Source organism: Tachyglossus aculeatus, chromosome 26, assembly GCF_015852505.1.
Source record: "Tachyglossus aculeatus isolate mTacAcu1 chromosome 26, mTacAcu1.pri, whole genome shotgun sequence".
Taxonomy (NCBI): domain Eukaryota; kingdom Metazoa; phylum Chordata; class Mammalia; order Monotremata; family Tachyglossidae; genus Tachyglossus; species Tachyglossus aculeatus.
In genome coordinates this window covers 3,892,443-4,033,111 of record NC_052091.1, presented here as the reverse complement: position 1 = coordinate 4,033,111, position 140,669 = coordinate 3,892,443, and the positions used below count along the sequence as shown (strand labels likewise).

Genomic DNA, 140,669 nt, shown 5'->3' with positions numbered 1-140,669 from the left:
ATTATTATTATTAATATTATTATTATTATTATTCTCTGGGCCTCAGTTCCCTCATCTGTAAAGTGGGGATTAAGGCTGTGAGCCCCCCCTGGGACAACCTGATCACCTTGTAACCTCCCCAGCGCTTAGAACAGTGCTTTGCACAGAGTAAGCGCTTAACAAATACCATCATTATTGTTATTATTATTCTCTGGGCCTCAGTTCCCTCATCTGTAAAATGGGGATTAAGGCTGTGAGCCCCACGTGGGAGCACCTGATTACCGTGTATCTGCCCCAGAGCTTGGAACAGTGTTTGGCAAATGTTATAATAATAGTTATTATTATTATTATTATGACCATGCCCCCTCACTCAGCCCCATCCCTCAACCTCCTTCCCTCCCCGCATTAATAATAATAATAATGACGGTATTTGTTAGGCGCTCACTATGTGCCCAGCACTGTTCTAAGCGTTAGAGAAGCAGCGTGGCTCAATGGAAAGAGCCCGCGCTTGGGAGTCAGAGGTCATGGGTTCAAATCCCAGCTCCGCCCCTTGTCAGCTGGGTGACTTGGGGCAAGTCACTTCGCTTCCCTGGGCCTCGGTGACCTCATCTGTCAAATGGGGATGAAGACTGTGAGCCCCACGTGGGACAACCTGATCTCCTTGTAACCTCCCCAGCGCTTAGAACGGTGCTGTGCACACAGTAAGCGCCTAACGCATGCCATCGTTATGATTATGAGGTGACCGGGTTGTCCCCCGTGGGGCTCACGGTCTTCAGCCCCATTTTACAGACGAGGGAACTGAGGCCCAGAGAAGGCCCCTCCCCCTCAGCTCCTCCCCCTCACTAAGACCCCGCCCCTCACTCCGCCCCGCCCAATCAGACCCCTCCCCCTCACTAAGACCCGGCCCTCCCCCTCACTAAGGCCCCGCCCCTTCAGCTCCTCCCCTCACTGAGACCACGCCCCCACTCCACCCCGCCCGGTCAGGCCCCTCCCCTCAATGAGACCCCGCCCCCTCTCTCGCCCCGCCCCTCAATAAAACCCCGCCCCCTCGCTCCGCCCCGCCCAATCAGGTCTCTCCCCTCACTAAGGCCCCGCCCTTCTCTCAGCCCCGCCCCCTCAGTAAAGCCACGCCCCCTTACTCCACCCCGCCCGATCAGGCCCCTCTCCTCACTAAGACCACGCCCCTCCCCTCACTAAGACCACGCCCCCTCACTCTGCCCCGCCCAATAAGGCTCCGTCCCTCACTCAGCCCCCGCCCCCTCACTCAGACCCGCCCCTCACTCAGACCACGCCCCCCAACTCATCCCCGCCCCTCCCTCCCGCAAACCCCTCCCCCTCACCCCGCCCCTCCCAATCAGACCCCTCCCCTCACCACGGCCACGCCCCCGCTCCTCCCCTTCCCTCCTTCAGACCACGCCCCCTCACCCCGCCCCGCCCAATCAGATCCCCTCCCTCCCTCCGACCACGCCCCCCAGCCGGGCCCCGCCCCTCCGCCGGCCCCGCCCACGGACTGTCCCCCTTCCCCGATTGGCCGTTCCCCCCGGCGGCCCCGCCCCCCGGGCGCGCCCCGGCCGCCCATTGGCCCCGCCGGCCCCCCGGCCCCGCCCCCACCTTGCTCTCGTGCCGCGTGCAGTCATCCAGGTCCGCGTTGGAGCAGTACATGGGCCGGTGGCCCATGGTGAGCAGCCACGGACGCTGCGCCCGGTTCTCGTTGGCTTTCTGGGCCGACGGAGGGAACACGGCAGGGCTCACGCCGGGGGGCAGGGGCTGCCGGGAACCCCCGGGAATCCCCGGGAACCCCCGCACCCCCCGCGCTTACAACAGCGCTCAGCACAGCGCTTAGTACCCCCCTGAACGCGCCCCAGCCCGTCTGATCTGGGAAGCTAAGCAGGGCCGGGCCTGGTTAGGACTTGGATGGGAGACCCAACGCCTCCGAATCCCGCCTGCTCCAGGCTTGCCGGCGCTTAGCACAGTGCTTTGCACATAGTAAGCGCTTAACAAATACCGTCATCATCATTAGAACAGTGCTTTGCACATACAGTAAGCGCTTAATACATGCCATCATCATGATGATGTATTAGAACAGTGCTATGCACACATAGTAAGCGCTTAATACATGCCATCATGATGATGATGGGGGCCACGCCTCCGCCCAGTGCGCCCTTTCCCCGGGCGCTTAGAACAGTGCTTTGCACATATAGTAAGCGCTTAATACATGCCATCATCATGATGATGATGGGGGCCTCGACCAGCCCGGCCTCCGCCCAGTGCGCTCTTTCCCCGGGCGCTTAGAACAGTGCTTTGCACATAGTAAGCGCTTAACAAATACCATCATCATCATTAGAACAGTGCTTTGCACACATGGTAAGCGCTTAATACATGCCATCATGATGATGATGGGGGCCACGCCTCCGCCCAGTGTGCTCTTTCCCCGGGCGCTTAGAACAGTGCTTTGCACATATAGTAAGCGCTTAATACATGCCATCATCATGATGATGATGGGGGCCTCGACCAGCCCGGCCTCCGCCCAGTGCGCTCTTTCCCCGGGCGCTTAGAACAGTGCTTTGCACATAGTAAGCACTTAACAAATACCATCATCATCATTAGAACAGTGCTTTGCACATATAGTAAGCGCTTAATACAGGCCATCATCATGATGACGATGGGGGCGACGACCGGCCCGGCCCGGCCTCTGCCCAGTGCGCCCTTTCCCTGGGCGCTTAGAACAGTGCTTTGCACATAGTAAGCGCTTAACAAATACCATCATCATCATTAGAACAGTGCTTTGCACATATAGTAAGCGCTTAATACAGGCCATCATCATGATGACGATGGGGGCGACGACCGGCCCGGCCCGGCCTCTGCCCAGTGCGCCCTTTCCCTGGGCGCTTAGAACAGTGCTTTGCACATAGTAAGCGCTTAACAAATACCATCACCATCATTAGAACAGTGCTTTGCACATAGTAAGCGCTTAATACATGCCATCATGGTGATGATGGGGGCCACGACTAGCCCGGACCGGCCTCCGCCAAGTGCACCCTTTCCCCGGGCGCTTAGAACAGTGCTTTGCACATATAGTCAGCGCTTAATACATGCCATCATGATGATGATGATGGGGGCCACGACCGGCCCAGCCCGACCTCCACCCAGTGCGCCCTTTCCTAGGTGCTTAGAGAAGTGCTTTGCACACATAGTAAGCACTTAAATGCCATCATCATGATGACGATGGGGGCCATGACCGGCCCGGCCCGGCCTCCACCCAGTGCACCCTTTCCCCGGGCGCTTAGAACAGTGCTCAGCGCTTAGAACAGTGCTTAACAAATACCATCATCATCATCATTAGAACAGTGCTTTGCACCTATAGTAAGCGCTTAATACATGCCATCATGATGATGATGGGGGCCACGACCGGCCCAGCCCAGCCTCCACCCAGTGCACCCTTTCCCCGGGCGCTTAGAACAGTGCTTTGCACATAGTAAGCGCTTAACAAATACCATCATCATCATCATTAGAGCAGTGCTTTGCACATATAGTAAGCTTTTAATACATGCCATCATGATGATGATGGGGGCCACGACCGGACCAGCCCGGCCTCCGCCCAGTGCGCCCTTTCCCCGGGTGTTTAGAACAGTGCTTTGCACATAGTAAGCGCTTAACAAATACCATCATCATCATCATAAGAACAGTGCTTTGCACATATAGTAAGTGCTTAATACATGCCATCATGATGATGATGGGGGCCACGACCGGCCCAGCCCGGCCTCCGCCCAGTGCGCCCTTTCCCTGGGCGCTTAGAACAGTGCTTTGCACATAGTAAGCGCTTAACAAATACCATCATCATCATCATCATTAGAACAGTGCTTTGCACACATAGTAAGCGCTTAATACATGCCATCATGATGATGATGATGATGATCATCATCATCATGTCATATTTATTGAGCGCTTACTATGTGCAGAGCACTGTACTAAGCGCTTGGGAAGTACAAATTGGCAACATCCAGAGACAGTCCCCACCCAACAGTGGGCTCACAGTCTAAAAGGGGGAGACAGAGAACAAAACCAAACACACCAACAAAATAAAACAAATAGAATAGATATGTACAAGCAAAATAAATAGAGTAAAAAACATGTACAAAAATATATACATATATATATATATATATATATATATATATATAGTCCTGCTCCCAAATTAGCCATCCTGAAGCGGAGTGAAGATGATGATGGGGGCCACGACCGGCCCAGCCCGGCCCAGTGCGCCCTTTCCCCAGGCGCTTAGAACAGTGCTTTGCACATATAGTAAGCGCTTAATACATGCCATGATGATGATGATGATGATGGGGGCCACAACCAGCCCGGCCTCCTCCCAGTGCGCCATTATCCCGGGGTGGTCCCGGGGAGGCCACCCCTTCGCCCCCCACCTCTCTCCGTCCCGGCCCCCTCTCTCACCTGCAGGTCCCTCTCCAGCCAGCGAAACTGCTTTTGGACCAGGTGGCGGCCGTAGTGGAGGAAGAAGTAAACCTCCGTGGAGAAGGAGATGATGTGGGCAGGCCCCAGGTCCCAGCTTCAAGGACAAAGGGCAGAGGTCAATCATTCCATCCTACTTCTAATAATAATAATAATGATGATGATGATGGCATTTGTTAAGCGCTTACTATGTGCAAAGCACTGTTCTAAGCGCTGGGGGGGATGCAAGGTGATCAGGTTGTCCCACATGGGGCTTACAGTCATCATCCTCATTTTACAGATGAGGTCACTGAGGCTCCGAGAAGTGAAGTGACTTGCCCAAGGTCACCCAGCAGACATCTTCTAGACTGTGAGCCCACTGTTGGGTAGGGACCGTCTCTATATGTTGCCAACTTGTACTTCCCAAGCGCTTAGTACAGTGCTCTGCACACAGTAAGCGCTCAATAAGTACGATTGATTGATTGATGTGGCAGAGCCGGGACTCGAACCCATGACCTCTGACTCCAAAGCCCGTGCTCTTTCCACTGAGCCACGCTGCTTCTCTGCTTCTTCTACTTCTAGACTGTGAGCCCACTGTTGGGTAAGGACCGTCTCTCTATGTTGCCAACTTGGACTTCCCAAGCGCTTAGTCCAGTGCTCTGCACACAGTAAGCCCTCAATAAATATGATTGAATGAATGAATGAATTTATTGAGCAATGCAGGGCACTTCACGCTGCTGCCTGGATCATCTTCAATCCATACTTTACGCTGCTGCCCGGATTGTCTTTGTCCAGAAACGCTCTGGGCATGTTACTCCCGTCCTCAAAAATCTCCAGTAGCTACCAATCAATCTGCGCATCAGGCAGAAACTCCTCACCCTGGGCTTCCAGGCTGTCCATCCATCACCTCGCCCCCTCCTACCTCACCTCCCTTCTCTCCTTCTACTGCCCAGCCCGCACCCTCCGCTCCTCTGCCACCGCTAATCTCCTCACCGTACCTCGCTCTCGCCTGTCCCGCCATCGACCCCCAGCCCACGTCCTCCCCCGGGCCCGGAATGCCCCCAATCCCTCTGCCCATCCGCCAAGCTCGCTCTCTTCCTCCCTTCAAGGCCCTACTGAGAGCTCACCTCCTCCAGGAGGCCTTCCCACACTCAGCCCCTTCCTTCCTCTCCATCCCCCCCATCTTGCCTCCTTCCCTTCCCCACAGCACCTGTATATATGTCTATATGTTTGTACATATTTATTACTCTATTTATTTATTTATTTATTTTACCTGTACATATCTATTCTATTTGTTTTATTGTATTAATGTGTTTGGTTTTGTTCTCTGTCTCCCCCTTTTAGACTGCGAGTCCACTGTTGGCTAGGGACTGTCTCTATGTGTTGCCAACTTGTGCTTCCCAAGCACTTAGTACAGTGCTTTGCACACAGTAAACGCTCAATAAATACGATTGATGATGATGATGATGATGATCTTTGTGCAGAAATGCTCTGGGCATGTTACTCCCCTCCTCAAAAATCTCCAGCGGCTGCCTGTCAACCTACATGTCAAGCAAAATTTCCTCACTCTTGGCTTCCAGGCTGTCCATCACCTCGCCCCCTCCTCCCTCACCTCCCTTCTGTCCTTCTCCAACCCAGCCCGCACCCTCCGCTCTTCTGCCACTAATCTCCTCACTGTGCCTCGTTCTCGCCCGTCCCACTGTCGACCCCCGGCCGTTGTCCTCCCCCTGTCCCGAAATTCCCTCCCTCCACCCATCCGCCAAGCTCGCTCTCTTCCTCCCTTCAAAGCCCTACTGAGAGCTCACCTCCTCCAAGAGGCCTTCCCACACTGAGCCCCCTTTTTCCTCTCCTCCTCCCCATCCCCTCCGCCCTACCTCCTTCCCCTCCCCTCAGCACCTGTATATATGTTTGTACAGATTTATGTCTATTTATTTTACCTGTACACATTTACTATTCTATTTATTTGGTTAACGATGCACATTTAGCTTTAATTCTATTTGTTCTGACATCTTGACACCTGTCCACTTGTTTTGTTTTGTCATCTGTCTCCCCCTTCTAGGCTGGGAGCCCACTGTTGGGTAGGGACTGTCTCTCTATCTTGCCAACTTGTACTTCCCATGCGCTTAGTACAGTGCTCTGCACACAGTAAGCGCTCAATAAATCCGACTGAATGAATGAGGGGATGGGGAGGGGGGTCTTCCAGTCCTCACCTGTACCAGAGCCCTTCCGTGTCCCCGGGCATGTTGAACCGGGCCCTGTAGTTGGAGAAGTTGCTGGGAGGGGAGGGAAAGAGAGCGGTGAAAAAAAGACTTGACCCTGACCTCCCCACATCTGGGGCCTCCTTGCCTCCCCTTCTTAATAATAATGATGGCATTTGCTAAGCGCTTACTATGTGCCAAGCACCGTTCTAAGCGCTGGGAAGGTTACAAGGTGATCAGGTTGTCCCACGGGGGGCTCACAGTCTTCATCCCCATTTTACAGATGAGGTCACTGAGGCACATTTCAGTTAAGTGACTCGCCCAAAGTCACCCAGCTGACAATTGGCAGAGCCGGAATTCGAACCCATGACCTCTGACTCCCAAGCCCGGGCTCTTTCCACTGAGCCACACTGCTTCTTCAGCCTCTGACCTCCACTGGTTAAACCCTTTTTTTAAAAAATGGTATTTCTTAGGCACTTACTATGTGCCAGGCACTGTACTATAATAATAATAATAATAATAATAATAATGGCATTTATTAAGTGCTTACTATGTGCCAGGCACTGTACTACAATTATAATACTAATAATGGCATTTATTAAGCGCTTACTATGTGCAAAGCACCGCTCTAAGCGCTGGGACGGTTACAAGGTGATCAGGTTGTCCCACGTAGGGCTCACAGTCTTCATCCCCATTTTACAGATGAGGTCACTGAGGCACATTTCAATTAAGTGACTCGCCCAAAGTCACCCAGCTGACAATTGGCAGAGCCAGAATTCGAACCCATGACCTCTGACTCCCAAGCCCGGGCTCTTTCCACTGAGCCACGCCGCTTCTTCAGCCTCTGACCTCCACTGGTTAAACCCTTTTATAAAAAATGGTATTTCTTAAGCACTTACTATGTGCCAGGCACTGTACTATAATAATAATAATAATAATAATAATAATAATAATAATGGCATTTATTAAGTGCTTATTATGTGCCAGGCACTGTACTATAATAATAATAATAATAATGGCATTTATTAAGTGCTTACTATGTGCCAGGCACTGTACTATAATAATAATGCTAATAATGGCATTTATTAAGCGCTTACTATGTGCAAAGCACCGTTCTAAGAGCTGGGGAGGTTACAAGGTGATCAGGTTGTCCCACATAGGGCTCACAGTCTTCATCCCCATTTTACAGATGAGGTCACTGAGGCACATTTCAATTAAGTGACTCGCCCAAAGTCACACAGCTGACAATTGGCAGAGCCAGAATTCGAACCCATGACCTCTGACTCCCAAGCCCGGGCTCTTTCCACTGAGCCATGCTGCTTCTCCAGCCTCTGACCTCCACTGGTTAAACACTTTTTTAAAAAATGGTATTTCCTAAGCACTTACTATGTGCCAGGCACTGTACCATAATAAAAATAATAATAATAATAATAATAATAATAATAATAATAATAATAATAATAATGGCATTTATTAAGTGCTTATTATGTGCCAGGCACTGTACTATGATAATAATAATAATAATAATGGCATTTATTAAGTGCTTACTATGTGCCAGGCACTGTACTATAATAATAATACTAATAATGGCATTTATTAAGCGCTTACTATGTGCAAAGCACTGTTCTAAGCGCTGGGGAGGTTACAAGGTGATCAGGTTGTCCCATGGGGGGCTCACAGTCTTAATCCCCATTTTACAGATGAGGGAACTGAGGCCCAGAGAAGTGAAGTGACTTGCCCAAAGTCACACAGCTGACAATTAGCGGAGCTACCTACTAAGCGCTAGGTAATCAGTGGACACAGTCTGTGTCCCACATGGGGTTCATGGTATTAACCCCCATTTAACAGACGAGGTAACTGAGATGCAGAGGAGTTAAGTGACTTGCCCAAGGTCACACAGCAGACAAGTGACAGAATCAGGTGAGGAGCAGCGTGGCCTAGTGGGTAGAGCGCAGTCCTGGGACTCAGAAGGACCCGGGTTCGAATCCCAGCTCCACCACCTGTCTGCTGTGTGAACTTGGGCAAGCAACTTCACTTCTCCATGCCTCAGTTACCTCATCTGTAAAATGTAGATTAATCAATCAATCAATCAATCATATTTATTGAGCGCTTACTGTGTGCAGAGCACTGTACTAAGCGCTTGGGAAGTCCAAGTTGGCAACATATAGAGACGGTCCCTACCCAACAGCGGGCTCACAGGCTAGAAGGGGGAGAAAGAGAACAAAACCAAACATACTAACAAAATAAAATAAATAGAATAGATACGTACAAGTAAGATAATAAATAAATAGAGTAATAAATATGTACGAACATATATACAAGATTAAGACGGGGAGTCCCATGTGGGACACGGACTGTCCAACCTGATTAGCCTGTATCTACCCTAGTGCTTAGTGCCGGAAAATAGTAAGCGCTTACCAAATCCCATTAATCCTATTTATTTTATTTTGTTAATATGTTTTGTTTTGTCGTCTGTCTCCCCCTTCTAGACTGTGAGCCCGCTGTTGGGTAGGGACTGTCTCTATATGTTACCAACTTGTACTTCCCAAGCGCTTAGTACAGTGCTCGGCACACAGTAAGCGCTCAATAAATACGATTGATGATGATGATGATTAATCCTATTTATTTTATTTTGTTAATATGTTTGGTTTTGTTCTCTGTCTCCCCCTTCTAGGCTGTGAGCCCCATGTTGGGTAGGGACCGTCTCTACATGGTGCCAACTTGGACTTCCCAAGCGCTTAGTCCAGTGCTCTGCACACAGTAAGCGCTCAATAAATACGATTGATGATGATGATGATTAATCCTATTTATTTTATTTTGTTAATATGTTTGGTTTTGTTCTCTTGTCTCCCCCTTCTAGACTGTGAGCCCCATGTTGGGTAGGGACCGTCTCTACATGGTGCCAACTTGGACTTCCCAAGCGCTTAGTCCAGTGCTCTGCACACAGTAAGCGCTCAATCAATACGATTGATATTAAAAAACAAAAGAAGACGCCGGTCCTTCTGACTCCCAAGCCCAGTCTCTAACCACTTGGCCACCTGCTTCACAATCCTGGGACCGAGGGCCCGGCCGTTGACTCAGGCATAATTGGAGCTGATTTGGATCTTGGTTTGCATAACTTCTGTATAGCGTTCATTTCCTCCCCACATCCCACCCCCAGGGAGGTGGGCAAGAGGGAAGGGGTGGAGACTGCAGCACGAGGGATGGAGGCTAGACAACAGGAAGGACTGGCTGGCCGGGAAGAGAGACAGCACGAGGGATGGAGGCTAGACAACAAGAAGGACTGGCTGGCCGGGAAGAGAGACAGCATCATCAATCGTACTTATTGAGCGCTTACAATGTGCAGAGCACTGTACTAAGCGCTTGGGAAGTACAAATTGGCAACATATAGAGACAGTCCCTACCCAACATTGGGCTCACAGTCTAAAAGGGGGAGACAGAGAACAAAACCAAACATACTAACAAAATAAAATAAATAGAATAGATATGTACAAGTAAAATAAATAGAGTAATAAATACGTACAAACATATATACATATATAACATATATACATATATAACATATATACATGTGTATATATATATACACATGTATATATGTTATATATGTATATATGTTATGTATATGTATATGTTATGTATATGTATATATATATATATATATATATATATATGTATATAGCAGGAGGACAGCAGGAGGGATGGAGGCTCCAGACTGAGCCCCCTTTCTCCTCTCCTTCTCCCCATCCCCCCCACCACCTCCTTCCCCTCCCCACATCACCTGTATATATGTATATATGTTTGTACGTATTTATTACTCTATTTAAGAGTAAACTACTTTTAATTTAATTACTCTTAATTTATTACTCTATTTATTACTCTATTACTATTTACTATTTACTACTATTTATTACTCTATAACTCTATTATTTATTACTCTATTACTCTATCTATTTATTACTCTATTTAGTAATTTATTACTCTGTTTATTACTCTATTTAAGAGTACTCTATTTAAGAGAAGCAGCGTGGCTCAGTGGAAAGAGCCTGGGCTTTGGAGTCAATGGCCGCAGGTTCAAATCCCAGCTCCGCCATTTGTCAGCTGTGTGACCTTGGGCAAGTCACTTAACTTCTCTGGGCCTCAGTTACCTCATCTGGAAAATGGGGGTTGACTGTGAGCCCCCCGTGGGACAACCTGATCACCTTGTATCCCCCAGCGCTTAGAACAGTGCTTTGCACATAGTAAGTGCTTAATAAATGCCATTATTATTATTATTTATTTTACATGTACATATTTATTCTATTTATTTTATTTTGTTAATATGTTTTGTTTTGCTGTCTGTCTCCCCCTTCTAGACTGGGAGCCCGCTGTTGGGTAGGGACCGTCCCTAGATGTTGCCAACTTGGACTTCCCAAGCGCTTATCTGCACACAGTAAGCACTCAATAAATACGATTGAATGATGAATCGTATTTATTGAGCGCTTACTGTGTGCAGAGCACTGGACTAAGTGCTTGGGAAGTCCAAGTTGGGAACATATAGAGGCGGTCCCTACCCAACAGTGGGCTCACAGTGTAGAAGGGGGAGACAGAGAACAAAACAAAACATACTAACAAAATAAAATAAATAGAATAAATATGTACAAGCAAAATAAATAAATAAATAGAGTAATAAATCTGTACAAACATATATACGGGTGCTGTGGGGAGGGGAAGGAGGTAAGGTGGGGGGAATGGAGAGGGGGAGGAGGGGCAGAAGAAGGAGGGGGCTCAGTCTGGGAAGGCCTCCTATATATTTATACGGATCTATTACTCTATTTTGCTTGTAGATATTTACTATTCTATTTATTTGGTTAATGATGCGCATTTAGTTTTAATTCTATTTGTTCTAACGACTTGACACCCGTCCACATGTTTTGTTTTGTTGTCTGTCTCCCCCTTCTAGACTGTGAGCCCGTTGTTGGGTAGGGACCGTCTCTAGATGTTGCCAACTTGGACTTCCCAAGCGCTTAGTCCAGTGCTCTGCACACTGTAAGCGCTCAATAAATACGATTGAATGAATGAATGAATGATTAGAACCCACAACCTCTGACTCCCAAGCCCGGGTTCATTCATTCAATCGTGTTAGTCCAGTGCTCTGCACACAGTAAGCGCTCAATAAATACGACTGAATGAATGAATGAATGAATGATTAGAACCCACAACCTCTGACTCCCAAGCCCGGGTTCATTCATTCAATCTTGTTAGTCCAGTGCTCTGCACACAGTAAGCGCTCAATAAATACAACTGAATGGATGGATGAACAGGAAGGACTGGCTGGGAGGGAAGAAAGATTGCAGAAGCATCGAGGCTGGGAGCTGGGGCGGGACCTACGGCGGAGCGGGGGACAGAGGGAGGCTAACACATCTCCGCTGAAGAGACCCCTCTGTTAATAATAATAATAATAATAATGGCATTTATTAAGCGCTTACTATGTGCAAAGAACTGTTCTAAGCGCTGGAGAGGTTACAAGGTGATCAGGTTGTCCCACACGGGGCTCCCAGTCTTAATCCCCATTTTCCAGATGAGGTAACAGGGGCCCAGAGAAGTGACTTGCCCAAAGTCACCCAGCTGACAATTGGCAGAGCCGGGATTTGAACCCATGACCTCTGACTCCAAAGCCCGGGCTCTTTCCACCGAGCCACGCTGCTTCTCTGTTTAGCAAGGCCTGGCCTGTTGTCTAGCCTGTGAGCCCACAGTTGGGTGGGGACCGTCTCTCTACGTTGCCAACTTGGACTTCCCAAGCGCTTAGCCCAGTGCTCTGCACGCAGTAAGCGCTCCATAAATACGATTGATTGATTGACTGATCGACTGACCGCCCCCGGCCCCCATCCTCAGGCCACAAGCGGCGGTCCCCCTCCCCCGTTGGGCCGCTTCCGCCGGCCCGGCGGGTCTCACTAGTTCTCCTCGTGGTTCCCGGGGCACGTCATGTACGGCAGCGTGGCGGCCACGGGTTCGATGAGCCGCATGAATCTGTCTCCCACCTGCGCGTTGTCTTGGTCCATGTTGTAGGCAAAGTCTCCTGGGGGAGAAGAGAGAGAAGAAGGGAAGGGAAGGGTCCGGGCCCAGCCGCCGCCCCCTCCCCTCGCCACCGGGCCTCAGTCGCGCTCCCCTCAATCAATCAGTCGTATTTATTGAGCACTTACCGTGTGCAGAGCACTGTACTAAGCGCTTGGGAAGTACAAGTTGGCAACATCGAGAGACGGTCCCGACCCAACACGTGCACGGCGGTGCCCGCAGGCCCCCAGCCCTCTCTCACCTACATGCAGCACGGCGTCGTACAGCCCGCGCTGGGCATCCCTGTGTAGCCTGGGCAGCGCCTGGGCGTTGTCGGCCCCCATGTCCCCGAACACGGCCAGCCGGGGACTCCAGTCCGGCCCGGGCCTCAGCGCCACAAACCGGAAGCGTCGACTCCAGCCCTGGTTGCTCCCGCAGCGGTACACTAATCAATCAATCAATCAATCGTACTTATTGAGCGCTTACGGTGTGCGGAGCACTGGGCTAAGCGCTTGGGAAGTCCAAGCTGGCAACATAGAGAGGCGGTCCCTACCCAACAGCGGGCTCACAGTCTAGAAGGGGGAGACAGAGAACAAAACCGAACATACTAACAAAATAAAATAGGTACAAGTAAAATAAATAAATAGAGTAATAAATCTGTACAAACATATATCCATAGATACAGGTGCTGTGGGGAAGGGAAGGAGGTGAGATGCGGGGGATGGAGAGGGGGACGAGGGGGAGAGGAAGGAAGGGGCTCAGTCTACCCGTGCCCGGGCATCCTAACAATAATAATGATGGCGTTTATTAAGCGCTTACTAGGTGCCAAGCACCTTTCTAAGCGTGGGTCAGGTTGGCCCACGGGGGGGCTCACAGTCTTCATCCCCATTTTACAGGTGAGGGAACTGAGGCACAGAGACGTTAAGTCTCTTCCCCCTTCTAGGCTGTGAGCCCACTGTTGGGTAGGGACCGTCTCTCTAGGTTGCCAACTTGGACTTCCCAAGCACTTAGTCCAGTGCTCTGCACACAGTAAGCGCTCAATAAATATGATTGAATGAATGAATCAATTAAGTGACTTGCCCAAAGTCACACAGCTGACAAGTGGAAGAGCCAGGATTTGAACCCATGACCTCTGACTCCAAAGCCCGGGCTCTCTCCACTGAGCCACGCTACTTCTCTAACTATGTGCCAAGCACTGTTCTAAGCGCTGGGGGAGATACAAGGCGATCAGGTTGTCCTACAGGGGGCTCACAGTCTTAATCCCCATTTTACAGATGAGGGAACTGAGGCCCAGGGAATAATAAATGATGGCATTTATTAAGCGCTTACTATGTGCAAAGCACTGTTCTGAGCGCTGGGGAGGTTACAAGGTGATCAGGCTGTCCCACGGGGGGCTCACGGTCTTAATCCCCATTTTCCAGATGAGGGAACTGAGGCCCAGAGAAGTGAAGGGACATGTCCAAAGTCACACAGCTGACAAGTGGCAGAGCCGGGATTGGAACCCATGACTTCTGACTCCAAAGCCCGGGCTCTTTCCACTGAGCCACGCTGCTTCTCGTGGGGAGGGCGGTCACTGGAGCTCCCCTAAGCACCCCCCCACATCTATCCAGGGCCCAGACCAATCAATCAATCGTATTTATTGAGCGCTAACTGTGTGCAGAGCACTGTACTAAGCGCTTGGGAAGTCCAAGTTGGCAACATATAGAGACGGTCCCTACCCAACAGTGGGCTCACAGTCTAGACAACAGGCCAGGCCGTCCTGCCTTGCTAAACAGAGGGGTCTCTTGAGAGGAGACGTGTTAGCCTCCCTCTGTCCCCCCCTCCGCCATAGGTCCCGCCCCAGCTCCCAGCCTCGATGCTTCCTGTTCATTCATCCATTCGGTTGTAATAATAATAATAATAATAATGATTGCATTTGTTAAGTGCTTACTATGTGCAAAGCACTGTTCTAAGCGCTGGGGGGATACAAAGTGATCAGGTTGTCCCACGTGGGGCTCACAGTCTTCATCCCCATTTTACAGATGAGGGAACTGAGGCCCAGAGAAGTGAAGTGACTTGCCCAAAGTCACACAGCTGACAGGTGGCAGAGCCGGGATTTGAACCCATGACCTCTGACTCCCAAGCCCGGGCTCTTTCCACCGAGCCACACTGCTTCACGCTGCAGCCACGCTGGTTGTATTTATTGAGCGCTTACTGTGTGCAGAGCACTGGACTAACACGACTGAATGGATGAATGAATGAACCCGGGCTTGGGAGACAGAGGTTGTGGGTTCTAATCCTCAGCCCCCCATCACGGGGGGGCTGGGGGAACCGGTCAGGGGGAGAAGAGGAAGCAGAGGGGGTGAGAAGGGTTGGCACCCGCCTGTGCTGACCCGAGCATGTAATTTTCTTAGCTGGACAATACAACCCCTGGCCCTAGGCGGGGGCCACGTTACTAGGGGAGGGGCAGCGTGCTTGTTAGCAGAGCTAATTACTATCCCGGGACACAAGCACGGGATAATAATAATAATGATGGTATTTGTTAGGCGCCTGCGGAGGTTACAAGGTGATCAGGTTGTCCCACAGTCTTCATCCCCACTTTCCAGATGAGGTCACTGAGGGCCAGAGAAGTGAAGTGACTTGCCCAAAGTCCCTCGGCTGACAGCTGGCGGAGCCGGGATTTGAACCCATGACCTCTGCCTCCAAAGCCCGGGCTCTTTCCGCCGCCGGGGGCACCACCCAAGGGCAGCGGGCCTATCTTCCTGCCCTCCCTCTGCCCATCCGCCAAGCTAGCTCTCTTCCTCCCTTCAAGGCCCTGCTGAGAGCTCACCTCCTCCAGGAGGCCTTCCCACACTCAGCCCCTTCCTTCCTCTCCCCCTCGTCCCCCTCTCCATCCCCCCATCTTACCTCCTTCCCTTCCCCACAGCACCTGTATATATGTACATATGGTTGTACATATTTATTACTCTATTTATTTATTTATTTATTTTACTTGTACATTTCTATCCTATTTTATTTTGTTGGTATGTTTGGTTCCGTTCTCTGTCTCCCCCTTTTAGACTGTGAGCCCACTGTTGGGTAGGGACTGTCTCTATGTGTTGCCAATTTGTACTTCCCAAGCGCTTAGTCCAGTGCTCTGCACATAGTAAGCGCTCAATAAATACGATTGATTGATTGATTGATTGATCCCCAGGTCGGTCCCACGTGTCCCTGGATTCCGTCCCCACAAGGCTCAGCCTGTCCCAGCCCCATGCCACTTGAAGAGCAGCCTTGCAGGTAAGGAGAAAACCAGTCCGCCCACCCGCAGCAAGGCCGGGACGCCCGGGTGGCAGTGCCACCCGGCCCGACGAGCCGCCGGAAAGCCACCTCCGGGCACCTCGCCTCGCCTCGTGCCCACCGCTGCCCACCCGGGCCGGGTCCCGTCCCCCGGGCTCACCGTAGCGGACGCCGGGCGTCAGGCCCCGCAGGAGGACGCGGTGCATGTACAGTGTCCGGCGCAGGATCCCGCCGTCCACAAAAGGGCTGGAGGTGCCCTGGGCCCGCAGGGGCAGGATCTCCCCGGGCGCTTGGCCGAACTGCACCTCCGAGGCCGCCGCCACCCACGTGGTCCACGTCACCGTCATGGAACCCGGCTCACCTGAGGGGGAATGGATGACATGGAGGGCCCAGGGTGTTGCGGGGATGGGAGCAGGGAGTTTAAGATGTTTGGGAGTGTGGAATGTGTGTATACACATATGTGTGTATATATATATACACTCATCATCATCATCATCACCACCATCAATCGTATTTATTGAGCGCTTACCATGTGCAGAGCACTGTACTAAGCGCTTGGGAAGTACAAATTGGCAACATATAGAGACAGTCCCTACCCAACAGTGGGCTCACAGTCTAAAAGTGGGAGACAGAGAGTATGAGTGTACATATATACACTCATATATATATATATATATACCCTACCCAACAACAGCTCAGGATGCCCTTCTCCCCCCGCCCAACCCCGCTCCCATTCCCTTCCCCGCCCCTACTCCCAGCTCCAGGTCTGGGAAAAGCGGGGATTCCCCCACCCCCGTGGGGATTTAGAAAAAAATGGTGAATGCCATATTGTTGGGGAATAAAAGTGTCTCCTCTCCTGTCGCATTTCAGCTCATGCTTGAATTTGAGGAACAGTGAGAATTGGGTGGGGGGGATACACACTTATATATATATAAGTGTGTATATATATATGTGTGTATATATATATAAATAAAAGTGTGTGTGTGTGTATATATATATATGTATATGGGGTGGGGGGAGGTCTTGCTAGGGGAATTGGATCAGGGATGGAGGAAGAATTGAAGGGAAGAGTCAGGATTTAGGAGCCAGGAGGACTTGGGTTCTAATCCTGACCCTGCCACTTCTCATATATATATATAGTCACTCATATATTGGGGGGGGTTACACACACACATACACACACACACATATAGTGTGGGAGGAGTCTTTCTAGGGGGATTGGGTCAGGGATGGAGGAAGAACTGAAGAGTCAGGACTTGGGTGCCAGAAGGACCTGGGTTCTAATCCTAACCCTGCCACAACTCCAATATATATATCTATATATATCTACATATGTAGATATATAGATATAGATATAGATATATTCACTCATATATATATGGGAGGAGGGATACATGCTCATATATATATGGGGTGGGGGGAGTCTTCCTAGGTGGATTGGATCAGGGATGGAGGAAGATCGGAAGAGTCAGGATTTAGGAGCCAGAAGGACCTGGGTTCTAATCCTAACCCTGCCACAACTCCAATATATATATCTATATCTATCTATATATATATCTACATATGTATATATGTAGATGTATAGATATAGATATATTCACTCATATATATATGGGAGGAGGGATACACGCTCATATATATATGGGGTGGGGGGAGTCTTCCTAGGGGGATTGGATCAGGGATGGAGGAAGAACGGAAGAGTCAGGACTTAGGAGCCAGAAGGACCTGGGTTCTAATCCTAACCCTGCCACTTTCATTCATTCATTCATTCATTCAATCGCATTTATTGAGCGCTTACTGTGTACGGGGCACTGTACTAAGCGCTTGGGAAGTATAAGTCGGCAACGTATAGAGACGGTCCCTACCCAACAACGGGCTCAGGATGCCCTTCTCCCCCCCTCCAACCCCGCTCCCATCCCTTCCCCGCCCCTGGTCCGGGAAAAGCGGGGATCCCCCACCCCCGCGGGGATTTAGACTGCGGGCCCCATTTGGGATGGGGACTGTGTCCAACCTGATTGGCTAGTATCTACACCAGCGTTTAGTACAGGGCCTGTCAAATAGTAGGCGCTTAACAAATACTATTAAAAAAGAAAAAAAAAGAACAGAAGTGGGGAGCCTGAGGACAGGGAGGAGTGGGGTGGGGGGGGCAAGAGGAAAGAGGGCAGTGGCTTCCAGGAACGGAGCCCAGAAAAGTGATGGGGAGCAGCTAGGGCCTCCGTCCTTCCTTCTTGGGAAGTAGGTGGGGGGTCCTGGGTTTGGGACAAACTGGAAGCCGGGGCGCCTGCGTCTTGAATTTGTTAGGGGAAGGGGAGTTTGGGGTGGCGGGGAGACTCACCTTGGAAGGACAGGTGGACCTGCTCAGGGTGGGCCGGCTCAGCCCCCGAACAACTCCAGGGGACGAGGAGGAGGAGGAGGAAGAGGAGATGGGAGAGGGGTTGGCAAACGGGGCCCAACACAGCCATGGTGGCAGCAGGGGGTGGTCCAGATCCTGAGGGGGACAATCAATCAATCAATCAATCGTATTTATTGAGCGCTTACTGTGTGCAGAGCACTGGACTAAGCGCTTGGGAAGTCCAAGTTGGCAACATATAGAGACAGTCCCTACCCAACATCATCATCATCATCAGTCGTATTTATTGAGCGCTTACTACGTGCACAGCACTGGACTAATCGCTTGGGAAGTCCAAGCTGGCAACATATAGAGACAGTCCCTACCCAACATCGTCATCATCAATCGTATTTATTGAGCGCTTACTGTGTGCAGAGCACTGGACTAAGCGCTTGGGAAGTACAAGTTGGCAACATACAGAGACAGTCCCTACCCAATGGTGGGCTCACAGTCTAAAAGAATACACAGACACAGAGAGACAGGGACAGGTCACTTCCCCCCCGCCCCGGATGACCCCTCTTTTCCAACCCTGTGGGCTCAGCTCCCCTGGATGGCTCTGATCATCATCATCATCATCATCATCAATCGTATTTATTGAGCGCTTACTATGTGCAGAGCACTGGACTAAGCGCTTGGAAAGTACAAATTGGCAACATATAGAGACAGTCCCTACCCAACAGTGGGCTCACAGTCTAAAAGGGGGAGACAGAGAACAAAACAATCGATCAATCAATCAATCAATCGTATTTACTGAGCGCTTACTGTGTGCAGGGCCCTGGACTAAGCGCTTGGGAAGTCCAAGTTGGCAACATATAGAGACGAATTGAAGGGAAGAGTCAGGATTTAGGAGGCAGGAGGACTTGGGTTCTAATCCTGACCCTGCCACTTCTCATATACATACATATATATATATATATATATATGCATATATATATTATATATATAATATATATACCCAACAACGGGCTCACATTCATTCATTCAATCGTATTTATTGAGCGCTTACTGTATGCAGAGCCCTGGACTAAGCGCTTGGGAAGTCCAAGTTGGCAACGCCTAGAGACGGTCCCTACCCAACAGCGGGCTCCCAGTCTAGAAGGGGGAGACAGACAACAAAACCAAACAGATTGACAAAATAAAATAAATAGAATAGATATGTACAAGTAAAATAGAGTAATAAATCTGTACAAACATATATACATATATACAGGTGCGGTGGGGAGGGGAAGGAGGTAAGGCGGGGGGGGGGATGGAGAGGGGGAAGAGGGGGAGAGGAAAGGAGGGGGAGGTGATCCTCCTGCCTGCCCCACGACCCTCGACCCCCCAAAACCAGGCCTCCACTTACCCTGTTGGGCTCCTTCTCTTCCACTCGCCCAACTGGTGTCCCCTGAGCCCGCCGGGCTCCTCTTTTATGCCCCGGACCCCGCCCCAAACCGGGGGCGGAGGCCCTCCCACCTCCCACCCGCCAAACTCGCTCTCTTCCTCCCTTCAAAGCCCTTCTGAGAGCTCACCTCCTCCAGGAGGCCTTCCCACACTCAGCCCCCCTTTTCCTCTCCTCCTCCCCATCCCCCCCTCTGCCCTTCCCCCTTCCCCTCCCCACAGCACTTGTGTACATCTGTGCAGATTGATGACTCTATTAATCATGTGTATATAGCTAGAATCAATCAATCGATCGATCAATCAATCGTATTTCTTGAGCGCTTACTGTGTGCACAGCACTGGACTAAGCGCTTGGAAAGTACAAGTTGGCAACATAATTCTATAATTCTATTTATTATAATAATAATATTGTATATTATACATTATATAGTATATTGTATTAATAATGTTATAATAGTATATTATATTATACATCAATATATAATATATGAATGAGGCGCTATTATATATTAATATCTTATATTACTGTATCATATCAATAATATTACACTAACATATTGTATTATATGTTAATATATAATATATAAATAATATATTATTATGTGTTAATGTATTATATTAATGATATTATAATAATGTATTACATTATATATTAATATATACTCTATGAATAAAATAGTATATGTTAATATATTGATAATATGTCGTATGTTAACATATTATATTAAATAATAATTAATAATATATAAATAATTAAATAATATATTATATATTATATATATTATTATGTGTTAATGTATTATATTAATGATATTATAATAATGTATTACATTATATATTAATATATAATCTATGAATAAAATAGTATATGTTAATATATTGATAATATGTCGTATGTTAACATATTATATTAATATGCTATATTAATGATGTTATGACTATATATCCTATTATATATTGATATATTATATAAATAACATATTATTATATATTAATATATTATAATACTATTGCTATAATTCTGATGGGTTTTTGGAGGGCTTTTAATGACATTTATTAAGCGCTCACTCTGGGCAAAGCACTGTTCTGAGCGCTGGGGAGGTTACGAGGTGATCAGGCCAACTTGTACTTCCCAAGCGCCTAGTGCAGTGCTCTGCACACAGGAAGCGCTCAATAAATACGATTGAATGAATGAATGAATGAAGTTGTCCCACGGGGGGCTCCCAGGCTTCATCCCCATTTTACAGATGAGGGAACTGAAGCACAGAGAAGAAAAGGGATTTGTCCGAAGTCACCCAGCTGACAAGTGGCAGAGAGGGGATTTGAACCCATGACTTCTGACTCCAAAGCCCGGGCTCTTTCCACTGAGCCACACTGCTCCCCACACTGTATTGTTGTCTGTCTCCCCCCTTCTAGACTGTGAGCCCACTGTTGGGTAGGGACTGTCTCTATGTGTTGCCGATTTGTACTTCCCAAGCGCTTAGTCCAGTGCTCTGCACATAGTAAGCGCTCAATAAATACGATTGATTGATTGATTGATTGATAGGGACCGTCTCTCTCTGTGGCCGACTTGGACTTTCCAAGCGCTTAGTACAGTGCTCTGCACACGGTAAACACCCAATAAAGCATCTCAGTAACGAGAAGCAGCTTGCCTCAGGGGAAAGAGCCCGGGTTTGGGAGTCAGAGGTCATGGGTTCTAATCCCGCCTCCGCCACTTGTCTGGGTGTGACTTTGGGCAAGTCACTTCACTTCCCTTGGCCTCAGTTCCCCCTTTTTCCTCTCCTCCTCCCCATCCCCCGCTCTGCCCTACCTCCTTCCCCTCCCCACAGCACCTGTATAGATGTTTGTACAGATTTATTACTCTGTTTATTTTACTTGTACATATTTACTATTCTATTTATTTTGTTAAGGATGTGCACATAGCTGTAATTCTATTTATTCTGACGGCTTTGACACCTGTCTACATGTTTTGTTTTGTTGTCCGTCTCCCCCTTCTAGACTGTGAGGCTGTTGTTGGGTAGGGACTGTTTCTATATGTTGCCAACTTGCCAAAGCGCTTAGTGCAGTGCTCTGCACACAGTAAGCGCTCAATAAATACGATTGATTGAATGAATGAATGAATAAAATGGGGATTAAGAGTGTGAGCCCCACATGGGACAACCTGATCACCTTGTGTCCTCCCCAGCGCTTAGAACAGTGCTTTGCACATAGTAAGCGCTTACCAAATACCAAAATTGTTATTGTTATTAATCCTGACTCCGCCACTTTGCTGTGTGACTTGGGGCAAGTCGCTTGACTTCTCGGTGCCTCAGTTCCCTCATCTGTAAAATGGGGATGAAGACTGTGAGCCCCACGAGGGACAACTTGATCGCCTTGTATCCCCCCCGGCGCTTAGAAGAGTGCTTTGCACTTAGTGCTTACCAAATAACAAAATTATTATTATTATTACTATTAATCCCGATTCCGCCAGTTGTCAGCTGTGTGACCTTGGGTAAGTCACTTCACTTCTCGGTGCCTCAGTTCCCTCATCTGTAAAATGGGGATGAAGACTGTGAGCCCCACGAGGGACAACTTGATCGCCTTGTATCCCCCCAGCGCTTAGAACAGTGCTTTGCACATACTGAGTGCTTATCAAATACCAAAATTATTATTATTATTACTATTAATCCCGACTCCGCCAGTTGTCAGCTGTGTGACCTTAGGCAAGTCACTTGACTTCTCGGTGCCTCAGTTCCCTCATCTGTAAAATGGGGATGAAGACTGTGAGCCCCACGAGGGACAACTTGATCGCCTTGTATCACCCCCAGCGCTTAGAACAGTGCTTTGCACATACTGAGTGCTTACCAAATACCAAAATTATTATTATAATTACTATTAATCCCGACTCCGCCAGTTGTCAGCCGTGTGACCTTGGGCAAGTCACTTCACTTCTCGGTGCCTCAGTTCCCTCATCTGTAAAATGGGGATGAAGACTGTGAGCCCCACGAGGGACAACTTGATCGCCTTGTATCCCCCCCAGAACTTGGAACGGTGCTTCGCATATAGTAAGCACTTAACAAATACGAAAAAACTTTAAAAAAAAAATAAAAATAAATACGATTTAATGAATGAATGGGGCGGGGCCTGCGGCGGAGGGGCGGGGCATGTGGTTTGGGGCGGGGCCTGTGGCTGAGGAGGAGGGGCCTGCGGTTTAGGGGAGGGGCCTGTGGTATAATAATAATAATAATAATAATAATAATAGCATTTATTAAGTGCTTACTATGTGCAAAGCACTGTTCTAAGCGCTGGGGAGGTTACAAGGGGATCAGGTTGTCCCACGGGGGGCTCACAGTCTTATCTGCTGTGTGACCTTGGGCAAGTCACTTAACTTCTCTGAGCCTCAGTTACCTCATCTGTAAAATGGGGATTAAGACTGTGAGCCTCATGTGGAACAACTTGATCACCTTGTATCCGCCCCCAGCGCTTAGAACAGTGCTCTGCACATAGTAAGCGCTTAACAAATGTCATTATTATTATTATTATTATTATTATTAATCCCCATTCTACAGATGAGGGAACTGAGGCCCAGAGAAGTGAAGTGACTTGCCCAAAGTCACCCAGCTGACAGTTGGCAGAGCCGGGATTTGAACCCATGACCTCTGACTCCCAAACCCGTGCTCTTTCCACTGAGCCACGCTTAATAAGGCATTTGTTAAGCGCTTACTATGTGCAGAGCACTGTTCTAAACGTTGGGGGGATCCAAGGTGATCAGGTTGGCCCACGGGGGGCTCACAGTCTACATCCCCATTTTACAGATGAGGGAACTGAGGCCCAGAGAGAGGGGCCTGTGGGCGAGGGCCGGGGTCTGCGTCTGAGGGGCGTGGCCTGTGTCAGAGGGCGGAGTCTGTGGTATGGGGGCGGGGTCTGAGCCTGGTGGGCGGGGCCTGCGTCTGAAGGGCGTGGCCTGAGAAAGGGACGTGGCCTGTGATTGGCCCTGCGTCAGAGGGGCGTGGCCTGCCTGCGGTGGAGCGGGAGCCTGAGAAGGGGCGTGTCCTGGGATTGGGCCTGCGTCAGAGGGGCGGGGCCTGAGCGAAAGGGAGTGGCCTGCTTGGGGTGGCGCATGCGCACTCTGGTAGGGCCTGGAGTTGAGGCTTATCAGACGGCCGGGCCGCGCCCCCGGACCTTCCTGGTCCGGCCGGTTGGGGCCCCAGGACGGCTCGGCCCCCAGCCACCAGGTGAGGAGGGGAGAGACCCCAGCGGCTCGGGATCCCCCTCCCCACCCCGAGTCTGTGTCTGGAGGGGGGGGAGGGAGCGGCCGCTCCGGAGTGGGGCCTACAGCGCCCCCTGCAGGCCGGAGGTCGCGCCCCGCTTCTGTGTCCGGGGGAGGGAGCGGAGCCGACAGCGCCCCCTGCAGGCCGGAGGCCGCGCGCCGCATCTGTGTCCGGAGGGGGGGGAGGGAGCGGCCGCTCCGGAGCGGGGCCTACAGCGCCCCCTGCAGGCCGGAGGCCGCGCCCCGGTCAACATTCATTCATTCATCCACTCGTATTCATTCATTCATTCAATCGTCTTTATTGAGCGCTTACTGTGTGCAGAGCACCGGACTAAGCGCTTGGGAAGTCCAAGTTGGCAACATCTAGAGACGGTCCCTACCCAGCAGCGGGCTCACAGTCTAGAAGGGGGAGACAGACAACAAAACAAAATATATTAACAAAATAAATAGAATAGTAAATATGTACAAATACAATTAAGACGATTGAATTCATTCAATCGTATTTATTGAGCAGTTACTGCGTGCAGAGCACTGTACCAAGCGCTTGGGAAGTCCAAGTTGGCAACATATAGAGACGGTCCCTACCCAACAGCGGGCTCACAGTCTAGAAGGGGGAGACAGACAACAAAACAAAATATATTAACAAAATAAATAGAATAGTAAATATGTACAAATACAATTAAGACGATTGAATTCATTCAATCGTATTTATTGAGCAGTTACTGTGTGCAGAGCACCGGACTAAGCGCTTGGGAAGTCCAAGTTGGCAAATCTAGAGCCGGTCCCTACCCAACAGCGGGCTCACAGTCTAGAAGGGGGAGACAGACAACAAAACAAAATATATTAACAAAATAAATAGAATAGTAAATATGTACAAATACAATTAAGACGATTGAATTCATTCAATCGTATTTATTGAGCAGTTACTGTGTGCAGAGCACCGGACTAAGCGCTTGGGAAGTCCAAGTTGGCAAATCTAGAGCCGGTCCCTACCCAACAGCGGGCTCACAGTCTAGAAGGGGGAGACAGACAACAAAACAAAATATATTAACAAAATAAATAGAATAGTAAATATGTACAAATACAATAAAGACGATTGAATTCATTCAATCGTATTTATTGAGCAGTTACTGTGTGCAGAGCACTGTACCAAGCGCTTGGGAAGTCCAAGTTGGCAACATAGAGAGACGGTCCCTACCCAACAGTGGGCTCACAGTCTAAAAAGGGGAGACAGACAACAAAACAAAACATATTCACAAAATAAAATAAATAGGATAAATTGACTGAGCGCTTCCTGTGTGCAGAGCACTGGACTAACAATAATAATAATAATAATAATGTTGGTATTCGTTAAGCGCTTACTATGTGCCAAGCACTGTTTTAAGCGCTGGGTGGGGGGACGGTACAGGGTAATCAGAGAAGCAGCGTGGCTCAGTGGAAAAGATTCCGGGCTTTGGAGTCAGAGGTCATGGGTTCAAATCCCGGCCCTGCCAACTGTCAGCTGGGTGACTTTGGGCAAGTCACTTCACTTCTCTGGGCCTCAGTGACCTCATCTGTCAAATGGGGATGAAGACTGTGAACCCCCGGTGGGACAACCTGATCACCCTGTAACCTCCCCTATGTGCTTTGCACATAGTAAGCGCTTAATAAATGCCATTAGTAGTAGTAGTAGTAGTATTTATTAAGCGCTTACTATGTGCCAAGCACTGTTCTAAGCACCGGGGGGGGGGGTACAAGGTGATCAGGTTGTCCCACGGGGGGCTCCCAGTCTTCATCCCCATTTGACAGATGAGGGAACTGAGGCTCAGAGAAATTAAGGGACTTACCCAAGGTCACACAGCTGACAAGTGGCAGGGCCAGGATTAGAACCCACGACCTCTGACTCCCAAGCCCGGGCTCTTTCCACTAAAGGCGCACTGCTTCACTTGGGAAGTACAATTCGGCCATACGTAGGGGCAATCCCTACCCGACAACGGGCTCACACTCTTCTAAGCGCTGGGGTAGCGTGGCTCAGCGGAAAGAGCCCGGGCTTGGGAGTCGGAGGTCGTGGGTTCTAATCCCGGCTTCGCCACTTGTCAGCTGGGTGACTTGGGGCAAGTCACTTCGCTTCTCTGGGCCTCAGTTCCCTCATCTGTCAAATGGGGATGAAGCCTGTGAGCCCCACGTGGGACAACCTGATCACCTTGGATCTCCCCCAGCGCTTAGAACAGTGCTTTGCGCATAGTAAGCGCTTAACAAATGCCATCATTATTATTACTATTATACAAGGTAATCAGGTTGCCCCACGTGGGGCCCCCAGTCCTCATCCCCATTTTCCCTTCATCCCCATTTTCCCTACTGAGAGCTCACCTCCTCCAGGAGGCCTTCCCACACTGAGCCCCCTCCTTCCTCTCCCCCTCCTCATCCCCCCCACCTTACCTCCTTCCCCTCCCCACAGCACCTGTATATATGTCTATATGTTTGTACGGATTTATTACTTTTTATTTTATTTGTACATATTTACTATTCTGGTTTTTTTTTTAATGTTTTGTTTTGTTCTCTGCTCCCCCTTTTAGACTGTGAGCCCGCTGTTGGGTAGGGACTGTCTCTATATGTTGCCAGTTTGTACTTCCCAAGCGCTTAGTCCAGTGCTCTGCACACAGTAAGCGCTCAATAAATACGATTGATGATGATGATGAATAAATACGATTGAATGAAGGAATGAATGAGTGAATTTTCCAGATGAGGGAACTGAGGCCCAGAGAAGTGAAGCGGCTTGCCCAAAGTCGCCCAGCTGACAAGTGGCGGAGGCGGGATTAGAACCCATGACCTCTGACTCCAAAGCCTGTGCTCTTTCCGCTGCTTCTCTGCTTATTGTACTGTGGGCGGGGGTTGTGCTTACCAACTCTGTTGTTGTCTCCCAAGTGCTTTGTCTAGTGCTCTGCGCACAATAAGTGCTCACTAAACTTCAAGTCTTCCAGAAAGTCTTCTAGACTGTAAGCCCGCTGTTGGGTAGGGACCGTCTCTAGATGTTGCCAACTTGGACTTCCCAAGCGCTTAGTACAGTGCCCTGCACATAGTAAGCGCTCAATAAATACGACTGAATGAATGAATTTCCCAAGCGCTTAGTGAGGACGCAAACTTTCCGGGTATTTGGGGGGAAAATGGGCCAACCTTCCGAGGGGGCCGAAGAGGCCCTTCATCAGCGCGGCTCAGCGGAAAGAGCCCGGGCTTTGGGGTCCGGGGTCAGGGGTTCAAATCCCGCCTCCGCCACTTGCCGGCTGGGTGGCTTGGGGCGAGTCACTTCACTTCCCTGGGCCTCGGTTACCTCATCTGGAAAATGGGGATGAAAACCGTGGGACCACCCGATCGCCTTGTAACCTCCCCGGTGCTTAGAACGGTGCTTGGCACGTAGTAAGCGCTTAATAAATGCCATTATTATCATAAAGTTGCCAATTTGTACTTCCCAAGCGCTTAGTACAGTGCTCTGCACATAGTAAGCGCTCAATAAATACGACTGAATGAATGAATTTCCCAAGCGCTTAGTGAGAACGCAAACTTTCCGGGTATTTGGGGGGAAAATGGGCCAACCTTCCGAGGGGGCCGAAGAGGCCCTTCATCAGCGCGGCTCAGCGGAAAGAGCCCGGGCTTTGGGGTCAGGGGTTCAAATCCCGCCTCCGCCACTTGCCGGCTGGGTGACTTGGGGCGAGTCACTTCACTTCCCTGGGCCTCGGTTACCTCATCTGGAAAATGGGGATGAAAACCGTGGGACCACCCGATCGCCTTGTAACCTCCCTGGTGCTTAGAACGGTGCTTGGCACGTAGTAAGCGCTTAATAAATGCCATTATTATCATAAAGTTGCCAATTTGTACTTCCCGAGCGCTTAGTACAGTGCTCTGCACATAGTAAGCGCTCAATAAATACGATTGATTGATTGATAAAGTGGGGATGAAGCCCGTGAGCCCCCCCGTGGGCCCACCCGATCGCCTTGTAACCTCTCCGGCACTTGGAACGGGTGCTGGGCACATAGTAAGCGCTTAATAAATGCCATCGTTATTATTATAATTATTCTCCAGCGTGGCTCAATGGAAAGAGCCCGGGCTTTGGAGTCTGAGGTCAGGGGTTCAAATCCCGGCTCCGCCACTTGTCAGCTGGGTGACTTTGGGCAAGTCACCTGACTTCCCTGGGCCTCAGTGACCTCATCTCTCAAATGGGGATGAAGACCGTGAGCCCCCCGTGGGACCACCCGATCACCTTGTAACCTCCCCGGTGCTTAGAACAGTGCTTGGCACATAGTAAGCGCTTAATAAATGCCCTCATTATTATTATTAGTCCACTGCTCCGCACACAGTAAGTGCTCAGTAAATACGACTGAATTTTATTCACTGGACTGAGCGCTTGGGAAGTACAGATCGGCATCAGATAGAGACAGTCCCTACCCAACAGCGGGCTCACAGCCTCTATATATTGCCAACTTGGACTTCCCAAGCGCTTAGTCCAGTGCTCTGCACACAGTAGGTGCTCAATAAATACGACTGAATTTTATTCCCTGGACTGAGCGCTTGGGAAGTACAGATCGGCACCAGATAGAGACAGTCCCTACCCAACAGCGGGCTCACAGCCTCTATATGTTGCCAACTTGGACTTCCCAAGTGCTTAGTCCAGTGCTCTGCACACAGTAAGCGCTCAATAAATACGATTGATTGAATGAATGAATGAAAACATCACCCCCTGACCCCCTCCGGGCTCTGAGAAACAGCGTACTAAAGAGGCAGCCCCCCAACCTCCCAGCCTCCGGCCTCTCCCCCGTCCGGCCCCGGCCTCGCCTGCCTCCTCTTCCCGGGGCCTTTTTCCAAAAAAACAGGTTCAGGCCCATCTCACCCCTCCCAAAATCCTCCAGTGGGGGCTGATTCAGTCCTTCACGCGGATTTATTGAGCGCTTACTGTGTGCAGAGCACTGGACTAAGCGCTTGGGAAGGACGATTCATCCCACACATGAAACAGGAACGATTCGCCGTGGGCTTACTGGTCTACTTGTTGGGTGACCATGGCAAGTCGCTTCTCTGGGCTTCAGTTCCCTCATTGGGAATTAATAATAATAATAATAATGGTATTTGTTAAGCGCTTACTATGTGCAAAGCACTGTTCTAAGCGCTGGGGAAGTTACATTATTGTATATATTGTACATAATAATTATTATGATTGCTTACTAGGCTTACTAGTCTACTTGTTGTGTGACCATGGCAAGTCACTTCTCTGGGCCTCAGTTCCCTCATCGGGAAAATGGGGATTAATAATAATAATAATAATGGTATGTGTTAAGTGCTTTCTATGTGCAAAGCACTGTTCTAAACACTGGGGAAGTTACATTTCATATATATATATATATAGTACATAATAATTATTATTGCTTCCTAGGCTTACTAGTGTACTTGTGTGACCATGGCAAGTCACTTCTCTGGGCCTCAGTTCCCTCATCGGGAAAATGGGGATTAATAATAATAATAATGGTATTTGTTAAGCACTTACTATGTGCAAAGCACTGTTTTAAGCGCTGGGGAAGTTACATTATTATATATATAGTACATAATAATTATTACTACTGCTTACTAGGCTTACTAGTCTACTTGTGTGACCTGGCAAGTCACTTCTCTGGGCCTCAGTTCCCTCATCGGGAAAATGGGGATTAATAATAATAATAATAATGGTATTTGTTAAGCACTTACTATGTGCAAAGCACTGTTTTAAGCACTGGGGAAGTTACATTATTATATATATAGTACATAATAATAATTATTATTGCTTACTGGGCTTACTAGTCTACTTGTTGTGTGACCATGGCAAGTCACTTCCCTGGGCCTCAGTTCCCTCATCGGGATAATGGGGATTAATAATAATAATAATGGTATTTGTTAAGTGCTTTCTATGTGCAAAGTGCTGTTCTAAACACTGGGGAAGTTACATCATATATATATATATATATATAGTACATAATAATTATTATTATTGCTTACTAGGCTTACTAGTCTACTTGTGTGACCTGGCAAGGCACTTCTCTGGGCCTCAGTTCCCTCATCGGGAAAATGGGGATTAATAATAACAATAATAATAATAATAATAATAACGGTATTTGTTAAGCGCTTACTATGTGCAAAGCACTGTTCTAAGCACTGGGGAATATATATATTGTACATAATAATTATTATTGCTTACTAGGCTTACTAGTCTACTTGTGTGACCTTGGCAAGTCACTTCTCAGGGCCTCAGTTCCCTCATCGGAAAAATGGGGATTAATAATAATAATAATAATGGTATTTATTAAGCGCTTACTATGTGCAAAGCACTGTTCTAAGCACTGGGGAAGTTACTATATATATATTGTACATAATATTATTATTATTGCTTACTAGGCTTACTAGTCTACTTGTGTGACCATGGCAAGTCACTTCTCTGGGCCTCAGTTCCCTCATCGGGAAAATGGGGATTAATAATAATAATAATAATGGCATTTGTTAAGCGCTTACTATGTGCAAAGCACTGTTCTAAGCGCTGGGGAAGTTACTATATGTATATATTATACATAATATTATTATTGCTTACTAGGCTTACTAGTGTACTTGTGTGACCATGGCAAGTCACTTCTCTGGGCCTCAGTTCCCTCATCGGGAAAATGGGGATTAATGATAATAATAATAATAATGGTATTTGTTAAGCGCTTACTATGTGCAAAGCACTGTTCTAAGCGCTGGGGAAGTTACTATATATATATAGATATATATATATTGTGCATATTATTATTATTATTGCTTACTAGGCTTACTAGTCTACTTGTGTGACCATGGCAAGTCACTTCTCTGGGCTTCAGTTCCCTCATTGGGAATTAATAATAATAATAACAATAATAATGGTATTTGTTTAGTGCTTTCTATGTGCAAAGCACTGTTCTAAACACTGGGGAAGTTACATTTTATATATATTGTACATGATATTTATTATTATTGCTTCCTAGGCTTACTAGTCTACTTGTTGTGTGACCATGGCAGGTCACTTCTCAGGGCCTCAGTTCCCTCATCGGGAAAATGGGGATTAATAATAATAATAATAATGGTATTTGTTAAGCGCTTACTATGTGCAAAGCACTGTTCTAAGCACCGGGGTAGATTCAAGGTGATCAGATTGTCCCACGTGGGGCTCCCAGTCTTCATCCCCATTTTACAGATGAGGGAACTGAGGCACCGAGAAGCGAAGTGACTTGCCCAAGGTCACTCAGCAGACACGCGGCGGAGCTGGGACTAGAACCTGTGACCTTTTGACTCCCAAGGCCGGGATCTATCCGCTTGGCCCCGCTGCTTCTCCCGGTGGGCAGGGTTTGGTGTGGGCCGACTCTTAGCGCGTTCTCCCAAGCTCCTATTACAGAAAGTGCTCAATTAAACACCATCGATCGGCCGATTAAATAAACCAGAGGTTCGTCACGATTCATCATTCCCTAATTTCAGATGCCCTCACGTTGGGCGGGAAGACTGTTGCAATGCTGGTGGACACTCCCAAGCATTTAGTACAGTGCTCTGAGCACTCAGGTGATTGATCGGTAATGACTGTGGTATTTGCTAAGCGTCTACTATGGGCCAAGCACTGTACTAAGCACTGGGGCAGATACAAGTCAAGCGGGTCGGGTGGCATTCCTGTCCTACGTGAGGCTCGTCGTTTGAGTAGGCGGGAGAACAGATATTGCATCTCCCTTTAACGGAGGAGGAAACTGAGTCCCAAGCCCGGGCTCTTTCCGCCAGGCCACACTGCCTTACAGGGATCAATCAATCGTATTTATTGAGCGCTTACTGTGTGCAGAGCGCTGGACTAAGCGCTTGGGAAGTCCAAGTTGGCCACCTATAGAGACGGTCGCTACCCAACGGCGGGCTCACGGTCTAGAAGGGGGAGACAGAGAACAAAACCAAACATATTAACAAAATGAAATAAATAGAATAGATATGTACAAGTAAAATAAATAAATGAATAGAGTAATAAATCTGTACAAACACACACACATATATATATATATATATATACAGATGATGTGGGGAAGGGAAGGAGGTAAGGCCGGAGGGATGGAGGGGGGAAGAGGGGATGACCAGTAGCGGGGAGTTTACCACTGGGCTCTAATCCCGGCTCTGCCGCTTATCGGCTGTGTGACTTTGGGCAAGTCGCTTTACTTCTCTGGCCCTCAGTTATTTCATCTGGAAAATGGGGATGACGGCTGGGAGCCCCACGTGGGGCAACCTGATCACCTTGGGTGTACCCCAGTGCTTAGTGCTTGGCACATAGTACAGAGAAGTTTAGTGACTTGCCCAAAGTCACCCAGGAAAAGAGCCTGGGCTTTGGAGTCAGAGGTCATGGGTTCAAATCCCAGCTCTGCAAATTGTCAGCTGTGTGACTTTGGGCAAGTCACTTAACTTCTCGGAGCCCCAGTTCCCTCATCTGTAAAATGGAGATGATTGTGAGCCCCACGCGGGACAACCTGATCACCTTGTAACCTCCACGGTGCTAGAACAGTGCTTTGCACATAGTAAGCGCTTAATAAATGCCATTATTATTATTATTATTATTATTACCACCCAGCTGACAATTGGTAGAGCTGGGATTTGAACCTGTGACCTCTGACTCCAAGCCCAGGCTCTTTTCCACTGAGCCACGCTGCTTCTCTACCCACGCGGGACAACCTGATCACCTTGTATCCCCGCCGGCGCTTAGAACAGTGCTTTGCACATAGTAAGCGCTTAACAAATGCCATTACTATTATTATTATCTGTACAATGGGGATTTCATTCATTCATTCATTCAGTCGTATTTACTGAGCGCTTACTGTGTGCAGAGCACTGGACTAAGCGCTTGGGAAGTCCGAGTTGGCAACACATAGAGACGGTCCCTACCCAACAGTGGGCTCACAGTCTAGAAAATGGCGATGGAGCGGGATGGAGACCATGTTGCCAACTTGTACTTCCCAAGCGCTTAGTCCAGTGCTCTGCACACAGTAAGCGCTCAATAAATACGATTGATTGATTGATTGATTGATTGAGACCGTGACAGGGGGACAGGGACTGTGTCCACCCTGATTCGCTCGCATCCACCCGTGGGGACACTCTCTGTCTCCCCCTCTTAGACTGTGAGCCCACTGTTGGGTAGGGACCGTCTCCATATGTTGCCAACTTGGACTTCCCAAGCGCTTAGTCCAGTGCTCTGCACACAGTCAGCGCTCAATAAATACGATTGATGATGATGATGATGATCCACCCGTAGGGACCGTCTCTATATGTTGCCAACTTGGACTTCCCAAGCGCTTAGTCCAGTGCTCTGCACACAGTAAGCGCTCAATAAATACGATTGATGATGATGATGATGATCCACCCGTAGGGACCGTCTCTCTATGTTGCCAACTTGGACTTCCCAAGCGCTTAGTCCAGTGCTCTGCACACAGTCAGCGCTCAATAAATACGATTGATGATGATGATGATCCACCCGTAGGGACCGTCTCTCTATGTTGCCAACTTGGACTTCCCAAGCGCTTAGTCCAGTGCTCTGCACACAGTAAGCGCTCAATAAATACGATTGATGATGATCCACCCGAGCGCTTAGCACCGTGCCTGGCATATAGTAAGCGTCGGTGCCCTGGAGAGGGGGAATGGCGGTGGCTGGGCCGCACTCGCGTCCCGTCGCCCTTGACCTCCGCCTCACCCCGATGGCTCACCCGGTTTCCTGGGGTGCCCGGTTGGCTGATGTAACCCCAACGATGACAGCAGCAACCCTAGGCGCCCCGGGGCGTCCAGCTGGTAGGGCAGGCCCACCGGGTGACCTCACCTCACGAGGCGGGGGCGGGAAGGAGCGTCCCTCCCTCGGACTGCACAGCACAGCACCTGTATAGCCCGCTGTTGGGTAGGGACCGTCTCTAGATGTTGCCAACTTGGACTTCCCAAGCGCTTAGTCCAGTGCTCTGCATCATCATCATCAGTCGTATGTATTGAGCGCTTACTGTGTGCTCAGCACTGGACTAAGCTCTTGGGAAGTCCAAGTTGGCAACATAGAGAGACGGTCCCCACCCAACAGCGGGCTCACAGTCTAGAAGGGGGAGACAGAGAACAAAACCAAACATACTAACAAAATAAAATGAATAGAATAGATATGTATAAGTAAAATAAATAGAGTAATAAATATGTACAAAAATATATATACATATATACAGGTGCTGTGGGGAAGGGAAGGAGGTAAGATGTACTCTGCACACAGTAAGTGCTCAATAAATACAATTGATTGATATATGTTTGTACATATTTATTACTCTATTTTACTTGTACATATCTATTCTATTTATTTTATTTTGTTAGTATGTTTGGTTTTGTTCTCTGTCTCCCCCTTTTAGACTGTGAGCCCGCTGTTGGGTAGGGACCGTCTCTATATGTTGCCAATTTGTACTTCCCAAGAGCTTAGTCCAGTGCTCTGCACGCAGTAAGCACTCAATAAATATGATTGATTGATTGATATATGTTTGTACATATTTATTACTCTATTTTACTTGTACATACCTATTCATTTTATTTTCTCAGTATGTTTGGTTTTGTTCTGTGTCTCCCCCTTTTAGACTGTGAGCCCGCTGTTGGGTAGGGACCGTCTCTATATGTTGCCAACTTGTACTTCCCAAGCGCTTAGTCCAGTGCTCTGCACACAGTAAGTGCTCAATAAATACGATTGATTGATAGATATATGTTTGTACGTATTTATTACTCTATTTATTTTCCTTGTACATATCTATTCTATTTATTTTATTTTGTTAGTATGTTTGGTTTTGTTCTCTGTCTCCCCCTTTTAGACTGTGAGCCTGCTGTTGGATAGGGACCGTCTCTATATGTTGCCAACTTGTACTTCCCAAGCACTTAGTCCAGTGCTCTGCACACAGTAAGCGTTCAATAAATACGATTGATTGATTGATCGAGAACAGCGTTGGTGGTATAGTGGTTAGCATAGCTGCCTTCCAAGCAGTTGACCCGGGTTCGATTCCCGGCCAACGCAAGGGGTTTCGTTTTCAGCGCTTAGAACGGTGCTTTGCACATAGAAATAATAATACTTATAATACTTATAATAATACTTATAATAATAATAATAATAATGGCATTCGTTAAGCGCTTACTATCAATCAATCAATCAATTGTATTTATTGAGCGCTTACTATGTGCAGAGCACTGTACTAAGCGCTTGGGAAGTACAAATTGGCAACACATAGAGACAGTCCCTACCCAACAGTGGGCTCACAGTCTAAAAGGGGGAGACAGAGAACAGAACCAAACATACCAACAAAATAAAATAAACAGGATAGAAATGTACAAGTAAAATAAATAAATAAATAAATGGAGTAATAAATATGTACAACCATATATACATATATACCGTTCTAAGCGCTGGGGAGGTTACAAGGTGACCAGGTTGTCCCCCGGGGGGGCTCCCAGTCTTCATCCCCATTTTCCAGATGAGGTCACTGAGGCCCAGAGAAGCGACTTGCCCAAAGTCACCCAGCTGACAACTGGCGGAGCCGGGATTTGAACCCACGACCTCTGACCCCAAAGCCCGGGCTCTTTCCTTTAGAGCCATGCTGCTTCATATTATTATTGATTGATTGATTGATTGACTGACCGTCCTCTGCTTTCCAGATCCGCCGCGGTCCGGCCTTCCCCGTCACCGGGGGCGAGGGGGACGGGGCCGAAGCGAGGATGGGGGGCTCCGAGTCGCGGCCGGCGGCCGTGAGCTGCCTCTTGGACCTGGAGCGCAACCCGCTGCCCGACGAGCTGCTGCTGCTGGTCCTCAGCTTCGTGCCCGGCCGGGCCCTGGTGCGGCGCTGCCGGCCCGTGTGCCGCCGCTGGCGCCGGTTGGTGGACGGCCCGTCCCTGTGGCGGCTGCGCTGCGAGCGGGAGGGGGCCCGGGGCCGGGCCCTGCTGGACGCCCTGCACGGCTGGGCTCCCGCCCACCTGCCCTGGAGCCGCCTGTGCGTCCTGAGACCCCTCGGCCGCAACTTGCTCCGAAATCCCTGTGGGGCAGGTGAGGCGGGCGAGGAGCGGCGGGCGACGGACGGACGGACGGACGGACGGCGAGTCGCCTCGTGCCTCTAGGCCTCGGTTCCCTCGTCGGGAAACTGGGGATTAAGAGTGTGAGCCCCCGCCAACCGGATTAGCTTGTATCTACCCCAGCGCTTAGTACAGTGCCTGGCACACAGTAAGCCTTCATTCATTCATTCAGTCGTTCTCGGGCGAGTCGCCTCATTTCTCTAGGCCTCGGTTCCCTCATCGGGAAACTGGGGATTAAGAGCGTGAGCCCCCGCCAACCAGATTAGCTTGTATCTATCCTAGCGCTTAGTACAGTGCCTGGCACACTATAAGAACTTCATTCATTCATTCAGTCGTTCTCGGGCGAGTCGCCTCATTTCTGCAGGCCTCGGTTCCCTCACTGGGAAACTGGGGATTAAGAGTGTGAGCCCCCGCTGGACACGGATCGTGTCCAACCGGATTAGTTTGTATCTACCCCAGCGCTTAGTACAGTGCCTGGCACACAGTAAGCCTTCATTCATTCATTCATTCAATCGTTCTCAGGCGAGTCACCTCATTTCTGCAGGCCTCGGTTCCCTCATCGGGAAACTGGGGATTAAGAGCGTGAGCCCCCATTGGACACGGATCATGTCCAACCGGATTAGTTTGCATCTACCCCAGCGCTTAGTGCAGTGCCTGGCACACAGTAAGCACTTCATTCATTCATTCAGTTGCAGTCGGGCGAGTCGCCTCATTTCTCTAGGCCTCGGTTCCCTCATCGGGAAACTGGGGATTAAGGGTGGGAGCCCCCGCCAACCGGATTAGTCTCTATCTACCCTCGCGCTTAGTACAGTGCCTGGCACACCGTAAGCACTTCAGTCGCAGTCGGGCGAGTCGCCTCATTTCTCTAGGCCTCGGTTCCCTCATCGGGAAACTGGGGATTAAGAGCGTGAGGCCCCGCCAACCAGCTTAGTTTGTATCTACCCCAGCATTTAGTACAGCGCCTGGCACACAGTAAGCCTTCATTCATTCATTCATTCAATAATTCAATCAATCAATCGTTCTCGGGCGAGTCGCCTCATTTCTCTAGGCCTCGGTTCCCTCATTGGGAAACTGGGGATTAAGAGTGTGAGCCCCCGTTGGACACAGACCTAATCCGGTTGGACATGGATCGTGTCCAACCATCATCATCAATCGTATTTATTGAGCGCTTACTGTGTGCAGAGCACTGTACTAAGCGCTTGGGAAGTACAAATTGGCAACATATAGACCGGTCCCTACCCAGCAGTGGGCTCACAGTCTCAAAGGGGGAGACAGAACAAAACCAAACATACTAACAAAATAAAATGAATAGAATAGATAGGGACAAGTAAAATAGAGTAATAAATATGTACAAACATATATCAATCAATCGTATTTATTGAGCGCTTACTGTGTGCAGAGCACTGGACTAAGCGCTTGGGAAGTCCAAGTTGGCAACATATAGAGACGGTCCCTACCCAGCAGCGGGCTCACAGTCTAGGAGGGGGAGACAGAGAACAAAACCAAACATACTAACAAAATAAAATGAATAGATATGTACAAGTAAAATAAATAGAGTAATAAATATGTACAAACATATATCAACCAATCGTATTTATTGAGCGCTTACTGTGTGCAGAGCACTGGACTAAGCTCTTGGGAAGTACAAGTTGGCAACATAGAGAGACGGTCCCTACCCAACAGCGGGCTCACAGTCCATAATGTAATTACATAATTATATAATAATAATGACGATGGTATCTATGTGCCAAGCACTGTTCTCCACCCCAGGGGTTAGTACAGTGCCCTGGCCAACAGTAAGCACTTAATATCCTTGGGAAAAAAAATAGGCGGGGGCCGCCCAGGACGGAGGGCCGAGGATTGGGGAGATGGGGGCAGCCCGGGGATGACTCGGGGGTGGTCTCCGGGTGGGAACCGGACCCCGGACCGAGGTCGGCGGGAGCGGTGAGGCCCGGGTCTGCCCCGCAGAGGGACTTCGGGGCTGGGAGGTGATGCACGGCGGCAACGGATGGACGGTGGAGAAGAATCGGAAACCAGTGGAGGGGGCCGACGCCCAGACCTGCTTCGTGTCCTCCTTCAGGTTAGCGCCTCGCTCCCACCCCCGAGCCCCTTCCCCACCACTGATTCAGGGGTGGGGGGGCCGGGGCCCGAATTTAGGGCTCCCTGCCCTCGACCGGGAGCTCGTCGTGGGCAGGGATGTCGCTATAGCCCAGACACGTGCTCTGCACGTGGTCAGCGCTCAATAGGATGGAATGAATGAGGTGCCTTCCCCCCAACAGCTGGTGTCAGAAGCAGCAGATGGTGGACCTGCTCCGGGAGGGGCTGTGGGCGGAGCTGCTGGATGACCCCCGCGCCGAAATCCACGTCTCCGATTGGTTCGTGAGCCCTCCCCCGCCTCCCTGCTCCCGGGACCTGGGAATCCTGGAAGCTCAGATAATAATAATAATGGCATTTGTTAAGCACTTACGATGTGCAGAGCACTGTTCTAAGCGCTGGGGGGGATACAAGGTGATCAGGTTGTCCCACGTGGAGCTCACGGTCTTCATCCCCATTTGACAGATGAGGGAACTGAGGCTCAAGAGAAGTGAAGTGACTTGCCCAAGGTCACACAGCAGACATGTGGCGGAGTTGGGATTCGAACCCATGACCTCTGACTCCCACCCTGGGGCGGGCGGGCGAGGGGCTGGTGCTGGCCGAGCCCCAATCGTGCCTACCCCCAGGTTGGGGGCCCGGGAGGACTGTGGCTGTGAATACGCCCTGACGGTGCAGCTGGGAATCCTGGGCGTTCAGATAATAATAATAATGGCATTTGTTAAGCACTTACGATGTGCAGAGCACTGTTCTAAGCGCTGGGGGGGATACAAGGTGATCAGGTTGTCCCACGCGGGGCTCACAGTCTTCATCCCCATTTGACAGATGAGGGAACTGAGGCTCAGAGAAGTTGAGTGACTCGCCCAAGGTCACACAGCAGACATGTGGCGGAGTCGGGATTCAAACCCCTGACCTCTGACCCCCACCCCGGGGCGGGCGGGCGAGGGGCTGGTGCCGGCCGAGCCCCAATCGTGCCCACCCCCAGGTGGGGGGCCCGGGAGGACTGTGGCTGTGAATACGCCCTGACGGTGCAGCTGCTGGCGGCCGACCGGCGGACGGAGCTGGCCCGGTTCAGCGTGCGGCCGGACCCCGTCCCCCAGTGGAACGACGGCACCTACCAGCAGGTAGGACCCCCCCCCCCCAAGACGGGCCCACCCGGGGGCGGCGCCGACCCCATCGCTGACGGCCGGATCCCCCCCCTTCCCGCCCCGCAGGTCTCCCACGTCTTCAGGGGCTTCGGCCGCGGCGTCCGCTTCGTCGTGTTCCGGCACCAGGGCAAGGACACCCTGTTCTGGAAGGGGCACTACGGGGCGCGGATTACCCACTCCGGCCTGGAGGTCCGGGTGGGGCCGCCCACCAGTGAGGACCCCTAAGGCGCCAGGATGGCGGCGCCGACCGGTCCGACCTCTGGGCCCAAGGGGGTGAGGTCAACGGGGTGCCCGAGGGTGGGTGGGGTGCGTAGACGGGGCGGGGGGAAAAGGGAGCCGTCCCCTCCTCCCCGCTTCCCATCCGGGGGTGGAATTCCTGGAGCCCCGGGACCCTCCCGCCACGCTCCTCTGCCCCCCCCGGGCGCCCCATCATCGTCAATCGTATTTATTGAGCGCTTACTATGTGCAGAGCACTGTACTGAGCGCTTGGGAAGTACAAATTGGCAACATATAGAGACGGTCCCGACCCAACAGCGGGCTCACAGTCTAAAAGACCCCGGGGGCGGAGGCGGCCAGGCCCCCCGTCCCCTCTACAGTGCTTTTTTTTATAGGGCCTAGCGGACAGAGCACGGGTTTAGGAGTCGGAAGGTCATGGGTTCTAATTACGCTCTGCCACCTGTGCCACATCTGGAAAACGAAGCGCGTGCCCCTGTGGGACGGGAGCCGAGCCCAACCCGACGCTAAGCGCTTGCCGAACGCCGTAATTATCATCATCATCATCGTCACCACCGCGACGGTCGCTGCCGTGGTCCCGCGCCAGGCTGGGCGGCGTCCCCCGGCTCACGCCTTCTTCTTCTGCACGTGGCCGCAGTCGTGCTTGCCGCGGACGACGGTGAGGCGGACGCCGGGCAGGTCCTGGGTGCGGCCGCCCTGCAGCAGGACCACGTGGTGCTCCTGGAGGTGGTGGCCCTCGCCGGGGACGAAGCAGACGGCCTCCCGGCCCGTGCTCAGCCGCACCCGGGCGCACTTGCGGTTGGCCGAGTTGGGCTTCTTGGGCTTGCGGGTCATGGTCTTCAGCACGACGCCCTTGAGCTGCGGGCGGCCCTCCGTGGGGCCCAGCTTCGGGGGCGGCCGCTTGGGCCGCCCCGCCCGGTGCATCTGGTTCAGGGTGGCCATGGGCCGGCGGGCGGCCCACAGCCCTGGAGCGGGAGGGAGAAGGGAGAGGTGAGGCGCGGGCCGGGATGCAGTCAATCATCATCAATCGTATTGACTGAGCGCTTACTGTGTGCACAGCACTGGACTAAGCGCTTGGGAAGTACAAGTGGGCAACACAGAGAGACAGCTAAGCGCTTACTATGCGCAAAGCACCCCCCAGCCCCACCTCCCTCTTGGTCGTCCACCGCCTGAAGTCTTCCCGCTGCTGGAAAGAGCCCGGGCTTTGGAGTCGGAGTTCACGGGTTCCAATCCCAGCTCCGCCAATTGCCAGCTGGGTGACTTTGGGCAAGTCACTTCTCTGGGCCTCAGTTCCCTCATCTGGAAAATGGGGATTAAGACTGTGAACCCCCCCGTGGGACAACCTGATCACCTTGTAAACTCCCCGGCGCTTAGAACGTTGCTTTGCACATAGTAAGCGCTTATTAAATGCCATCATTATTATTATTATTATCTGTGGGAGCCTCTTTGGGCCTCCCATCTCTCCGTCGGCCTCCTACGGCTGCCCCCTGCCACCCCCGACCAAAGGTCCCCTACGGCCCCGGGGCTAGAGATGGTCCCTCTTCAGGCCCGGCCGCCGGCCCTCCCACCTATAATAGTAATAATAATGATGGCATTCATTCATTCAGTCAGTCGTACTCCCACCTATAATAATAATAATAACGGCATTCATTCATTCAATCGTGTTTATTGAGCGCTTACTGCGTGCAGAGCACTGGACTAAGCACTTGGGAAGTGCAAGTTGGCGACAAAGAGAGACGGTCCCTACCCGACAGCGGGCTCACAGTCTAGGAGGGGGAGACGGACAACAAAACAAAACACAGTAACAAAATAAAATCAATTGAATAAATACGTATGAGTAAAATAGAGTAATAAATACGTACAATTCAATTCATTCAATCATATTTATTGAGCGCTTACTGTGTGCAGAGCACTGGACTAAGCGCTTTGGGAAGTGCAAGTTGGCGACATAGAGAGACGGTCCCTACCCAACAGCGGGCTCACGGTCTAGAAGGGGGAGACAGACAACAAAACAAAACATAGTAACAAAATAAAATCAATAGAATAAATACGTACGAGTAAAATAGAGTAATAAATACGTACAATTCATTCATTCATTCAATTCATTCAATCGTATTTATTGAGCGCTTACTGTGTGCAGTGCACTGTAATGATTGGATGAATGAACCAATTTATTGAGTGCTTACTGTGTGCAGAGCACCGGACTAAGCGCTTGGGAAGTCCAAGCCGGCAACATGGAGAGACGGTCCCTACCCAACAGCGGGCTCACAGTCTAGAAGGGGGAGACAGACAACAAAACATAGTAACAAAATAAAATCAACTGAATAAATATGTACAAGTAAAATAGAGTAATAAATATGTACAATTCATTCATTCATTTAATCGTATTTATTGAGCGCCTACTGCATGCAGAGCACTGGACTAAGCGCTTGGGAAGTACAAGTCGGGAACATAGACGGTCCCTACCCAACAGCGGGCTCACAGTCTAGAATGGGGAGACGGACAACATATTAACAAAATAAAATAAATAGAATAAATATGTACAAGTAAAATAGAGTAATAAATACGTGCCATTCATTCATCCAATCGTATTTATTGAGCGCTTACTGTGTGCAGAGCACTGGACTAAGTGCTTGGGAAGTACAAGTCGGCAACACAGAGTTAAGCACTTACTATGCGCAAAGCACCGTTCTAAGTGCTGGGGAAGGTCCAAGGTGATCAGGTTGTCCCACGGGGAGGGGCTCACAGTCTTCATCCCCATTTTACAGATGAGGCAACTAAGGCCCAGAGAATAATACTAATGATGGCATTTATTAAGCGCTTACTATGTGCAAAGCACCGTTCTAAGCGCTGGGGAGGTTACAAGGTGATCAGGTGGTCCCACATGGGGCTCACAGTCTTCAGAACCATTTTACAGATGAGGCAACTGAGGCCCAGATAATAATAATAATGATGATGGCATTTATTAAGCACTTACTATGTGCAAAGCACCGTTCTAAGCGCTGTGGGGGAGACAAGGTGATCAGGTTGTCCCACGTGGGGCTCACAGCCTTCATCCCCATTTTCCAGATGAGGCAACTGAGGCCCAGAGAAGGGAAGTGACTTGCCCAAGGTCACCCAGCTGACTATTGGCGGAGGCAGGATTTGAACCCATGACCTCTGACTCCAAAGCCCGGGCTCTTTTCCACCGAGCCATGCTGCTTGTCTAACACCTATCCACCCTCTTCTCCTACTCCGCTCCGGTTCTCGCTGTCCGCTCCTCCCACCCTCACCATCTCGGCCGGCCTCATTCTCCGCTCGCTAACCTCCAACCCCAATATCCCGCCCTTCTTCCCACCTGGAATTCTTCCCCTCCCACCCCACCCCACCTTCAAAGCCCTCAGAGTCACCAGTTCACAGCTCTCCCCTCCTTCAAGACCCTCCTGGAATCACCCCGTCTCCCGGGATGAATCTTTCTTCTCTTCATTCATTCATTCGTATTCATTGAGCGCTTACTGTGTGCAGAGCACTGGACTATGCAGTGCTCTGCACATAGTAAGCGCTCAATAAATACGATTGATGATGATGATGATGACTACGCGCTTAGGAAGTCCAAGTTGGCAACGTATAGAGACGGTCCCTACCCAACAGCGGGCTCACAGCCTAGAAGGGGCCCTACGATCAATCAATCAATTAATCGTATTTATTGAGCGCTTACTGTGTGCAGAGCACTGTACTAAGCGCTTGGGAAGTACAAATTGGCAACATCTAGAGACGGTCCCTACCCAACAGTGGGCTCACAGTCTAGAAGGGGGAGACAGAGAACTCCTCGACAGATCACCTCGACACTTTGGCGCTGGCTATTTCTCCTTACTGTTGGGGAGGGACCGTCTCTCTATGTTGCCACCTTGGACTTCCCAAGCGCTTAGTCCAGTGCTCTGCACACAGTAAGCGCTCAATAAATACGACTGAATGAATGAACGAACCAACATACCATTTTCCACTTGTACTGCTCGCAATAAATACTAGGAAATGATGGACGCGTTGATTAAATTTTAGACTGTGAGCCCACTGTTGGGTAGGGACCGTCTCTATACGTTGCCAACTTGTACTTCCCAAGCGCTTAGTCCAGTGCTCCGCACACAGTAAGCGCTCAATAAATACGACTGAATGAATGAACGAACGAACATACCGTTTTCCGCTTGTACTGCTCGCAATAAATACTAGGAAATGATGGACGCGTTGATTAAATTTTAGACTGTGAGCCCACTGTTGGTTGGGTAGGGACCGGCTCTAGATGTTGCCAACTTGGACTTCCCAAGCGCTTAGTCCAGTGCTCCGCACACAGTAAGCGCTCAATAAATACGACTGATTGATTGATTGATTAAATCTCTAGCCGGCTTTCCCCTCCAACGTCTGGCCCGTTTCCGTCCAGGGGATCCGCGCTGCCTTGAGCGCTCGGACTTCCCAAGCGCTTAGTCCAGTGCTCCGCACACAGTAAGCGCTCAATAAATACGACTGATTGATTGATTGATTAAATCTCTAGCCGGCTTTCCCCTCCGACGTCTGGCCCGTTTCCGTCCAGGGGATCCGCGCTGCCTTGAGCGCTCGGACTTCCCAAGCGCTTAGTCCAGTGCTCCGCACACAGTAAGCGCTCAATAAATACGACTGATTGATTGATTGATTAAATCTCTAGCCGGCTTTCCCCTCCGACGTCTGGCCCGTTTCAGTCCAGGGGATCCACGCTGCCTTGAGTGCTTGGACTTCCCAAGCGCATAGTCCAGTGCTCCGCACACAGTAAGCGCTCAATAAATATGATTGATTGATTGATTGATTAAATCTCTAGCCGGCTTTCCCCTCCGACGTCTGGCCCGTTTCCGTCCAGGGGATCCGCGCTGCCTTGAGTGCTCGGACTTCCCAAGCGCTTAGTCCAGTGCTCTGCACACAGTAAGCGCTCAATAAATACGATTGATTGATTGATTAAGGGGGGGATCGCTGTGTGCCCACGCCCCCCGACACCCCTACCCCCCAGCATCCCTCTACTTACCCCAGTTTAGGGTCGTGGTCACCACTCTGAACAGGCCCGGCCAGGACATCTCGGCGAATCCCAGTTACTTCAATCCTGCCAAGGCGCGGGGAAAGGAAAGGAGACAGCGGGTCGGGAGGGATGACTCGGAAAAAAGGACTCCCAACCTTTCCCGTTTTCCCTCCGGAGGTCAGTCAGCCCCTCCATCCCTCCTCTCCGACCCACCCGGAGAGGGGTCCTTCCTCTACAGAGATCTCTGGGGAAGGAGATAATAATAACTAACAATCGTGCTATTTGTTAAGCGCTTACTATTTCGTTCGATCGTATTTATTGAGCACTTAGTGGGTGCAGAGCACTGGACTAAGCGCTTGGGAAGTCCAAGTTGGCAACATAGAGAGACGGTCCCGACCCAACGGTGGGCTCACGGTCTAGAATGTGCACTGTACTAAGCGATGGGGTGGATACAAGCACATCGGGTTGGACGCTGTCCCTGTTCCACGAGGGGCTCACGGCCTCGATCCCCATTTTACAGATGACGGAACTGAGGCCCGGAGAATAATAATAATAATAATAATAATAATGGCATTTAGGCCCAGAGAATAATGATAATAATAATGGCATTTATTAAGTGCTTACTATGTGCAAAGCATGTTCTAATAATAATAATGATGGCATTTATTAAGCGCCTACTATGTGCAAAGCACTGTTCTAAGCGCTAGGGAGGTTACAAGGTGATCAGGTTGTCCCACGGGGGGCTCACAGTCTTCATCCCCATTCTACAGATGAAGTCACCGAGGCCCAGAGAAGTGAATTGGCTTGCCCAGTCACCCAGCTGACAATTGGCGGAGATGGGATTCGAACCCATGACCTCAGACTCCAAAGCCCGGGCTCTTCCCACTGAGCCACGCTGCGCTCTGCACACAGGAAGCGCTCAATAAATACGATTGAATGAATGAATGAATGAATGTTGCAGCGCTTAGAACAGCGCTTGGCACAGTAAGCGCTTGAGAAGCAGCGTGGCTCCGTAGGAAAGAGCCCGGGCTTTGGAGACAGAAGTCATGGGTTCAAATCCCAGCTCCGCCAATTGTCAGCTGGGTGACTTTGGGCAAGTCACTTCACTTCTCTTTGCCTCAGTTCCCTCATCTGTAAAATGGGGATGAAGACTGTGAGCCCCCCCACCGTGGGACAACCTGATCACCTTGTAACCTCCCCGGCGCTTAGAACAGTGCTGTGCACATAGTAAGCGCTTAATAAATGCCATAAAAAAACCACCAAATACCAACATGATTATTATTATTATTACTAAGCGCTGGAGTAGATACAGAGTCCCACAGCAAGCCTCACAAAGTAGGAGCCTGATGGTGCTTGGAGACTGTTGCCGAATTGGACCTTCCAAGCGCTTAGTACAGTGTTCTGCACATAGTAAGCGCTCAGTAAATACGACTGAATGAATGAATCCCTGTTTCCTTGTTTTGGTGTCAGTCTCCCACCCTGTAGACTGTAAACCCGGTGTGGGCAGGGATTGTCTGTCTCTAGTGCTGTACTGGACTTGCCAAGCGCTTAGTCCAGTGCTCTGCACACAGTAAGCGCTCAATAAATACGACTGAATGACTGAACCCCTGTTTCCTTGTTTTGGTGTCGGTCCCCCACCTGCCCCCAGACTGTAAACCCGGTGTGAGCAGGGATTGTCTGTCTTTAGTGCTGTACTGGCCTTGCCAAGCGCTTAGTCCAGTGCTCTGCACTCAGTAAGCGCTCAATAAATAGGACTGAATAGAAAAGCAGCATGGCTCAGTGGAAAGAGCCCGGGCTTGGGAGTCGGAGGTCATGGGTTCGAATTCCGCTCCACCCATTGTCAGCTGTGTGACTTTGGGCAAGCCACTTAATAATAATAATAATAATAATAATGGCATTTATTAAGCGCTTACTATGTGCAAAGCACTGTTCTAAGCACTGGGGAGTTTACGAGGTGATCAGGTTGTCCCACGGGGGGCTCACAGTCTTAATCCCCATTTTACAGATGAGGGAACTGAGGCCCAGAGAAGTGAAGTGACTTGCCCAAAGTCACACAGCTGACAATTGGCAGTGCCGGGATTTGAACCCATGAACTCTGACTCCAGAGCCCGGGCTCTTTCCACTGAGCCATGCTGCTTCTTCTTCTTCTTATTCTTCTTCACTTAACTTCTCTGTGCCTCAATTCCCTCATCTGTGAGATGGGGATTAAAGCTGTGAGCCCCCCGTGGGGCAACCTGATCACCTTGTAACCTCCCCAACGCTTAGAACAGTGCCTGGCACATAGTAAGCGCTTAATAAATGCCATTATTATTATTATTATGGGGATTAAAACTGTGAGGCCCCCCGTGGGACAACCTGATCACCTTGTAACCTCCCTAGTGCTCAGAACAGTGCTTTCCGCATAGTAAGTGCTTAATAAATGCCATTATTATTATTATGAGGATTAAAACTGTGAGCCCCCCGTGGGACAACCTGATCACCTTGTAACCTCCCCAGCGCTTAGAATCAATCAATCAATCAATCAATCGTATTTATTGAGCGCTTACTATGTGCAGAGCACTGTACTAAGCGCTTGGGAAGTACAAATTGGCAACACATAGAGACAGTCCCTACCCAACAGTGGGCTCCCAGTGTAAAAGGGGAGACAGAGAACAGAACCAAACATACCAACAAAATAAAATAAATAGGATAGAAATGTACACGTAAAATAAATAAATAAATAGAGTAATAAATATGTACAACCATGTAATAAATATGTACAACCATGTAATAAATATGTACAACCATATTTATACAACCATACAACCAAGAACAGTGCTTGGCACATAGTAAGCGCTTAATAAATGCCATTATTATTATTATTATGGGGATTAAAACTGTGAGCCCCCCGTGGGACAACGTGATCACCTCGTAACCTTCCCAGCGCTTAGAACAGTGCTTTGCACATAGTAAGCGCTTAATAAATGCCATCATTTTTTATTATTACGGGGGTTAAAACTGTGAACCCCCCGTCTTGGCACATAGTAAGCGCTTAATAAATGCCATAATTATTATTATTATTGTGGGGATTAAAACTGTGAGCCCCCCGTGGGCCAACCTGATCACCCTGTAACCTCCCCAGCGCTTAGAACAGTGCTTGGCACGCAGTAAGCGCTTAATAAATGCCATCATTATTATTATTATTGTTACTATGGGGATTAAAACTGTGAGCCCCCAGTGGGCCAACCTGATCACCTTGTAACCTCCCCAGCGCTTAGAACAGTGCTTGGCACATAGTAAGCGCTTAATAAATGCCATTATCATTATCATTATTATGGGGATTAAAACTGTGAGCCCCACATGGGACAATCTCATCACCTTGTATCCCCCAGCGCTTAGAACAGTGCTTTGCACATAGTAAGCGTTTAACAAATGCCATCATTATTATCGTTATGCACATAGTAAGCGTTTAACAAACGCCACCATTATTATCGTTATGAATGAAACTTTCCCTCACCTTCTTCGACGGCAGCCACTGCAGCCCCGCCGGAACCCAGGATTCCCCCCCTTCCGGGCCCTCCTGCCCGGTAATTGGCTGATTCTCCGGTCAATCTAGAGAGTAGGCGGGGCCTCTGGGCGGATCCCGCCCTCCTATTGGCTTGAAGAGCCGCTCATCCGCCCTGATTGGACGCCTCCGGGACCCGCTCCCCCTATTGTCCCGCCCCCTCGCGCGTGCTCCGCCCCTCCCCGCCTCCCGCGCGCGCCCTCGACGGTGATTGGCCGCCCCTCGCGCCGGAAGCCCCGCCTCCACGCCGGGGCGCGTTCCAATTGGCCGGGCCGCTGCCCGTCACGGCTAAGGGCTAAAGATGGCGGCGCCGAGGGCAATGCGGCGGCTGCCCACGCTGCTCCGGAGCCTCCAGCGCTGGGAGCCGGGCCGCCGGGGCTGCTCCAATGGCGGCGGCGGCGGCGGGCAGAGGCGGCCCCAGAGCCTCCTGTTCGAGCACGTGCGCCTCGGCTACAGCTCCAGGCCCCAGCTGGACATGGGCCCCTACTGCGCACGCGCGGAGGAGGCGGCGCGGGACGTGGACCGCCGGAAGGGCCCGTTGAGTTCGGACGACCTGCTGGAAGTTGTGAGTGCGCATGCGCGGAGGCCGGGGGGGGTGGGGGGGCAGAGTCTGCCTCATTCATTCGATCGTAATTCATTCACTCATTCCATCGTGTTTCATTCATTCATCCGATCGTGTTTCATTCATTCATTCCATCGTATTTCATTCATTCGTCCCATCGTGTTTCGTTCATTCATTCCATCGTATTTCATTCATTCATTCGTTCGATCGTGCTTCATTCATTCGTTCGATCGTGCTTCATTCGTTCGATCGTGTTTCATTCATTCAGTCGTTCCATCGCGTTTCATTCATTCGTTCGATCGTGATTCTTTCGTTCGATCGTGATTCATTCATTCGTTCGTTCGTGATTCATTCATTCATTCGTTCGATCGTGCTTCATTCATTCCTTCATTCAATCGCGTTTCATTCATTCATTCGTTCGATCGCGCTTCATTCATTCGTTCGTTCGATCGTGCTTCATTCATTCCTTCATTCGATCGCGTTTCATTCATTCATTCGTTCGATCGTGCTTCATTCATTCGTTCGTTCGTGATTCATTCATTCGATCATGATTCATTCATTCGTTCGATCGTGCTTCATTCATTCCTTCATTCGATCGTGCTTCATTCATTCATTCGTTCGATCGTGCTTCATTCATTCGTTCGATCGTGCTTCATTCGTTCGATCGTGTTTCATTCATTCATTCGTTCCATCGCGTTTCATTCATTCGATTGTGATTCATTCATTCGTTCGATCGTGATTCATTCATTCATTCGTTCGATCGTGCTTCATTCATTCCTTCATTCAATCGCGTTTCATTCATTCATTCGTTCGATCGCGTTTCATTCATTCATTCATTCGTTCGATCGTGCTTCATTCATTCATTCGTTCGTTCGTGATTCATTCATTCGATCATGATTCATTCATTCGTTCGATCGTGCTTCATTCATTCCTTCATTCGATCGCGTTTCATTCATTCATTCTTTCGATCGTGCTTCATTCATTCCTTCATTCGATCGCGTTTCATTCATTCATTCGTTCGATCGTGCTTCATTCATTCGTTCGAGCGTGCTTCATTCGTCCGATCGTGTTTCATTCATTCGTTCGTTCGAAAGTCCTTCATTCATTCATTCGTTCGATCTGTTTCATTCATTCATTCGTTCGTTCGGTCGTGCTTCATTCATTCGTTCGATCGTGCTTCATTCATTCGTTTGATCGTGCATCATTCATCATCATCATCATCATCATCAATTGTATTTATTGAGCGCTTACTGTGTGCAGAGCACTGTGCTAAGCGCTTGGGAAGTACACATTGGCAACATCTAGAGACAGTCCCTACCCACCAGTGGGCTCACAGTCTAAAAGGGGGAGGCAGAGAACAAAACCAAACATACGAACAAAATAAAATAAATAGAATAGATATGTACAAATAAAATAAATAAATAGAGTAATAAATATGTACAAACATATATACATATATCCAGGTGCTGTGGGGAAGGGAAGGAGGTAAGATGGGGGGATGAAGAGGGGGATGAGGGGGAGAGGAAGGAAGGGGCTCAGTCTCAATCAATCAGCCAGTCGGTGGTATTTATTGAGCGCTTACTAGGTGCAGAACCTTACACTAAACACTTGGGAAAGTGCGGTAAAACAGACTTAGCAGACACGTCGGTCTGAGGAGCTACAGAGCAGCGGTTGAGTCCCCTGACCTACTCAGGTTCAGAGAGGTTGAGCAACTCACCCCAAGCCACCCAGCATGGTGGAGCCAGGATGGGAAGAATAATAATAATCAATCAATCAATCAATCAATCGTATTTATTGAGCGCCTACTATGTGCAGAGCACTGTACTAAGCGCTTGGGAAGTACAAATTGGCAACACATAGAGACAGTCCCTACCCAACAGTGGGCTCCCAGTCTAGAAGGGGGAGACAGAGAACAGAACCAAAGATACTAACAAAATAAAATAAGTAGAATAAATATCAATCAGTCAATCAATCAATCGTATTTATTGAGCGCTTACTACGTGCAGAGCACTGTACTAAGCGCTTGGGAAGTACAAATTGGCAACACATAGAGACAGTCCCTACCCAACAGTGGGCTCCCAGTCTAGAAGGGGGAGACAGAGAACAGAACCAAAGATACTAACAAAATAAAATAAGTAGAATAAATATCAATCAATCAATCAATCAATCGTATTTATTGAGCGCCTACTATGTGCAGAGCACTGTACTAAGCGCTTGGGAAGTACAAATTGGCAACACATAGAGACAGTCCCTACCCAACAGTGGGCTCCCAGTCTAGAAGGGGGAGACAGAGAACAGAACCAAAGATACTAACAAAATAAAATAAGTAGAATAAATATCAATCAATCAATCAATCAATCGTATTTATTGAGCGCTTACTACGTGCAGAGCACTGTACTAAGCGCTTGGGAAGTACAAATTGGCAACACATAGAGACAGTCCCTACCCAACAGTGGGCTCCCAGTCTAGAAGGGGGAGACAGAGAACAAAACCAAAGACACTAACAAAATAAAATAAGTAGAATAAATATCAATCAATCAATCAATCAATCGTATTTATTGAGCGCCTACTATGTGCAGAGCACTGTACTAAGCGCTTGGGAAGTACCAATTGGCAACACATAGAGACAGTCCCTACCCAACAGTGGGCTCCCAGTCTAAAAGGGGGAGACAGAGAACAGAACCAAACATACCAACAAAATAAAATAAATAGGATAGAAATGTACAAGTAAAATAAATAAATAAATAGAGTAATAAATATGTACAACCATATATACAGGTGCTGTGGGGAAGGGAAGGAGGTAAGATGGGGGGATGGAGAGGGGGACGAGGGGGAGAGAGGGGGGGAATAATGATGGTGGCATTTGTTAGGCGCTTACTACATGCACAGAGGCCCCCAGGGTAGGGCGGGACGGCGGGGTTCGGAGGCGAAGAGCGGAGGATCTGAGGGTCCGACCTCCGCCCCAGGTGTCCATCTGGAAGCGGCTAGAGAAGGTCAAAGAGGAGATCGAGAGGATCAAAGACGAGAAGGTGACCGTGACCGACCAAGTGAAGTCCCAGCTGGTGAGTGGACCCTGAGGACGGGACGGAAACCGGGGGGTTGGGGGGCTTGGGATCATCATCCTCATCATCATCAATCGTATTTATTGAGCGCTTACTATGTGCAGAGCACTGGACTAAGCGCTTGGGAAGTACAAATTGGCAACATATACAGTCCCTACCCAACAGTGAGCTCACAGTCTAAAAGGGGGAGACAGAGAACTAAACCAAACGTATGTTATGGGGGGGGAGGGTCTGTCTTATAATATAATAATAATAATAATAATGGCATTTATTAAGCGCTTACTATGTGCAAAGCGCTGTTTGAAGCGCTGGGGAGGTTAACAAGGTGAGCAGGTTGTCTTTATTTTACCTGTCCCTATCTATTCTATTTATTTTATTGTGTGAGTATGTTTGGTTTTGTTCCCTGTCTCCCCCTTTTAGACTGTGAGCCCACTGTTGGGTAGGGACCGGCTCTATACATTGCCAACTTGGACTTCCCAAGCGCTTAGTCCAGTGCTCTGCACACAGTAAGCGCTCAATAAATGTGATTGATTGATTGATTGTCCCACGGGGGACTCCCAGTCTTCATCCCCAGTTTACACATGAGGGAACTGAGGCGCAGAGAAGTTAGGTGACTTGGTAATAATGATAATAATAATGGCATTTGTTAAGCGCTTACTTTGTGCAAAGCACTGTTCGAAGCGCTGGGGAGGTTTACAAGGTGAGCAGGTGGCCCCACGGGGAGCTCCCAGTCTTCATCCCCATTTTACAGGTGAGGGAACTGAGGCGCAGAGAAGTTAGGTGACTTAGTAATAATGATAATAATAATGGCATTTATTAAGCGTTTACTATGTGCAAAGCACTGTTTGAAGCGCTGGGGAGGTTAACAAGGTGATCAGGTGGTCCCATGGGGGGACTCCTGGTCTTTATCCCCATTTTACAGATGAGGTAACTGAGGCACGGAGAAGTTAGGTGACTTAGTAATAATGATAATAATAATGGCATTTATTAAGCGCTTACTATAATAATAATAATGGTGGCATTTGTTAAGCGCTTACTATGTGCAAAGCACTGTTCTGAGCACTGGGGGGTTAACAAGGTGATCAGGTTGTCCCTCGGGGGGCTCCCAGTCTTCATCCCCATTTTACAGATGAGGTAACTGAGGCGCAGAGAAGTTAGGAGACTTAGTAATAATGGTAATAATAATGGCATTTATTAAACGCTTACCATGTGCAAAGCACTGTTCTAAGCGCTGGGGAGCTTACAAGGTGATCAGGTGGTCCCACGGGGGGCTCCCAGTCTTCATCCCCATTTCACAGATGAGGCAACTGAGGCGCAGAGAAGTGAAGCGACTTGCCCAAAGTCACACAGCTGATAAGTGGTGGAGCCGGGATTTGAACCCACGACTTCTGACTCCAAAGCCCGGGCTCTTCCCACTGAGCCACGCTGCTTCTCTGATCACAGCGTTCTGTCTTTTCCCAAACCAGGAGAACCACGACAAGTCCGCCGTGCAGGAGGTAAGGGGGGCTGTGGCGGGAGGAGGCCGGGGGGAGCGGGGAGGTGGGGGACCTGGGTTCGAATCTCAGTTTGGCCACTGGCTTACCGCGTGGTCTCGGGCAAGTCGCTTGACTTCTCTGTGCCTCCGTTTCCTCCTCTGGAAAACGGGGGATTCAATACCCGTTCTCTCCCCACCCAACCACCACCACCACCTCGCAGGCCTCGTGCCGGAAAGGGGTGTATTTGATCTGCTTATCCTGTGGCTACACTGGCGTTTATAATAATAATAATAATAATAATAATAATAATAATAATAATAGCGGTGGTATTTGTTAAGCGCTTACTATGTGCCAAGCACTGTTCTAAGCGCTGGGGGAGATACAAGGTCAGCAGGGTGTCCCACGAGGGGCTCCCAGTCTTAATCCTAAGAGAAGCAGCGTGGCTCAGTGGAAAGAGCCCGGGCTTTGGAGTCAGAGGTCATGGGTTCGAATCCCGGCTCCGCCACTTGTCAGCTGGGTGACTCTGGGCGGAGAAGCAGCGTGGCTCTGTGGAAAGAGGCCGGGCTTTGGAGTCAGAGGTCATGGGTTCGAATCCCCGGCTCCGCCGATTGTTAGCTGTGTGACTTTGGGCAAGTCACTTCACTTCTCTGGGCCTCAGTTGCCTCATCTGTAAAATGGGGATTAAGACTGTGCCAACTTGTCGCCAACTTGTACTTCCCAAGCGCTTAGTACAGTGCTCTGCACACAGTAAGTGCTCAATAAATACGATTGAATGAATGAGTGAATGAAGTCACTTCACTTCTCTGGGCCTCAGTTCCCTCATCTGGAAAATGGGGATTAAGTCTGTGAGCCCCACATGGGACAACTTGATTACCTTGTATCTACCCCAGCGCTTAGAACAGTGCTTGGCACATAGTAAGCGCTTAATAAATGCCATCATTATTTATTATTATTTATTTATTTTTTAGTCCCCATTGTACAGAGGAGGTAACTGAGGCACAGGGAATTGAAGCGACTCCCCCAAAGTCACCCAGCTGACAAGGGACGGAGTCAGGATTAGAACCCACGACCTCTGACTCCCAAGCCCGGGCTCTTTCCACTGAGCCACGCTGCTCCTCCAAGGCTCTGAAGCGGGGGAGAGTCGTTGTCGTCGTCGTCGTTGTCCGTCGGACTTGAGGAAGGAGGGCGTTGGAAGCCAGAGGCAGGACGTGGGCTGGGGGTTGGCGGCCATAGAGGAGCAGCGTGGCTCGGTGGAAAGAGCCCGGGCTTTGGAGTCGGAGGTCGTGGGTTCGAATCCCGGCTCCGCCGCTTGTCAGCTGGGTGACTTTGGGCCAGTCGCTTCTCGGGGCCTCGGTGACCTCATCGGGAAAATGGGGGTGAAGACTGGGAGCCCCAAGTGGGCCAACCTGATGGCCTTGTATCCTCCCCAGCGCTCCAGTGGCTCCCAATCAATCTGCGCGTCAGGCAGAAACTCCTCACCCTGGGCTTCAAGGCTGTCCATCCATCCCCTGGCCCCCTCCTACCTCACCTCCCTTCTCTCCTTCTCCAGCCCAGCCCGCACCCTCCGCTTCTCCGCCACCGCTCATCTCCTCACCGTTAGGCCTCGCTCTCGCCTGTCCCGCCATCGACCCCCGGCCCACGCCCTCCCCCGGGCCCGGAATGCCCTCCCTCTGCCCATCCACCAAGCTAGCTCTCTTCCTCCCTTCAAGGCCCTGCTGAGAGCTCACCTCCTCCAGGAGGCCTTCCCACACTGAGCCCCTTCCTTCCTCTCCTCCTCGTCCCCCTCTCCACCCCCCCCATCTTACCTCCTTCCCTTCCCCACAGCACCTGTATATATGTATATATGTTTGTACAGATTTATTACTCTATTTATTTATTTTACTTGTACATAATAATAATAATAATAATAATAATAATAATAATGGCATTTGTTAAGCGCTTACTATGTGTAGAGCACTGTTCTAAGCGCTGGGGGTGGATACAAGATGATCAAGTTGTCCCACATGGGGCTCACAGTCTTAATCCCCATTTTGCAGATGAGATAACTGAGGCTCAGAGAAGTTAAAAGTGACTTGCCCAAGGTCACACAGCAGACATGTGGCGGAGCCGGGATATGAACCCATGACCTCTGACTCCAAAGCCCGGGCTTTTCTCCACTGAGCCACGCTGCTCCTCTAATCCTATCATCTCCTATCATATCTATCCTATTTATTTTATTTTGTTAGTATGTTTGGTTTTGTTTGGTTTTGTTCTCTGTCTCCCCCTTTTAGACTGTGAGCCCCCTGTTGGGTAGGGACCGTCTCTATATGTTGCCAATTTGTACTTCCCAAGCGCTTAGTACAGTGCTCTGCACATAGTAAGGGCTCAATAAATACAATTGATTGATTGCTTGGTGCTTAGTAAGTGCTTAACGAATGCCGTCATTATTGTTGTTATCCCGTCCCCGTTGCAGGACCCCAGCCACCGGGCCCTGCTGAGCCGCGGCCGGGAGCTCCGGAAACAGCTCAAGATCCTGATCCGGGAGAGGGAGCGGCTGGAGGAGCTGTTCTACCCCCGCGCCCTCAAGCTCCCCAACAGCACGCACCCCGATGTGGTGAGGACGGGGCCGAGGGGCTCCCCGGGGCCGGGAACGACCCTGCCACCCCGCTCCCCGCCCCTCAGCGCCCTTCTTTCCTGTAAAGCGCTTAGTCCACTGCTCTGCACACAGCATTCATTCATTCATTCAATCACTGAGCGCTTACTGTGTGCAGAGCACTGGACTAAGCGCCTGGGAAGTCCAAGTGGGGAACATCTAGAGACGGTCCCTACCCAACGGCGGGCTCACAGTCTACAAGGGGGAGACAGAGAACAAAACATATTAACAGAATAAAATAGAATAAATATGTACAAGTAATAGACTAATAGCACTTAATACGATTGAATGAATAATAATAATAATGGCATTTGTTAAGCGCTTACTGTGCGCAGAGCACTGTACTAAGCGCTTGCGAAGTCCAAGTTGGGAACATGTAGAGACGGGCCCTACCCGACGGTGGGCTCACAGTCTAGAAGGGGGGGAGACAGAGAACAAAACATATTAACAGAATAAAATAGATAGAATAAATATGTACAGGTAATAGAGTAATAGTAAGCGCTTAATAAATAAGATTGAATGAATAATAATAATAATAGTGGCATCTAAGTGCTTACTATGTGCAGAGCACTGGACTAAGCGCTTGCGAAGTCCAAGTTGGCAACATCTAGAGACGGTCCCTACCCAACAGCTGGCTCACGGTCTAGAAGGGGAAGACAGAGAACAAAACATATTAACAGAATAAAATAGATAGAATAAATATGTACAAGTAATAGAGTAATAGTAAGCGCTTAATAAATAAGATTGAATGAATAATAATAATAGTGGCATTTGTTAAGTGCTTACTATGTGCAAAGCACTGGACTAAGCGCTTGCGAAGTCCAAGTGGGCAACATCTAGAGACGGTCCCTACCCAACAGTGGGCTCACAGTCTACAAGGGGGAGACAGAGAACAAAACATATTAACAGAATAAAATAGATAGAATAAATATGTACAGGTAATAGAGTAATAGTAAGCGCTCAATAAATACAATTGAATGAATAATAATAATAAAAATAATGGCATTTGTTAAGCGCTTACTATGCGCAAAGGACTGGACTAAGCGCTTGGGAAGTCCAAGTTGGCAACATCTAGAGACGGGCCCTACCCAACGGCGGGCTCACAGTCTAGAAGGGGGAGACAGAGAACAAAACATATTAACAGAATAAAATAGATAGAATAAATATGTACAAGTAAAATAGAGTAATAGTAAGCGCTCAATAAATACGATTGAATGAATAATAATAATAATGGCATTTGTTAATCGCTTACTATGTGCAAAGCACTGGACTAAGCGCTTGGGAAGTCCAAGTTGGCAACCTCTAGAGACGGGCCCTACCCGACGGTGGGCTCACAGTCTAGAAGGGGGAGACAGAGAACCAAACATATTAACAGAATAAAATAGATAGAATAAATATGTACAAGTAAAATAAATAGAGTAATAGTAAGTGCTCAATAAAAATGATTGAATGAATAATAATAATAATAATGGCATTTGTTCAGCGCTTACTATGTGCAAAGCACTGTTCTAAGCGCTGGGGGGGAGACAAGGTGATCAGGTTGTGCCACGCGGGGCTCACAGTCTTCATCCCCATTTTACCAATGAGGTTACCGAGGCACAGAGAAGTGAAGTGACTTGCCCAAGGTCGCACAGCAGACATGTGGCAGAGCTGGGATTTGAACCCGTGAACTCTGACTCCAAAGCCCGGGCTCTTTCCACTGAGCCATGGTGGAATCTCGTCTGGCCTAGGGGGTAGAGCCCAGACCTGGGCGTCGGAAGGTGGTGGGTTCTCATCCGGGCTCCGCCACTTGTCTGCTGGGGGACCTTGGGCGAATCGCTTCACTCTTCCGGGCCTCAGTTTCCTCATCTGGAAAATGGGGATTGGCACCGTGAGCCCCACCTGGGACGGGGACCGTGTCCAACCCCATTTGCTTGGATCCACCCCAGTGCTTAGTACAGTGCCGGGCGCGCGGTAAGCGTTTAACCAATATCATCACAATTATTAAATAATATTGTTGGTGTCTGTTAAGTGCTCACTATGTGCCAAGCACTGGTCTAAGCACCGGGGTAATAATAACGATGGCGTTTATTAAGCGCTTACTGTGAGGTCATCGGGTTGTCCCACGTGGGGCTCAAGGTCTTCATCCCCGTTTTCCAGATGAGCGCACTGAGGGCCGGAGAAGTGAAGCGACTTGCCCAAAGTCACCCAGCTGACGAGGGGCGGAGGCGGGATTCATTCATTCATTCATTGTCGTATTTATTGAGCGCTTTCTGCGTGCAGAGCACTGTACTAAGATCTTGGGAAGTCCAAGTTGGCAACATATAGAGATGATCCCTACCCAGCAGTGGGCTCACAGTCTAGAAGGGGGAGTCAGAGAACAAAACAAAGTAACAAAATAAAATAAATAGAATAAACGTGCAAATAAAATAGAGTAATAAATACGTATATACGTATATACAGGTGTTGTGGGGAGGGGAAGGAGGTAAGGCAGGGGGGATGGGGAGAGGAAGGAGGGGGCTCAGTGTGGGAAGGCCTCCCGGAGGAGGTGAGCTCTCAGTAGGGCCTTGAAGGGAGGAAGAGCCCATCCGCCAAGCTCGCCCTCTTCCTCCCTTCAAGGCCCTACTGAGAGCTCACCTCCTCCAGGAGGCCTTCCCACACTGAGCCCCTTCCTTCCTCTCCCCCTCGTCCCCCTCTCCATTGCCTCCTTACCTCCTCCACTTCCCCACAGCACCTGTATATATGTTTGTACATATTTATTACTCTATTTATTTATTTTGCCTGTACCTATCTATTCTATTTATTTTATTTTGTTAGTATGTTTGGTTTTGTTCTCCGTCTCCCCCTTCTAGACTGTGAGCCCACCGTTGGGTAGGGACCGTCTCTAGATGTCGCCAACTTGGACTTCCCAAGGGCTTAGTCCAGTGCTCTGCACACAGTAAGCGCTCAATAAATATGATTGATTGATAGCTTGGCGGATGTGCGGAGGGATTCGAACCCACGACCTCCGGCCCCCGAGCCGGGGCTCTTTCCGCCGAGCCACGCTGCCCTGCTTATTATCCTCTTTTGTTCCCCCGCAGCCTGTCGGGGAGGAGCCCCAGGCCCGCGTGGTGGAGGTGGTCGGCCAGAAGCCAGGTGAGGACCGCGGCGGCGGCGGCGGGGGGCGCGGGGCAGGGGGCTTCCCCGCCATGCATCCCCCTTCCCCCCGGGGCCCGGGGCCCCCCGCAGCCAACGCGCCCGGCCCTCCCCTTGGTCTCCAGTGTTCTCCTTCCTCCCCCGGCGGCACCTGGACATCGGGGAGCGGCTGGACATCATCCGGCAGAAGTGAGAGCCCTCCCGCGGCCCCCCACCCACCCCGGGCAGATGGCAGGCCGAAGCCGCCCCCCCTTCCCCCCGAGCGGGGAACATTGGCTTTGTCTTGGCCGCGCCCTCCATCAATATTTCACGACCCACCTGGCGGCCCAGCCCTGCCCGCCCCCGCTCCAGGCCTCGGTTTCCCCCTTTGAGATCATCATCATCAATCGTATTTATTGAGCGCTTACTATGTGCAGAGCACTGGACTAAGCGCTTGGGAAGTCCAAATTGGCAACATGTAGAGACAGTCCCTACCCAACAGTGGGCTCACAGTCTAAAAGGGGGAGACGGAGAACAAAACCAAACATACTAACAAAATAAAATAAATAGAATAGGTATGTACAAGTAAAATAGAGTAATAAATCTGTACAAACATATATACATATATACAGGTGCTGTGGGGAAGGGAAGGAGGTAAGATGGGGGGGATGGAGAGGGGGACGAGGGGGAGAGGAAGGAAGGGGCTGAGTGTGGGAAGGCCTCCTGGAGGAGGTGAGCTCTCAGCAGGGCCTTGAAGGGAGGAAGAGAGCTAGCTTGGCGGATGGGCTGAGGGATTGGGGGCATTCCGGGCCCGGGGGATGACGTGGGCCGGGGGTCGATGGCGGGACAGGCGAGAGCGAGGTACGGTGAGGAGGTCAGCGGTGGAGGAACGGAGGGTGCGGGCTGGGCTGGAGAAGGACAGAAGGGAGGTGAGGTAGGAGGGGGCCAGGGGATGGACAGCCCTGAAGCCCAGGGTGAGGAGTTTCTGCCTGATGCGCAGACTGATTGGTAGCCACTGGAGATCCCCCACCCCCACCCCACCCGGCCCGGTGTCGGGGTCCCCGCCGGGGGGGGCCGGGATGCCGGAGGGAAGGGGTGGGGCCCGCGGGCCACTCGCCCGTCCCTCCGCTCCGGCCCGCAGGCGCCTGTCCCACGTGTCCGGCCACCGCTCCTACTACCTGCGCGGGGCCGGCGCCCTGCTCCAGCACGCCCTGGTCAGCTTCGCCCTCCGCAAGCTCGTCGGCAAGGTGCGGCCCTGCGGGAGGTCAGGCGGGGCCGGGGCGAGGATGGGCCGGTGGGCCTCACCCGGGCTGTCTCCCCCCACCTGCAGGGCTTCACCCCCATGGTTGTGCCGGATCTGCTGAGAGGAGCCGTCTTTGTGAGCCCCGTCCCGCGCCGTTCCTCCGCCCTCGGGACCCCCGGGCCGGAGCGCACAGTGCCCCCCGAGCCTCCACCTCCCCAAATGACCGCTGGCTTCCTCTTCCACCCCCTGCCACCGAGCCTGCCCCCTCTCCGCCCCAACGCCCCTCGGCCTGGAGGAGACACGGACTTGCGCCTGGCGTCGGGCCTGGGTGTGAATCCTCCCCTGCCTCGTTTTCCCCCAGGAAGGCTGCGGGATGAACCCCCAGGCCAGCCCCCCACAGATCTACAACCTCGACCCCACCTGCTTCCAGGACCTGAATCTGGCGGGCACCGCGGAGGTGGGCCTCGCAGGTAAAGGGCGGGCTCAGGGGCCGGGGGGAGGCAGCCGGGGTCCGGCTCTTGAGAAGCCGCGCGGCTCGGTGGAAAGAGCCCGGGCTTGGGAGTCCGAGGTCGCGGGTTCTAATCCCGGCTCCGCCCCATGTCTTCTAGACTGTGAGCCCGCTGTTGGGGAGGGACCGTCTCTATATGTCGCCAACTTGGACTTCCCAAGCGCTTAGTCCAGTGCTCTGCCCACAGTAAGCCCTCAATAAAGACGATTGAGTGAATGAATGAACGCTGTGTGACCTTGGGCAAGTCATAATAATAATAATAATGGCATTTATTAATCACTTACTGTGTGCAAAGCACTGTTCTAAGCGCTGAGGAGTTTACAAGATGATCTGGTTGTCCCACAGGGGGCTCACAGTCTTAATCCCCATTTTACAGATGAGGTCACTGAGGCCCAGAGAAGTGAAGTGACTCGCCCAAAGTCACACAGCTAATGGGCGGAGTCGGGATTTGAACCCATGACCTCTGACTCCAGAGCCCGTGCTCTTTCCACTGAGCCCCGCTACTTCTCTTAACTTCTCTGAGCCTCAGTGACCTCATCTGTAAAATAGGGATGAAGACTGTGACCCCCACGTGGGACCGCCTGATCACCTTGTATTCCCCTCTCCAGCACTTAGAGCAGTGCTTCGCACATAGGAAGGGCTTAACAAACGCCATCGTTATCATCGTTATCTCTTCCGGGAGCGGCAGCGGGACGGATGGCGGTTAGACTGCGGGGAGCGACCCGTCGCTGGGGTCCGTCCCCGCGGGAGAGCCCCCTCGTCCTGTCCCAGTTGGGTGGGGGTCATCCTTTGAGGCGGGATGAGCTGACCTCCGACCCCTCTCCTTCCCAATCCTAGGGTATTTCATGGATCATGCAGTGGCGCTGAAGGATCTGCCCGTTAGGTGAAGCCCGGGGGTGTCCAATAAATACCCCTCCCCGCTCCCCGGACCCCCGGCGACCCGCGCGCATCCCCGTCTCCCATCTCCCGCCCCACCCCAGAATGGTCTGCTCCAGCACGTGCTACCGGGCCGAGACGGACAAGTGCCAGGAGCCCCACGGCCTCTTCCGCGTCCATCACTTCACCAAGGTGAGGTTTGGTTTTGTCCTCCGTCTCCCCCTTTTCGACTGTGAGCCCACTGTCGGGTAGGGACCGTCTCTAGATGTGGCCAATTTGTACTTCCCGAGCGCTTAGTCCAGTGCCCTGCACACAGTAAGCGCTCCAGAAATACGACGGGTGATGATGATGACGGGGTGGGAAATCGGGGGGCAACCAGAAAGTCGGGGCCCATCCCTAAAGGCGACGGCGGGCGGGGGGTTCGGACCGGTAGCCTCCCGGTTGGGACCGGCGTCTCTTCCGCCCAGGTGGAGATGTTCGGGGTGACGGCGGCCGAGACGGGGCGGGAGAGTGCCGCCTTGCTGGACGAGTTCGTCTCCATCCAGAAGGAGATTTTCTCCGAGCTGGGACTGCACTTCAGGTGACCCTGGGGGTCGCCGGGCCCGGCGGGGGGCGGGGGGAGGTAGCCCAGGGGGGCCCGGGGGTAGCCCCAACCGAGGCGGCCCCCTCCCCCCCGCCGCCCCGCAGGGTCATGGACATGCCGACGCGGGAGCTGGGCCCGCCGGCCCACCGCAAGTTCGACGTGGAGGCTTGGATGGCTGGGAGGGGCGACTTCGGAGAGGTCAGGGGACGGGACGGGGCGGCGGGAGGACGGGCCCCGGCGTTGCCCCCGCGGCCAGCCGCCTCAACGCCCTCCCCCGTGCGGCCCCCCAGATCTCCAGCGCCTCCAACTGCACCGACTTCCAGAGCCGCCGCCTTCACATCATGTACGAGGACGCCGCCGGCCGGCTGGCTCACGCGCACACCGTCAGTCCCGCCCGCCAGACCGGAGGGGGTGGGCCGGGCGCCGGGGGAGGGCAGGGGAGGGCTGACGGTGCCCCGTGCCCCTCCAGGTGAACGGGACGGCCTGTGCGGTGCCCCGCCTCCTCATCGCCCTCCTGGAGAATAACCAGCTGAAGGTGAGGGGACCGGGGTGGACTCCCCGCCGCTCCCTGCCCACTGCGGCCACCCTTCCCTGAGCTCCGCGCCCCCGTCTCCCCCCTGTTCCTAGGACGGCAGCGTGCTGGTACCCCCCGTCCTCCAGCCCTACGTTGGCACCGAGCGGCTGACGGCTCCCACGCACGCGCCCCTCAGATACATCGGCCCCAACCAGCCCCTTTGGGCCTGACTTTGTCTCGCCCGCCGCGGGGGCTTGAGAGCGAGAGAGAAAGCGTACGGCCGGAACGCATCTAGGCCCAACTCTCCTGCGGCCTGGAAGGGGGGTGGCAATAAGTAGGCTGGAGTTGGGGGCGTCCACCACCCCTAAACCGGCATCCTCGGCCTTCCCCCTTCCTCCCTGAGGAGGGAAGAGGTGTTTTCCCACCTCCCAGGGAGAGGGGGGCTCACCGCGGGTCGCCCCGTCCTCCCCACCAATAAACGAGAACCAGAGGGGCCTGTGTGGTGTGTCGTCTTTACCTATTCCCCCTCCACCTCAAGGGTCCAGGACCCCCCGCCTCGTGGCTCTGGGGTCCCTTTTTTTTTTTTTAATAGCATTTATTAAGCGCTTACTAAGTGCAAAGCACTGTTCTAAGCGCTGGGGAGGTTACAAGGCGATCAGGTTGGCCCACGGGGGGGCTCACAGTCTTAATCCCCATTTTCCAGATGAGGTCACTGAGGCCCAGAGAAGTGAAGTGACTTGCCCAACGTCACCCAGCTGGCAATTGGCAGAGCCGGGATTTGAACCCATGACCTCGGACTCCAAAGCCCGTGCTCTTTCCACTGAGCCACGCTGCTTCTCTATGAGAAGCAGCATAGCCTAATTGCAAAAGCCCGGCCTTGGGGGGCAGAGGATGTGGGTTCTAATCCCACATCCCACTCTATTTTATTTGTACATATTTTGCTCTATTAATATGTTCTGTCTTCTTGTCTGTCTCCCCCTTCTAGGCTGTGAACCCGCCGCTGGGTAGGGACCATCTCTAGATGTTGCCAACTCGGACTTCCCAAGCGCTTAGTACAGTGCTCTGCCCACCATAAGTGCTCAATAAATACGATTGAATGAATGAATGAAAGTACAATTCAGCCGCAAATATCCATTCAATCGTATTTATTGAGCGTTTACTGTGGGCGGGGCACTGTACTAAGCACTTGGAAATTACAATTCAGATGGGGGCGATCCCGGCCCATGCACATTCATTTATTCATTCAATCTCATTTATTGAGCGCTTACCGTGGGCAGAGCCCTGTACTAATCTCATCTGTTAAATGGGTTCAAGACTGTGAGCCCCACGTGGGACAACCTGATCACCTTGTATCCCCCACAGCGCTTAGAACAGTGCTTTGCACATAGTAAGCGCTTAACAAATGCCATCATTATTATTAGTAAGTGCTTGGGAGAGGACAATTCAGCAGCAAATATTCATTCAACCGTATTTATTGAGTGCTTCCTGAGGGCAGAGCACTGTCCTAAGCGCTTGAAAAATACAATTCAGCAGCAAAATCGTACTTATTGAGCACTTACTGTGAGCAGAGCACTGTCCTAAACGCTTGGAAATTACAACAGATGGGATTAGATAGGGGCCATCCCAGCCCCCCCAGTACACGCACATTCATTTATTCATGCATTCAATTGTATTTATTGAGCGCTTCCTGTGCACACAGCGCTGTCCCAAGCGCTTGGAAAGCACAATTCAGCAGCAAATATCCATTCCATCGTATTTACTGAGCAATTATTGTGGGCAGAGCCCTGGACTAAGCGTTTGGGAGAGGACAATTCAGCAAATATTCCTTCAACCGTATTTACTGAGCGCTTACTGGGTGCAGAGCCCTGGACTAAGCGTTTGGGAGAGGACAATTCAGCGGCAAACAGTCCTTCAACCGTATTTACTGAGCGCTTACTGGGTGCAGAGCCCTGTCCTAAGCGTTTGGGAGAGGACAATTCAGCAGCAAATATTCCTTCAACTGTATTGAGCACTTCCTGAGGGAAAGCCCTGTCCTAAGCGCTTGGGAGAGGACAATTCAGCAGCAAATATTCCTTCAACTGTATTTATTGAGCGCTTCCTGAGGACAGAGCCCTGTCCTAAGCGCTTGGGAGAGGGCGATTCAGCAGCAAATATTCATTCAACCTTATTCACTGAGCACTTATTGTGGGCAGAGCCCTGGACTAAACGTTTGGGAGAGAACAATTCGGCAGCAAATATTCCTTCAACCGTATTTATTGAGCGCTTATTGTGGGCAGCGCCCTGTCCTAAGGGCTTGGGAGAGGACAATTCGGCAACAAATATTCATTCAACCCAATTTATTGAGGGCAGAGCCCTGTCCTAAGCGCTTGGGAGAGGACAATTGGGCGGCAAATATTCATTCAAACCGTATTTACTGAGCACCTATTGTGGGCAGAGCCCTGGACTGACCGCTTGGGAGAGGACAACTGGGTAAAAAATATTCCTTCAACCGTCTTCATTGAGCAATTGCTGGGTGCAGAGCCCTGGCCTAAGCGTTTGGGAGGGGACAATTGGGCAGGAAATATTCAAACCGTATTTACTGAGCGCTTATTGTGGGCAGAGCCCTGGACTAACCACTTGGGAGAGGACAATTGGGCAGCAAATATTCCTTCAATTGTCTTCAGTGAGCAATTGCTGGGTGCAGAGCCCTGGCCTAAGCGTTTGGGAGGGGACAGTTGGGCAGCAAATATTCATTCAAACCGTATTTACTGAGCACTTATTGTGGGCAGAGCCCTGGACTGACCGCTTGGGAGAGGACAACTGGGTAAAAAATATTCCTTCAACCGTCTTCATTGAGCAATTGCTGGGTGCAGAGCCCTGGCCTAAGCGTTTGGGAGGGGACAATTGGGCCGCAAATATTCATTCAAACCGTATTTACTGAGCGCTTATTGTGGGCAGAGCCCTGGACTGACCGCTTGGGAGAGGACAATTGGGCAGCAAATATTCCTTCAACCGTCCTCAGTGAGCAATTGCTGGGTGCAGAGCCCTGTCCTAAGCGTTTGGGAGGGGACTATTGGGCAGCGAATATTCCTTCCACCGTCTTCAGTGAGCAGTTGCTGGGTGCGGAGCCCTGGCGTAAGCGTTTGGGAGAGGACGATTCAGCAGCAAATATTCATTCAAACCGTATTTACTGAGCGCTTATTGTGGACAGAGCCCTGGACTGACCGCTTGGGAGAGGACAATTGGGCAGCAAATATTCCTTCAACCGTCTTCAGTGAGCAATTGCTGGGTGCAGAGCCCTGTCCTAAGCGCTTGGGAGAGGACAATTCGGCAGCAAATATTCATTCAAACCGTATTTACTGTGCGCTTATTGTGGGCAGAGCCCTGGACTAACCACTTGGGAGAGGACAATTGGACAGCAAATATTCCTTCAACCGTCTTCATTGAGCAATTACTGGGTGCAGAGCCCTGTCCTAAGCGTTTGGGAGGGGACAATTGGGCAGCAAATATTCATTCAAACCATATTTACTGAGCGCTTATTGTGGGCAGAGCCCTGGACTGACCGCTTGGGAGAGGACAATTGGGCAGCAAGTATTCCTTCAACCGTCTTTAATTGAGCAATTGCTGGGTGCGGAGCCCTGGCCTAAGCGTTTGGGAGAGGACAATTCGGCAGCAAATATTCATTCAAACCGTATTCACTGAGCGCTTATTGTGGGCAGAGCCCTGGACTAAGCGCTTGGGAGAGGACAATTCGGCAGCAAATATTCATTCAAACCGTATTTACTGTGTGCTTATTGTGGGCAGAGCCCTGGACTGACCGCTTGGGAGAGGACAATTGGGCAGCAAATATTCCTTCATCCGTCTTCAGTGAGCAACTGCTGGGTGCAGAGCCCTGGCCTAAGCGTTTGGGAGGGGACAATTGGGCAGCGAATATTCCTTCCACAGCCTTCACTGAGCAATTGCTGGGTGCAGAGCATTTGGGAGAGGACAATTCGGCAGCAAATATTCATTCAAACCGTATTTACCGAGCGCTTATTGTGGGCAAAGCCCTGGACTGACCGCTTGGGAGAGGACAATTGGGCAGCGAATATTCCTTCCACCGCCTTCACGGAGCAGTTGCTGGGTGCGGAGCCTTGGCCTAAGCGTTGGGGAGAGGCGGCTGTCGCTGGGCGTGTCGGTGGGGCCGGGCCGGGGGGCGGTTGGGGGCGGTGACATCATTGCCCCCGCCCCGTCCCCGCCGTCCGGGGGGGATAAAAGGGGCCCCCGGTGGCTCAGGACCGCGGGCACCATGCCACGCCTCGGCCTCCTCTTGCTGCTGCTGGGGCTGGGGGCGGGCCGCGGGCCCCCTCCCCTCCTGTCTCCCCAGCTGTCGCAGGAGGAGGAAGAGAAGGTGAGTGGGGAGGGGGCTCCGGGTTCCCACACACCCCCCGACCCCCGAAGCTGGGCATCCTCCCCATCCTCCCCATCCCCAGGTGAGCCGCTGCCTCCTGGAGCTCCTGTCCGACGCTTTGGGCCGCCCCCCGCCCCTGACCACCCGAGGGGCCTGCACCCAGTTGCTCGATGAAGGTGAGCTGGGGAGCGGGTGGGGGGGTCCCTGGAGATGGGCAGAGGCCGGGGGTCCCTTCCCCTGCCCGCCCTCCCTCCCTCCATCTCCTCTGCCTCCCTACGAGGCCTGCTGGCAGTTGCTCAGTGAAGGGGAGCTGGGGAGCGAGTCTCTGGAGATGGGCAGAGGTTGGGGTCTTTCCCCCCCTCACCCTTTGGGGTCCCCTCCCTTGCCTTCCCTTCCTCCTCTATCTCCCCCACCTCTGCCCACCTACGAGGCCTGCTGGCAGTTGCTCAATGAAGGTCAGTTGGGGAGCAAGGGGGGGGGGGGGGGTGTCTCTGGAGATGGGCAGAGGCTAGGGGTCCCTTGGGGTCCCCTCCCCTGCCCCCATCTCCTCTGCCTCCCTACAAGGCCTGCTGGCAGTTGCTCAATGAAGGTCAGCTGGGGAGCGAGTGGGGGGGGTCTCTGGAGATGGGCAGAAGTTGGGGTCTTCCCCCTCACCCTCCCTGCCTCTATCTTCCCTGCCTCTGCCCCCCTATGGGGCCTGCCGTCAGTTGCTCAGTGAAGGGGAGCTGGGGAGCGAGCGGGGGGGGGGGGGGGGCTCTGGAGATGGGCAGAGGTTGGGGTCTTCCCCCCCTCCCCTCCCCCAGCCCAGACCCCCACCTCTGCCCCCCTACGAGGCCTGCTGGCAGTTGCTCAATGAAGTTCAGCTCGGGACCGAGCGGTGAGGGGGCGGGTGGGGGGGGTCCTCTGGAGATGGGCAGAGGCCAGGGGTTCCTTGGGGTCCCTTCCCCTGCCCTCTCTGCCTCCGTCTCCTCTGCCACCCTACAAGGCCTGCTGGCAGTTGTTCAATGAAGGACAGCTGGGGACCGAGTGGGGGGGTCTCCGGAGATGTGTAGAGGTCAGGGGACTTCCCCCACCCCCACCCCTTGGGGTCCCCTCTCCTGCCCCTGCCTCTGTCTCCCCCACCTCTGCCCCCCTACGAGGCCTGGTGGCAGTTGCTCAATGAAGTTGAGCTGGGGAGCGAGCGGGGGGTCTCTCGAGATGGGCAGAGGTCAGGGGGCCCTTCCCTTCCCTGCCCTCCCTCCCTCCCCTCTGCCCCCCTACGAGGCCTGCTGACAGTTGCTCAGTGAAGGTGAGCTGGGGAGGAAGCTGGGGCGGGGGGGCTCTGTAGATGGGCAGAGTTTGGGGTCTTCCCCCCTCACCCCTCGGGGTCCCCTCCCTTGCCCTCCCTGCCTCTATCTCCCCTGCCTCTGCCACCCTGTGAGGCCTGCTGGCAGTTGCTCAGTGAAGGTGAGCTGGGGAGTGAGCGCCGGGGGGTCTCTGGGGATGGGCAGGGGCCGGGGGTTCCTTGGGGTCCCCTCCCCTGCCCTCCATCTCCTCTGCCCCCCTACGAGGCCTGCTGGCAGTTACTCAGTGAAGGTGAGCTGGGGAGCGAGCAGGGAGGTCTCTGGAGATGGGCAGAGGTTGGGATCTTGCCACCCTACGAGGCCTGCTGGCAGTTGCTCGGTGAAGGTGAGCTGGGGAGTGAGCACGGAGGGTCTCTGGAGATGGGCAGAGGCCAGGGCCTCCTTGGGGTCCCCTCCCCTGCCCTCCCTGCCTCCATCTCCTCTGCCCCCCTACGAGCTGGGGAGCGAGGTCAGGGGTCACTTCCCCTGCCCACCCTCCCTCCCTCCATCTCCTCTGCCCCCCTACGAGGCCTGCTGGCAGTTGCTCGATGAAGGTAGCTGGGGAGCAAGCGGGGGGTCTCTGGAGATGGGCAGAGGTCAGGGGGCCCCCACCTCTGCCACCCCAAGGGGCCTGCGGGCACCTGCTCAATGAAGGTGAGCTGGGGAGCGAGCAGGAAGCGGGGGGTCCCCTGGAGACGGGCAGAGTCCAGGGGTCCCCTTCCCTGCCCTCCCTGCCTCTCTCTCCCCCCTCCCCGCAGATGACTGGGCCCAGGCCGTCCTGAAACACGAGCACCTGCTGCAGAAGCTCCTGGAGCTGGGCCACAAAGGTGGCCACAAAGGTAGCCAACGGCCGCAACCCCGAGCCCGGGCCCCGCGATCCTGCCCCGGCTCATTCACTCAGTCGTATTGATTGAGCGCTCACTGTGTGCAGAGCACTGTACTAGACTGTGAGCCCACTGTTGGGTAGGGACCGTCTCTCTACGTTGCCAACTTGGACTTCCCAAGCGCTTAGTCCAGTGCTCTGCGCACAGTAAGCACTCAATAAATACGACTGAATGAATGAGTACTAAGCGCTTGGGAAGTGTGATTCGGCAATAAAGAGAGGGAGCCGGGGAGAAGGAGGTGACTTCCGGGAGCCACACTGACACAAAGAGTGGAAAAAGCCAATAATAATAATAATAATAATGGCATTTGTTAAGCACTTACTATGTGCAGAGCACTGTTCTAAGCGCTGGGGGGAATACAAGGTGATCAAGGTGTCCCACGTGGGGCTCACAGCCTTAATCCCCATTTTCCAGGTGAGGGAACTGAGGCTCAGGGAAGTGAAGTGACTTGCCCAAGGTCACACACCAGACATGTGGCAGAGCTGGGATTCGAACCCATGACCTCTGACTCCAAAGCCTGGGCACTTTCCACTGAGCCACGCTGCAATGATAATAGCAGTAATAACGATGGTACTCGTTAAGCACTTAATCTGTGTCAAGCCCTGGCGTAGATACGAGCTAATCTGGTTGGACGGTCTCTGTCCCACATGGGGCTCATAATTATAATAATAATAATGGTATTAATTATTACCATTAGTACCATTATTAATCTGTTTATTTATTCTACTTGTACATATTTATTCTATTTATTTTATTTTGTTAATGTTTTGTTGTCCGTCTCCCCCTTGTAGACTGTGAGTCCGCTGGTGGGTAGGGACCGTCTCTAGATGTTGCCAACTTGGACTTCCCAAGCGCTTAGTCCAGTGCTCCGCACACAGTAAGCGCTCAATAAATACGATTGAATGAATGAATATTAAGCGCTTACTACGAGCCGGGCACCGTTCTAAGCGCCGGGATAGATACAAGATCATTGGGTTGGACACAGGCCCTGCCCCATATGGGGCTCAGTCTCAATCCCCGTTTCTAAAATGAGGGGGCTGAGGCTCAGAAGTGACGTGACTTGTCTAAGGTCACTCAGCCAGGGAGCTTGGGTCTCATCACCGGCTCCCTGGGGGCCAGCCAGGCCTCCGGGCCCCGTCCACCCGGTCTTCTTGGCGGCTGGAGCCCACAGAAATCTCACTGCACCATGCAGGACAGCAGGAGAGCGAGGAGGAGGAGGAGGAGGAAAAGAGCAAGGGGGCAGCGGGAGCCCCGGAGAGCCAACGGGACGCGGACCGGCTGCGGGAACTGGGAGCGGACCAGCGGGTCGAGGGGGAGAAGATCAGAGAGCAGAAAGTCGAGGAGGAGGAGAAAGTCAGGGAGCAGAAGGTCGAGGAGGAGAGGCTGGATCGGGACGAAGACGACCGGGTCGTGGTGGAAAAAGCCAAGGAGCTGCTCGCCGAGATGATGGAAGAGGTGGAGAAGAAAGAGAAAGAGGAGGAGAAAGAGGAAGAGAGGAAGGAGGAGAAAGAGGAGGAGAGGAGGGAAGAGAAAGAGGAAGAGCAGGAAGAAGAGGCCCTAAAGAAGAAGAAAACGTCTGATGAGACGTGGGTGTCCAGCGAATATTTGGATGACCTGCACAAACGAAGGCATGGGGATCAGGAGGCGGGAGAGACAGAGGTTTCGGATGGGTTTCACGGGGGCTCCCGGGATGGAGGGGAGGAGGAGGGCAAGTGGGGGGCCGGGGGAAGGCTGCGGGCGACGGCGGCCCAGAAGCGGGTGGCGGAGAAGGCCAGCGACGAGGAGACGGCTCAGTTCGGGGCAGAGGAGGAGAAGCGGGTGAGGACGGCGGGCGAAGAGAGCCGGCCGCCCGGACGGCTCTGGGAGGAGGACCGCCGCCGCCGCCGCCGCCGCCGCCTCCTCGGGGGGCCCCACCGCCAGGACACCGGGCTTCATCACCATCTCCACCACCCCGAGGAGGAGGAAGAAGAGGAGGAAGAGGAGGAGCCCAAGAAGAAGGTGAGTGAAAGGCTGGGGGAGGAAGATGGCCACCAGGTAGCCTTCGATTTAAATAACTCATCATCAGTCGTATTTATTGAGCACTTACTGCGTGCAGAGCACTGTACAAGCGCTTGGGAAGTACAAATTGGCAACATCTAGAGACGGTCCCTACCCAACAGTGGGCTCACGGTCTAAAAGGGGGATAATTGTATTCAAGCGCTTACTATGGGACAGGCACTATACTAAGCACGGGGGCGGACACAAGTAAATTGGGTTGGACACAGTCCCCGTCCCCCGTGGGGGCTCGGTCTCCATCCCCATTTGACAGATGAGGTAACTGAGGGCTAGAGAAGAGAAGTGAGTTGCCCGAGGTCACCTAGCAGGTAAGTGGCCGAGCCGGGATTAGGACGCGCGCCCTTCTGACTCTCAGGGCCCGTGCTTGAGCCCGTGCCGCGCCCCTGGGTTTAGCCCAGAGAGGTCTCCCCCAGCCTCTGGGGTGCCAGCATCCTCTCCACAAGCTAGGCGTGAGCCAGGCCCAGCAGGGAGAGGGGCAGTGCCCCCGGGCAGGACCGGTAGTGTTTCCCCGGATCGACTGGGCCCAGCTGCTGCCCCTAACCAGGAGACGGGCTGACGGTCCGCAGCAGCCCTCCGCCCGCCCCCGTCTGTTGTAGACTGTGAGCCCACTGTTGGGTAGGGACCGTCTCTATATGATGCCAACTTGTACTTCCCAAGCGCTTAGTCCAGTGCTCTGCACACAGTAAGCGCTCAATAAATACGATTGATTGATTGATTGTAGGAGCTGGAGGAGGATCTGCAGCGAGCGGCCGAGAAGCTGGTAGAGCTGAGGCGGGAGGCGTGACCCCGGCCGGGCGCCCCGCCGCCTCCGCCTTTCCCTTCCTCGCCTATCTGGCTGTGGACTGTTGCCCCATTCCCCCCCATCCCTCCCATCTCCATGGAAACCGGTCGGTGCGGGAGGGCAAAACCAGGGGTCCCACCAGGCATCCCCCAGCCCGGGGGAGAGGCAGCGGACGTCGCTTCTCCCTGCCACCCACTCTGCCCGGTGAGGTGGGGTGGGCAGGGGCTCTGGGTTCTCCCCGGAGTCCCGGCTTTGCCCCCTCGGCCCGGGCCCCCGCCTGTGTGTGACCTGCCCCCAGACTGAATAAAGCACATTGAAAAACATCAGTTGCCCGCGTTGGTTGTCAGATGGAGAGAAACCTTTCTCTCTCTCCTCACCCTCCGACCCCCGGGGCCACTGGAAATACTGGGGCGCACCCCAGAACTCAAGGTATCCCGGTTGCCAACCACCTCCGTCTTCACCCCACCGCAGAAGGAGGCTCCCTGGGCGGCCGTCCCCTGCCCCAAGCCCAGGAGACTGGGGGGTCCCAAGAGCGGGTGGCCCAGGCGAAGGGAAGGGGTGTTTTGTATTTTTTTGGCATTTGTTAAGCGCTTGCTATGTGCACTGTTCTAAGCGCTGGGGGGGAATACAAGGTGATCAAGTTGTCCCACGTGGGGCTCACAGTCTTCAGCCCCATTTTCCAGATGAGGTCACTGAGGCTCAGAGAAGTGAAGTGACTTGCCCAAGGTCACACAGCAGATTTGCGGCAGAGCCGGGATTCAAACCCATGACCTCTGACTCCAAAGCCCGGGCTCCTTCCACTGAGCCACGCTACTGGGGGTGGTGGGGCACGTGTAGGGGTGAGGCTGGGCCCTGCCTCAGGACCCATGGGGACACAGGCATCAGGAGATGAGATGAAGATGGAGATGATATATCAGCAGATATATACCTGTATATATGTATATATGTTTGTACATATTTATTACTCTATTTATTTTATTTGTACATATCTATTCTATTCATTTTACTTTGTTAGTATGTTTGGTATTGTTCTCTGTCTCCCCCTTTTAGACTGTGAGCCCACTGCTGGGTAGGGACTGTCTCTAGATGTTGCCAATTTGTACTTCCCAGGCGCTTAGTACAGTGCTCTGCACATAGTAAGCGCTCAATAAATACGATTGATGATGAGATGGGGAAACTGAGGCAGGAGGGAGAGGGCAGGGGACAGAGATTGGGAGTGTTGGCCCTCCTCCTCCCCCAGTGGGCTCAGAAGATGGGGGTGGAGAACGGCCCCCTACCCCACGCTCCATCCCCCCAGCCAGATGGGGGTTCACCGCCTCCTCCAGTGGGGTCAGCGTGACCCGGTGCTCTTTGACCTTTAACCTTTGAGAAGCAGCGTGGCTCAGTGGAAAGAGCCCGGGCTTTGGAGTCAGAGGTCATGGATTCAAATCCCGGCTCCGCCAACGGTCAGCTGGGTGACTTTGGGCTAGCCACTTCACTTCTCTGGGCCTCAGTTCCCTCATCTGGAAAATGGGGATTAAAGACTGTGAGCCCCTCACCGTGGGACAACCTCATTACCCTGTAACCTCCCCAGCGCTTAGAACAGTGCTTTGCACATAGTAAGCACTTAATAAATGCCATTATTATTATTATTATTATTATTACGGGGATTAAAACTGTGAACCCCCTGTGGGTCAACCTGATCACCCTGTAACCTCCCCAGCGCTTAGAACACTGCTTTGCACATAGTAAGCGCTTAATAAATGCCATTATTATTATTATTATGGGGATTAAAACTGTGAACCCCGTGGGACAACCTGATCACCTTGTAACCTCCCCAGCGCTTAGAACAGCGCTTTGCACATAGTAAGCACTTAACAAATACCATCATTATTATTATTATTACTATTATTTAACCTCCCGGCCTGTTCTTTTACCCCCCGTCTGCGCCGGTTTGTTTGGTTTCTGGCCGTGCTGCTTGTAGGAGGCGAAGGGAAGTAACTTTCCCCTGCTCCCCCCCCGCCCCGGTGCTTTGTGTTTTGGTGTTTATTAAGTGCTTATTATGTGCCAGGCACTGTACTAAGCGCTGGGATTCAAGATAATCAGGTTGGACACGGGCCCTGTCCTACACGGGACTCAGTCTTCATCTCCATTTCACAGTTGAGGGAACTGAGGCCCGGAGAAGGGAGGTGACTTGCCCAAGGTCTCAGAGCAGATAAGACAGAGGGATTGGGTTCAAATCCTCTAGGCTGAAAACCCATCGTGGACGGGGGATGCGTCCGTTCAATTGTTCTAGTGGACTCTCCCAAGCGCTTAGTACGGTGCCCTGCACACGATAAGCGCTCAGCAAATACCGTCAACTGGCTGACTCCACCGCTCGTCTGCCGTGTGATCCTGGGCAAGTCGCTTCCCTTCTCTGGGCCTCAGTTATCTCGTTTGTAAAATGGGGGTTACAGCTGTAAATCCCACGTGTGACAGGGACTGCTATCAACCTGCCAACCTCGTATAATAATAATAATAATAATAATAATGGCATTTATTAAGCGCTAACTATGTGCAAAGCACTTTGGGGAGGTCCCAACGTGACGAGGTTGTCCCACGGGGGGCTCGCAGCCTTCATCCCCATTTTCCAGATGAGGGGAACTGAGGCCCAGAGAAGTGAAGTGACTTGCCCAAAGTCACACAGCTGGTAATTGGTGGAGCCGGGATTTGAACTCCAAAGCTCGGGCTCTTTTCCACTGAGCCACGCTGCCTCTCTGCCTGAGGGCTCAGTACAGTGCCGGGCACATAATAAGCACTTAACAAACGCCACAATCATTATTATTACTACCCCAGCACTTAGTACAGTGCTTCGCACAAAGTGCTTAACAAGCGCCATTTAATAATTGTTGCCAACTTGTACTTCCCCCTTAGGCCAGTGCTCTGCACACAGTAAGCGCTTAACAAACGCCACAATTATTATTATTACTATCCCAGCACTTAGTACAGTGCTTTGCACAATGTGCTTAACAAGCGCCATTTAATAATTGTTGCCAACTTGTACTTCCCACTTGGGCCAGTGCTCTGCACATAGTAAGCGCTTAACAAACGCCACAATTATTATTATTACTACCCCAGCACTTAGTACAGTGCTTCGTAACAAGCGCCATTTAATAATTGTTGCCAACTTGTACTTCCCACTTGGGCCAGTGCTCCGCACACGGTAAGCGCTCAATAAATACGACTGACTGAATGACTGAATGACTGAATAATAAAGGTGGGGGGCACTACTAGGCGCCTCCCCTCTGTCCCCAGCGCTTGTCCGCGGCCCCCCGGGTGCAGCCCGGGAGACGCAGAGGGGTTTGGGGGTGGGCGAGGTGGGGCGGAGGGAAGCGGGAGTCCCAGGGCGGGATCAGGGGGCTTTAATGAAATAAAATATTACAAAACTACAGACATCTCTGGGGGCGGACAGGGAGACTCGGGGGTCGGGTCAGTTTCGGGTCTGGCCGTGGAGCACGATGTCGTCGTATTCGTCCTGTGGGGGGGGCAGAAGGGCGATTTGGACCCCGAGGCGGCCCCCACCCGCGCCCCCCACGGTCCCCCACCCCTCAGCCCCGGGGCCACTTACGTCCTCGCCGTCGCTGCCGCCCGGGCCGGCCCCCGCGGGGCTGCCGTCCGACTCGCTGTCCGTGTCGCTGTCGGCGGGCTCGGGGGCCCCGAAGTCGCGCAGCAGCTGGGGCAGGCGGGCGGCGGGCCGGCGGGCGGCACTGTAGAGGGGCGTGTAGCCCACGAACATGCGGGCGGCGGGGTCCGCGCCCCCCCGCAGCAGGCACTCCAGCACCGCCGCGCTCTGGGCCTCCACTGCCAGGTGCAGGGGGCTTCGCCCGCAGGTCGGTTCCTGGAGGGGGGCCGGGGGGGTGTCACAGACCCGCCCCCACCCCACCCTCTGCCCTGGGGCCCCAAGCAATAACGATAACGATACCCTCTGTACTTCCCAAGCGCTTAGCCCAGTGCTCTGCACGCAGTAAGCGCTCAATAAATACGATTGATTGATCGATTTGTTCATCATCATCGTCATCATCATCAATCGTATTTATTGAGCGCTTACTGCGTGCAGAGCACTGGACTAAGTCCAGTTGGCAACATAGAGAGACGGTCCCTACCCAACAGTGGGCTCACAGTCTAAAAGGGGGAGACGGAGAAGAAAACCAAACATACTAACAAAATTAAATAGAATAGACATGTACAAGTAAAATAAATAGAGTAACAAATATGTACAAACATATATACATATATACAGGTGCTGTGGGGAAGGGAAGGAGGGGTGGAGAGGGGGTGTTAAGCGCTTACTACGTGCCAAGCACTGTTCTAAGCGCTGGGTGGGGGTTGGTTATGTTACCAACTTGGACTTCCCAAGCGCTTAGTCCAGTGCTCTGCACACAGTAAGCGCTCAATAAATACGATTGATGATGATGATGCAAGGCGATCAGGTTGTCCTACGGGGGGGGCTCACAGGCTTCACCCCCATTTTCCAGGTGAGGGACCTGAGGCCCGGGGAAGTGAAGCGACTTGCCCAAAGCCCCACGGCCGACGGGTGGCGGAGCCGGGATTAGAACCCGTGACCTCGGACTCCCAAGCCCGGGCTCTTTCCACTGAGCCGCGCTGCTTCTTTGGGTGAAGGAGACAAGCTGCCCGCGGTGAGCCCGCTGTTGGGTAGGGGCCGTCTCTCTACGCTGCCAACTTGGACTTCCCAAGCGCTCAGTACAGTGCTCTGCGCACAGTGAGCGCTCAATAAATACGCCGGAATGAATGGAAAGAAGAGGGGAAGGCCGATGGCGGGAGCGGGGGGGGGGGGGGGGGGGGGGGGGGGGGGGATTCCCGGAACGAGGAGGAGACAGGAGGAGGGGAGGAAGCCGGGAAGCCCGGGGGAGGAGAAGGGGGTCCGAGGGGCAGGGAGGAGGCACCTGCTTGTTGAGATCGACCCCGGCATCCCTCAGCAACCGCACCATCTCCAGGTCCTTGCGGAGCACGGCCACGTGAAGCGGGGTGTGGCCTAGGCAGGGAAGGGGGCGTCCAGTTGGGGCCCGGGGAGGGCGGGGAACAGGGCGGGCCAATTCCCATTTATTTCTATTTATTGTGACGACTTGACACCCGTCCGCGTGTTTCGCTCTGTCGTCTGTCTCCCCCTTCTAGACTGGGATCCCGTTGTCGGGTAGGGACCGTCTTAAATGTTGCCAAGAGCTTAGTCCAGTGCTCTGCACACCGTAATAATAATAATGATGGCATTTATTAAGCGCTTACTCTGTGCAAAGCACTGTCCTAAGCGTCAGGTTGTCCCCCGGGGGGCTCCCAGTCTTCACCCCCATTTGACAGATGGGGGAACTGAGGCCCGGAGAAGCGACTTGCCCAAAGTGGCGGAGCCGGGATTTGAACCCGTGGCCTCGGGCTCCAAAGCCCGGGCTCTTCCCCACTGAACCACGCTGCTTCTCGGTAAGGAGCATGTCTCACCTCCTCCAGGAGGCCTTCCCAGACTGAGCCCCTTCTTTCCTCTCCCCCTCGTCCCCCTCTCCATCCCCCCGTCTTACCTCCTTCCCTTCCCCACAGCACCTGTATATATGGATATATGGTTGTACATATTTATTACTCTATTTATTTATTTATTTATTTATTTTACTTGTACATTTCTATCCTACTTCTTTTATTTTGTTGGTATGTTTGGTTCTGTTCTCTGTCTCCCCCTTTTAGACTGTGAGCCCACTGTTGGGTAGGGACTGTCTCTATGGGATGCCAACTTGTACTTCCCAAGCGCTTAGTACAGTGCCCTGCACATAGTAAGCGCTCAATAAATACGATTGATTGATTGATTGAGCAGCCATTCTCGGCGCCGCTTCCCGGTAAGCGCTCAATAAATACGGCTGACTGGACGGACGGGGACGGCCGCATGACGGAGGGTGAGCGGAGGGTGAGCGTGGGACGGCGAGCCCGGAGCGTGCCAGTCTCGGGCGCTTAATCCGGTGCCCTGCACACGGTAGGCGCTCAGTTAGTAGGACTGCCGTACCCTGGTAGTTGGCGGCGTCGCGCTGCAGCCGCTGCTCCTCTTCCTCCTCCTCCCGGTCCCGGTGGGCGGCGGCCGGGGGGTCGAGCAGGGCGCGGGCGCAGGCGTGGCGGCCTTCCCGGCAGGCGAGGTGCAGGGCGGTGTTCCCCGCCCGCTCCGTGACGCCCAGCCCCGCCCCGGCGGCCCGCAGCTTGGCCGCCAAGGTGGCGTCGCCCAGGATGACCGCGATGTGCAGCGCCGTCTGCAACAGAGGTCTTCCCGTCCGGTCCCCGGCCTCCCGCGCTCCCCCTCCGGCCGCCGGGACCGCCGGGAAGCGCTTCCCGAGAGCCCACCTGGGCCGGGCTCCTTCCCCGGCTGCTTCCCTCCTCCCCCGGGCCCTGCTCGTAGAGAAGCCGCGTGGCTCGGCGGGAACGGGCCCGGGCTTTGGAGTCGGAGGTCACGGGTTCAAATCCCGGCTCCGCCGCATGTCTGCTGTGTGACCTTGGGCAAGTCACTTCACTTCCCTCATCTGTAAATGGGGATTGACTGTAAGCCCCACGTGGGAAAACCTGATCACGTCATATCCCCCCAGCGTTTATTAGAACAGTGCTTTGCACATAGTAAGCGCTTAACAAATGCCATTATTATTTGGGCAACTCACTTCACTTCCCTGGGCCTCAGTTCCCTCATCTGGTAGTATGTTTGGTTTTGTTCTCTGTCTCCCCCTTTTAGACTGGGAGCCCACTGTTGGGTAGGGACCGTCTCTATTATGTTGCCAATTTGTACTTCCCAAGCGCTTAGTACAGTGCTCTGCACATAGTAAGCGCTCAATAAATACGATTGATGAGGATGATGATCTGGAAAATGGGGACTAAGACTGGGAGCCCCCCGTGGGACAGCCTGATCACCTTGTAACCTCCCCGGCGCTTAGAAGAGTGCTTTGCACATAGTAAGCGCTTCACAAATGCCATTATCATTATTACTTTACTTGAACGTCCATTTCCCCCTCCAGACTGCGCGCGCCTCGTGGGTGGGGATCGTGGCTACCACCTCTCCCATACTGGACTCTCTCCTGGCACTTAATCAATCAATCAACCAATCAGTCGTATTTATTGAGCGCTTGCTGTGTGCAGAGCACTGGACTAAGCGCTTGGGAAGTCCAAGTTGGCAACATAGAGAGACGGTCCCTACCCAACAGTGGGCTCACAGTCTAAGTACTTAGTACTTCATTCACTCGTTCATTCACCTCCCCAGCGCTTAGAACAGTGCTTTGCACATAGTAAGCGCTTAATAAACGCCATCATTATTATTTTTATTATTTATTGAATGCTTACGGGGTGCAGAGCACTCTACTAAGTGCTTGGGAGCCTGCAACGAGCTTCCAGTCTAGAGGGAGGGGGGCGGTCGGTGCTAGTCGCCAACCTCTCGCCCGCATCCTGACTCCGGCCCGGAGCGCGTGCTCGCTCGCTCTCTTCAAATCCGACAGACGAATCCGACTCTCCCGCCCCTTTCCAAGCCTTCCTGAAGGGACACCTCCTCCGAGAAGCCTTCTCCGACTTCCTCTTTTCTCACTCCCTTCTGCGCCACCCCAACTTGCTCCCTTCACTCACCCCCGCGCCCCCCACCCGGCCCCATCCCTCTCTACTCACATCAGGCTCCCCTTTTTCTTTTTTTTGATGGCATTTATTAAGCGCTTACTATGTGCCAAGCCCTGTTCTAAGCACTGGGGAGTTTACAAGGTGATCAGGTTGTCCCACGGGGGGCTCACAGTCTTCACCCCCATTTTCCAGATGAGGGAACTGAGGCCCAGAGAAGTGAAGTGGCTTGCCCAAAGTCACACAGCTGACAATTTGTACTTCCCAAGCGCTTAGTACAGTGCTCTGCACATAGTAAGCGCTCAATAAATACGATTGATGATGATGACAATTGGCTTTTAGACTGTGAGCCCACTGTTGGGTAGGGACTGTCTCTACGTGTTGCCCATTTGGACTTCCCCAGCGCTTAGTACAGTGCTCTGCACACAGTAAGCGCTCAATAAATACGATTGATGATGATGATGAATTGGCAGAGCCGGGACCCCTTCCCGACCGGGAGCTCGCTGCGGGCAGGGACCGAGCCTACCGGCTCTGTCCTCTCCCGAGCGCTTAGTACAGTGCTCCGCAGGGAGTCAACACGACTTAACGCCCTCGGCAGAGCGGACGTGAGCCCGCTGTCGGGACCGTCCCTGTACGTGGCCAACTTGGGACTTCCCAAGCGCTTAGTACAGTGCTCTGCGCACAGGGAGCGCTCAATAAATACGACTGAATGAATGGAAGGGCAAGGCCTCACCTGTCCCAGGTCGTTCTGCAGGTCCAGGTACTGCGTCCCCGCCGTGTATTGGAGCAGGAATTCCAGGAAGGCTTCGTGCTGGTGAATCACGGCCAAATGCAAAACACTGGGGTGGGAAGGAGAGCCGTCGTCTTATTTATTTCTTTACGTTCACGTCCGTCTACCCCCTCCATTCATTCAATCGTATTTACTGAGCGCTTCCTATGTGCAGAGCACTGGACTAAGCTCACAGCTCGTTGTGAGCGGGGAAGGTGTTTGCTGCTTCTTATTTCGTGCTTCGCACAGCGCTCCGCACGCAGTCGGCGTTGGATAAATACGACTGAATGAACGACAGTAACTACGGTAATTAGAGAAGCAGCGTGGCTCAGTGGGAAGAGCCCGGGCTTTGGAGTCAGAGGTCATGGGTTCAAATCCCGGCTCCGCCGACTGTCAGCTGGGTGACTTTGGGCATGTCACTTCACTTCTCTGGGCCTCAGTTCCCTCATCTGGGAAATGGGGATGAAGACTGTGAGCCCCCCTTTGGGACAACCTGATTACCTTGTAACCTCCCCAGCGCTTAGAACAGTGCTTTGCACATAGTAAGCAGTTAACAAATGCCATTATTATTATTATTATTCTCTGGGCCTCAGTCCCATCATCTGGAAAATGGGGATGAAGACTGGGAGCCCCTCGTGGGACAACCTCATTACCTTGTATCTACCCCAGCGCTTAGAACAGTGCATTACACATAGTAAGCGCTTAACAAATACCAATACTATTATTATTATATTATTAATCAATCAATCAATCAGTCAATCAATCAATCGTATTTATTGAGTGCTTACTATGTGCAGAGCACTGTACTAAGCGCTTGGGAAGTACAAATTGGCAACACATAGAGACAGTCCCTACCCAACAGTGGGCTCACAGTCTAAAAGGGGGAGACAGAGAACAGAACCAAACATACCAACAAAATAAAATAAATAGGATAGAAATGTACAAGTAAAATAAATAAATAAATAAACAAATAGAGTAATAATTATTATTCTCTGGGCCTCAGTTCCCTCATCTGGAAAATGGGGATGAAGACTGGGAGCCCCTCGTGGGACAACCTCATTACCTTGTATCTACCCCAGCGCTTAGAACAGTGCTTTGCACATAGTAAGCGCTTAACAAATACCAACATTATTATTATTATTATATTATTAAGACTGTGAGTGCCCCCCGTGGGACAACCTGATTACCTTGTAACCTCCCCAGTGCTTGGAACAGTGCTTTGCACAAAGTAAGCGCTTAATAAATGCCATCATTAATTACGGTATTTAAGTGCTTACGACATGCCGGACCCTGTTCTTGGCACTGGGGTGGATACGAGGTGACCAGGTGGTCCCGCGTGGGGCCCACAGTCTTAATCCCCATTTTACAGACGAGGTAACCGAGGCATTGAGAAGTGGCTCGCCCACGGTCACACAGCCGACAAGTGGCCCCAGACACTAATAATACTAATAATGGCATTTGTTAATCAATCAATCAATCAATCGTATTTACTGAGCGCTTACTGTGTGCAGAGCACTGTACTAAACGCTTGGGAAGTCCAAGTTGGCGACATAGAGAGACGGTCCCTACCCAACAGCGGGCTCCCAGTCTAGAAGGGGGAGACAGAGAACAAAACCAAACATACTAACAAAATAAAATTAATAGAATAGATATGTACAAGATAGAGTAATAAATATGTACAAACATATATACATATATACACTATACACATACATATATATAATAATAATAATAATGATAACATTTATTGAGCGCTTACTATGTGCAAAGCACTGTTCTAAGCGCTGGGGAGGTTACAAGGTGATCAGGCTGTCCCACGGGGGGGGGCTCACAGTCTTAATCCCCATTTTACAGATGAGGGAACTGAGGCTCAGAGAAGTGAAGTGACTTGCCCAAAGTCACCCAGCTGACAATTGGCAGGGCTGGGATTTGAACCCATGACCTCTGACTCCAAAGCCCGCGCTCTTTCCACTGAGCCACGCTGCTTCATATATACACACATACGTACATACATATATACAATATATGTGGCAGATCTGTACTTCCCAAGTGCTTAGTCCAGTGCTCTGCACATAGTAAGCGCTCCAACAAGATGATTGAATGAATGGATATATATTGCCGATCTGTACTTCCCCAGCGCTTAGTCCAGTGCTCTGCACACAGTAAGAACTCAATAAATATGACTGAATGAATATATGTAGCCGATTTGTACTTCCCCAGCACTTAGTCCAGTGCTCTGCACACAGTAAGCGCTCCATCAATACAACTGAATGATTCACTTGTATTTGTATGAATTTATTTACTTATTTATTTTATTTGTGCATATTTATTCCATTTAGTTAATATGTTTTGTTTTGTTCTCCGTCTCCCCCTTCTAGACTGTGAGCCCACTGTTGGGTAGGGACCGTCTCTAGATGTTGCCAACTTGTACTTCCCAAGCGCTTAGTACAGTGCTCTGCACACAGTAAGCGCTCAATAAATACGATTGAATGAATGAATGAATGAATCCACCCATTGCGTAAGACGGTGCCCGGCACATAGTGAACGCTTAGCAAATACAATCATCATTAATGGCATTTCCAGGATGTCTTGCACGTGGAAGCAGCGTGACTCGGTGGAAAGAGCCCGGGCTTGGGAGTCAGAGGTCATGGGTTCAAGTTCCGGCTTCGCCGCTTGTCAGCTGGGTTACTTTGGGCGAGTCACTCCTCTGGGCCTCAGTGACCTCATCTGTCAAATGGGGATGAAGACTGGGAGCCCCCCGGGGGACAACCTCATCACCTTGTAACCTCCTCAGCGCTTAGAACAGTGGTTTGTACATAGTAAGCGCTTAACAAAGTCCATCATCATTACTATTAACATGACTAAATAAATGAATGAATGAGCCCGTCTCCATATTTTGTTTTGTTGTCTGTCATCCCCTTCTAGACTGTGAGCCCGCTGTTGGGTAGGGACCGTCTCTATCTGTTGCCAACTTGGACTTCCCAAGCGCTTAGTCCAGTGCTCTGCCCGCAGTAAGCGCTCAATAAATACGACCGAATGGATGAATGAATGAGCAAGTACCATAATCACAACAATGCCATCCTTATTATTATTAGATGATGACCTGATCACCTTGCAACCTCCCCGGCGCTTAGAAGGGGGCTTTGCACGTAATAAGCGCTTAATAAACGTCATTATTATTGTAATAATAATAATGGCATTTATTAAGCGCTTACTATGTGCAAAGCACTGTTCTAAGCGCCGGGGAGGTCACAAGGTGATCAGGTTGGCCCACGGGGGGCTCCCAGTCTTCATCCCCATTTTACAGATGAGGTCACAAGGTGATCAGGTTGGCCCACGGGGGGCTCCCAGTCTTCATCCCCATTTTCCAGATGAGGGAACTGAGGCCCAGAGAAGTGAAGTGACTTGCCCAAAGTCACCCAGCTGACAGTTGGCGGAGCCAGGATTAGAACCCATGACCTCCGACTCCCAAGCCCGGGCTCTTTCCACCGAGCCATGCTGCGGAGGGGGCTCAATCTGGGAAGGCCTCCTGGAGGACGTTATTGTTGGACTTCCCAAGCGCTTAGTAATAATAATAATGATGGCATTTATTAAGCGCTTACTATGTGCAAAGCACTGTTCTAAGCGCTGGGGAGGTCACAAGGTGATCAGGTTGTCCCACGGGGGCATTCACAGTCTTCATCCCCATTTTCCAGATGAGGTCACTGAGGCCCAGTGAAGTGAAGTGACTTGCCCAAAGTCACCCAGCCGACAAGGGGCGGAGCCGGGATTTGAACTCACGACCTCCGACTCCCAAGCCCGGGCTCTTTCCACCGAGCCACGCTGCGGAGGGGGCTCAGTCTGGGAAGGCCTTCTGGAGGAGATTACTGTTGGACTTCCCAAGCGCTTAGTAATAATAATAATAATAATAGCATTTATTAAGCGCTTACTATGTGCAAAGCACTGTTCTAAGCGCTGGGGAGGTCACAAGGTGATCAGGTTGTCCCACGGGGGGCTCCCAGTCTTCATCCCCATTTTCCAGATGAGGTCACTGAGGCCCGGAGAAGTGAAGTGACTTGCCCAAAGTCACCCAGCGGACAGTTGGCGGGGCCGGGATTTGAACCCACGACCTCCGACTCCCAAGCCCGGGCTCTTTCCACCGAGCCACGCTGCGGAGGGGGCTCAGTCTGGGAAGGCCTCCTGGAGGAGGTTACTGTTGGACTTCCCAAGCGCTTAGTCCAGTGCTCTGCCCACAGTAAGCACGCAATAAATACGATTGATTGACTAACTGACTGAATATATGTATATATATATGTATATGTTTGTACCATATTTATTACTCTATTTATTTATTTTACTTGTCCATATCTATTCTACTTATTTTATTTTGTTAGTATGTTTGGTTTTGTTCTCTGTCTCCCCCTTTAAGACTGTGAGCCCACTGGTGGGTAGGGACTGTCTCTAGATGTTGCCAATTTGTCCTTCCCAAGCGCTTAGTCCAGTGCTCTGCACACAGTAAGCGCTCAGTAAATATGATTGATTGATTGATTGACTGAAGGAGCGGGCCGGCGGGCCTCGGGGGTCAAAGGTCAGGAGCGGCCGGTCACTCACGTGTCCCCGTCCTCCGTGACGTAACCGAGGACGGCGGGGGCCCAGTCCTCCGGGGGGGGGGAGGGGGAGGAGGGGGAGGCGGCGGCTGCGCCCCGTCCGCTCCCAGCGATCCCAGCCCGCTGTCACACCAGTCGTCCACGGCCTCCGCCTTCCCCGCCATCCCGCCGCCATGGACGCCGGCCGCCCCGGCCTCACAGCTAGCTGAGGGGGGACGACGACGACCCTACCGCCTCCCGGCCGGCCGCACTTCCGGCCGACGCCCCTGCGTCACTTCCGCCCGGCTCCCCAACGCCAGCCGCCCGGCCGGGCACACTTCCGGCCGACGCCCCTGCGTCACTTCCGGCCAACGCCCTCCGCCCGGCCGGCCGCACTTCCGTCCGACTCTCCTGCGTCACTTCCGGCCCACGCCCGCGCCCGGCCGGGCCAATCGGAAGGCGGCGCCCGCCGCCGCTCCGCCTATCGCGTCCTCGCTCGGGGGCGGAAGGGGCGTGGCCGCCGCTGGGCAGCCTGGGAAGTGGAGTCTTTCTGCTTAGTAATGACAGTTGGCGGAGCCAGGATTAGAACCCATGACCTCCGACTCCCAAGCCCGGGCTCTTTCCACCGAGCCACGCTGCGGAGGGGGCTCAATCTGGGAAGGCCTCCTGGAGGACGTTATTGTTGGACTTCCCAAGCGCTTAGTAATAATAATAATGATGGCATTTATTAAGCGCTTCCTATGTGCAAAGCACTGTTCTAAGCGCTGGGGAGGTCACAAGGTGATCAGGTTGTCCATCGTGTTTATTGAGCGCTTACTGTGTGCGGAGCGCTGGACTAAGCGCTTGGGAAGTACAAGTTGGCAACATAAGAGAGACGGTCCCTACCCAACTGTGGGCTGTGAGCCCACTTCTAGACTGTGAGCCCACTGTTGGGTAGGGACTGTCTCTACATGTTGCCAACTTGTACTTCCCAATCAGCCAATCAATCGATCGTATTTATTGAGCGCTTACTGTGTGCAGAGCACTGGACTAAGCGCTTGGGAAGTACAAGTTGGCAACATAGAGAGACGGTCCCTACCCAACTGTGGGCTCACAGTCTAGAAGGGGGAGACAGAGAACAAAACCAAACATACTAACAAAATAAAATTAATAGAAGAGATGTGTACAGGTAAGATAAATAAATGAGTAAATAGAGTAATAAATCTGTACAAACATATATACATATATACAGGTGCTGTGGGGAAGGGAAGGAGGTAAGACGGGGGGATGGAGAGGGGGACGAGGGGGAGAGGAAGGAAGGGGCTGAGTGTGGGAAGGCCTCCTGGAGGAGGTGAGCTCTCAGCAGGGCCTTGAAGGGAGAAAGAGAGCGAGCTTGGCGGATGGGCAGAGGGAGGCCATTCCAGGCCCGGGGGATGACGTGGGCCGGGGGTCGATGGCGGGACAGGCGAGAACGAGGTACAGTGAGGAGATTAGGAGTGGAGGGTGCGGGCTGGGCTGGAGAAGGACAGAAGGGAGGTGAGGTAGGAGAGGGCGAGGGGATGGATGGACAGCCTGGAAGCCCAGGGTGAGGAGTTTCTGCCTGATGCGCAGATTGATTGGTAGCCACTGGAGATTTTTGAGGAGGGGAGTAACATGCCCAGAGCGTTTCTGGACAAAGACAATCCGGGCAGCAGCATGAAGTATGGATTAGAATTCCTCAACACCAACTCTCTCCTCGACCCCTTCCAGTCTGGCTTCCGTCCCCTACATTCCACGGAAACTGCCCTCTCAAAGGTCACCAATGACCTCCTGCTTGCCAAATCCAACGGCTCATACTCTGTCCTAATCCTCCTCGACCTCTCAGCTGCCTTCGACACTGTGGCCCACCCCCTTCTCCTCAACACGCTATCTGACCTTGGCTTCACAGACTCCGTCCTCTCCCGGTTCTCCTCTTATCTCTCCGGTCGTTCATTCTCAGTCTCCTTTGCAGGCTCCTCCTCCCTCTCCCATCCTCTTACCGTGGGGTTTCCCCAAGGTTCAGTGCTTGGTCCCCTTCTGTTCTCGATCTCCACGCACTCCCTTGGTGACCTCATTCGCTCCCATGGCTTCTACTATCATCTCTACGCTGATGACACCCAGATCTCCATCTCTGCCCCTGCTCTCTTCCCCTCTCTGCAGGCTCGCATCTCCTCCTGCCTTCAGGACATCTCCATCTGGATGTCTGCCCGCCACCTAAAGCTCAACATGTCGAAGACTGAACTCCTTGTCTTCCCTCCCAAACCCTGCCCTCTCCCTGACTTTCCCAACTCTGTTGACGGCACTACCATCCTTCCCGTCTCACAAGCCCGCAACCTTGGTGTCATCCTCGACTCCACTCTCTCGTTCACCCCTCACATCCAAGCCGTCACCAAAACCTGCCGGTCTCAGCTCTGCAACATTGCCAAGATCTGCCCTTTCCTCTCCATCCATACCGCTACCCTTCTCGTTCAAGCTCTCATCCTATCCCCGTCTGCACTACTGCATCAGCCTTCTCTCTGATCTCCCATCCTCGTGTCTCTCCACACTTCAATCCATACTTCACGCTGCTGCCCGGATTGTCTTTGTCCAGAAACGCCCTGGGCATGTTACTCCCCTCCTCAAAAATCTCCAGTGGCTACCAATCAACCTACGCATCAGGCAGAAACTCCTCACCCTGGGCTTCCAGGCTGTCCATCTCCTCGCCCCCTCCTACCTCACCTCCCTTCTGTCCTTCTCCAGCCCAGCCCGCACCCTCCGCTCCTCCGCCGCTAATCTCCTCACCGTTAGGCCTCGTTCTCGCCCGTCCCGCCGTCGACCCCCGGCCCACGTCATCCCCCGGGCCCGGAATGCCCCCAATCCCTCTGCCCATCCGCCAAGCTAGCTCTCTTCCTCCCTTCAAGGCCCTGCTGAGAGCTCACCTCCTCCAGGAGGCCTTCCCACACTGAGCCCCTTCCTTCCTCTCCCTCTCGTCCCCCTCTCCATCTCCCCCATCTTTCCTCCTTCCTTTCCCCACAGCACCTGTATATGTGTATATATGTTTGTACATATTTATTACTCTATTTATTTATCTTACTTGTACATATTTATGCTATTTATTTTATTTTGTTAGTATGTTTGGTTTTGTTCTCTGTCTCCCCCTTCTCGACTGTGAACCCGCTGTTGGGTAGGGACCGTCTCTGTTGCCGACTTGTACTTCCCAAGTGCTTAGTACGGTGCTCTGCACACAGTAAGCGCTCAATAAATACGATTGAATGAATGAATGAATGTAGGGGTTGGCAGAGGCGAGGCAGGGGGAGGGAGGGTTTCCGGCCCGCGCTGGGCATCCTGGGAATTGTAGTCTTTGTGGGTTTTGGTAGGCCTTCGGCCTGGAGGCCAGTCCGGGGGGCTGTTGGGGAACGGGAGAGGGTTCCGGTCCGCGCTGAGCACCCTGGGAATTGTAGTCCTTGTACTCAGTCAGGGGGAGGGTTTCCGGTCCGCGCTGGGCACCCTGGGAATTGTAGTCCTTGTACTCCCAGGCAGGGGGAGGGTTTCCGGTCCGCGCTGGGCACCCTGGGAAATGTAGTCCTTGTGGCCTTCGATAGGAGTTCGGCCTCGAGGCCGGCAGACGGAGGAGATGGGGGGGTGTTCCCGGCCCGCGCTGGGCATTCTGGGAATCAGCCCCCTTTATTCATTCAATTCATTCATTCAATCGTATTTATTGACAGCTTACTGTGTGCAGAGCCCTTCCTTCTTCTCCCCCTCGTCCCCCTCTCCATCCCCCACATCTTACCTCCTTCCCTTCCCCACAGCACCTGTATATATGTATATATGTTTGTACATATTTTTTTTTACTCTATTTATTTATTTATTTTATTTGTACCTATCTATTCTATTTATTTCATTTTGTTAGTATGTTTGGTTTTGTTCTCCGTCTCCCCCTTTTAGACTGTGAGCCCACCGTTGGGTAGGGACTGTCTCTAGATGTTGCCAACTTGGACTTCCCAAGCGCTTAGTCCAGTGCTCTGCACACCGTAAGCGCTCAATAAATACGATTGATGATGATGACGACGACTACGCGCTTGGGAGGTCCAAGTTGGCAACGTCTAGGGACAGTGCCTACCCAACAGTGGGCTCACAGTCATAAATATGTAATAAATAAGTATAAGTAAAGAGAACAGTGCTTTGCGCAGAGTAATTGCTTAATAAATGCCATTATTATTATTCTTATAGGTGGCGGGGCCGGGGTTTGAACCCCTGACCTCTGACCCCCACAGGCCTGGCTTTTTCCGTGGCTGCTTTTGGGGTGCGGTTGGGGCGCGAGGGGTTCCCCCTTTTAGACTGTGAGCCCACTGTTGGGTAGGGACTGTCTCTATGTGATGCCAATTTGTACTTCCCAAGCGCTTAGTACAGTGCTCTGCACATAGTAAGCGCTCAATAAATACGATTGATTGATTGATTGATTGATTGATTGATTCTGGGAGCCCCGGGGCATTGTGGGAGTGGTGGTTCCCCCTGAGTTCCCGCCTCTGGATGGGGCGGGGGGGGAGGGGCGGCCCTCCCCTTCCCTCCCCCTCCCCTCCCCTCCCCTCCCCCCCCGGGCCCGTACTGGCCCGTGACAGCCCCGAGGCCTCCGGGCCGACACCACTTGTCCTGCCCCCCCTGGGCCCATGGCCGAGCCGGACCGTGAGTCTCAAGGCTGGGGGGGGGGGGACCCCCGGGGGGAGGGGGCGGCCCAGGGGGTGGGGGTCCCCCAAACCCGGTCAGTCACGGCCCCCCTCCCCCCCGATCGCTAAGGACCCCGTTGTCGTGGTCCCCCCCTTTGCTAAGGACCCCTGATGCTGTGAGCCCCGGTTGCTAAGGACCCCTGATGCTGGGAGCCCCGGTTGCTAAGGACCCCTGACGCCGCGAGCCCCGGTTGCTAAGGACCCCTGACGCCGCGAGCCCCGGTTGCTAAGGACCCCTGATGCTGGGAGCCCCGGTTGCTAAGGACCCCTGACGCCGTGAGCCCCGGTTGCTAAGGACCCCTGACGCTGTGAGCCCCGGTCGCTAAGGACCCCCGCTTACTAAGGCCCCAGTTTGCCGCGGTCACTAATCAATCAATCAATCAATCAATCGTATTTATTGAGCGCTTACTGTGTGCAGAGCACTGGACTAAGCGCTTGACTGTACTCAACGCTCGACTGCTGTCACCAGGTCCCTCGTATTCATTCAGTCGTATTTATTGAGCTTTTAGACTGTGAGCCCACTGTTGGGTAGGGACTGTCTCTCTATGTTGCCACCTTGTACTTCCCAAGCGCTTAGTCCAGTGCTCTGCACACAGTAAGCGCTCAATAAATACGATTGATTGAGCGCTTACACAGTATGACTTTTCAACCCCATTAGATCCCTGAATTAACACGGCCACCCCCCCACCCCCCGTCTGCTCCCCTTCCTGAATCATCCCTCGGCTCTCCCCCTTCTAGACTGTGAGCCCGCTGTTTATTTATTTATTTATTTTACTTGTACCTATCTATTCTATTTATTTTATTTTGTTAGTATGTTTGGTTTGGTTCTCTGTCTCCCCCCTTTTAGACTGTGAGCCCACTGTTGGGTAGGGACTGTCTCTAGATGTTGCCAATTTGTACTTCCCAAGCGCTTAGTCCAGTGCTCTGCACATAGTAAGCGCTCAGTAAATACGATTGATGATGATGATGATGACCGTCTCTAGATGTTGCCAACTTGGACTTCCCAAGCGCTTAGTACAGTGCTCTGCACACAGTAAGCGCTCAATAAATACGATTGAATGACTGAATCCCCATAACGCTGACCAACCCCCGGTTGATGTCCCCTCCTGCTCCCTCGTCCCCTCTCCCCACCCCACACAGTCCCCTGGCTTACCAGCTGTCGGTCAGGGCCCCCCACGCCCCGTTTCCTCAATCAATCAATCAATCAATCGTATTTATTGAGCGCTTACTGTGTGCAGAGCACTATACTAAGCGCTTGGGAAGTACAAGTTGGCAACATATAGAGACAGTGCCTACCCAACAGTGGGTTCCAATCTAAAAGAATGTAACCCCCTCTTCTCCGCCCCCCAGCCCCCGGCCCTTCTGGGAACGAGGAAGACAGAGGCTCGGACACACAGGTGAGAGAGGATTTCTGCTGGCAGGGGGAGTTGGGGCAGAGGAGTGGAATCCCCTTGGATAATAATACTAATGTTGGCATTTGTTAAGCACTTACTATGTGCAAAGCACTGTTCTAAGCGCTGGGGGGGGATACAAAGTGATCAGGTTGTCCCATGTGGGGTTCACAGTCTTAATCCCCATTTTACAGATGAGGGAACTGAGGCTCAGAGAAGTGAAGTGACTTGCCCAAGGTCACACAGCAGACATGTGGCGGAGTCGGGATTCGAACCCATGCTGTTGGGTAGGGACTGTCTCTAGATGTTGCCAATTTGTACTTCCCAAGCGCTTAGTCCAGTGCTCTGCACATAGTAAGCGCTCAATAAATACGATTGATGATGATGATGATGATGATCTGACTCCAAAGCCCGGGCTCTTTTCCACTGAGCCATGCTGCTTCTCGACTCCGCCACTTGTCTGCTGTGTGACCTTGGGCAAGTCAGTTCATTTCTCTGTGGCTCAGTTCCCCCATCTGTAGAGTGGGGATTAAGACTGTGAGCCCCATGTGGGACGGGGATTGGGTCCAGCCCAATTATCTTCCTCCCCAGTGGTTGCCTATCTCTTCCAGGCTGTCCATCCATCCCCTGGCCCCCTCCTGCCTCACCTCCCTTCTGTCCTTCTCCAGCCCAGCCCGCACCCTCCGCTCCTCCGCCACTAATCTCCTCACCGTTAGGCCTCGTTCTCGCCCGTCCCGCCATCGACCCCCGGCCCACATCCTCCCCCAGGCCTGAAATGCCCCCAATCCCTCTGCCCACCCGCCAAGCTCGCTCTCTTCCTCCCTTCAAGGCCCTACTGAGAGCTCACCTCCTCCAGGAGGCCTTCCCACACTCAGCCCCCTTTTTCCTCTCCTCCTCCCCATCCCCCCCTTCCCTTCCCCCTTCCCCTCCGCACAGCACTTGCGTACATTCGTACACATTTATTACTCTATTTATTTTATCAATGATGTCTTTATATCTCTAATTCCATTTATCCATTTCGATGGTATCGACACTTGTCTACTTGTTTTGTTTGGTCGCCCGTCTCCCCCTTCTAGACTGTGAGCCCGTTGTTGGGTAGGGGCCGTCTCTATCGAGAAGCGGCGTGGCTCAGTGGAAAGAGCCCGGGCTTTGGAGTCAGGGGTCACGGGTTCAAATCCCGGCTCCGCCAATTGTCAGCTGTGTGACTTTGGGCAGGTCGATTTATTTATTTATCTACTCTATTTATTTTATTTGTACATATTTTATTTATTTGTACATATTTATTCTATTTATTTTATTTTGTTAATATGTTTTGTTTTGTTGTCTGTCTCCCCCGTCTAGACTGTGAGCCCGCTGTTGGGTAGGGACTGGCTCTATATGTTGCCAACTTGGACTTCCCAAGCACTTAGTCCAGTGCTTTGCACACAGTAAGCGCTCAATAAATATGATTGAATGAATGAATGAAGGAATGAATGAATGAAAAGTCACATACCTTCTCCGTGCCTCAGTTATCTCATCTGTAAAATGGGGATTAAGACTGTGAGCCCCCCGTGAGACAACCTGATCACCTTGTATCCCACCCCGCAGCGCTTAGTACAGTGCTCTGCACATAGTAAGCACTTAATAAATGCCATCATCATTATTATTATTATCACCTTGTAACCTCCGCAGCGCTTAGAACAGTGCTCTGCACATAGTAAGCACTTAATAAATGCCATCATCATTATTATTATTATCACCTTGTAACCTCCCCAGCGCTTAGAACAGTGCTTTGCACCTAGTAAGCGCTTAATAAATGCCATTATTATTATTATGTGCCAAGCGCTGGAGTAGATACAAGCTAATCAGGTTGGCCCATCTGGGACTCCCAAATAAATACCATTATTATTATTATTATTATTATTATTGTTATTATTATTATTATGTGCCAAGCACTGTTCTAAGCGCTGGAGTAGATACAAGCTAATCAGGTTGGCCCATTTGGGACTCCCAAATAAATGCCATTATTATTATTATTATTATTATTATTATCAGGTTGGCCCATTTGGGACTCCCAAATAAATGCCATTATTATTATTATTATTATTATTATTATTATTATGTGCCAAGCACTGTTCTAAGCACGGGAGTAGATACAAGCTAATCGGGTTGGCCCATTTGGGACTCCCAAATAAATGCCATTATTATTATTATGTGCCAAGCACTGTTCTAAGCGCTGGAGTAGATGCAAGCTAATCAGGTTGGCCCATTTGGGACTTCCAAATAAATGCCATTATTATTATTATTATTATTATTATTATTATTATTATGTGCCAAGCACTGTTCTAAGCGCTGGAGTAGATACAAGCTAATCGGGTTGGCCCATTTGGAACTCCAAAATAAGTGCCATTATTATTATTATTATTATTATTATTATTATTATTATTATGTGCCAAGCACTGTTCTAAGCACTGGAGTAGATACAAGCTAATCGGGTTGGCCCATTTGGGACTCCCAAATAAATGCCATTATTATTATTATTATTATTATTATTATTCTGTGCCAAGCACTGTTCTAAGCGCTGGAGTTGATACAAGCTAATCGGGTTGGCCCATTTGGGACTCCCAAATAAATGCCATTATTATTATTATTATTATTATTATTATGTGCCAAGCACTGTTCTAAGCGCTGGAGTAGATACAAGCTAATCAGGTTGGCCCATTTGGGACTCCCAAATAAATGCCATTATTATTATTATTATTATTATTATTATGTGCCAAGCACTGTTCTAAGCACTGGAGTAGATACAAGCTAATCAGGTTGGCCCATTTGGGACTCCCAAATAAATGCCATTATTATTATTCTGTGCCAAGCACAGTTCTAAGCGCTGGAGTAGATACAAGCTAATCGGGTTGGCCCATTTGGGACTCCCAAATAAATGCCATTATTATTATTATTATTATTATTATTATTATTATTATTATTATTATTACTATGTGCCAAGCACTGTTCTAAGCGCTGGAGTAGATACAAGCTAATCAGGTTGGCCCATTTGGGACTCCCAAATAAATGCCATTATTATTATTATTATACTCAATATATATATTTGTGTATATATATATATACTCAATATGTAATATATATAATATATATACTCAATATATATATATATTATACTCAATAAATACGATTGATTGATTGATTGATTATTATTATGTGCCAAGCACTGTTCTAAGCGCTGAAGTAGATACAGGCTAATCGGGTTGGCCCATTTGGGACTCCCAGTCTTAAATCCCCATTTTACAGATGAGTTTACTGAGGCACAGTGAGCGCTCAATAAAGTCGACTGAGCGAATGAATTGAATCTCCAGGCTCTGCCCCCCTCGTTTTAATGCACTTAGCCCCCTCTGCTCTTCTCCCACTGTCGCCCGGGCCCCTGCCCTTCCCTCCCATTCAGTATCCCCAATCGTGGGCCGAATGAGTCCTTTTAGACTGTGAGCCCACTGTTGGGTAGGGACTGTCTCTATATGTTGCCAGCTTGGACTTCCCAAGCGCTTAGTACAGTGCCCTGCACACAGTAAGCGCTCAATAAATACGATTGATTGATTGATTGACAACCTGCTCACCTTGTAACCTCCCCGGCGCTTAGAACAGTGCTTTGCACATAGTAAGCGCTTAATAAATGCCGTTATTATTATTATTATATAGAGACGGGGCGAATGAGTCAGGAGCAAACAGGCCAGACACGTTAGGGGGGTGGGGGGAGGCCTGTAATTAGTTCATTAAGGTGGGGTCCAGTAGCCGCCAGCTGGTTCATGGGGGGTCGGAGGGTGGGGGTGCGGAGAAGGCGGACAAGGTCAGGCCCATTCCCCAGTGAACCATCATCAATCGATCGTATTTATTGAGCACTTACTGTGTGCAGAGCACTGGACTAAGCGCTTGGGAAGTCCAAGTTGGCAACATATAGAGACAGTCCCTACCCAACAGTGGGCTCACAGTCTAAAAAGTCATCGGCCAGGGTCCGGTCACCTGAATTCTCAGTTGCCCCGAGGCCCGGCCTCCGCCCCCTCCCTGGCACAGGATAATAATAATAATAATATTAGACTGTGAATATTAGACTTTTAGACTGTGACCCCACTGTTGGGTAGGGACTGTCTCTATATGTTGCCAATTTGTACTTCCCAAGCGCTTAGTACAGTGCTCTGCACATAGTAAGAGCTCAATAAATACGATTGATGATGATGATGATAATAATAATAATGGCATTTATTAAGCGCTTACTGTGTGCAAAGCACTGTTTTAAGCGCCGGGGAGATTACAAGGTGATCAGGTTGTCCCAGGGTAATAATAATAATAATAATAATGGCATTTATTAAGCGCTTCTAAGCGCTGGGGAGACTACAAGGTGATCAGATTGTCCCAGGGGGCGGCTCACAATCTTAATCCCCATTTTCCAGCTGAGGTGACTGAGGCCCAGAGGAAGTGAAGTCGCACAGTTGACAGTTGGCGGAGCCGGGATTTGAACCCATGACCTCTGACTCCAAAGCCGGGGCTCTTTCCACTGAGCCACACTGCTTCCCCAGGATGCCCGGATCTCCCCTCCCCAGGACCCCTGTTCCCAGCCCCATCCCACTGACTCCTTTCCTTCCCTTCAGGACTCGGACTCGGACAGCGAGGGCGGCGCAGCCGGGGAGACCGAGAGTGAGTGGAGCGATCCGGGGGGTGGGATGGGATGAGGGGTGCCCCATCATCATCGTCATCAATCGTATTTATTGAGCGCTTACTGTGTGCAGAGCACTGGACTAAGCGCTTGGGAAGTCCAAGTTGACAACATCTAGAGACAGTCCCTACCCAACAGTGGGCTCACAGCCTAAAAGGGGGAGATAGAGAACAAAACCAAACATACTAACAAAATAAAATAAATAGAATAGATATGTACAAATAAAATAAATAAATAGAGTAATAAATATGTACAAACATATATACATATATACAGGTGCTGTGGGGTAGGGAGGGAGGTAAGATGAGGAAGATGGAGAGGGGGACGAGAGGGATTCCTCAGGGATCCAGGGGGAGATGGGGCTGGGAGAGGCGGGATCATCATAATAATAAGGGCATTTGTTAAGCACTTACTATGTGCCAAGCACTGTTCTAAGCGCTGGGGAGGATACAAGGTGATGGGGCTGTCCCATGTGGGGCTCACAATCTTAACCCCCGTTTTCCAGACGAGGGAACTGAGGCCCAGAGAAGCGAAGTGACTTGCCCAGAGTCACCCAGCTGACAAGTGGCGGAGCTGGGATCTGAACCCGTGACCTCTGACTCCAAAGGCCGGGCTCTTTCCATTGAGCCACGCCGATAATAGTGGGAAGCAATCAATCAATCAATCAATTGTATTTATTGAGTGCTCACTGTGTGCAGAGCACTGTACTAGGAGCTTGGGAAGTCCAAGTTGGCAACATCTAGAGACGGTCCCTACCCAACAGTGGGCTCACAGTCTAGAAGGGGGAGACAGACAACAAAACAAAATGTATTAACAAAATAAAATAAATAGAATAGATATGTACAAGTAAAATAAATAAATAAATAGAGTAATAAATCCGTACAAACATATATACATATATACAGGTGCTGTGGGGAAGGGAAGGAGGTAAGATGGGGGGGTGGAGAGGGAGAGGAAGGGGAGAGGAAAGCAGTGTGGCATAATGGATAGACTCCAGGCTTGGAGTCGAAAGGTCGTGGGTTCTAATCCCATCTCCGCCACTTCTCTGCTGTGTGACCCTGGGCAAGTCACTTCTCTGGGCCTCAGTTCCCTCATCTGTAAAATGGGGTTTGAGACCGGGAGCCCCATGCGGGACCGGGGCCGTGTCTAACCTGATTTGCTTGTATCCACCCCAGCGCTTAGTACAGTGCCTGGTGCTTAGAAAGCACTTAACAAATACTAATAACGATGGAATTGAATTGTAATAATAATAATGATGGCATTTATTAAGCGCTTACTATGTGCAAAGCACTGTCCTAAGCGCTGGGGAGGTTACAAGGTGATCAGGTTGTCCCTCAGGGTGGGGGGGGGCTCATCCCCTTATGTTGCCAACTTGTACTTCCCAAGCGCTTAGTCCAGTGCTCTGCACACAGTAAGCGCTCAATAAATACGATTGATTGATTGATTGATCCCCATTTTCCAGATGAGGTCACTGAGGCCCAGAGAAGTGAAGTGACTTTTTTTTTTTAATGGCATTTATTAAGCGCTTACTATGTGCAAAGCACTGTTCTAAGCGCTGGGGGGTTACAAGGTGATCAGGTGGTCCCACGGGGGGCTCCCAGTCAACCCCCATTTTCCAGATGAGGGAACTGAGGCCCAGAGAAGTGAAGTGACTTGCCCGAAGTCACCCAGCTGACAAGTGGCGGAGCCGGGATCTGAACCCGTGACCTCTGACTCCAAATAATAATAATAATAATAATAATAATTGGCATTTGTTAAGCGCTTACAATGTGCAAAGCACTGTTCTAAGCGCTGGGGAGGATACAGGGTGATCCGGTTGTCCCACGTGGGCCTCACAGTCTTCACCCCCATTTTCCAGATGAGGGAACTGAGGCCCAGAGAAGGGAAGTGACTTGCCCGAAGTCACCCAGCTGACAAGTGGCGGAGCCGGGAGCTGAACCCGTGACCTCCGACTCCAAAGCCCGGGCTCTTGCCACTGAGCCACGCTGCTTCTCGAAATATGGTCATTATTAGGGCAGTGCCAAGCGCTTAGTCCAGTGCTCTGCACACAGTAAGCGCTCAATAAATACGATTGATGATGATTAGTCCTTAGAACGGCGCTTGACCGATGCCGTGAAGCCGAAGCCGGCCGGCTCTCTCCATGCCACATGGGGCCCAATTCCCTCCCCTCCGGCCCCCCACCCCGCTGGTACTTGGGGCCCCCAATCCCCAATCCCACCTATCTCCATCCCTTTCCCCACTGCAGTGGATTTTCTGCGGAATCTCTTCTCCCGGACCCTGGGCCTCGGGAGCGAGAAGCGGGAGAAGCTGCTGGATGAGCTGACGTTGGAAGGCGTGACCCGTTTCATGCTGAGTGACCAGTGTGAGTTCCTCTCCCCACCTACACTCCGTCCCCCACCCCGTCACCCCGCTCCCAATCCAACCAAGGGGCTGGGCCTGCAGCAAGAGGGATTTAGGCCAGACTGCCGCAGAGAGGCACTGGAGATCGGCGAGGGTGGGAGACACCCGCGACCCCGGCGGAAGAAGATTTGTCCAAGAGGCAGGGGGCTAGCATCTATCCCCTTCCAGACTGTGAGCCCACTGTTGGGTAGGGACCGTCTCTCTATAATAATAATAATAACGGCATTTATTAAGCGCTTACTATGTGCAAAGCACTGTTCTAAGCGCCGGGGAGGTTACAAGGTGAGCAGGTTGTCAATCAATCAATCAATCGTATTTATTGAGCGCTGACTGCATGCAGAGCACTGGACTAAGCGCTTGGGAAGTCCAAGTTGGCAACATCTAGAGACAGTCCCTACCCATCAGTGGGCTCACGGTCTAAAAGGGGGAGACAGAGAACAAAACCAAACATGCTAACAAAATAAAATAAATAGAATAGATATATACAGGTAAAATAAATAAATAAATAGAGTAATAAATATGTACAAACATATATACATATATACAGGTGCTGTGGGGAAGGGAAGGAGGTAAGATGGGGGATGGAGAGGGGGACACGGGGGGCTCGCAGTCTTCATCCTCATTTTACAGATGAGGGAACTGAGGCCCAGAGAAGTGATGTGACTTGCCCAAAGTCACCCAGCTGACAATTGGCAGAGCCGGGATTTGAACCCGTGACCTGTGACTCCACATCCCGCGCTCTTCCCGCTGAGCCGCGCTGCTTCATATGTTGCCAGCTTGTACTTCCCAAGTGCTTAGTCCAGTGCTCTGCAACACAGTAAGCGCTCAATAAATACGATGGAATGAATGAGTGAATCTATCAGTGGTATTTATTGAGCGCTTACTGTGTGCAAAGCACTGTACTGAGCGCTTGGGAGAGTCCAATACAACAATCAGACCCATTCCCTGCGCACAACGAGCTCACAGTCCAGCTGGGGAGAGAGACAATAATGTACGTATGACCTAAATAAGTGAATAAATAAATAAATTACAGACTTCGGTTGGAATGGAGAACCCAAGAAGCCGGAGGGGCATCTCTTATGGACCCCCTACCTCCTCCCCAAACCAGAGGAGCAGCATGGCTTAGTGGAAAGAGCTTGGGAGTCAAAGGACCCGGGTTCGAAACCCAGCTCCACCACTTACCTGTTGAGTGACCTTGGGCCAGTCTGTGCCTCAGTTTCCTCATCTGTAAAATGGAGATTCATTGCCTATTCTCCCTCCTGCTTGGACTGTGAGCCCTTGCTCATTCATTCATTCAGTCATATTTATTGAGCGCTTACCATGTGCAGAGCACTGCGCTAGGCGCTTGGAAAGTACAGTTCAGTGTGAGACGTGATTATCTTTGTGTCTACCCCAGCGCTTAGTAAGCAATTAGCGAAGACGCCCTCCCTCCTCAAATCTGCCAACCACTCTTCCCCCCACTTCAAATCCTGCTGAAAGCTCACCTCCTCCAAGAGGCCTTCCCAGACTAAGCCCCCTTTTCCTCAGCTCTCCCTCCCTTCCGCAGCACCACGACTAACTCCCTCTGATCCTCCCCCTCTCCCCACCCTACAGCACTTAGGTAGATATCTATAATTCTGTTTATTTTGATGCCCGTTTACTTGTTTTGAAGTGTACCTATCTATAATTCCATTTATACTGATGCCCGCTTACTTGTTTTGATATGTACCTATCTATAATTCCATTTATACTGATGCCCGTTAACTTGTTTTGATGTGTATCTATAATTCCATTTATACTGTTGCCCGTTTACTTGTTTTGATGTGTACCTATCTATAACTCCTTTTATACTGATGCCCGTTTACTTGTTTTGATGTGTATCTATCTCTAATTCCATCTATACTGATGCCCGTTTACTTGTTTTGATGTGTACCTATCTATAATTCCATTTATACTGATGTCCATTTACTTGTTTTGATGTGTATCTATCTCTAATTCCATTTATACTGATGCCCGTTTACTTGTTTTGATGTGTGTCTATAATTCCATTTATACTGATGCCCATTTACTTGTTTTGATGTGTACCTATCTATAATTCCATTTATACTGATGCCCATTTACTTGTTTTGATGTGTATCTATCTATCATTCCATCTATACTGATGCCCGTTTACTTGTTTTGATGTGTACCTATCTATAATTCCATTTATACTGATGCCCGTTACTTGTTTTGATGTGTATACATCTATAATTCCATTTATACTGATGCCCATTTACTTGTTTTGATGTGTATCTATAATTCCATTTATACTGATGCCCGATTACTTGTTTTGATGTGTATCTATCTCTAATTCCATTTATACTGATGCCCGTTTACTTGTTTTGATGTGTATCTATCTATAATTCCATTTATACTGATGCCTGTTTACTTTTGTTGTATACCTATCTCTAATTCCATTTATTCCATTTATACTGATGCCCGTTTACTTGTTTTGATGTGTATCTCTAATTCCATTTATACTGATGCCCGTTTACTTGTTTTGATGTGTGTCTATCTCTAATTCCATTTATACTGATGCCCATTTACTTGTTTTGATGTGTATCTATAATTCCATTTATACTGATGCCCGTCTGCTTGTTTTGATGTGTATCCAGTCATTCATTCATTCAATCACATTTATTGAGCGCTTCCTGTGTGCAGAGCACTGTACTAAGCGCTTGGGAAGTCCAAGTTGGCAACATATAGAGACGGTCCCTACCCAACGGTGGGCTCACAGTCTAGAAGACTGTATCTATGTATAATTCCATTTATACTGACGCCTACCTACTTGTTTTGTTGTCTGTCTTCCCCCTTCTAGACTGTGAGCTCCGTGTGGGCAGGGGTGGTCTCTCTCTGTTGCTTAATTGTACTTTCCAAGCGCTTAGTCCGGTGCCCTGCCCACAGTAAGCGCTCAATAAACAGGATTGAATGAATGAATAATAATAATAATGAGAGACACCCCCCTTCGCACACCCCTACAGTCTTTCAGGTGCCAACTTGTACTTCCCAAGTGTTTGGTACAGTGCTCTGCACACAGTAAGTGCTCAATAAATACGATTGATTGATTGATTGATTGATTTCAGGTAAGAACGTCATCTGCCTAGTGGGAGCTGGGATCTCCACTTGTAAGTGCCCGCGGAGCCCCGGATCCCTACCCCCCGCTGAGCCCCCGGTGGGGCGGCGGGAGCGCCTTGACTTCCCAGGGAAGCGGTCGGAGAGGGATGGGGGGAAGTCCAGGCCTCCATGACCCACCGCGTGCTCCCCGCCCTCAGCCGCGGGCATCCCGGACTTCCGCTCTCCGGGCACCGGCCTCTACGCCAACCTGCAGAAGTACAACCTGCCCTACCCGGAGGCCATCTTCGAGATCGGCTACTTCAAGGTAGTGCCCGGCCTGCTGAGGGGAGCAGGGTCGAGGGCCGCCATCCCCTTCCCGGTTATCCCCCCCCTGCCCCGAGGAATGACCCCATCACAGCCGGGCCTGTGGCGACCATCCCAGGGTGGGCATCCTGAGCGGGGCAGGGAGGGGAATGTGGTCCCTGGAGAATTAGCCTCCCCCCTGCCCTTCTCCTTCTCCTCCGCAGAAACACCCAGAGCCTTTCTTTGCCCTGGCCCGTGAGCTCTACCCCGGCCAGTTCAAGGTGAGGCCGTCGCGCGCGGGGCGGCGCGGGGGCCGGGGCTGCCCTCCTTCTCTGGCACCGTGGGTCCGACTGTCTGGCCGTCTCTGGCCCCCCAGCCCACTGTGTGCCACTATTTCATCCGCCTGCTGAAGGAGAAGGGCCTGCTGCTCCGCTGCTACACTCAGGTGAGGCCGCGGGCGAGGGGCGGCCCACCCGGGGCTCGCACCCCGATTCCGGGGGGGCTCAGGGCCGCTGGCGGGGAGAGACCCCGAGGCCCTGCCCCTTCCCCGCCAGAACATCGACACCCTGGAGCGGGTGGCCGGGCTGGAGCCGGAGGACCTGGTGGAAGCGCACGGCACTTTCTACACCTCGCACTGCGTCAGCGCCCTGTGTCGCCGGGAGTACAGCCTGGCCTGGATGAAAGGTGAGGGGAAGGCCCGGAGCGACGAGGGACCCCCGGGAGAAGCATCCCCACCTGCTTCCGTGACCACCGAGGGGACCCCACCCACGTCAACCTCGGCGCTCTCTTCCGAGCTGACCGGCCCCCGCTCCGGAACACATTTTAACACCCGTGATGTCCTCCGGGACGGGGAAGGCTCCCTAACGTTCGGTACAGTGCCCAGAGCGCTCAATCAATCAATCGTATTTATTGAGCACTTACTGTGTGCAGAGCACTGGACTAAGCGATTGGGAAGTCCAAGTCGGCAACACATACAGTCCCTACCCAACAGCGGGCTCACAGTCTAGAAGGGGGGGACAGAGAACAAAACCAAACATACTAAGGAAATAAAATAAATAGAATAGATATGTACAAGTAAGATAAATAGGGTAATAAATAGGTACAAAAATATATACACAGCACCTGTATATATGTATATATGGTTGTACATATTTATTACTCTATTTATTTATTTATTTACTTGTACATTTCTATCCTATTTATTTTATTTTGTTGGTATGTTTGGTTCTGTTCTCTGTCTCCCCCTTTTAGACTGTGAGCCCACTGTTGGGTAGGGACTGTCTCTATGTGTTGCCAATTTGTACTTCCCAAGCGCTTAGTACAGTGCTCTGCACATAGTAAGCGCTCAATAAATACGATTGATTGATTGATTGATTGATACATATTTAGCGCTCGATACAGCGCATTCTCTGCCCACGGTGGGTGAGGACGAGGACGGTATTTAATAATAATGATAGCATTTGTTAAGCTCTTACTATGTGCCAAGCACTGTTCTAAGCGCTGGGGAGGTTACCTGGTAATCAGGTTGTCCCTCGTGGGGCTCACAGTCTTAATCCCCATTTTACAGATGAGGGAACTGAGGCGCAGAGAAGTAAGTGACTTGCCCAAAGTCAATCAATCAATCAATCAATCGTATTTATTGAGAGCTTACTGTGTGCAGAGCACTGGACTAAGGGCTTGGGAAGTCCAAGTTGGCAACATATAGAGACGGTCCCTACCCAACAGTGGGCTCAGCTGACAAGTGGGGGAGTCGGGATTTGAACCCATGACCTCTGACTCCAAAGCCGGTGTTCTTTCCACTGAGCCACACTGCTTCTCCAGATAAATGCTTCTTCTAGCCTGTGAGCCCACTGTTGGGTAGGGACCGTCTCTAGATATTGCCCACTTGGACTTCCCAAGCGCTTAGTGCAGTGCTCTGCACACAGTAAGCGCTCAATAAATGCGATTGAATAAATGCGTGGGCTTTGGCAGGGGAAGGGGTGGGGGACAGCCTGGAAGGGGCGGCCTAGCGAGAGGGTTTGAAGGAGGGGAGGACTGGACTAATCCCCCTTTTAGACTGTGAGCCCACTGTTGGGTAGGGACTGTACTTCCCAAGCGCTTAGTACAGTGCTCTGCACATAGTAAGCGCTCAATAAATACGATTGATGATGATGATGGACAGGGTGTCAAGCGAGCGCCGGGCCGGAGTCGGGCGAGACGAGAGATAGAGGGGAGGGGAGGAGGTTGATACAGCACCCTGCTATGGGTGGGCACCCAGGAAAGCGCCCCGCGCGCACCGTAATGGGTTGGTCGGTGGGATTGTTGAGGGCTGGGCTGTACTGGACGCCCTGGGCGGGGGGCCTCGCCTCCCCTCAGCCTCGGCTCCGTCTCCCCGCAGATAAGATCTTCTCCGAGCTCACCCCCAGGTGTGACAAGTGCCAGAGCCTCGTGAAGCCCGGTGAGCGGGGCCGGGGGGCCCGGAGCCCAGGGGAGGGTCCCAGCGGAGGGAAAAGACGCCCCCCACCCCGGCCGGCGTCTCCCCCAGGCCCCCTCAGGTCCTGGAGGGGTGACGGCACCCAGGCCCCTCTCCCCGACACCCCGCCGGGACCGCGGACCTCGGCGATGGAAGCTCCGCAGCCGCTCTCCGTCCGCAAGCCCACCCAGTGAGGAAACCCGTCCTGTAGTCTAACCCCCATCCCTCCTGCTGCAGGCCCAGCCCTCTCCTGCCTCCATCCTGACCCTGTGGAGCCGGTTCCCTCTCCCTCTGTCTCACCTCTGACTCTCCCTCTCCTCCCTCACAGACATCGTGTTCTTTGGCGAGAGTCTTCCCGCCCGTTTCTTCTCATCCATGCAGTCGGTGAGCGGCCTGCTCCATCTCCCAGGACCCCGGCCCCACTGGGGTGGGGGTCACGGGGTCACGGGGTCACGGGGTCCCCTCCTCCCTGCTGGCTGGCAGCTCGGGGGGCTGCCATTGCGGTAAGCTGTGACCCAGCGAGGCCGAATGGAGACCACCGGTCAGAGGCCCCGAGTTCTAATCCTACCCCTGCCTCTTTTGTGCCGCGCGACCTCGGGCAAGTCACTTCGCTTCTCTGGACCTCAGTTTCCTCAACTACGAAATGGGGATTAAATACCAATTCTCCCTGTTAATCAATCAATCAATCGTATTTATTGAGCGCTTATTGGACTAAGCGCTTGGGAAGTCCAAGTTGGCAACATCTAGAGACAGTCCCTACCCAACAGCGGGCTCACAGTCTAGAAGGGGGAGACAGAGAACAAAACCAAACATACTAACAAAATAAAATAAATAGAATAGCTATGTACCAGTAAAATAAATAGAGTAATAAATATGTACAAACATATATACATATATACAGGTGCTGTAGGGAAGGGAAGGAGGTAAGATTATTAATTTCTCCCTCTCACGTAATCGTAATAATGATGGCATTTGTTAAGCGCTTACTATGTGCAGTGCACTGTTCTAAGCGCTGGGGAGATTACGAGGTGATCAGGTTGCCCCACGGGGGGCTCACGGTCTTCATCCCCATTTCCCAGATGAGGGAACTGAGGCCCAGAGAAGTGAAGTGACCTGCCCAAAGTCACCCAGCTGACAACCGGCGGAGCCGGGAGTTGAACCCATGACCTCTGACTCCAAAGCCCGGGCTCGTTCCCCTGGGCCACGCTGCTCCTCTTGCTTATATCCACCCCAGCGCTTAGTACAGTGCCTGGCTCCTAGTGAGCACTGAACAAATACTGCCGTTATTATTATTATCATTACTCAGTCTGCGAGCCCACTCTTCTAGCCTGTGAGCCCACTGTTGGGTAGGGACCGTCTCTATATGTTGCCAACTTGGACTTCCCAAGCACTTAGTCCAGTGCTCTGCACACGGGAAGCGCTCAATAAATACGATTGATTGATTGATTGATTGAACGGATGATTTCGTGGCATCTGCAGCACTTAGCAGCGAGTAAGCGCTTAACAAATACACCTATTACCATTAGGAGAGGGGGCCTCCACAGGTTCGGCCCGGTTCCGCCCCGCCGACCCAAGCCTGCAGAACCCCTGCCTCAGCCAGCCCAGCTTTTTGTTTTGTTCCCTGTCTCCCCCTTTTAGACTGCAAGCCCACTGTTGGGTCGGGACCGTCTCTCTATGTTGCCAACTTGGACTTCCCAAGCGCTTAGTCCACTGCTCCGCACACCGTAAGCGCTCAATAAATACGATTTGACCGATTGACTGCTTGCCCCCTCCCCTAGGACTTCCACAAAGTGGATCTTCTCATCATCTTGGGGACATCCCTTCAAGTCCAGCCCTTCGCCTCCTTGGTCAATAAGTAGGTGTCGCGGGGTGACTGTCTCTCTATGTTGCCAACTTGGACTTCCCAAGCGCTTAGTCCAGTGCTCTGCACACAGTAAGCGCTCAGTAAATACGATTGAGGATGATGATGATGGTGGGTGTGTTTGGGGGCGGGGGGCTTGAGGGACGGCCCCACCCCGTCGCCCCGCTGAGCAGCCCTAGAGAAGGAGATGAAGCGCCGATCCCCCTCGGTCTCCCCGTCTTGTCTCCCCAGGGCCCCCCTGCGCACCCCCCGCCTCCTGATTAACAAGGAGAAGACCGGCCAGGTGAGCCCACCCCCCTCCACGCCGAGCCTCGGGGGGCCGGGAAGCCCCCTGCCCTCTCCGGCCGCCCCGTCCTGACGCGCCCCGTCCGTCTCTCCCCACCAGAGTGATCCCTTCCTCGGGCTGATGGGCTTTGGAGGCAGTATGGACTTCGATTCAGAGAAGGCCTACAGGTGAGAGGTCGGGGGTCTTTAGTTGAGAAAACGGGGGTCCACCGATTCATTCATTCAACCGTATTTATTGAGCGCTGACTGTGTGCAGAGCACTGGACTAAGCGCTTGACAAGTCCAAGCCGGCGACATCTAGAGACGGTCCCTACCCAACAGCGGGCTCACGGTCTAGAAGGGGGGAGGCAGACAGCAATTGTATTTATTGAGCGCTCACTGCGTGCGGAGCACTCAATAATAGAGAATAATAATAGAGAAGCTCAGTGGAAAGAGCCCGGGCTTTGGAGTCGGAGGTCATGGTTCAAATCCCGGCTCCTCCAGTTGTCAGCTGTGTGACTTTGGGCAAGGCACTTCACTGCTCTGGGCCTCAGTTCCCTCATCTGGAAAATGGGGATGAAGACTGTGAGCCCCGCGTGAGATGACCTGATCACCTTGTATCCCCCCAGTGCTTAGAACAGTGCTTTGCACATAGTAAGCGCTTAACAAATACCATTATTATTATTATTAATAATAATGATGATGTGCTAAGCGCTTACTATGTGCAAAGCACTGTTCATTCATTCATTCAGTCGTATTTATTGAGCGCTTACTGTGTGCAGAGCACTGTACTAAGCGCTTGGGAAGTACAAGTTGGCAACATCTAGAGACGGTCCCTACCCAACAGCGGGCTCACAGTCTAGAAGGGGGAGACAGACAACAAAACAAAACATATTAACATATTTCCCCTCCCCACAGCACCTGTATATATGTATATGTATATACATATACATGTATATATATACATGTATATGTATATACACATATATGTATACACATATATACATGTATATGCATATATATGTATACACATATATACATATATATGCATATACATATATTTATTATTTTATTTATTTTATTTGTACATATTTTGTTATTATTATTTATTTTATTTTGTTACTATGTTTTGTTTCCTTGTCTGTCTCCCCCTTCTACACTGGGAGCCCACTGTTGGGTAGGGACCGTCTCTAGATGTTGCCAACTTGGACTTCCCAAGCGCTTAGTCCAGTGGTCTGCACACAGTAAGCGCTCAATAAATACGATTGAATGAATGCATGAATGTTAACAAAATAAAATAAATAGAATAAATATGTACAAGTAAAATAAATAGAGTAATAAATCTGTACAAACATATATATGTATACAGGTGCTGTGGGGAGGGGAAGGAGGTAAGGCGGGGGGGTGGAGAGGGGGAGAGGAAGGAGGGGGCTCAGTCTGGGAAGGCCTCCATGGATAAGGGGTGAGGAATAGCCTGGTCCCTTCCAGCGGTGAAGTGGGGGTGAGCTCAGAGATGGCGAGTTCTCCGTCTCCCCAAGGAGACGGTCTCTATATGTTGCCAACTTGTGCTTCCCAAGCGCTTAGTACAGTGCTCTGCACACAGTAGCTCTCTTCCTCCCTTCAAGGCCCTACTGAGAGCTCACCTCCTCCAGGAGGCCTTCCCACACTGAGCCCCTTCCTTCCTCTCCATCCCCCCCATCTTACCTCCTTCCCTTCCCCACAGCACCTGTATATATGTATATAGGTTTGTACAGATTTATTACTCTATTTATTTTACTTGTACATATCTATTCTATTTTGTTAGTATGTTTGGTTTTGTTCTCTGTCTCCCCCTTTTAGACTATGAGCCCACTGTTGGGTAGGGACTGTCTCTATATGTTGCCGACTTGTACTTCCCAAGCGCTTAGTCCAGTGCTCTGCACATAGTAAGTGCTCGATAAATACGATTGATTGATTGATTGATTGAAGGGACGTGGCCTGGATCGGGGACTGTGACGCCGGCTGTGCTGCTCTGGCCGACCTCCTGGGCTGGAAGGTACCGAGCTTCTGCTCCCTAGAAGCCCCCCGTCCCGTCCCCCATGGCTCCCCCACTCCCCAGGTCCTCCAGCGGGCCCGCCCGCCCCTTCCCGGGGCTGATGGCCGGTGCCTTCGCCCTCCCGCAGAAGGAGCTGGAAGAGCTGGTGCGCAGGGAGCACGCCCTCATCGACGGGAAGGCGGGCGGCGGGGCGGCGGGCTCCCCGCCCGCTGCCCCCAAGGAGAAGGCCGGAGCCAGCGGAGCGGGAGCGGGAGCAGCAGCAGGAGGAGGAGGAGGAGGAGAGAAGCCCAAGTGATGGGGCCCAAGACGCCCAGAGCCCCAGGCCTCGGCTAACAGGGTGGCTCCCCCGGAAGGCCTCGCGCCTTGGGGTTCAGGCCCGTACTAACCGTCCCCAGGGGAGCCCGGGTCCCCGCGTCCTTAACGTGCCCCCCCTCTAACCCCGAGGACCCAACTAACTACTAACCAGTGGCGGGCCTAGGGGAGGGGGAAGCGTATACACTGACCAACTGGAGCAGAATAAACCGAGAGGGAACGGCCAAGGTGTGTTGTTTTGTCTCTCTCCCCCTTCCCTTCAGCCCTCATGCTCCCCCCCGCCCACTCCCAGTCTGCCCTACCTCCATCTCACCCCGCCAACTCCCGCTCCCCTGGTCCTCCCACCCTCCGCGGCCCCCCGGCCGCAGGGAGAGATGAGGAGGGGAGAGGGCAGGTGGGAAGAATCCACCTATTTGGGGAGGGCGGGGTCGGGGGGGGGGGAGATCTCCAAAAGGGGAAGTTTGCAGCGGAAGGGATGGAGGGTAGACTTCAGCCGTGGATGGGGGCACCGCGGGAGAACTCTCCCCGGTGGGGAGACCCTAAGGGGTCGGAGGCAGGGGATGGGGTGGAATGACCCTCCCAACCGCCCCCTACTCAGCTTCAATCCCCCGCTCCCTGAGCGGGTGGAAGAGATGCCAATTTCCCCCCGGCTCCCTCAGTCCCTCTGTTGAAACAGACATCTCTCTGCCCGCAGCAGGAAGTGGCTGCCGAAACCCGGGGTGGGGGGTGGAGGGGTCCGGGGGGGTTGGGGGGCTTGCCCAACCTTCCCCAGGAGAGCAGAGCGACGAGATGGGCACAGAGGTAGGACACAGAGAGGACCCAGGAGACCGAGCGCTGTGGAGAGGGACGAGAGCTGGCAACCTGGGCCCCGGGAGGAGAGGGGGCTTGGAGACGGGACCCCAGGTGGATCCCCTCCCCTTCCCGTGCCCAGCTGGCTTCTTGTCCTAGGGGAGGGGCTCGAAATGTTTAAGTCCCCGGCTCTGGTCCTCTGGAAGAGGTCAAGAGAAGGGCCAGAAGGCCGCAGGATTTTCAAACCACCTGCTCCCCCTTCCCCACTATCCCGGGAGCATCATCTTGGGGGGCGGGAGAGGGCGGCCCACCCGTAGGATCCGGTAGCCGGGAGCTCCAGGAGCAGAAAGGGAGATATTTGGGAGCCAGAGGAACTGGGTTCTAATCCCGGCTCCTCTTACCTGCCGTGTGATCTTGGGCAAGCAACTTCACCTCTCTGGGCCTCAGTTTCCTCGACCCCAAAATGGAGATTCGGTACGTGTCCCACCTCTCTCTTAGACCGGGAGGCCCCTCTGGGACAGGGCCTGCGTCTGAAAGGATCATCTTCCATCTGCTCCAGGGCCGAGCACGGTGCTCAGCGCATAGCGAGCGCTTGACGCGTCTCACCGTTCTGGGCCGGGGGCCCGGTGGGGGGCAAGGGCTGGGTGGGCTTTTAGGCTGCTGTCTCTTCCCACTGTCAGGGAGGAAGCCGAGAGAGGCAGAGGGGGCTGGCCAAAGCGGGAGTTGGAGACTCGCCCCCATCCCTGTGAGAAGGCCTGGTCCCAGTTTGGAGGTGGCCGCCCCCGGCCGCACCTGTTCCCCCCGGGTGGCCCTGCCTTGTGATCCTGTGCCCTTGTCCCGTCCAGCGGTGCCCGCCTCCCGTTCTTCCAGGAAAACCCCATCTCTCACCCAAGTCTCCATCACCCCCTCCCCGGGGCCCCTCCCTCCCTCCCTTCCACCCCCCCCCAGCTTCCTCTCTGCACCAGCCTGGGTTCCTCGTCACTCTCGACTCAGCCGGGGAAGCAGGCCTTCTCCGCTCCCGCCGCCCCCGAACCACAGGTAACCCTCGTCCGGCTGGGCCTCCTGGCCTACCCCCCACTGTTGGGCACCCTCTCCAGGTCCCCTCTCTTCAGAGAAGAGGCGAGGGAGGAGCGAGGAGGGCCGTGCCTGGGTTGAAAGGGAGTCTGGCCCCAGGAAAGATGTTGGTCCTCCCCACCTGTGCCCCTGGACCCCAGGAGGGTCTCAGGTTGGCACGATGCCCTTCCTCAGGGCGGGCGGCCCGGGAGGCTCGGGGCCCGGGCGATGTTTCCAGCGCCTGGTGTTTGAGCCGGTGGCTCCGTGGGCAGCCGAGGAGGGGCCGCATCCCCGGGACACGGAGAGGTAAGGCGGGCCCGGGCCGGGTCGGGGCCCACTCTTGAGGCCGGGGAAGGGGGAGAGGGGCAGGAGGCGCACCGGGGCGCGCGTCTTCTCATCTTTGATCTCGGCTGTTTTGACTCTCGACTCTTTGATGGTCGATCTCGACTTCCCTCCCCACCCGAGAGTAGTTCTTCCGACTCTCTCGCCACTCCAGCCCGGCGCCCCAGATCCTCCGGGGGCCAGTTTCAGTCGGGTCCCGGCCTTCGCCTTCCCCTGCCACGCAGCTGGGTCCGGGGAGGAGCGGGAGGGGCCCAGAAGGCGGGTAAGGGGAGGAAGGGGGGCCGCTGGGACGGGCCGGCCCCCATCTCCAGGGTCCCGTGCGTCGCAGGTCGGACATGGCGCTGGCGAACGGGACGGGCGAGGCCCCTCCGGCCCCTCTGGTCCGACTTCAGAGGAGTCGGGGCCTGTGGCAGCTGCCAGATCTGAATCCTCATCAGGCGGCCGAGCTCCTGGCCCCCCAGCCCCCAGGGGTGAGTCTCGGTCCGTGCCCTGCCTGCCCCCCGCCATCGAGGACCCTCCCCTGACTTCCATATTCGTTCACTCAGTTGTATTTATCGAGTGCTTACCATGTGCAGAGCACTGTACTAAGCCCTCGGGAGAGAACACTAGAACAATACACGGGGACATTCCCTGCCCACCTCGAACTCACAGTCTAGAGGGGGGAGACAGACGTCAGTAAATAAACGGCGGCTGTGGACACGGTGCCGTGGGGCTGGGAAAGGGGGTGAATCAAGGGAGCGAGTCAGGACGACGTGGCAGGGAGTGGGAGAAGTGGAAAGAGGGGCTTCGTCTGTGGGATCAATCAATCAATCAATCGTATTTATTGAGCGCTTACTATGTGCAGAGCACTGTACTAAGCGCTTGGGAAGTACAAATTGGCGACACATAGAGACAGTCCCTACCCAACAGTGGGCTCACAGTCTAAAAGAGTGGGCTCACAGTCTAAAAGATGTGATGGGATGTGGGGAGGGACGGCGTTTCAGGACAGAAGCGGGACGTGGGCCAGGGGTTGGCGGAGAGATGGAGGCCCAATGAGAAGGTTAACGCCAGAGGAGCGAAGTTTGTGGGCTGGGTGGTAGAAGGAGAGAAACGAGGGAACTACCAACTTGTACTTCCCAAGCGCTCAGTCCAGCGCTCTGCACACCGTAAGCGCTCAATAAATACGACTGAACGAATGAATGAAGGCGAGGTGAGGCAGGAGGGGGCAAGGGGGTTGAGCGGTCGGCGGCGAGATGACCCTTCTCCCATGTCGTCCTCTCTCCTCGCGCAGAGCTTCGTGGTGACGGGGGCCGCGGAGAGCTGCGCGCTGAGTCTGCGGACGGACACCCTCCCCGAGGCCGTGGGCACCTACCGAGTCCTGGAGACCCCGGCCGGTGAGGGTGGGGGGCCCCCCGCCTCCACACCGGGGTCCCGTCCCCCAGCCCGGCCCTCCCCCTCCACCGCAAGCCAGGACCCGAGTGCCCATCCCCGCTCTGGGGACCGGCCCCACGTCCGGCCAGGGTCCGAAATAGAACTCGGGTGCCCCAGCTCTCAGATGACGGCTTGACCGCAGCCCCCCGACACCCGCCGCCGCCCCTGGGGCCCGCCGCCCAGACCCCTGACCACGGCCCTGGCTCCACAATCTCACTTCCTGCCCCTGTGGACGTGGGGGAGAGGAAGCAGAGGTGGGGCGGGAGGGTCGGGGGAAGCCTCCACCCTACCCCTCCGGCTCTCTGGGGCCTGGGGTCCCAGGGGTGGGGTGAGGGTTAGGGACAGGACACCCGGGTCCCCAGGTCTGCCAAGGGCGAGAGCGGAAGAGGTGAGGGTGACGTCCTCCCCCCCCCCCCGGCTTCTCCAGGTGTGTCCCTGGACACTTCCCAGCTGAGCTTCCCAGATCTGCCCCAGCTCCTGGCCTTCCTGTGCACCAGCAGGTATCGGGGATCGGAAGCGGAATGGTGACGGGCAGATTGGGCCCGGGTCCCTCTGGGCCGGCCTCTGACCCCTTCAATCCTCCAGGGACATCCTGCCCCGGACTCTGCTCGTCCCGCTAGGAACCCCGGAGGCTCCCCAACTGGATCCAGGTGAGGCTCCCTTCCCTGACCCCCGTGGCCGGCCCGGACCCATCCCAGACCCGTCCATCAATCAATCGTATTTATTGAGCGCTTATTGTGTGCAGAGCACTGGACTAAGCGCTTAGTCCTTTGGGACCATCCTGCTCTCCCTGCCCGCTCCTGCCCCCGGATCAGAGAGGGGGGCCTGGGAAGGTCCTAGCCCTGGAGAGCAGGAGGGGCGGGGAGGAAAAGACAGTGGGGACTCGACGGGTCGCCCTGCCTTGCTCCCTTTATTCATCCGATTCCGGCCCATTCACTCGTCGGCTGCGTGACCTTGGGCAGACGGCTTCACTTTTCTGGGCCCTCAGTTCCCTCATCTGTAAAATGGGGATTTTGAGAACGTGAGCCCTGTGTGGGACCAACCCGATGACCTTGCGTCTACCCCAGTGCTTAGAACGGTGCCTGGCACGTAGTAAACGCTTAACAAATACCATTATTATTATTATTATCTCTTATCCCAGCCCCTTAGCGCTTATGTACGTATCTCTAATTTGACCTTGCATCTACCCCAGCGCTTAGAACGGTGCCTGGCACGTAGTAAGCGCTTAACAAATACCATTATTATTATTATTATCTCTTATCCCAGCCCCTTAGCGCTTATGTACGTATCTCTAATTTGACCTTGCGTCTACCCCAGCGCTTAGAACGGTGCCTGGCACCTAGTAAGCGCTTAACAAATACCATTATTACTATTATTATTTCTTATCCCAGCCCCTTAGCGCTTATGTACGTATCTCTAATTTGACCTTGCATCTACCCCAGCGCTTAGAACGGTGCCTGGCACGTAGTAAGCGCTTAACAAATACCATTATTATTATTATTATCTCTTATCCCAGCCCCTTAGCGCTTATGTACGTATCTCTAATTTGACCTTGCGTCTACCCCAGCGCTTAGAACGGTGCCTGGCACCTAGTAAGCGCTTAACAAATACCATTATTACTATTATTATTTCTTATCCCAGCCCCTTAGCGCTTATGTACGTATCTCTAATTTGACCTTGCATCTACCCCAGCGCTTAGAACGGTGCCTGGCACCTAGTAAGCGCTTAACAAATACCATTATTACTATTATTATCTCTTATCCCAGCCCCTTAGCGCTTGTGTACGTATCTCTAATTTATGTATATTAACGCCTGCCTCCCCCTCTGGACCGTAAGCTTGTTGTGGGCAGGGAATGTGTCTGCCTATTTTTGTATTGTCCTCTCCCCGGTGCTTAGTGCTCTGTAATAATAATAATAATGATAATAATGATGGCATTTATTAAGCGCTTACTATGTGCAAAGCACTGTTCTAAGCGCTGGGGAGGTTCCAAGGTGATCAGGTTGTCCCACCTGGGGCTCACAATCTTAATGCCCATTTTCCAGATGAGGGAACTGAGGCCCTGTACAAACTCTGTACAAAGCAAGCGCTCACTAAATAGGACTGAATGAGGCCCGGGCCCTTCCCGCGCCCCACCATTCCCTCCTCCCGCAGGGCTGGGGGATGAGGATGGCCGGCGGGGGTCCGGGCCTCCCCAGGTGGGCACCGTCCGGATCACGTACGCCGGGGGTGCCTTATACGTGGTCAATCCCCTGTTCCGGGAGGAGCGGCCGGGAGCCACGGAGGATGGGCTGCGGACGCCCCCCAGGACCCGTGGCAAGGTCTCAAGTGAGTGGGCAACTCCTCCGCCGAGGGAAGGGGCTGGGAGAGGGGACTCGGGCCTGGACGCCTGGGTCCCTCCAGGGCCGGGAAGGGGTGGGAAGCTGGGAGAAGGGACTCTGGCTGGGGGACTGACACACCCGTGTCCCTCCGGAAAGCTGGGAAAAGTCGGGAGAGGGGACTCAGATGGGACGTACGTGGATTTTCCGCCTTTAGGAGCGGGCGGGGGGGTGCCAGAATTCCCCTGGCATATGGTGGGAGGCTGGATTCATTCATTCAATCGTATTTATTGAGCGCTTACTGTGTGCAGAGCACTGGACTAAGTGCTTGGGAAGTACAAGTTGGCAACATCTGGAGACGGTCCCTACCCTAGAGTGGGCTCACAGTCTAGAAGGGGGAGACAGACAACAAAACAAAACACGTTAGCAAAATGAAATGTGCGGAGGGAGGGCATTCCAGGCCAGGGGGAGGACATGAGACTTCCTGACTCCCAGTTCTGTGTCATCTGCTCTTCATTTTTCATCTTTCTTTACTTGTAACCTGTTTCGACTGCTGGATGATTGGGTTCCTCCGGCTGGGAGTGGGGGGCTGGGACGCCGGGGTCCCTCCAGAGAGTGGTGAGAAGCAGCGTGGCTCAGTGGCAGGAGCCCAGGCTTTGGAGGCTGAGGTCCCGGGTTCAAATCCCCACTCTGCCACTTAACGATAATAATGATGGCATTTATTAAGCGCTTACTACGTGCAGAGCACTGTTCTAAGCCCTGGGGAGGTTACAAGGGGATCAGGTTAGCCCACGGGGGGCTCGCAATCTTCACCCCCATTTTACAGGTGAGGGAGGCCCAGAGAAGTGAAGTGCCTTGCCCGAAGTCACCCAGCTGACAATGGGCAGAGCCGGGATTTGAACCCACGAACTCTGACTCCAAAGCCCGGGCTCTTTCCACTGAGCCACGCTGCTCGTCAGCTGGGGGACTTGGGGCAAATCACTTCACTTCTCTGGGCCTCAGTGGCCTCATCTGTCAAATGGGGATGAAGACTGGGAGCCCCCCGCGGGACAACCTGATCCCCTTGTAACCTCCTCAGCGTGAGCCCGCTGTTGGGTCGGAACCGTCTCTCTATGTTGCCAACTTGTACTCCCCGAGCGCTTAGTCCAGTGCTCTGCACACAGTAAGCGCTCAATAAATACGATCGATTGATTGATCGATTAGAACAGTGCTTTGCACATAGTAAGCGCTTAATAAATGCCATCATCATCATCATTTTGTTCTCCGTCTCCCCCTTTTAGACTGTGAGCCCACTGTTGGGTAGGGACCGTCTCTATATGTTGCCAACTTGGACTTCCCAAGTGCTTAGTCCAGCACACAGTAAGCGCTCAGTAAATACGATTGATGATGATGATGATCATGCCAGGGTCCCTCTGGCCGGGGGTGGGAGACCCTTCTCTCTCTCTCTCTCTCTATCTCTCTGTCTCCATCTCTCCCTCAGCGGCCTTCTCCGTCCCTCCGTCGTCGGCGGCGTCCACCCCGTCCCACAGCCCCCCGCCCACCCCCACGGCCCCTCGGGCCACCCAAAGCCCACACCGGGTCTCCTGGATCGAAGGCTCCGCCTGCCCCACGCCCCCGGAGCCGGACTCCCTGTCTCTGAGCAGCGTGGAGGAGGAGGCCGAGGACGGCGGGGAGACGACCCCGCCGCCGGCGGGCCCGTCCCCGGCCCGGCCCCGCCGGCCCCCGCCGGCCTCCCGCGTCCTCCACCGCCTGTCGGCCGTGGGCAGCGCCCTGAGCGGCCTGGTCTCGGCCGAGCGGCGGGTGGCCCACCGCGTGCTGGAGCTGGCCCAGGAGCCGGACACCTACGTCGGGGGGCTGGTGCGGAGCTTCGTGGGCCACCTGCGGGCGGGGGGCGCGGCCCGGCCCGCCTCCAGCACCGAGCTGCTCCAGGAAATCCGCCAGCTGCTCAGCGGCCTGCGCTCCTACCTGTGCGCCAGCTCCGAGCTGCAGGCCTTCGGGGCCGGGGACGACGGCGGAGACTTCACCCTGGGTACGGCCCCGGGACGCCGGGACGCCGGGACGCCCTCCCCTGCTCCCGGGAGAGGGTGGGTGTCCGGGGAGGGCTGCAGGAGACCGCCCCGCTCACCCCCTCTGACGCGCCGGTGGGGAGCTCCCGGGCCTCGGCCTGGACCCCCGCACGTGCGTTCACACCCACCTTTCTCCAGCCCCCGACCCCACGTGCTTTTTCTTCGGCCCACCCCGCCGCACACAGTTTCGCTTCCCTCCCTCACGTCTGTCCTCGCCGCCCCGGGTCCCCGATCGCCCGTCTCTGCCATGTGCGAGCTCTCTCTTTCCCTCACGCCTCACACGGACACACGCACGCTCATTCCGCTTTCCCACACGTGCAGGCCCGCACGGACTCACTCGCCGTCACGCACGCTCCTCTCTCCTTCATTCATTCTTTTAGACTGTGAGCCCACTGTTGGGTAGGGACCGTCTCTCTATGTTGCCAACTTGGACTTCCCAAGCGCTTAGTACAGTGCTCTGCACACAGTAAGCGCTCGATAAATACGACTGATGATGATGATTCATTCATTCATTCAATCGTATTCACTGAGCGCTTACTGTGTGCAGAGCGCTGGACCGAGCGCTTGGGAAGCCCAAGTTGGCAACATAGAGAGACGGCCCCTACCCGACAGCGGGCTCACAGTCTAGAAGTCAGTCAGTCTCTCCCACTTTTCCCACATTTCCGCCTCCCGCCCGCCTTTGGAGTCAGAGGTCACGGGTTCGAACCCCAGCCCCACCACGCGTCTGCTGTGTGACCTTGGGCAAGTCTCTTAATAATAATAATAATAATGATGGCATTTGTTAAGCGCTTACTATGTGCAGAGCACTGTTCTAAGCGCTGGGGGGGGGGGATACAAGGTGATCAAGTTGTCCCACGTGGGGCTCCCAGTCTTCATCCCCATTTTCCTGATGAGGGAACTGAGGCCCAGAGAAGTGAAGTGACTTGCCCAAGGTCACCCAGCAGACACGTGGCGGAGCCGGGAATCGAACCCACCTATGGCTCCAAAGCCCGGGCTCTTTCTCACTGAGCCACGCTGCTTCTCTTCTAACTTCTTGGAGCCTCCGTTCCCTCATCTGTAAAATGGGGGTGAAGCCTATGAGCCCCACGTGGGATAACCTGAATACCTTGTATCCCCCCCAGCGCTTAGAACAGTGCTTTGCACATAGTAAGCGCTTAACAAATGCCATTATTATTATTATTATTATTTGCAAAAGGGACGGAGGCCGGGGCGGCCCAGGCCACCTGGTTCCCCTCCCTCTTCCCCCTCACCTAGCTGTTCTGCGGTCTCCCCTACCCGGCCCGACAGCAGAGAGGAAGCCGCCTCTGTACTCTGTGGTCAGCGGCCGGCTTTGGGGGGGCGGGGAGGGATGGGGAAGGGGGTCGGGGCATCCGTCCGGCGGTCCCTCGTCCCCCTCCCCGCCCGGGGGGACGGCCGGGAGCGAAACCCGGAGGAAGGAGGCTAGGCCGCGGCCTGGGTGGGCCGTGTTGACCTGACCTTGCGGCCCTCCCGCCGTCCGCAGAGTCGGCGGTGGAGGCCGCCCTGTACAAATGCGTGCTGAAACCCTTGCGGGACGTGGTGTTCGGGCAGCTGCGGGACTACAGGGAGGAAGAGCTGCGACGGCTGGCACGGCAGCAGCAGGCCCTGCGGGCCCGGGGCCCGGGGGCCCTGGGGGTGACGGCCGCCGTGCCCGACGCCCCCGCGCTGGAGCGCATCCAGGCCAAGCTGGGCCAGCTGCACGCCGCCTACGCCCCCCACAAGAAGGTGGCCTTGCTGCTCAAGATCTGCAAGCTCATCTATGAAGCCATGAACCAGGGCGGCGGTGGCGGCGGGCGAGCAGGTGGGCAGCGCGGGCGCAGCGACCCGGGCCGCTCCCCAATTCGGTCCTTTAGCCCGATCGACTGTTAGACTGATAGACTGTGAGCCCGCTGTTGGGTAGGGACCATCTCTATACGTTGCCAACTTGGACTTCCCAAGCGCTTAGTACGGTGCTCTGCACACAGTAAGCGCTCAATAAATACAGTTGATGATGATGTGTGCAGAGCACCGTACTAAGCGCTTGGGAGAAGACAACAGGACTGTTTGTACAGATTTATCACTCTATTTTACTTGTCCATATCTATCCTATTTATTTTATTTTGTTAATATGTTTGGTTTTGTTCTCTGTCTCCCCCTTTTAGACTGTGAGCCCACTGTTGGGTAGGGACCGTCTCTATACGTTGCCAACTTGGACTTCCCAAGCGCTTAGTACGGTGCTCTGCACACAGTAAGCGCTCAATAAATGCGATTGATGATGATGTGTGCAGAGCACCGTACTAAGCGCTTGGGAGAAGACAACAGGACTGTTTGTACATATTTATCACTCTATTTTACTTGTCCATATCTATCCTATTTATTTTATTTTGTTAGTACGTTTGGTTTTGTTCTCTGTCTCCCCCTTTTAGACTGAGAGCCCACTGTTGGGTAGGGACCGTCTCTATACATTGCCAACTTGGACTTCCCAAGCGCTTAGTACGGTGCTCTGCACACAGTAAGCGCTCAATAAATACAATTGATGATGATGTGTGCAGAGCACCTACTAAGCGCTTGGGAGAAGACAACAGGACTGTTTGTACATATTTATTACTCTATTTATTTATTTATTTATTTTACTTGTACGTATCTATCCTATTTATTTTATTTTGTTAGTATGTTTGGTTTTGTTCTCTGTCTCCCCCTTTTAGACTGGGAGCCCACTCACTGTTGGGTAGGGACTGTCTCTAGATGTTGCCAATTTGTACTTCCCAAGCGCTTAGTACAGTGCTCTGCACATAGTAAGCGCTCAATAAATACGATTGATGATGATGATGACAGTGAGCAGACGCGGTCCGCCCACCCGAGTCTCACAATAATAATAATAATGATGGCAAAACTTCTCTGGGCCTTAGTGACCTCATCTGCAAAATGAGGATTAAGACTGTGAGCCTCCTGTGGGACAACCTGATCACCTTGTTTCCTCCCCAGCGCTTAGAACAGTGCTTTGCACATAGTGAGCGTTTAACAAATACCATTATTATTATTATTATTTATTAAGCACTTACTATGTGCAAAGCACTGTTCTAAGCGCTGGGGAGGCTACATGGGTTCAAACCCCGGCTCTGCCAATTGTCAGCTGTGTGACTTTGGGCATGTCACTTAACTTCTCTGGGCCTCAGTACCTCATCTGTAAAATGGGGATTAAGACTGTGAGCCCCATGTGAGACAACCTGATCACCTAGTTTCCTCCCCAGCGCTTAGAACAGTGCTTTGCACATAGTAAGCGTTTAACAAATACCATTATTGTTATTATTATTATTATTTATTAAGTGCTTACTTATGTGCAAAGCACTGTTCTAAGCACTGGGGAGGTTACCTGGGTTCAAACCCTGGCTCTGCCAATTGTCAGCTGTGTGACTTTGGGCAAGTCACTTAACTTCTGTGGGCCTCAGTACCTCATCTGTAAAATGGGGATTAAGACTGTGAGCTCCTCGTGGGCCAACCTGATAACCTTGTAACCTCCCCAGCGCTTAGAACAATAACGATTATAATAAATATAATAATAATATAACAATAATATTAATAATAGTAATGATAGCATTTATTAAGCGCTTACTGTGTGCAAAGCACTGTTCTAAGCGCTGGGGAGGTTACAAGGTGATCAGGTTGTCCCACGGCGGGGGGGGGGGGCTCACAGTCTTCATCCCCATTTGACAGATGAGGGAACTGAGGCGCAGAGAAGTGAAGTGACTTGCCCAAAGTCACACAGCTGACAATTGGCGGAGCCAGGATTTGAACCTGTGACCTATGACTCCAAAGCCCGGCTCTTTCCACTGAGCCACGCTGCTTCTCCGATAATACCATGATGATGATGATAATGATGATGATGATGTGGTTAATATCATCAATCGTATTTATTGAGCGTTTACTGTGTGCAGAGCACTGTACTAAGCGCTTGGGAAATACAAGTTACTATTATTATTATTATTATTATTATTATTATTATGTGGCAGGGCTGGGATTAGAACCCCAATCCTTTGGCTCCCAGGCCTAAAGACTCTTTCCACTAAACCTTCCTGCTTCCAAAGCTCCCCAAATCCTCCCTGCCTCCGTCCCCTCCAGCCCTCAGTCATTCAATCGTATTTTTTGAGCGCTTACTGTGTGCAGAGCGCTGGACGAAGTGCTTGGGAGAGTCCAGTAAAACATTAAAACAGAAACAGCCTGGCCTACTGACAAGGCCACTTAGCTGTGTGACTTTGGGCAAGTCACTTCACTTCTCTGGGCCTCAGTTCCCTCATCTGGAAAATGGGGATCAAGACTGGGAGCCCCCCCGTGGGACAACCTCATCTCCTTGTAACCTCCCCAGCGCTTAGAACGGTGCTTGGCACATAGTAAGCGCTTAATAAATGCCATTAAAAAAGAAAAGGAGCCTGGGCTTGGGAGTCAGAGGACATGGGTTCTAATCCCGGCTCCGCCGCTTGTCTGCTGTGGGACCTTGGGCAAGTCACTTCACTTCTCTGGGCCTCAGTTCCCTCATCTGGAAAATGGGGATTAAGATTGTGAGCCCCACGTGGGACAACCTGATTACCTTGTATCTACCCCAGCCCTTAATAATAATAATAATGGCATTTATTAAGCACTTACTATGTGCCAAGCACTGTTCTAAGCGCTGGGGAGGTTACAAGGTGAGCAGGTTGTCCCACGTCGGGCTCACAGCCTTAATCCCCATTTTACAGATGAGGTCACTGAGGCGCAGAGAATAATAATAATAATAATAGTATTAAGCACTTACTACGTGCAAAGCACTGTTCTAAGTGCTGGGGAGGTTACAAGGTGATCAGCTTGTCCCACGGAGGGCTAACAGCCTTCATCCCCACTTTACAGACGAGGTCACTGAGGCACAAGGAACAATAATAATAATAATAATAATAATAATAATAATAATGGCATTTATTAAGCTCTTACTATGTGCAAAGCACTGTTCTAAGTGCTGGGGGGGGGATACAAGGTGATCAGGATGTCCCATGGGGGGCTCACAGCCTTAATCCCCATTTTACAGATGAGGTCACTGAGGCACAGAGAATAATAATAATAATAATAATAATAATAATAATAATAATAATGGCATTTATTAAGTTCTTACTATGTGCAAAGCACTGTTCTAAGAGCTGGGGAGTTTACAAGGTGATCAGGTTGTCCCACGTCGGGCTCACAGCCTTAATCCCCATTTTTCAGATGAGGTCACTGAGGCGCGGAGAATAATAATAATAATAATAATAATAATAATAATAATAATAATAGTATTTGTTAAGCACTTACTATGTGCAAAGCACTGTTCTAAGCGCTGGGGAGGTTACAAGGTGATCAGCTTGTCCCACGGGGGGCTCACAGCCTTCATCCCCACTTTACAGATGAGGTCACTGAGGCACAAGGAATAATAATAATAATAATAATAATAATAATAATAATAATAATAATAATAATAATAATGGCATTTATTAAGCTCTTACTATGTGCAAAGCACTGTTCTAAGTGCTGGGGGCAGATACAAGGTGATCAGGATGTCCCATGGGGGGCTCACAGCCTTAATCCCCATTTTACAGATGAGGTCACTGAGGCACAGAGAATAATAATAATGGCATTTGTTAAGTGCTTACTATGTGCAAAGCACTGTTCTAAGCGCTGGGGGGGATACAAGCTGATCAGGATGTCCCACTGGGGGCTTGCAGCCTTAATCCCCACTTTCCAGATGAGGTCACTGAGGCCCAGAGAAGAGAAGTACTGTAGTGTACTGTAGTGTAGAAGTGAAGTGCTGTACTAAGCGCTTAGTCCAGTGCTCTGCACACAGTAAGCGCTCAATAAATACGATTGAATGAATGAAGGGGCTTGCCCAAAGTCACCCAGCTGACAAGCGGCGGAGCCGGGATTCGAACCGATGACCTCCGGCTCCAAAGCCCGGCCTCTTTCCACCGAGCCACGCTGCTTAGCAAATAGGATAATGAGAGTAATGATGATAACAGACCTATTCCCTGCCCACGGCGGGCTTGCAATCTAGCGTGTGACCGGGCCACTCTTTCCTCTAGAAGCACCTTGGCTCAGTGGAAACAGCCCGGGCTTTGGAGTCAGAGGTCATGGGTTCGAATCCCGGCTCCGCCACAGGTCTTCTGTGTGACCTTGGGCAAGTCACTTAACTTCTCTGAGCCTCAGTTCCCTCATCTGGAAAATGGGGATTAAGACTGTGAGCTCCACGTGGGACAACTTGATCACCTTGTATTCCCCCCAGCGCTTAGAACAGTGCTTTGCACATAGTAAGCGCCTAACAAATGCCATTATTATTATTATTAATTATTATTATTATTATTTCCCCAGAGCCTTACGGGGCCGACGACTTCCTGCCCGTCCTGACCTACGTGCTGGTCCACAGTGAGACCATCACGGCCACGCAGCTGGACGTGGAGTATATGATGGAGCTGCTGGACCCCAGCCAACTGCAGGGAGAGGGTGAGCTCCCCTGAGGGCCGGGCGACCGTCCCGTCCTCCGGCAATTCGGGCCCGGACTGCAGCAGGAGGGAGGTGGGTTAGACTCGGAAGAGGGAGAAGACTTGGGAACGGTCCGGCTCTAGAGAGGATGGAGGGGGGCGGATGGAGGAAGGAGTTGGGGGGTGTCCCGGGGGTGCCAGCACCCAGTCCACCCCTTTCGGTCCCCCCACCCACCCAAGGTGGCTACTATCTGACCACGTGGTTTGGAGCCCTGTACCACATTTCCCACTTCGAGCCGGCCATGGTCACCCGCCAGATCAGCGTGGAGGCCCAGGACTCCATCAGCCAGTGGCAGCGCCGTCGGACCATCCATCCCGGGGCCGGGACCCGCCGCCGCTCCCAGGTACCGACGATCCGCCGCTGCTCAATCAGTCGACGGTGCTTAGGGAGCGCTTACTGGGGGCAGAGCACTGTACTAAGCGCTTGGGAGAAGACAGTAGAACAGACACATTCCCTGCCCCCAACAAGCACCAATCAATCAGTTGACGGTGTTTAGGGAGCGCTTACTGGGGACAGAGCACTGTACTAAGTGCTTGGGAGAAGGACAGTAGAACAGACACATTCCCTGCCCCCAAAGAGCACCAATCAATCAGTTGACGGTGTTTAGGGAGCACTTACTGGGGGCAGAGCACTGTACTAAGCGGTAGGGAGAGGATAGTAGAACAGACACATTCCCTGTCCCCAAAGAGCACCAATCAATCAGTCGACAGTGTTTAGGGAGCACTTACTAGGGGCAGAGCACTGTACTAAGCATTTGGGAGAAGACAGAAGAACAGATGCATTCCCTGCCCCCAAAGAGCGCCAATCAATCAGTCGACGGTGCTTAGGGAGCGCTTACTGGGGGCAGAACACTGTACTAAGCGCTTGGGAGAGGATAGTAGAACAGACACATTTCCTGCCCTCAACAAGCACCACTCAATAAGTCGACGGTGCTTAGGGAGCGCTTACTGGGGGCAGAGCACTGTACTAAGCGCTTGGGAGAGGATAGTAGAACAGACACATTCCCTGCCCCCAACAAGCACCAATCAATCAGTCGACGGTGCTTAGGGAGCGCTTACTGGGGGCAGAGCACTGTACTAAGCGCTTGGGAGAAGGACAGTAGAACAGACACATTCCCTGCCCTCATTGAGCGCCAATCAATCAGTCGACGGTGTTTAGGGAGCGCTTACTGAGGGCAGAGCACTGTACTAAACGCTTGGGAGAAGGACAGTAGAACAGACATATTCCCTGCACCCAACAAGCACCAATCAATCAGTCGACGGTGCTTAGGGAGCGCTTAAGGGGGGCAGAGCACTATACTAAGCGCTTGGGAGAAGGACAGTAGAACAGACGCATTCCCTACCCCCAAAGAGTGCCAATCAATCAGTTGACGGTGTTTAGGGAGCGCTTACTGGGGGCAGAGTACTGTACTAAGCGTTTGGGAGAAGACAGTAGAACTGATGCATTCCCTGCCCCCAAAGAGCACCAATCAATCAGTTGACAGTGTTTAGGGAGCACTTACAGGGGGCAGAGCACTGTACTAAGCGTTTGGGAGAAGACAGTAGAACAGATGCATTCCCTGCCCCCAAAAAGCACCAATCAATCAGTTGACAGTGTTTAGGGAGCGCTTACTGGGGGCAGAGCACTGTACTAAGCGTTCGGGAGAAGACAGTAGAACTGATGCATTCCCTGCCCCCAAAGAGCACCAATCAATCAGTTGACGGTGTTTAGGGAGCGCTTACTGGGGGCAGAGCACTGTACTAAGCGTTTGGGAGAAGACAGTAGAACAGACGCATTCCCTGCCCCCAACAAGCACCACTCAATCAGTTGACGGTGTTTAGGGGTGGAGTCGGTCCCTACCCAACAACGGGCTCAGAATTTTGTTAGTCGTCCAAAAACACTGCCATCCACCCCTAGCCCAGCCCAATCCTGGATTCTCACCATCCGTGAGAAGCAGGGTGAGTTTGGCTCTTTCCACTAATAATAATAATAATTCATTCATTCATTCAATCGTATTTATTGAGCGCTTACTGTGTGCAGAGCACTGGACTAAGCGCTTGGGAAGTCCAAGTTGGCAACATATAGAGACAGTCCCTACCCAACAGTGGGCTCACAGTCTGGAAGTCTTACCTCCTTCCCTTTCCCACAGCACCTGTATGTACGTATATATGTTTGTACATAGCTATTACTCTATTTATTTATTTATTTTACTTGTACACATCTATTCTATTTATTTTATTTTGTTAGTATGTTTGGTTTTGTTCTCTGTCTCCCCCTTCTAGACTGTGAACCCACTGTTGGGTAGGGACCGTCTCTTTATGTTGCCAACTTGTACTTCCCAAGCACTTAGTCCAGTGCTCTGCACACAGTAAGCGCTCCATAAATACGATTGATTGATTGATGGATAGAAGACATATAATAATGACATTTATTAAGCGCTTACTATGTGCAAAGCACTGTTATTTTGTTAGTATGTTTGGTTTTGTTCTCTGTCTCCCCCTTCTAGACTGTGAGCCCACTGTTGGGTAGGGACTGTCCCTAGATGTTGCCAACTTGGACTTCCCAAGTGCTTAGTCCAGTGCTCTGCACACAGTAAACGCTCAATAAATATGATTGATGATGTTGATGACTGTCTCTATATGTTGCCAACTTGGACTTCCCAAGCGCTTAGTCCAGTGCTCTGCACACAGTAAGCGCTCCATAAATACGATTGATTGATTGATTGATTGATGGAAGACATTTAATGACGGCATTTATGAAGCGCTTACTATGTGCAAAGCACCGTTCTAAGCACTGGGGAGGATACAAGGTGATCAGGTTGTCCCACATCGGGCTCACAGTCTTAATCCCCACTTTACAGACGAGGGAACTGAGGCCCAGAGAAGTGAAGTGACTTGCCCAAAGCCACCCAGCCGACAATGGGTGAACCCACGCCCTCTGACTCTGTCTCCCCCTTTTAAACTGTGAGCCCACTGTTGGGTAGGGACTGTCTCTATATGTTGCCAACTTGGACTTCCCAAGTGCTTAGTCCAGTGCTCTGCACACAGTAAGCGCTCAATAAATACGAATGATGATGATGATGTTGCCAGCTTGGACTTCCCAATCGCTTAGTCCGGTGCTCTGCACACAGTAAGCGCTCAATAAATACGAATGATGATGATGATGTTGCCAACTTGGACTTCCCAAGCGCTTAGTCCAGTGCTCTGCACACAGTAAGCGCTCAATAAATACGAATGATGATGATGATGATGTTGCCAGCTTGGACTTCCCAAGCGCTTAGTCCAGTGCTCTGCACACAGTAAGCGCTCAATAAATACGAATGATGATGATGATGATGTGGCCAACTTGGACTTCCCAAGCGCTTAGTCCAGTGCTCTGCACACAGTAAGCGCTCAATAAATACAATTGATGATGATGATGATGATGATGATGACTCCAAAGCCCGGGCTCTTTTGACTTAGCCATGCTGCTTCTCCACTAGGCCCCGGAGTGATGCCGCCCCTTTGGCTGGTGGTGGGCGCCGCCCGGTCCTGCTGCTTCCTTCCACCTCCAGACCCTCCTCACCTCCTACTCTCCCCCAGCTCCTCCTTGCCCCCCAAAACTCCTGCTCTCCTCCCCCCACAAAAAACTCCTGCTCTCCTCCCCCCCCACCTCCTGCTCTCCCCCCCACCCCACCTCCTGCTCTCCCCCCACCCACCTCCTGCTCTCCCCCCACCCACCTCCTGCTTCCCCCCTCAACTCCTGCTCTCCCCCGCCAGATCCCACTTCCTCCCAGTTCCAGCCCCTCCCCAACTCCTGCTCCTTTCCCCCCAATCATCATCATCATCATCAATCGTATTTATTGAGCGCTTACTGTGTGCAGAGCACTGTACTAAGCACTTGGGAAGTACAAGTTCGACAGACCACGACTCCCCCACTTAAAAGCCTTACTGAAAGCACATCATCATCATCATCATCAATCGTATTTATTGAGCGCTTACTATGTGCAGAGCACTGTACTAAGCGCTTGGGAAGTACAAATTGGCAACATATAGAGACAGTCCCTACCCAGCAGTGGGCTCACAGTCTAAAAGGGGGAGACAGAGAACAAAACCAAACATACTAACAAAATAAAATAAATAGAATAGATATCTCACCCATAGCCCTTCCCTGACTAAGCCCCCCCTTTTCCTCTTCTCCCGTTCCCTTCTGCATCACCCTGACTTGCTCCCTTTACACTCCCCAGCCCCCCAGCACTTCCGTCCGTATCTGTCATTTATTTATTTATATTAATGTCCGTCTCCCCCTCTAGACTGTGAGCGCTTTGTGGGCAGGGAATGAGTCTGTCAGACTGCCCTCTCCCAAGCGCTTAGTCCAGTATTCGGCATCCAGTGGGCACTCAATACACAGTGACTGTCTCTGGCACTTACTCACCGGCCGGGCTGTATCTCCGGAGGTGGCGGGCCTGGGCACCCTCAGGCATGATGGGGTGATCTCCAACCGTGGACCTGGAGCTGGGGGACAGAGGCCTTTCCCCCCAAATCCTCCTTTCCCCCATCCTCCTTTCCCCCCATCCTCCTTTCCCCCCATCCTCCTTCCCCCCCATCTTCCTTTGGGGGACAGAGGCCTTTCCCCCCCAATCCTCCTTTCCCCCATCCTCCTTTCCCCCCATCCTCCTTTCCCCCCACCCTCCTTTCCCCCATCCTCCTTCCCCCATCTTCCTTTCCCCCATCTTCCTTTCCCCCCATCCTCCTTCCCCCCATCTTCCTTTCCCCCATCTTCCTTTCCCCCCATCTTCCTTTCCCCCCATCCTCCTTTCCCCCATCCTCCTTTCCCCCATCCTCCTTTCCCCCATCCTCCTTTCCCCCATCCTCCTTTCCCCCCATCCTCCTTTCCCCCATCCTCCTTTCCCCCCATCCTCCTTTCCCCATCCTCCTTTCCCCCATCCTCCTTCCCCCATCTTCCTTTCCCCCATCATCCTTTCCCCCATCCTCCTTTCCCCCATCCTCCTTTCCCCATCCTCCTTTCCCCCATCCTCCTTTCCCCCATCCTCCTTTCCCCCATCCTCCTTCCCCCATCTTCCTTTCCCCCATCCTCCTTTCCCCATCCTCCTTTCCCCATCCTCCTTTCCCCATCTTCCTTTCCCCCATCCTCCTTTCCCCCATCCTCCTTTCCCCCCATCCTCCTTTCCCCCCATCCTCCTTTCCCCCATCCTCCTTTCCCCCATCTTCCTTTCCCCCCATCTTCCTTTCCCCCATCCTCCTTTCCCCCATCCTCCTTTCCCCATCCTCCTTTCCCCCATCCTCCTTTCCCCCATCCTCCTTTCCCCCATCCTCCTTTCCCCCATCCTCCTTTCCCCCCATCCTCCTTCCCCCATCCTCCTTTCCCCCCCATCCTCCTTTCCCCCCCCATCTTCCTTTCCCCCCATCCTCCTTTCCCCCCTTCCTTCTTTCCCCCATCCTCCTTTCGCCCCCATCCTCCTTTCCCCCCCGATCCTCCTTTCCCCCCCCGATCCTCCTTCCCCACCAAACTTGTACTTCCCAAGGGCTTAGTCCAGTGCTCTGCACACAGTAAGCGCTCAATAAATACGATTGATTGATTGATTGATTGATTGATTGATTTCCCGCCTCTCGCTCTTCCCTCCCCTTCCAGGACATCCTGTACATCTCCTTCCAAGAGCCTTTCAACCAGCAGAGAGCCTTCCACGTGCCGCTGCCCCAGACGGCCGAGGCCGTGCAGGCCGCCTGCGCCCAGCGCTTCGGGGCGTCGGACCCCGCGGCCTACGGGCTGTACGCCGCCTGGGAGGAGGGCAGCCGGCTGCTGGAGGAGGCCGCCCGGCCCCAGCAGGTCAAAGCCGAGCTGCTCCAGGCGGCCGTCCGCTCCCTCTGCTTCGTCTATCGGCGGCGGGGGACGGAGGACCCCTCCCTCTGAACCCCCACCCCGTCCTCACACGAGGCCCGAGGAACACGCCGCCGGGATCATCCGCACTGGAAGACCCCCTTTCAATCAATCAATCATCATCATCAGTCGTATTTATTGAGCGCTTACTGTGTGCGGAGCACCGGACTAAGCGCTTGGGAAGTAAGCACTCTCCCCCTTTTAGACTGTGAGCCCACTGTTGGGGAGGGACCGTCTCTATGTGTTGCCAATTGGGACTTCCCAAGCGCTTAGTCCGGTGCTCTGCACATAGTGAGCGCCCAATAAATACGATTGATGATGATGATGATGATGAAGTACAGGTTGGCAACATGTGGAGACAGTCCCGTCCCACCGTCCCGTCCCGTCAGCGGCCCTCGGGGCGTCGGGAGTGAAGGGACCAGCGGGATTTTTCTGGGCAGGAATCAGACTCTTCAGTGGTCAGTGGCCCCAGATTGAGGGGAGGGAGTGAGGGGGTCCCCACCCCCATCCACACTAATATTTTCCTATTTTCATTCATTCATTCATTCATTCATTCATTCATTCAATCGTATTTATTGAGCGCTTACTGTGTGCAGAGCACTGGACTTAGTCCAGTGCTCTGCACACAGTAAGCGCTCAATAAATATGATTGATTGATTGATTGGGAAGTCCAAGTTGGCAACATCTAGAGACGGTCCCTACCTCATCACCTTGTAACTTCCCCAGCGCTTAGAACAGTGCTTTGCACATAGTAAGCGCTTAATAAATGCTATCATTATTATTATTATTATTACCCAACAGCGGGCTCGCAGTCTAGAAGGGGGAGACGGACAACAAGACCAAACAGATTAACACAATAAAATAAAATAATTTATTTATACACTGACGGTGAACTGAGGGTCGCTGGTTGTCCCTTGAAGGCTGTCACTTGGTCCCTCTCGTGGCCCTGTGGAAAGAGCCTGGGCTTTGGAGTCAGAGGTCATGGGTTCGAATCCCGGCTCTGCCAACTGTCGGCTGTGTGACTTTAGGCAAGTCACTTCACTTCCCTGTGCCTCAGTGACCTCATCTGTAAAATGGGGATGAAGACTGGGAGCCCCACGTGGGACACCCTGATCACCTTGTAAACTCCCCAGTGTTTAGAACAGGGCTTTGCACATAGTAATTAGGGAAGCAGTGTGGCTCAGCGTAAAAGACCCCGGGCTTTGGAGTCAGAGGTCATGGGTTCGAATCCCGGCTCTGACAGTTGTCGGCTGGGTGATTTTGGGCAAGTCACTTCACTTCCCTGGGCCTCAGTGACCTCATCTGTAAAATGGGGATGAAGACTGGGAGCCCCACGTGGGACAACCTGATCACCTTGTAAACTCCCCAGTGCTTAGAACAGTGCTTGGCACATAGTAATTAGAGAAGCAGCGTGGCTCAGCGTAAAAGAGCCCGGGCTTTGGAGTCAGAGGTCATGGGTTCGAATCCTGGCTCTGACAGTTGTCGGCTGGGTGACTTTGGGCAAGTCACTTCACTTCTCTGGGCCTCAGTGACCTCATCTATAAAATGGGGATGAAGACTGTGAGCCCCCGTGGGACAACCTAATCACCTTGTAACCTCCCCAGCGCTTAGAACAGTGCTTTGCACATAGTAAGCGCTTAATAAATGCCATCATTATTATTATTATTATTGAAGTAGGCCCCGGAGGAGAGGCAGGGCAGGGGTCCCCTCCCCTACGTCCCCAACTCTCCCCACTCCCGCCCCATCCCATGCCACCCTTGATCTCCGAACACGACCTCCGGCCCAAACTCCTGCCTCCGTCTGTGTGTCATTCGGTGATATTTACTGAGCGCTTACTGTGCGCAGAGCACCGCATTAAGGGCTTGGGAAAGTCAATCAATCAATCAATCAATCAATCGTATTTATTGAGCGCTTACTGTGTGCAGAGTCAGCGCTTAGAACAGTAGTAAGCGCTTAACAAATACCATCATTATTATTATTACACTACAATCAATCCATCCTATCAACGCTATTTAGTGAGGAATGCGTCTGCTTATTGTTATATTGTAATAATAATAATGATGATGGCGTTTATTAAGCGCTTACTATGTGCAAAGCACCGTTCGAAGCGCTGGGGAGGTTACAAGGTGATCAGGTTGTCCCACGCGGGGCTCCCAGTCTTCATCCCCATTTTACAGCTGAGGTAACTGAGGCCCAGAGAAGTGAAGTGACTTGCCCAAAGTCGCACAGCTGACAACTGGCGGAGCCGGGATTTGAACCCATGATCTTTGACTCCAAAGCCTGGGCTCTTTCCACTGAGCCACGCTGCTTCTTAGTGCAGCGCTTTGCACACGATAAGGGCTCAATAAATCCGCCTGGATGGATCAATCAATCCATCGATCGTATTTATTGAGCGCTTGCTGTGTGCAGAGCACTGGACTAAGCGCTTGGGAAGTCCAAGTTGGCAACATATAGAGACGGTCCCTACTCAACAGCGGGCTCACAGTCTAGAAGACTGATGGATGGATGAAGGTATTAAGCGCTTACTGTGTGCAAGAGCACTGGACTAAGCGCTTGGGAAGTACAAGTTGGCAACATATACAGTCCCTACCCAACATCATCATCATCAATCGTATTTATTGAGCGCTTACTGTGTGCAGAGCACTGGACTAAGCGCTTGGGAAGTCCAAGTTGGCAACATATAGAGACGGTCCCTACCCAACAGTGGGCTCACAGTCTAGAAGACTGATGGATGGATGAATGTATTAAGCGCTTACTGTGTGCAGAGCACTGTACTAGGCGCTTGGGAAGTACAAGTTGGCAACATATACAGTCCCTACCCAACATCATCATCATCAATTGTATTTATTGAGCGCTTACTGTGTGCAGAGCACTGTACTAAGCTCTTGGGAAGTACAAGCTGGCAACATATAGAGACTGTCCCTACCCAACAGTGGGCTCACAGTCTAGAAGACTGATCAATCAATCAATCAATCAATCGTATTTATTGAGCGCTTACTATGTGCAGAGCACTGTACTAAGTGCTTGGGAAGTACAAATTGGCAACACATAGAGACAGTCCCTACCCAACAGTGGGCTCACAGTCTAAAAGGGGGAGACAGAGAACAGAACCAAACATACCAACAAAATAAAATAAATAGGATAGAAATGTACAAGTAAAATAAATAAATAAGTAAATAAATAGAGTAATAAATATGTTATTTATACTGATGGATGGATGACTGTATTAAGCGCTTACTGTGTGCAGAGCACTGTACTAAGCGCTTGGGAAGTACAAGTTGGCAACATATATAGTCCCTACCCAACATCATCATCATCAATCGTAATTTATTGAGCGCTTACTGTGTGCAGTAGCACTGTACTAAGCTCTTGGGAAGTACAAGCTGGCAACATATAGAGATGGTCCCTACCCAACAGTGGGCTTACAGTCTAGAAGACTGATGGATGGATGAATGTATTAAGCGCTTACTGTGTGCAGAGCACTGGACTAAGCGCTTTGGGAAGTACAAGTTGGCAACATATACAGTCCCTACCCCACATCATCATCATCAATCGTATTTATTGAGCGCTTACTGTGTGCAGAGCACTGGACTAAGCGCTTGGGAAGTACAAGTTGGCAACATATACAGTCCCTACCCAACATCATCATCATCAATCGTATTTATTGAGCGCTTACTGTGTGCAGAGCACTGGACTAAGCGCTTGGGAAGTCCAAGTTGGCAACATATAGAGACGGTCCCTACCCAACAGTGGGCTCACAGTCTAGAAGACTGATGGATGGATGAATGTATTAAGCGCTTACTGTGTGCAGAGCACTGAATCTACCCCCTCTCCACCTCCATCGGGGAAGGGGAGGCCAGGACAACTGGGTTCTTCGTCCTGTGCTGCAGTGGGGGAAGAACAATGAAGCGCCTGTTGTTGTCTGGGGCTGGATGATGGAAGCCACTCATAATTTAATCTCAGAGAAGAAACGTGGCTTAGTCGATAGAAAACAGGCCCGTGAGTCAGAAGGATCTGGGTTCTAATCCCGCCTCCGCCACTTCTCTGCCGTGTAACCTTGGGCAAGACACTTCACTCTTCTGTGCCTCAGTTCCCTCATCCATAAAAGGGGGGTTAATAATAATAATTACGGTATTTGTAAAGCACTTACCACGAGCCAAGCACTGCTCTAGGCGCTGGGGTGACACAGGGTAATCAGGTTGTCCGATGTGGGGCTCACACTTTTAATCCCCCCTTTACAGATGAGGGAACTGAGGCACAGAGAAGTTAAGTGCTTACTTGATAATAATAATAATAATGTTGGTATTTGTTAAGCGCTTACTATGTGCAAAGCACTGTTCTAAGCGCTGGGGTAGATACAAGGTAATCGGGTTGTCCCACGAGGGGCTCACAGTCTTCACGGAGAAGCAGCATGGCTCAGTGGAAAGAGGTCGTGGGTTCAAATCTCAGCTCCGCCACTTATCAGCTGTGCGACTGTGGGCAAGTCACTTCACTTCTCGGGGCCTCAGTGACCTCATCTGGAAAATGGGGTTGAAGACTGGGAGCCCCCCCGTGAGACAACCTGATCACCTTGTAACCTCCCCAGCACTTAGAACAGTGCTTTGCACATAGTAAGTGCTTAATAAATGCCATTATTGTTATTATTATTATTAAGTGATTTGCCCAAGGTCAAACAGCAGACAAGTGGCGGCGTCAGAATTAGAACCCATGTCCTCTGACTTCCAAGCCCGTGCTCTTTCCACTAAGCCATGCTATTTCTCTTGATTAAAACTGAGCCCCACGTGGGTCAGGGACTGTGTCCAAACAGATTGGCTTGTATAATAATAAAAATAATAATAATAATGATGGTATTTGTTAAGTGCTTACTATGTGCCAAGCACTGTTCTAAGCACTGGGGTAGATACAAGGTAATGAGATGGTCCCATGTGGGGCTCACAGTCTTTATCCCCATTGTACAGATGAGGTCACTGAGGCCCAGAGAAGTGAAGTGACTTGCCCAAAATCACCCAGCTGACAAGAGGCGGAGACGAGATTAGAACCCGCAACCTCTGACTCCCAAACCCGGGCTCTTTTCACTGAGCCATGCTGCTTCTCAGCTACATGCTGCCTATATCTATCCCAGCGTTTAGAACAGTGCCTGGAACATAGTAAGCGCTCCGCAGCATGCTCAGTGGAAAGAGCCCGGGCTCTTGAGTCAGAGGTTGTGGGTTCAAATCCCCACTCCGCCAATTGTCAGCTGTGTGACTTGGGGCAAATCACTTCACTTCTCTGTGCCTCAGTTCCCTCAACTGTAAAATGGGGATGAAGACTGGGAGCCCCCCGTGGGACAGCCTGATCACCTTGTAGCCTCCCCAGCGCTTAGAACAGTGCTTTGCACATAGTAAGCGCTTAACAAATACCATTATTATTATTATTATTCTCTGGGCCTCAGTTACCTCCTCTGTAAAATGGGGATGAAGACTGGGACCCCCCCGTGGGACCACCTGATCACCTTGTATCCCCCCCAGCGCTTAGAACAGTGCTTTGTACATCATAAGCGCTTAATAAATGTCATTATTATTATTATTATTATAAGAAATACCCCCATCATCATCGTTTAAGAAGGGCTGGTTGCCCCGGTGACCCTCAGAGCGTCCCTAACCCTGCCGTCCCTCCCGGCGCCACCAGGGGGCGCGGTAGCCGCTGGGCTGGGCTAGGTTGCGGCGCGGTCGGGGCCCACAGCGCCCCGCGTGGCCAGGCCGCAAAAATGCGGACGCCTTGGGGCGATCAACGCGCTCCTCCGCCACGCCCCCCCTGACTGAATTCAAAAGCGACCAATAAGAAGCGAGGCCCGTCCCTGGGGCTCCGCCCCCCGCTGACTGACTTCTAAAACGGCCAATAGGAAGCCAGACTCCGCCCCCCACTGACTGACTTCGAAAGCGAGCAAGAGAAAGAGAGATCCCGCCTCCCTGGGGCTCCGCCCCCCACTGACTGACATCGGAAATGACCAATAGGAAGTGAGACACCCCCCCCATCCACAGGGCTCCTCCCCCGCTGACTGAATTCGAAAGCTACCAATAGGAAGCGAGACCCCGCCCATAGGGCTCCGCCCCCGCTGTCTGAATTCGAAAGCGACCAATAAGAAGAGAGACCCTCCTCCCTGGGGGACTCCGCCCTCTGCTGACTGACGTCGAAAGCGACCAATAGAAAGCGAGAACCCCCTCTTATGGGGCTCTGCCGCTCACTGACTGACTTCGAAAGCCTTCAATAGGAAGCGAGATCCCGCCTCCCTGGAGCTCCGCCCTCCTCACGACTGAATTCGAAAGTGACCAATAGGAGACGAGCCCCGCCTCCCTGGGGCTCCACCCCCCCCCCCCCGCTGACTGAATTCGAAAGCGACCAATAGGAAGCGAGACCCCCTGTCTGGAGCGCCGCTCCCCGCTGACTGACTCCGAAAGCCACCAATAGGAAGCGAGATCCCGCCTCCCGCTGACTGAATTCGAAAGTGACCAATAGGAAGCGAGACCCCGCCTCCCGGGGGGAGTCCGCCCTCCGCTGACTGACATCGAAAGCGACCAATAGAAAGCGAGAACTCCCCATGGGGCTCCACCCCTCACTGACTGGCTTCGAAATTGACCAATAGGAAGCGAGATCCCGCCTCCCTGGGGCTCACCTCCCGACTGAATTCGAAAGCGACCAATAGGAGGCTTGCCCCGCCGACTGAATTCGAAAGCGACCAATAGGAAGCGAGACCCGGAACGGGCGCTGTTACTATCCGTCGATCCGAGAGGCAGCGAGGCCCCGTGGGTAGGGCCCGGACCTGAGTTCGAATTCTACTCCGCCGCTCGTCGGCCGGGTGACTGTGGGCGAGTAACTCGTGACTTGAGGAGCAGCGTGGCTCAGTGGAAAGAGCCCGGGCTTGGGAGTCATTGGTCGTGGGTTCAAATCCCAGCTCTGCCACTTGTCAGCTGTGCAACTTTGGGCAAGTCACTTAACTTCTCTGGGCCTCAGTTCCCTCATCTGTGAAATGGGGATGAAGACTGTGAGTCCCACGTGGGACAACCTGATTACCTTGTATCTACCCCAGCACTTAGAACAGTGCCTTGCACATAGTAAGTGCTTAACAAATACCAACGTTATTATTATTATTTGCTTTATTCTGTTGATGTGTTTTGTTTTGTTCTCTCTCTCCCCCTTCTAGACTGTGAGCCCACTGTTGGGTAGGCACCGTCCCTCTAGGTTGCCAACTTGACTTCCCAAGCGCTTGGTCCAGTGCTCTGCACACAGTAAGCGCTCAATAAATACAATTGAATGAATGAACTGTAATAACTCTAGACTGTCAGCCCACAGTTGGGTAGGGACCGTCTCTATATGTTGCCAACTTGTACTTCCCAAGCGCTTAGTTCAGTGCTCTGCACACAGTAGGCGCTCAATAAATACGATTGAATGAATGAATGAACTTCTCTGGGCCTCAGTTCCCTCATCCGTAAAATGGGATGAAGACTGTGAACCCCCTGTGGGTCAACCCAATCATCTTGTAACCTCCCTAGCGCTTAGAACAGTGCTTTGCACATAGTAAGCGCCTGACTGACTCCCCACCGCCCCCACCCCGGGAAAACGGCCCTTGTTATCACCAAGTTACATTAACGACAACCTCATTCGCACCTACTCAGCCTTCCTGTCCCGCCATCGACCCCCGGCCCACGTCATCCCCCGGGCCCGAAATCAATCAATCAATCAATCAATCGTATTTATTGAGGGCCCGAAATGCCCTCCCTCTGCCCATCCGCCAAGTTCGCTCTCTTCCTCCCTTCAAGGCCCTACTGAGAGCTCACCTCCTCCAGGAGGCCTTCCCACACTCAGCCCCTTCCTTCCTCTCCCCCCATCACCCTCTCCATCCCCCCCATCTTGCCTCCTTCCCTTCCCCACAGCACCTGTATATATGTCTATATGTTTGTACAGATTTATTACTCTATTTATTTATTTTACTTGTACGTATCTATTCTATTTATTTTATTTTGTTAGTATGTCTGGTTTTGTTCTCTGCCTCCCCCTTCTAGACTGTGAGCCCACTGTTGGGTAGGGACTGTCTCTATATGTTGCCAACTTGGACTTCCCAAGCGCTTAGTACAGTGCTCTGCACACAGTAAGCGCTCAGTAAATACGATTGATTGATTGATTAATCATCATCATCAATCGTATTTATTGAGCGCTTATTAGTATTGTTAGTGTCTGGGGCTCCGCCCCCCGCTGACTGACTTCGAAAGCGACCAATAGGAAGCGAGGCCCCGCCCCCGCTGACTGAATTCGAAAGCGACCAATAGGAAGAGAGAAACCCCCCCTCCCCCGCTGACTGGCTTTGAAAGTGACCAATAGGAAACGAGACCCCTGCCGCCCCCCCCCCCCCAAATCTCCCCGCTTTTGAAGGCTCTCATCCTCTACCGGGCGGGAAATATGTGTGAGGTAAAATGGGCCTGTAATTATTATTATTATTATTATTATTATTATTATTAATAAATAAATAAATAAATATTCTATAATAATAATAATAATAATAGTATCTGTTAAGCTCTTACTATGTGCAAAGCACTGTTTTAAGCGCTGGGGGGATACAAGGTGATCAGGTTGTCCCATGTGGGGCTCACAGTCTTTATTCCCATTTTACAGATGAGGGAACTGAGGCACAGAGAAGTGGCAGAGCTGGGATTTGAACCCATGACCACTGACTCCCCAGACCTGCACTTTTTCCACTGAGCCACACTGCCTTTCTTTATCCCCTAGTTAATAATAATGATGATGATGATGCCATTTAATAATAATAATGGCATTTATAATAATGGCATTTATAGAGAAGCAGCGTGGCTCAGTGGAAAGAGCCCGGGCTTTGGAGTCAGAGGTCATGGGTTCGAATCCCGACTCCGCCAGTTGTCAGCTGTGTGACTTCGGGCAAGTCACTTCACTTCTCTGGGCCTCAGTTCCCTCATCTGTAAAATGGGGATTAAGACTGTGAGCCCCCCGTGGGACAACCTGATCACCTTGTAACCTCCCCAGCGCTTAGAACCGTGCTTTGCACATAGTAAGCTGCTTAATAATGCCATCATTATTATTATTATTAGTAAGCACTTACTATGTGCAAAGCACGGTTTCTAAGCGCTGGGGAGGTTACAAGGTGATCAGGGTTGTCCCACGGGGGCTTCTACAGTCTTAATCCTCATTTTACAGATGAGGGGAACTGAGGCCCAGACAAGTGAAGTGACTTGCCCAAAGTCACACAGCTGACAAGTGGCAGAGGCGGGATTTGAACCCATGACCTCTGACTCCAAAGCCCGTGCTCCTTCCACTGAACCACCTGCTTCTCTAATTTATTAAGTGCTTACTACGTACAAAGCACTGTTCGAAGCGCTGGGGGAGATTACAAGGTGATCAATCCATCAATCGTATTTATATATATGATATATATTAATATTTATTTATATATTTATATTCATTTATATTTATCATATATTTATATATATATGATCAGGTTCATTCATCAGGGTGAAGTGACTTGCCCGAAGGTCACCCAGCTGACAATTGGATTTGAACCCATGACCTCTGACTCCAAAGCCCGGGCCTCTTCCCATTGAGCCATGCTGCTTCGCATGAATGAATGTACTGAGGAGAGGGAATGAATGAATAAATGAGGGGAGGGAATTAATGAATGAATGAGGGGATGAGTGAGTTAGCTCATCTGTAAAATGGGGGACTGACTGAGAGCCCCCCGTGGGACAACTTGAAACCCCTTGTAACCTCCCCAGCGCTTACAACAGTGATTTGCATATAGTAAACTTTTAATAAAAGCCATTATTATTATTAGCTATAATTTTATTTATTTGTACTTGCTTGTTTCCCCCTTCTAGAACGTGAGATCGTTTTGAGCAGGGAATGTCATTGTTTATTGTGTATTGGTGTTTCGCAAGCGCCTTAGTAAGAGTAGCTGCTTGCACACGAGCAGCACTCTTCATAAAAATATACGATTGAACGAATTGAAGTGAATTTAGGTCGAATATGGGCCACGGCTCCTTGTAAAGCCCGCCGACGCCGTGCGGCAGTCAGGAGGACATCTGTTCGGCCCGCCCTCGCCCCTCCGCCGACGAGCCTCCCCGTAATGAGCGTGCGTAGTGGGAGGAGCGACGCTGTCTTTCTCCAGCCCCGCCCTGATACCCGAGTCGGCGCCTGCGCAGTCGGAGAATCGGAGTGGTCTCCCCCCCACCTTCCGGCTTCGGCGCGTGCGCAGTGGGAGGAGCGGAGCGGTCTTTCTCCCCCACCCGCCCATCCGGTGTCGGCGCGTGCGCAGTGGGAGAAACGCAGCCGTCTCCCGCCCCTCGCCCGAGTCGGCGCGTGCGCAGTGAGATATAGCTGAGCGGTCTTTTCTCCCCCTCGCCCCCCGCCCATCCGGTGTCGGCGCGTGCGCAGTGGGAGGAGCGGTGGTCTTTCTCCCCCCCTCCGCCCATCCGGTGCCGGCGCGTGCGCCAGTGTGTGAGGAGCGCAGCCGTCTCCCGCCCTGCGCCCCCCAGTCGGCGCGTGCGCAGTAAAAGGAGCGCAGCAGTCTCCGCTCCGCGCCCCCGTCTCGGCGCGTGCGCAGTGAGAGGAGGGGAGCGGTCTTTCTCCCGCCCCTCCGCCCTTCCGGTGTCGGCGCGTGCGCAGTGTGCGGAGCGCAGCCGTCCCAGCCCTGCGCCCCCCAGTCGGCGCGTGCGCAGTAAAAGGAGCGCAGCCGTCTCCCGCTCCGCGCCCCCGACTCGGCGCGTGCGCAGTGAGAGGAGGGGCGCGGTCTTTCTCCCGCCCCTCCGCCCATCCGGTGTCGGCGCGTGCGCAGTGTGAGGAGCGGGAGCGGTCTTTCTCGCCCTCCCCCCGCCCATCCGGTGTCGGCGCGTGCGCAGTGTGCGGAGCGCAGCCGTCTGTGTCCCGCCCCGCCCTCGCCCTTCGGCAGTCGGGCCGTGCGGTCGGAGCGGCGCGCGAGGCTCGGCCCGGTGCCGGTTCCGGTTCCGGTTCGGCGGAGCGGGGGGGGATATGACGGCGCGGCCGCGCGGAGCGGGAGCGCGCCCGTCCCCCTGAGTGCGCGCGCGCGACCCAGCCCGGCCCAGGACCGCCGCCGGTAAGGAGAACCGGGCACCGGATTCGGGAAGGGGAAACGTGACGGAATAATAACCGTGGTAGCTCGTAGGCTTGGGGAAAGTCGCTTCAGTCAGTCAGTCGTATGTATTGAGCGCTTACTACGTGCCGAGCACTGTACTAAGCGCTTGGGAAGTCCAAGTTGGCAACGTATAGAGACGGTCCCTACCCAACAGCGGGCTCGTTCATTCATTTACTTATTCATTCAGTCGTCATCATCATCAATCGTCTTTATTAAGCGCTTACTATGTGCAGAGCACTGTACTGAGCGCTTGGGAAGTACAGATTGGCAACATCTAGAGACGGTCCCTACCAACAGCGGGCTCACAGCCTAAAAGGGGGGGGGGGGAGAACAGAGAACAAAACCAAACATACTAACAAAATAAAATAGGAATAGCTAGTGTAGCAAATAAATAATAGAGTAAAAGAAAATGTACAAACAGTCGTACTGAGCGCGCAATGTGTGCAGAGAGCAACTGTATTTAAGCGCTTGGGAAGTCCAAGTTGGCAACGTATAGAGACAGTCCCTACCCGACAGCAGGCTCTTTCATTCATTTATTCATTCATTCATTCATTCAATCGTATTTATTGAGCGCTTACTGCGTTGCCGAGCACTGGACTAAGCGCTTGGGAAAGTCCAAGTCGGCAACATAGAGAGACGGTCCCTACCCAACGGCGGGCTCGTTCATTCATTTATTTATTCATTCATTCATTCAATCGTATTTATTGAGCGCTTACTGCGTGCAGAGCGCTGGAC

The 140,669-nt window shown here is 52.1% G+C and overlaps 9 protein-coding genes and 1 non-coding gene across 12 annotated transcripts in view; 7 read left to right on the top strand and 3 right to left on the bottom strand.

The window, feature by feature from the left end:
- ACP7 (acid phosphatase 7, tartrate resistant (putative)) overlaps positions 1–18,376 on the bottom strand; it is a 23,995-nt gene extending 5,619 nt beyond the window's left edge. Inside the window, exons 1-7 of the mRNA XM_038767034.1 lie at positions 18,250–18,376; positions 16,075–16,275; positions 12,922–13,104; positions 12,561–12,684; positions 6,639–6,701; positions 4,432–4,546; positions 1,591–1,698 (exon numbers count right to left, since the gene is read on the bottom strand). Coding sequence (XP_038622962.1) covers positions 1,591–1,698; positions 4,432–4,546; positions 6,639–6,701; positions 12,561–12,684; positions 12,922–13,104; positions 16,075–16,275; positions 18,250–18,376 — 921 coding nt within the window. The remainder of the gene's footprint in view (positions 1–1,590; positions 1,699–4,431; positions 4,547–6,638; positions 6,702–12,560; positions 12,685–12,921; positions 13,105–16,074; positions 16,276–18,249) is intronic.
- A 5,437-nt stretch (positions 18,377–23,813) lies between these two features.
- FBXO27 (F-box protein 27) lies at positions 23,814–39,956 on the top strand. The gene is made up of 7 exons (XM_038767041.1): positions 23,814–23,897; positions 35,603–35,987; positions 37,982–38,093; positions 38,293–38,388; positions 39,090–39,228; positions 39,319–39,525; positions 39,864–39,956. The coding sequence occupies exons 2-6, from the start codon at positions 35,663–35,665 to the stop codon at positions 39,475–39,477; spliced, it is 831 nt and encodes a 276-aa protein (XP_038622969.1). The 5' UTR covers positions 23,814–23,897; positions 35,603–35,662; the 3' UTR covers positions 39,478–39,525; positions 39,864–39,956.
- TRNAG-UCC lies at positions 34,896–34,967 on the top strand. The gene has a single exon. It is a non-coding gene; the product is annotated as a tRNA-Gly (tRNA).
- A 118-nt stretch (positions 39,957–40,074) lies between the features above and the next one.
- On the bottom strand, positions 40,075–48,041 carry MRPS12 (mitochondrial ribosomal protein S12). The gene is made up of 3 exons (XM_038767044.1): positions 48,000–48,041; positions 44,513–44,587; positions 40,075–40,451 (listed from the first exon to the last, which is right to left on the bottom strand). Exons 2-3 carry the CDS (start codon positions 44,559–44,561, stop codon positions 40,093–40,095), a joined length of 408 nt encoding a protein of 135 aa, XP_038622972.1. The 5' UTR covers positions 44,562–44,587; positions 48,000–48,041; the 3' UTR covers positions 40,075–40,092.
- Positions 48,042–48,358: 317 nt separating this feature from the next.
- On the top strand, positions 48,359–63,088 carry SARS2 (seryl-tRNA synthetase 2, mitochondrial). Its single transcript, XM_038767029.1, has 16 exons — positions 48,359–48,612; positions 51,576–51,671; positions 53,138–53,167; positions 55,599–55,739; positions 58,838–58,892; positions 59,018–59,081; positions 60,013–60,118; positions 60,202–60,249; positions 60,476–60,584; positions 61,460–61,505; positions 61,603–61,690; positions 61,966–62,078; positions 62,186–62,279; positions 62,372–62,464; positions 62,551–62,616; positions 62,709–63,088. The coding sequence occupies exons 1-16, from the start codon at positions 48,367–48,369 to the stop codon at positions 62,823–62,825; spliced, it is 1,512 nt and encodes a 503-aa protein (XP_038622957.1). The 5' UTR covers positions 48,359–48,366; the 3' UTR covers positions 62,826–63,088.
- Positions 63,089–66,862: 3,774 nt separating this feature from the next.
- On the top strand, positions 66,863–72,322 carry CCER2 (coiled-coil glutamate rich protein 2). Its single transcript, XM_038767669.1, has 5 exons — positions 66,863–66,904; positions 67,047–67,140; positions 69,045–69,125; positions 70,363–71,168; positions 71,947–72,322. Exons 1-5 carry the CDS (start codon positions 66,863–66,865, stop codon positions 72,007–72,009), a joined length of 1,086 nt encoding a protein of 361 aa, XP_038623597.1. The 3' UTR covers positions 72,010–72,322.
- A 3,049-nt stretch (positions 72,323–75,371) lies between these two features.
- Positions 75,372–85,198, bottom strand: NFKBIB (NFKB inhibitor beta). The gene is given in 7 exon segments (XM_038767039.1): positions 75,372–75,499; positions 75,593–75,862; positions 76,929–77,017; positions 78,023–78,260; positions 80,327–80,432; positions 84,953–85,050; positions 85,053–85,198. Coding segments are annotated over 7 exon segments (906 nt in total). The 5' UTR covers positions 85,113–85,198; the 3' UTR covers positions 75,372–75,454.
- A 4,304-nt stretch (positions 85,199–89,502) lies between these two features.
- SIRT2 (sirtuin 2) lies at positions 89,503–108,643 on the top strand. 3 transcript variants are annotated; one of them, XM_038767033.1, is made up of 17 exons: positions 89,503–89,586; positions 89,731–89,903; positions 90,978–91,024; positions 95,653–95,698; positions 97,963–98,079; positions 101,219–101,260; positions 101,408–101,514; positions 101,717–101,773; positions 101,869–101,937; positions 102,047–102,176; positions 103,870–103,929; positions 104,273–104,328; positions 105,723–105,799; positions 106,037–106,088; positions 106,191–106,258; positions 108,038–108,104; positions 108,232–108,643. In XM_038767033.1, coding segments are annotated over exons 4-17 (1,071 nt in total). In that variant the 5' UTR covers positions 89,503–89,586; positions 89,731–89,903; positions 90,978–91,024; positions 95,653–95,697; the 3' UTR covers positions 108,400–108,643. The 3 variants fall into 3 exon arrangements, with proteins under 3 accessions (XP_038622961.1, XP_038622960.1, XP_038622958.1); XM_038767032.1 differs by having other exon boundaries at positions 89,731–89,935; XM_038767030.1 differs by lacking the exon at positions 89,731–89,903 and having other exon boundaries at positions 89,512–89,586.
- A 3,203-nt stretch (positions 108,644–111,846) lies between these two features.
- RINL (Ras and Rab interactor like) lies at positions 111,847–128,815 on the top strand. The gene is made up of 9 exons (XM_038767668.1): positions 111,847–111,973; positions 112,438–112,510; positions 112,596–112,660; positions 114,163–114,336; positions 115,807–116,355; positions 117,894–118,199; positions 122,756–122,887; positions 123,106–123,269; positions 128,537–128,815. The coding sequence occupies exons 1-9, from the start codon at positions 111,847–111,849 to the stop codon at positions 128,813–128,815; spliced, it is 1,869 nt and encodes a 622-aa protein (XP_038623596.1).
- Positions 128,816–139,796: 10,981 nt separating this feature from the next.
- Positions 139,797–140,669, top strand: part of LOC119945843 (ADP-ribosylation factor 6-like) — an 11,462-nt gene continuing 10,589 nt past the window's right edge. The window contains 1 exon segment of the mRNA XM_038767043.1: positions 139,797–139,895. The gene's annotated coding sequence lies outside the window, so the exon portion shown is untranslated.

Bases quoted from the DNA above. Each gene is read 5' to 3' on its own strand.
- MRPS12 (XM_038767044.1), bottom strand. From the start codon at position 44,561: ATGTCCTGGCCGGGCCTGTTCAGAGTGGTGACCACGACCCTAAACTGG. The intron at 40,452-44,512 runs GTAAGTAGAGGG...CTCCCGCTCCAG, and splicing joins GACCACGACCCTAAACTGGG to GGCTGTGGGCCGCCCGCCGG.
- FBXO27 (XM_038767041.1), top strand. From the start codon at position 35,663: ATGGGGGGCTCCGAGTCGCGGCCGGCGGCCGTGAGCTGCCTCTTGGAC. The intron at 35,988-37,981 runs GTGAGGCGGGCG...TCTGCCCCGCAG, and splicing joins CCGAAATCCCTGTGGGGCAG to AGGGACTTCGGGGCTGGGAG. The intron at 38,094-38,292 runs GTTAGCGCCTCG...TCCCCCCAACAG, and splicing joins TGCTTCGTGTCCTCCTTCAG to CTGGTGTCAGAAGCAGCAGA.
- SARS2 (XM_038767029.1), top strand. From the start codon at position 48,367: ATGCGGCGGCTGCCCACGCTGCTCCGGAGCCTCCAGCGCTGGGAGCCG. The intron at 53,168-55,598 runs GTAAGGGGGGCT...TCCCCGTTGCAG, and splicing joins ACAAGTCCGCCGTGCAGGAG to GACCCCAGCCACCGGGCCCT. The intron at 62,465-62,550 runs GTCAGTCCCGCC...GTGCCCCTCCAG, and splicing joins GGCTGGCTCACGCGCACACC to GTGAACGGGACGGCCTGTGC.
- SIRT2 (XM_038767030.1), top strand. The intron at 101,515-101,716 runs GTAGTGCCCGGC...TCTCCTCCGCAG, and splicing joins TCGAGATCGGCTACTTCAAG to AAACACCCAGAGCCTTTCTT. The intron at 108,105-108,231 runs GTACCGAGCTTC...GCCCTCCCGCAG, and splicing joins CCGACCTCCTGGGCTGGAAG to AAGGAGCTGGAAGAGCTGGT.
- RINL (XM_038767668.1), top strand. From the start codon at position 111,847: ATGTCGTCCTCTCTCCTCGCGCAGAGCTTCGTGGTGACGGGGGCCGCG. The intron at 112,511-112,595 runs GTATCGGGGATC...TCAATCCTCCAG, and splicing joins GCCTTCCTGTGCACCAGCAG to GGACATCCTGCCCCGGACTC. The intron at 123,270-128,536 runs GTACCGACGATC...CTCCCCTTCCAG, and splicing joins GGACCCGCCGCCGCTCCCAG to GACATCCTGTACATCTCCTT.
- CCER2 (XM_038767669.1), top strand. From the start codon at position 66,863: ATGCCACGCCTCGGCCTCCTCTTGCTGCTGCTGGGGCTGGGG. The intron at 66,905-67,046 runs GCGGGCCGCGGG...CCCCATCCCCAG, and splicing joins TGCTGCTGCTGGGGCTGGGG to GTGAGCCGCTGCCTCCTGGA. The intron at 67,141-69,044 runs GTGAGCTGGGGA...CCCTCCCCGCAG, and splicing joins CACCCAGTTGCTCGATGAAG to ATGACTGGGCCCAGGCCGTC.